The 101,680-nt window shown below is 43.1% G+C and overlaps 3 protein-coding genes across 8 annotated transcripts; 1 reads left to right on the top strand and 2 right to left on the bottom strand.

Moving 5' to 3' along the window:
- Nucleotides 1-4,063: 4,063 nt before the first annotated feature.
- On the top strand, nt 4,064-79,329 carry LOC115196999 (voltage-dependent calcium channel subunit alpha-2/delta-4). 3 transcript variants are annotated; one of them, XM_029758102.1, is made up of 36 exons: nt 4,064-5,006; nt 10,249-10,330; nt 12,175-12,291; nt 12,581-12,640; nt 12,915-13,077; nt 13,321-13,452; nt 13,722-13,782; nt 27,936-28,086; nt 28,366-28,440; nt 31,421-31,510; nt 31,656-31,769; nt 31,999-32,211; nt 32,842-32,919; nt 33,228-33,383; nt 40,389-40,475; nt 41,030-41,101; nt 41,223-41,284; nt 41,397-41,464; nt 41,552-41,597; nt 41,833-41,930; nt 42,174-42,267; nt 42,429-42,521; nt 42,745-42,887; nt 43,564-43,635; nt 60,705-60,766; nt 61,061-61,075; nt 61,370-61,414; nt 61,544-61,606; nt 72,773-72,843; nt 72,949-73,024; nt 73,416-73,468; nt 73,568-73,623; nt 73,958-73,978; nt 74,098-74,215; nt 74,386-74,584; nt 78,641-79,329. In XM_029758102.1, exons 1-36 carry the CDS (start codon nt 4,777-4,779, stop codon nt 78,740-78,742), a joined length of 3,438 nt encoding a protein of 1,145 aa, XP_029613962.1. In that variant the 5' UTR covers nt 4,064-4,776; the 3' UTR covers nt 78,743-79,329. The 3 variants fall into 3 exon arrangements, with proteins under 3 accessions (XP_029613962.1, XP_029613963.1, XP_029613964.1); XM_029758103.1 differs by lacking the exon at nt 73,958-73,978; XM_029758104.1 differs by lacking the exon at nt 10,249-10,330 and having other exon boundaries at nt 4,919-5,006.
- On the bottom strand, nt 43,993-56,362 carry LOC115197000 (leucine-rich repeat and transmembrane domain-containing protein 2). 4 transcript variants are annotated; one of them, XM_029758106.1, is made up of 4 exons: nt 55,772-56,362; nt 47,022-47,143; nt 46,116-46,796; nt 43,993-45,942 (listed from the first exon to the last, which is right to left on the bottom strand). In XM_029758106.1, the coding sequence occupies exons 2-4, from the start codon at nt 47,056-47,058 to the stop codon at nt 45,422-45,424; spliced, it is 1,239 nt and encodes a 412-aa protein (XP_029613966.1). In that variant the 5' UTR covers nt 47,059-47,143; nt 55,772-56,362; the 3' UTR covers nt 43,993-45,421. The 4 variants fall into 4 exon arrangements, with proteins under 4 accessions (XP_029613966.1, XP_029613967.1, XP_029613965.1 ...); XM_029758107.1 differs by having other exon boundaries at nt 46,116-46,787; XM_029758105.1 differs by having other exon boundaries at nt 46,116-47,143.
- A 7,934-nt stretch (nt 79,330-87,263) lies between the features above and the next one.
- On the bottom strand, nt 87,264-101,436 carry LOC115196998 (AFG3-like protein 1). Its single transcript, XM_029758101.1, has 16 exons — nt 101,215-101,436; nt 99,453-99,513; nt 99,216-99,304; nt 98,765-98,914; nt 98,515-98,580; nt 98,181-98,305; nt 95,622-95,886; nt 95,295-95,432; nt 94,932-95,085; nt 94,631-94,738; nt 94,285-94,410; nt 94,090-94,200; nt 93,837-93,952; nt 89,987-90,187; nt 89,243-89,437; nt 87,264-87,696 (listed from the first exon to the last, which is right to left on the bottom strand). Exons 1-16 carry the CDS (start codon nt 101,347-101,349, stop codon nt 87,511-87,513), a joined length of 2,226 nt encoding a protein of 741 aa, XP_029613961.1. The 5' UTR covers nt 101,350-101,436; the 3' UTR covers nt 87,264-87,510.
- Nucleotides 101,437-101,680: the final 244 nt, after the last annotated feature.

Raw genomic sequence — 101,680 nt, 5'->3', positions numbered from 1 at the left:
CTTTACCAACAATCGCCCGCCTTTCAAATACGCACCATGTATCTATGGAACACATTTACCTGGTACCTTTTGAGAAACAATGACTGGGTGAAACAACTGCGGGCTGAGTATGTTCAGGTACAGAACTATATACTGTGTTTCTGTTACTGTTAATGCACATGCTATTTCACAATATCATACTGGAACTATACTGTAAAAATAACTAATCAAATATATTTTTAAAGGGTGTTGGTGCTTTATGCTGCTGTGAACCATTACAAGTATATCTTTGTAGATGAAGCAGGCATCAACCTGGCCAAAGCTCAGCACAGTGAGCGGAACCTCATCGGCCAACGGGCGACCGTCCAAGTGCCTGAACAACGTGCGGGAAACATTTCAATGTGCGCTGATGTCTCTAAAGATTTACATTTACATTTACATTTAAGTCATTTAGCAGACGCTCTTATCCAGAGCGACTTACAAATTGGTGCATTCACCTTATGATATCCAGTGGAACAACCACTTTACAATAGTGCATCTAAATCTTTTAAAGGGGGGGGTTAGAAGGATTACTTTATCCTATCCTAGGTATTCCTTAAAGAGGTGGGGTTTCAGGTGTCTCCGGAAGGTGGTGATTGACTCCGCTGTCCTGGCGTCGTGAGGGAGCTTGTTCCACCATTGGGGTGCCAGAGCAGCGAACAGTTTTGACTGGGCTGAGCGGGAACTGTGCTTCCTCAGAGGTAGGGAGGCGAGCAGGCCAGAGGTGGATGAACGCAGTGCCCTTGTTTGGGTGTAGGGCCTGATCAGAGCCTGAAGGTACGGAGGTGCCGTTCCCCTCACAGCTCCGTAGGCAAGCACCATGGTCTTGTAGCGGATGCGAGCTTCAACTGGAAGCCAGTGGAGAGAGCGGGGGAGCGGGGTGACGTGAGAGAACTTGGGAAGGTTGAACACCAGACGGGCTGCGGCGTTCTGGATGAGTTGTAGGGGTTTAATGGCACAGGCAGGGAGCCCAGCCAACAGTGAGTTGCAGTAATCCAGACGGCAGATGACAAGATGGTGTAGTAGGATGTAGGCCATTACTTGGATCCTACAACGCTGCTCACCTCATTGTGTTTCTCAGTTAAATTGAGCAGATCTGTCAAGGTGAAGGGGTCACCTATGTCATTGTGTGGGACAATGTCGGTTTCCAACATGCAGAAGTGGTCCAGGCATGGTGTCGGGCCCATCCCCGATTCGTGACCCTACTGTAAACCTTTCCCCATACTCTACTTTCCTCAACCCTATTGAGGGTCTTTTTCAGCATGGTTGGAGGTGTATGATCGCCATTCCCAGGAGCATGCCAAAAGGTTTTTCCCGTGGTGCATGAAGAATGAGGACATTCACTGTGATGTGGATGAGAGTTTAAGGCCAAATACATCAAGACAGGCTTGATGCAAATGATCTTTTAGCACGCATTGTTTTATTTTATTTTAATTTGTTTCATTTCATTTCTTACATTTGAATTCAGAACGTACACCTATATTTCAATTAAACTCAGCAAAAAAATAAACGTCCCTTTTTCAGGACCCTGTCTTTCAAAGATATTTTGTAAAAATCCAAATAACTTCACAGATCTTCATTGTAAAGGGTTTAAACATTGTTCCCACGCCTGTTCAATGAACCATAAACAATTAATGAACAACCACCTGTGGAACAGTCGTTAAGACACTAACAGCTTACAGACGGTAGGCAATTAAGGTCACAGTTATGAAAATTTAGGACACTAAAGAAGCCTTTCTACTGACTCTGAAAAACACCAAAAGAAAGATGCCCAGGGTCACTGCTCATCTGCGTGAACGTGCCTTAGGCATGCTGCAAGGAGGCATGAGGACTGCAGATGTGTCAGGGCAATAAATTGCGTCTCACAGTCTCTCCGTACTGTGAGACGCCTAAGACAGAGCTACAGGGAGACGGGAAGGACAGCACATCGTCTTCACAGTGGCAGACACGTGTAACAACACCTGCACAGGATCTGTACAGCCAAACATCACACCTGCAGTACAGGTAAAGGATGGCAACAACAACTGACTGAGTTACACTAGGAACGCACAATCCCTCCATCAGTGCTCAGACTGTCCGCAATAGGCTGAGAGAGGCCGGACTGAGGGCTTGTGGGCCTGTTGTAAGGCAGGTCTTCACTAGACATCACCGGCAACAATGTCGCCTATGGGCACAAATCCACCGTCGATGGACCAGACAGGACTGGCAAAAAGTGCTCTTCACTGACGAATTGCGGTTTTGTCTCACCAGGGGTGATGGTCGGATTCGCGTTCATCGTCGAAGGAATGAGCATTACACCGAGGCCTGTACTCTGGAGCAGGATTGATTTGGAGGTGGAGGGTCCGTCATGGTCTGGCGAGGTGTGTCACAGCATCATCGGACTGAGCTTGTTGTCATTGCAGGCAATCGAAATGCAGTGCGTTACAGGGAAGACATCCTCCTCCCTCATGTGACACCCTTCCTGCAGGCTCATCCTGTCATGACCCTCCAGCATGACAATGCCACCAGCCATACTGCTCATTTTGTGCGTGATTCCCTGCAAGACAGGAATGTCAGTGTTCTGTCATGGCCAGCGAAGAGCCCGGATCTCAATCCCATTGAGCCCGTCTGGGACCTGTTGGATCGGAGGGTGAGGTCTAGGGCCATTCCCCTCAGAAATGTCTGCGAACTTGCAGGTGCCTTGGTGGAAGAGTGGGGTAACATCTCACAGCAAGAACTGGCAAATCTGGTGCAGTCCACGAGGAGGAGATGCACTGCAGTACTTAATGCAGCTGGTGGCCACACCAGATACTGACTGTTACTTTTGATTTTGACCCCCCCTTTGTTCAGACCACATTATTCAATTTCTGTTACTCACGTCTGTGGAACTTGTTCAGTTTATGTCTCAGTTGTTGAATCTTGTTATGTTCATACAAATATTTACATATGTTAAGTTTGCTGAAAATAAACGCAGTTGACAGTGAGAGGACGTTTCTTTTTTTTGCTGAGTTTATATCTGATATGTTTTTTGCATGAATGATTGCATGAATGACACCTTTGATTACACATTGGATAGATATTTTGGAAATTATAGGTTTTCTGTCAGTCTTTGTGTTTTGCCTAATGTGAACTGTAATGCACTGTAGCATATTTGACCTTTAGCACTTATAAGGGCGATTTGAACCATATCTGCATTGTTTGTTATTGGCTAACTGGTAGTTAAAACGACAACATTTTGAAGATATCATTATGTTGTGTTTTGGTGATGAAACCAATGTTCTCATTACATTTCACAAACTATTATTTTGAATCAATGTTTGTGGTGAGAGATTTCGACAATCCAAATGAATGCACAACGACAGGTATTTAATGAAAGACTGACTGCGTTACAAGTGTGAGCGGTTTGACGTTTTGTACTAAGAGTTGTGAAAATGTACCACATACTTGTGAAAGTAGTACCAAAGTGCTAAAAGAAAATCATAAAGGTGTGTGTGTGTGTGTGTGTGTGTGTGTGTGTGTGTGTGTGTGTGTGTGTGTGTGTGTGTGTGTGTGTGTGTGTGTGTGTGTGTGTGTGTGTGTGTGTGAGTGCGTGCGTGTGTGCGTGCGTGCATGTATCTGAGCATGCTGTGCATTTGTGCCGTGTGTGTGTTCATTCGGTAATGCTCCCTCCTGCTTAGTGGTGCTCCTGTGACAGAGTGCCACATTGCCAGAGTGGCTGGGCGGGATTTGGCTTGGTAAGCGTGTTTATGTTGGAGGGGAGTATCAGGCTTCATTAGATATCCCAGTCCAGCACTGCCTTCGCTACAAAACCGTCGGGGCTTTTATTTATCATCCACTGATTGGATGGACAAGAGCCTGTCTCCAGAAATCACTATAATCCTCTTAGATAAAACAAACCCCTCATCCAATCCTCCGCTTCGAGCCCCCCTCGCTCCCTCCCTCCTCCTCTCTACTTTCCCTCCATCCCCCCCTCCCTTCCTCTCACTCTCCTATTCCCAACTCGGGTGGGGTGGGGAGTTTTAATCCAACTAGGTTACGCCCTAAATTTGATGACAGAGTAGGCAGCGTCGGAATGCCGACAAATCAATGGCTGCTGCATGCCTCCCTCCCATCATTTTTCTGTGGGTTATTTTCATCTCGTCGTTGTCAGTGTGACGGCACGTCTGTCTGGTCTGTGCATAACCTGTTCATCTGCTCTGGTATTCCAGAGACCAGGAAGGGATCCTCCACCGCCAGGATGCAGAGAGGAACTACAGTATCTAGATCTTGTGAATGACCACCATGCAACTTCTGATGAATACCTCTTAGAGTGTCGTCTTCATGGTTGATCGACGGGTCACAGTGATCTAAATAGTGCCTCTTCATTGTGTCATGTTGGAGTGTTTTGAGCTTCTCAACTTCTAACACTAGAAGGCAACACTTCTAACACCAACAGGAGAATGCTGTACTGCTTTAGGATTGGAAAAGGGAGAGGTTGGCCTGTGGTTTTGAGAGAATGAGAAGATAACGAGAAAGCCTTGGGGGATGACAGAATCCCGACTGCGGGTATTTACGGACTCAGAGGAGGACAGTATTCCGGTTCACATATTCACCACAGTCAAAAATGACGTCATGGGGCTTCCACTTCCTTTAGCCGACATGAGAACACTTTCTCCCACAGACTCATTGGGATGTTCCTCGACACTTTCCTGAGGCTTGCTGATCCTGAGGTGTGTTGTTGTTGTTTTGTTGTGTGCTGACTGAGACATTGGAGAGGAGCCATAGATAACACCCGTACAGATGTCTTCCTCAGGCGACACAGTGGACCCAGGCAGGATAGAACTAGGACCCAGGGCTGACACAGTGGGCCCTTACAGGATGGGACTAGGACCCAGGGCCGAGTCAGGTGGAGTAACGAGCAGGCTGGGACCCAGAGGGACTCCAGCGGGGCTGAGGCTGGGCCTGTGGATCCTGTGTTTCAGCTGGTTCTGCTTCACTGCTCACGCTCAGATGAAGATACCACCTGAGACGTGAGTAGCCCCTTAGTGCTATCATGTAGTACTGCTCACCTCCAACAGTCTCTCCTTTAAAGTTTCTATTCATACAGGCTACTGAGGCTTTGTGTGTCAGCTACACCTCAGACGTAGAGGCACAAGGGGGCTAAATCTATCACTTAGTGCAGTGGTATTCTTACTGTACTATCTCAAATATATAATTCCCTGTTGGTCCAGCGCTGTGTGATCTGTAGCAATCTTCCAGTTGCCCTTTGATGTTGATGAGTCTCCACAGTTTTATCAGCAGCTTGTCACCCTGAGATTCAAGTGACTGACTTTTACAGTACGCTCCTAACAAATGTAATTGATGCACTTGGAAAAATTTTGAGGAGCACATTTTCTGACCAGCCGAATCCAGCCATTTATAGTAGAGGGACAAAAGTGTCTGCTAAAATGCATATAAGGAGGAGGATTTTTAGGTTGAACCTCTATTCCAATACGGTCTGTCTGTCTGACTGACTGGCTGGTTATTGTTGTTTATCTGCAGTCAGCTGCTGTTCGGTTTGTTTCAAGGCCTGATTACACATTGACCCTGATTCCTCTCTCCGCTGCCTCCGCTTCACTCCCTCCGCTATAATTGAACCCCATCCAACTGTCACCAAAATCACAGCACCTAAAAAGGTCCCATGAGCCAGGGAGATTAATCACGCTCAAGTCCCACACTCTGCACTCTGCTGTCAGCCCGTCTGGCCCTGTGTTCACATTCATCTCTCATCCCACCATATTAGGGGACAGTGCCAGCGGTCAGCCAGGCCAGTTCCACAACATGATTTGATGTGATGTGATTCATCATCCGGCGTCAAAGCCAGGATTTTTTCCCCCTTGCTTTCAAAATCCAGATTTTCTCCCCTTGTGGAATTCAGCCACCATTTTACTTTGCTGGAAGAGAACAAACATCATCATCAGGTCACTGTGGGCAATCATCAGGTCACTCAGTGTGCTGATGTGATGGACTGTTTGTCACGTGGTTTACTACATTACATTTCGCTTCATCCCATGTGGGACAAGGCTAGCCTTGTCTTTGTGATAAAATGCATTGATATTTCCCCAAGGCACAATGGGGAGAGCTGGCTGTTCTGCGCTTGTCTGTGTTTCTGTAGATTAGATTTGTAGGCTAATACAGGGCTGGCATTGGACAAACGGGATATTATCCTGAGCTTACATACATTTAAATCCTTGAGTCAGGCCGAATATTATATTGATTGACCCAAAGCTGTCTCGCTCTTCAAAGTTGCCAACAGCTTATTGCTGGCAGTTCCATTGGTTTTTAAGCCAGTGTGTTATAGATAAAAGATACTTGACCCACTAACAGGCAAAATTTGGCATAGGACGTCATTGTCTTGCTTTTGCAACCAGTAACAAATCTGACCATGATGAAATGAAAGACTTCATAATGATGTCCTTGCAACCGGTTTTGCCAACCAAGTTAGTTTTTTACCAAGAAGCATGTCTCCCATAGGCTTCCAATTCCCAGTAAGCAGTGGTCAGTTTCGTCACTGCCAGTGGCTGTTTGAGCAGGAAGTGGTCCAAAGTGCCGGTCATATGATCGGTTGACCACTGTTATTTTGCAGGACTCTGCCCTTACCCATTTGGGCCGGGCCAATAGCCAGGGGTATCACACCACATTGGTAGACAGATGGTCATGCAGACCGGAGTGTGTTGTCAGAAGAACCTCCTGTGAGCAGACCTGCATGTTAACTTGCACCACACTGGGTCCATCACTGCCTGAAGCCTCAGCAGGACTGTGGTAGTCTGATCCAAGGTGTCATCACTGCAGACCTGGGATAACTATAGTTTTAACTGCTTTGCGGAAAGTAACTATTTTTCCTGGGGGAACCAACAGTTACTTTGGAGGGTGACTCCAACTATTTGAATACAGATCTCAGAAAGTGACTACTTTTCAAAACTATATTAATACAGATCTGAGAAAGCAAAAACTTTTTCTAAATGTTTTAATACAGATCACAGGAAGTTACTTCAACTAATGGCAGGGCTGTATCTGGAACTGCATGTTGATGATAGAAATATAATGAATAGAGCACACACAATCTCATATACTATTCCAATCTAGCTGACAGCCATATTTTATCTACACAATACATGACTATCTGAACATTCGGTAAATGTCCATTCTTCTCAATGTCCATTAACCCAGGTGTATATAATCAAGTAAAACCAATTAACCAATGATATTTTGTACAGATAAGTATAAATAAGTTGTGACGCTCAACTACTGTATGGCTTTTCGACATGACACTGAACATTTATTTTATGATACTTAAAAAAACTGTACAGTTTATTAGTAATAATAAACTGTACTTCAAAGTAATTCAAAGACAATTGTAAACATTGCAAACAGCAAGTTGGACGCTTACACAGCAAATTCTCAAGTGTAATAAATAAATAAATAACAGTGTTAAATCAACACTCAAAGTGTGGAGTCTGTGGACCCAAATAGGCACCGGAACAGTATTAAATTAAATCCTTATTCAAATATTTCCCAGAGTGCATTGCCTTTCAAGTAAATTGTAGAGTTACCACGCATGACTATATGTGTTAGTGACAGAGACATGTTTGTTGCATTCATCCTTTTTCGATCCTATGGACTTCACCAATTGAGTTCCTAAACTCTTACATTTTTATCGTGTTAATTCTGTGCAATTCTACACATTTTGCCATCGGGTGTAGAGAAAATGTTGATGTTTTAAAGCTAGTTTGATGCAATTCTGCACATTTTGCCATGGGGCAGAGAGAAATGTTTACAGTTTTTAATATGATATCTGAGTGAGACTGACTAGAAAATCAGGGTTCTTAGTTTAGTGATGAGAGTTGAGGACATTATGGTGTTGAACGCTGAGCTGTAGTCAATGAATAGCATTCCCACATAGGTGTTCCTTTTGTCCAGGTGGGAAATGGAAGTGTTGATTGCCATAGAGATTGCATCATCTGTAGATCTGTTGGAGTGGTATTCAAATTGGAGTGGGTCTAGGGTTTTCTGGGATAATGGTGTTGATGTGAACCATGACCAGCCTTTCAAAGCACTTCATGGCTACAGACGTGAGTGCTACGGGTCGGTATTAATTTAGGCAGGTTACCTTAGTGTTCTTGGGCACAGGGACTATGGTGGTCTGCTTGAAACATGTTGGTATTACAGACTCAGTCAGGGACAGGTTGAAAATGTCAATGATGACACTTGCCAGTTGAACAAGCCATGCTCGGAGTACGCGTCCTTGTAATCCGTCTGGCCCTGCGGCCTTGTTTAAAGGTCTTACTCACATCAGCAACGGAGAATGTGATCACACAGTCATCCGGAACAGCTGACGCTCTCATGTATGCTACAGTGTTACTTGCCTCGAAGTGAGCATAGAAGTAATTTAGCTTGTATGATAGGCTCGTGTCACTGCGCAGCTCACGTCTGTGCTTCTCTTTGTAGTCTGTATTAGTTTGCAAGCCCTGCCACATACGACGAACGTCGGAGCCAGTGTTGTACAATTCAATCTTAGTCCTGTATTGACACTTCCTGTTAGATGATTCGTCGGAGGGCATAGCGGGATTTCTTATAAGCTTCCGGGTTAGAGTCCCGCTCCTTGAAAGTGGCAGCTCTACCCTTTAGCTCAGTGTGGATGTTGCCTGTAATCCATGGTTTTTGGTTGGGGTATGTACGTACGGTCAATGTGGGGACAACGTCCTCGATGCACTGATTGATAAAGCCAGTGACTTATGTGGTGTACTCCTCAATGCCATCGGAAGAATCCCGGAACATATTCCAGTCTGTGCTAGCAAAACAGTCCTGTAGCTTAGCATCTGCTGAATCTGACCACTTTCTTACTGACCAAGTCACTAGTGCTTCCTGCTTTAGTTTTTGCTTGTAAGCAGAGGGGATAGAATTATGGTCAGATTTGCCAAATGGAGGGCGAGGGAGAGCTTTGTACGCATCTCTGTGTGTGGAGTAAAGGTGGTCCAGAGTTTTTTTTCCCTCTGGTTGCACATTTAACATGCTGGTAGAAATGAGGTAAAACGGATTTGAGTTTCCCTGCATTAAAGTCCCCGGCCACTAGGAGCGCCACCTCTGGATGAGCGTTTTCCTGTTTGCTTATGGCCATATACAGCTCATTGAGTTCGGGCTTAGTGCCAGCATCAGTTGCGGTGGTATATAGACAGCTACGAAAAATACAGCTGAAAACTCTCTTGGTAAATATTGTGGTCTACAGCTTATCATCGTTCAGCCACGACTCGGTGACACATAAGATGTTACAGTTTTTAAAGTCCCGTTGGTAGGATATACGTGATTGTAGTTCGTCTATTTTATTATCAATTGATTGTACGTTGGCTAATAGGGCTGACGGTAAAGGTAGATTAACCTCTCGGCATCGAATCCTTCCAAGGCACCCGGACCTTCGTCCCCGATACCTCTGTCTCTTTCTCCTGCGAATGACAGGGATGAGGGACTTGTCGGGCATCTGAAGTAAATCCTTCCCGTCCAAATTGTTGAAGAAAAAGTACTAGTCCAGTACGTGGTGAGTAATCACTGTCCTGATGTCTAGAAGCTCTTTTCGATCATAAGACACGGTGGCAGAAACATTATGTACAAAACAAGTTACACGACAAAATAACACGACAAAACATACACAATAGCACAATTGGTTACAGGATCGTAAAACGGCAGGCATCTCCATCGGCGACATTCTTTTAATGAGGTCGTGAGGAGAAAACAAATAACATTACACAGCATTCTATTTGATTTCCATACAACACCACATTGGTAGTCTGTCTGTTGACAGAGAGTTCAATAGGTGTCTTAAAATCATAGCTGTGGGAAGTAGGGGTGCTGAGGGTGCTACAGCACCCCCTGAAAAATCTGAATAGAAAATTAATAAAAAACAGAAGAACTGGGCCTTTACTTTACTACTATTAGCAGACCGATGTAGCCGTCTGTAGCGGGGACAAAACATATTTCTCAGCATCCTGCGCCTATGCTTAAAATCCAATCATGTGCTTGAGGGGCACCTGGAACCTTCTACTGCCCTACATCAACCATGGACAGATTAAACAAATTGGCATTACAGTTGTGATATTCATGGCCTTTTTTGGCACATGGGTCCAGTCTGGGTTTTGAGTGTCATGTAGACAGCAAGGCCAAAATCTTGATGATTATATTCTGTCATGGACAGGATGATAGATTATCCATCACCTCTCTCTCTCTCTCTATCTCTCTCAGGGTCCAAGTTTGGGCAAATGTCCTTTCAGTGCAACTACGTGAGGCTACCACAAGATACTCGGGAGCTAACATTCTGCAAAAGGTAAAATATGGGTTTTATTTGGGGGTTGATCCCTAAACGAGAATGAGACCGAATTAACATCGACCACAGGACAAAAACAGCTCCACTAACCACACATATGCTCTGCCATTTCAACCCACTGATCACCATCTTCCCCATATTTTTCACATGTATAACCTCATGAGGCGCCCCATATTCTCCTCTAACACCACACACTAAAAACAAATGGTTATAAATGATATAGTTCCAAATAAGGCGTATTTGGTTGGTAACCATAGCAGAAGGTTATTTTTCTGAAGGTTCTAAATGGAACCTGTATGGCGCTATAGAGAACCTTTTCCTAAGGTTAAATAAAGAACCATTAATAAAAGGTTCTATATAGAACCCAAAAAGGTTATTTATACATGGCTTTTTATAGAACCTTTATGGAGAATGGCTCTATAAAGAACATTTTTATCTCAAAAGTTATTCTGGATTAGTAGCCATATTATATTCTTAAAATGCCAGTGGATTTATTGTGATTATTAACAAGTTGAATCAGGTGTGCTAGCTCTGGCACAGCTGGGGGTCCCTGAGGAGAGAGTTGAGATCTACAGACTTAGTCAACTGTTTTCAATAGACACAAGGGCATGCATCTTTCATAAGACACCCTCACTGGTCGTAGTCATACATACCATGCAATTGCTCAACACCACAGATTAAATAAACTATAATGACACTCTCACTCACGGTTGAACAAAAAGAGTTGTGCCCAAACCATTCCCCAAAATATTCGAATAAGCTGCTGTCACTACATTTTAATTATCACTAAAAGAGGAAAGAATGCTTTCTTGAACTACAAAGAACAATTGATGGGCTCAAAGGTATGGTATGGTTCTACATAAAACCATCACCCTTCCCAAAGAACCCTTGAGGAACCCTCGTATTTTTTGTGTCCACCCGCCACCTGTAATCTTATCATGTCCACTAAGATACAGTGAGCCAGCTGGTCACACTCTGTCTGCAGGGCACACTGTAGAGTGGAGTGGAGTGGAGTAGAGTGGAGTAGAGTAGAGTAGAGTAGAGTAGAGTAGAGTAGAGTAGAGTAGAGTAGAGTAGAGTAGAGTAGAGTAGAGTAGAGTCAAGGGAGATACTTGGCACAGCTAGTGGCCCAGGGCAGCTAGGCTACAAATGCGATCACACTAATATAATGTAGGAACCAGGAACTCTTTACCATAATGATAAACAGGATGTTGTGTCCTCCTGTACTTGTTTCAGATGGTCATGTCCAAATCTTGTCTTTACTATGTATTTAGTTTGTTTGCTTGTCTCTACTCTTAGTTAGAATAATTCTATTTCAATTTTCAACTACTATTTTATGGTATGCTGATTTAGTCTATGCTATGTACTGGATCTACCTCATTATCTGATATTCCTGACATTGTGATGACCATTGTGTACTCATTGTACCTGTGAATTGCCAGAGGAAAAATACCTGTATCTAGCATAGCTGAACTCTCTCCTCAACAGAGCTATTCAGTCAAGGCTCCTCTTATAGCTTTAGAATACACAGTATGACGCTTTCACCCATCAGTATATGGGTTGCTTGGATTAATTAGGATTAGTGAGTGACTTAATCGAGTAATTAAGATACAAGTAAAGTCAGAGAGCTCTGTTTCTTCTTAAAATGGCTTTACCTAATGGCTCACACTTAACTCTCTGAATCAATCAGCTCCAAGAGAGAATGATACGTGCCACGTTAGCATGGCAATGCTGCAATTGGAGCTGTATTTCATTTTCTGTACAAATGGGTAACCAGATGATCAAATATTACATATCAGACAAACTAAAAAGACGTTGTTGAACATCTCCCTTGTTCTTTTCAGAAATTTAGAGATGTAGAGTCCATTATCAAGATAGTGGACATCGATGGGAGAGCCCAAGTGAAGAACTTTTCAGAGGACATAGAGAGAATGCTGGGGTCCAAGATGAAGTCTGTTAAGGTGAGTACAAAGGTCAGATACAAGTTGGTGTTTGATAAATCAATGAGAGAAGTGAAAGATTCTTCATTAGTTGTTTTAATTTTAACACCATAAGACAACTTTGGCGAGCCACATTAGATCCCCTCGCATACCAGAACTTGCCATTGGACCATCTGTTGATGTCCCCTGCTGTTATACACTCTTTGCAATATGAGAGTAGCCACCCCCAGAACTTTAACCATGAGTATTGTGGTTGGGCTTGTGGTTTTCAAAACTTCTTTAAATGAATGTATCTTTATTTTCTCCTCAGCGGTTGGCTGAGTCTGCGGAGGATGCCGATTTGTACCACGAGTTCAACAAAACTCTACAGGTTTGTCATTCTATCTGTCTGTGGGAATGTGAGGTCTCAGATTTATCAAAGTATTGCTACTATGAGTATCACAAAGCCGTTCTACGGTACCACAATAGAGATAATGAAATGTCTAACCATCATGCACACTTTGATGACCACAAAAACACACAATGCCATGAGAAGAAGCTCGTTTCTGATAGAATATACACTGCTAACTTACTTGACTTCCAATCACACTTGATGAATTTGAATGCAACTTTTCCCACCTACCTCGTGCTTTTTCCTTCCCCAGTTTGACTACTATAACTCCATGCTGGTGAACACAATGGACGACGATGGTAACTTCATAGAGCTGGGTGGGGAGTTTCCTCTGGAGGAGAATGAGCATTTCAACAACATCCCAGTCAACACAATGCAGAGTGACGTACAGGTCCCCACCAATGTCTACAACAAAGGTGTGCGTGTGGTGAAGTTGAAACAGGCCCTTTGCAGGCCTTTGGATGCAAATCCTAATTTATATATGCACGTAACACATATTTTTACAGAAATCACACATCGAATTCAACGAGAGATTAGCATGTAAGAACATTGGATTAGGTGTGGCGTAGTCAGCCTTTAAAGTGAAAGGTATTGCTATATGTGATGTTACACTTTCCATCTCACTCATTTGCTGCTCTCTCTATCTCCCCTGTGTCAAGATCCCTACATCCTCAATGGAATCTACATGTCGGAGGCTCTGAATGACGTGTTCATCAATAACTTCCAGAAAGACCCCACTCTCACCTGGCAGTACTTTGGCAGCTCCTCGGGTTTCTTCAGAATCTACCCTGGTAAAGGACTAGGAAGATGCCCACACAATGCTGATGTCATACGCCCACAGCTCCATACACAACTTATAGCATAAATCAGCACAGAATTATGTTTAAATCTAGAATAGAACATTTCAGAAAAGATAGCACAGCAAAACATAAAAACATACTAGTATAGATAAATCATGTCAACGCTCTCATATGATGTAAATTGCAGCGATGTTGTAGAATTTAAATGGATGCCATGATGTTTGCTGACTGTGGAGATTGTGTGACTATCATTTATACAGGTATCAAATGGACTCCAGATTCAAATGGTGTGGCTGCTTTTGACTGCAGGAACCGTAACTGGTAAGGTACTATCTCTGCATTTAGTAGTGTCTAGGGTGGCCTTGCCCTTGACCAGAGTAGGAAACTGACAGGTATCAAGGAGACAAGAGTAAGAGCTTGACACTAATACTGTGACCTCTTATACCCTTAGACTCCCCTTAAGGAAACAACACATGATTTCACATGTTGAAAATCACATTATTTCACGTGACATTTCCACATGTTTTGCACATGTGAAATCATGTGAAGCCATGTGTTTTTGGCACATTTCACATGTGATATTTCACAGTGGTAGTTTCACATGTGGATTTTCAAATATGAAATCATGTGAAAACATGTGTTTTTGGAACACTTCACATGTGATGATATATCACATGAAGTTTCACGTGGATTTTACATGTGATCAAAAACCTTTCACATGAGATTTCATGGCTGATGCCCTGCAAACAAAAATAAGTTATGATACACAGTGGTTTAAACATAGTGTTTTCAAGTTACATATTTGAGATACAGTGCATTCAGAAAGGATGCACTGAAAGGATGCATTTTGTTATGTTACTGCCTTATTCTAAAATGTATTAAATAATTTTTCTCCCCTCATCATTCTACACACAATATGAGACTCAGGTGCATTATGTTTCCACTGATCATCCTTGAGATGTTTCTACAACTTCATTGGATTCCACCTGTAGTAAATTCAATTGATTGGACATGATTTGGAAAGGCACACACCTGTCTATATAAGGTCCCACAGTTGACAGTGCATGTCAGAGCAAAAAACCAAGCCATGAGGTCAAAGGAATTGTCTGTAGAGCTCCGAGACAGGATTGTGTCAAGGCACTGATCTGGGGAAGGGTACCAAAACATTTCTGCAGCATTGAAGGTCCTCAAATAACACAGTGGCCTCCATCATTCTTTAATGAAAGAAGTTTGGAAACACCAAGACTCTTCCTAGAGCTGGCCGCCCAGCCACACTGAGTAATCGGGAGAGAAGGGCCTTGGTCAGGAAGGTGACCAAGACCTGATGGTCACTCTGACAGAGCTCCAGAGTTCCTCTGTGGAGATGGGAGAACCTTCTCTGCAGCACTCCAGTAATAAGATATTTATGGTAGAGTGGCCAGACGGAAGTCACTCCTCAGTAAAAGGAACATGACAGCCCAAAAGGCACTTAAAGGACTCAGACCATAAGAAACAAGATTCTCTGGTCTGATGAAACCAAGATTGAACTCTTTGCCAAGCATCACATCTGGAGGAGACCTAGCACCATCTCTACGGTAAAGCATGCTGATGGCAGCATCATGCTGTGGGGATGTTTTTCAGCAGCAGGGACTGGGAGACTAGTCAGGATTGAGGGAAAGATGAACGGAGCAAAGTACAGAGAGATCCTTGATGAAAACCTGCTCCAGAGCACTCAAGACCTCAATGTTCACCTTTCAACAGGACAACGACCCTAGGCACACAGCCAAGACAATGCAGAAGTGGCTTCGGGACACGTCTCTGAATGTCCTTGAGTGACCCAGACAGAGCTCGGACTTGAACCTAATCTCAAGACCTCAGACTGGGGCGAAGGTTTACGTTCCAACAGGACAACGACCCTAACAAGTCCGGACTTGTACCCAATGAAAATAGCTTTGTAGTGACGCTCCCCATCCAACTTGACAGAGCTTGAGTGGATCTGCAGAGAAGAGTGGGAGATACTCCCCAAATACAGGTGTGCCAAGCTTGTAGCGTCATACCCAAGATGACTCTAGGCTGTAATCTCTGCCTAAGGTGCTTCAACACAGTACTGAGTTATGGGTCTGAATATTTATGTTAATGTGTTATTTCATTTTGTAATTTTTTTTATACATTTGCCAAAATTTTTAAAAAAAAACAGTTTTTGCCTTTTCATTACGGGGTATTGATTGTAGATTGATGAGGTATTTTACTTTTTTAAATCCATTTTAGAATAAGGCTGTAACGTAACAAAAAGTGGAAAAAGTCAAGGGGTCTGAATACTTTCCGAATGCACTGTACATGACTGCATTGTGTATTTTTATTTATACAGTAATTATTATGATTCAACATGTTTTTACCTGGGATTTTAACTCATAACCTCTTGGTTCACGGCAATATGATCTTCCTGCTACCCCATCATGTCTGTCAGTAACGGATTTCACCTGTATTCCTACACTTGGAACATCAAAGTAAATCTCTTTGTTAAAAATACACGTAAGAAAAACAAATATATTTATCATATTGATTCAGCAGTAACATTAAAACTTCATACTGTTCCATCAACATTACTGAACTATACAGAAAACCCTCAAATTGCTGATATAAGTCAATTAAATTGTCAATTAAATTGCAGATGACACTGCAGAGATGTATTGTAGGTAAGGAATGTTCAGGGGAATGCTACAGACTATGTGGAAGAGCAGAAGGATTAGCCTACCTCAAATCAAAAGCACGTTTTCACATGTGAAGTGTTCCAAAAGCATGGTTTCACATGTGAAATGTTATATGTGAAGTCTTTAAAAATATACATTTTTTAAATGATGTTTTCAGTTTAGTTGTGAGATTTTAGTTGTGAAATGTCACATGTGAAGTGTTCCAAAATAAACTAGCTTCAGTCTGACTGATAAAACAAATAATGCAGGGAGTTGGTGTTTCACTTAAACTTTGTTGGCAAGTAAACATGTTTCAATAAAAATAGATTACACTGTCAATATAGCAAATAAGTAGATATGGCTTATATTTTTTCTGGAGACCGAGGTGTTTGCACAGCAGGTTGAAGGAACAGTTATGGCGATGTATGACATATATACAGTATAAGACAAATATACTACTAACGCCTATAATAAATACAACAGTTCTACAAAGGGAATACTTGCATATGGTGTTTTTGGGTAGTGCCGTGAGTTCGGAGTCACTTTTATAGAAGGGGAGATTTCTGTTATGGGACCTTTCACATCTCCTCTTGAGTCATCAACTTCTTTGTATCAAACGCTATTGTCTGTGAGAGAAAGATGAAAACTTAATTACACATTCATGGGCAATCGTTGTGTACTGTCTGTACTGTAGCATCATGGTGAAGAATATGAGACATCTCACAGACACGTTAGCTAGCTAGCTACAACACACAGGTATAGTTAACTCCGAGACTGATATAAGTCATAAAGACAAAGTCATTCCTTTACTCTCCGCCATCATCATCAAAACAATTCTCCAGTTTTGCTCCTAGATAGGCTAGTTAGCTAGCTGGCTATAACGTTAGACTACAGACTGTAGAACAGTATTTTTTAGATATAGCAAATACACAGCTAGCTAGCTAAACTTGGCTAGCTTGCCTTGTAGAGGTACTAGCAAGCCCCGTTATGGCCGAATCGATCACCAAATTGTGCTGTACTGAACAACACTGCCTCGTGTAAAAAGACAGCTTATATTGCTAGCTAGCTACCAACAGCAAAACAACTTACTAATTTGTAATTTGGCCTCCTGAGTGCAGGTCCATCTGGTCTAGGCTGCTGCCGCTCCTTGCTGGTCTCGCAATTATTTTTCTCACTGTCTCAACTCCTCTTAAGTGTATTCCGGCTCAAATAAATAGGGCTGCAAATGAACATTAAAAAAATATTTTGTTCCTCCAGCTCTTCTTGGAAAGAAGAATCATCGGAAGCAGCCATTGTAGCTAATTATTTAGCAAGCTTCTGTGAACCTGTAAACGACTACCGCCCCGTTTGAAAAGCCTGCCTTCAACTGTGGGAACAAGGAAGTAGGGCTGCAGTCTTTACAAAGCCAGGGAAAATTAGTGAACCTAGATATAGAAGGTTACTTATGTAACCACGGTTATGTGAGCTATATGGATCATTCCAATATATATCACTCCCTGGTGGAGGGATGCATCTGAGGTGAGGATTTAAAGATTTACTCCCATGTACACCTGTGTCACGGCTGGGGTCCTCCCCTATATATAGACCCCAAGGCCGCAACACACGTTCTCTACATACTTTTTGAGGCGCCACTAGCACTGTAGAGGATTGGAGTGATCCATATAACTCACATAAATCTGGTTACATATGTAACCTTTGTTATGTTTCACTATATTGGATCACTCCAATATATTGGTATACCCGTACCAAATTTAGTCAGAGCTAGAGGGACCTGGCCAGCCAGCGGATAAGACGCAGGGGCCATCAATGTGGAAGGAGGGTCCCTGGAAAGTCCCCGGAAGGGGAGGGGGTGCCCAGGACCGCTGCACCAATCGCAGAGGGAGGTGCCACATTTACCCGATAGTACCAAGTTAAGGTGCAAGAGGAAGCCCAGCTGGCCGCAGCACAGATATCAGGAGGGGCACTCCTCTTAGTAAAGCCCAGGACGCAGCCACACCTCGAGTTGAACGTGCCACCACAGAACCCAGTACTGGCCTACCAGCCAGGCGGTATGCTGTCGTAATCGTGTCCACGATCCAGTGAGAAAACCTCTGCTTTGATAACCCAGCCCCAAGGACTCTCTCACCATAGCAGACAAAGAGCTGGTATGTTGTTCTCACTGACCGTGTCCCTCCACATAGGTAGTCAGTGCCCACACAAGAATCAGCATGCCAGAGGGAGGCCCAGAATGCCAGGGGGTCGTAAGCAGAAAAAAGGGATGTTCACATGCCTGTCTGACAGAACCTTTGGGAGGAATGAAGGGTTGGGGTGGAGAGATATACTCCTCCCACCGTGGTCCATCCGGTAGCATTCAGAACTTACCAAAAAGCAAGGAGCTCACCCACCCTCTTCATGGAAGTAATCGCTACCAACAAAGCCACCTTCATAGAGAGTTGATTCAGGGAGGCAGACTCCAACAGTTTGAAAGGCGGCTTTGCCAATGCTGCCAAAACCACATCCAGATCCCAGCTCGCCATTTGGCGGGTCCTAGCTGGACGCAGGCGATGAACCCCCTTCATAAACTTGTGTGACCAAGGGATGGCGCCCCACTGGCCTGTCCATCCACCCCACATGGCAGGCAGATATATCCTCTCAGTGTAGAGGCTGCCAAATCCTCATCCAAGTGAGACTGCAGGTATTGGAGGACATGCTGCACCCCACATGACTCGGGCACAACCTCAATACCAGTGCACCAAGAGCAGAACAACCGCCAGCACAACTGGTATGCCGCGGTTGTAGCCGGTGCACTTGCACTCTGAATGGTGTTCATTAAGCCCTCCTGTAGTCCTAACATTGACCTTTGGTGCCGTTCAGCAGCCAAGCCCACAGACTGAGGCGGTGCGGTTTCGGATGCTATAGAGTTCCCCCGACCTGAGACAGCAGACAACAGGGATAGGATAAGGCTGAACCAGGGATGTCTGGACCAGTATAGGGCCACCAGCAGCAGACGATACTCTGCCATCCTGATCCTGTCCAGCACAACCTGGATCAGGGGAAAAGGGGGTAATGCATAATCCTGTTAGGGACAGACGTTCCGCTAGCGGAACGCCTCACCAATATCCAATGGTAAAGAGTGGCGCGAATTACAAATACCTCAAAAATGCAAAAACTTAAATTTTTCAAACATATGACTATTTTACACAATTTTAAAGACAAGACTCTCCTTTATCTAACCACATTGTCCGATTTCAAAAAGGCTTTACAACGAAAGCAAAACATTAGATTATGTCAGGAGAGTACCTAGCCAGAAATAATCACACACCCATTTTTCAAGCTAGCATATATGTCACAAAAACCAAAACCACAGCTAAATACAGCACTAACCTTTGATGATCTTCATCAGATGACACTCCTAGGACATTATGTTATACAATACATGCATGTTTTGTTCAATCAAGTTCATATTTATATAAAAAACCAGCTTTTACATTAGCATGTTTTGTTCAGAACTAGCATACCCACCGAAAACTTCCGGTGAATTTACTAAATTACTCACGATAAACGTTGACAAAAAACATAACAATTATTTTAAGAATTATAGATACAGAACTCCTTTATGCAATCGCGGTGTCCGATTTTAAAATAGCTTTTCGGTGAAAGCACATTTTGCAATATTCTGAGTAGATAGCCCGGCCATCATGGCTAGCTATTTTGACACCCACCAAGTTTGGCACTCACCAAACTCAGATTTACTATAAGAAAAATTGGATTACCTTTGCTGTTCTTCGTCAGAATGCACTCCCAGGACTTCTACTTCAACAACCAATTTTGTTTTGGTTCCAAATAATCCATAGTTATATCCAAAAAGCTCCGTTTTGTTCGTGCATTCAAGACACTATCCGAAGGGTGACGCGTCGGCGCGTATCATGACAAAAAATTACCGTACTTCGAAGCATGTCAAACGCTGTTTAAAATCAATTTTTATGTGATTTTTCTCGTAAAATAGCGATAATATTCCGACCGGGAGACGTTGTATCCGTTCAAACACTGAAATAATTAAATGGAGTCATCACATGCACGCGCGCACCAGTGTCATTGTTCTCAGAAGTACCACTCACTCAAAACCCCTACCGTTTTTCGCCCAGAGACTGCAGAGTTATCATTCAACGTTCTGGCGCCTTCTGAGAGCCAATGAAAGCCTTAGAAAATGTCATGTTACAGCAGAGATCCTGTATTTTCGATAAAGAGGCTACAGAAGGCCAAGAAATGGTCAGACAGGGCACTTCCCATATAGAATCTTCTCAGGTTTTGGCCTGCTATATGAGTTCTGTTATACTCACAGACACCATTCAAACAGTTTTAGAAACTTTAGGGTGTTTTCTATCCAAATCGACTTATATGCATATTCTAGTTTCTGGACAGGAGTAATAACCAGATTAAATCGGGTACGTTTTTTTTCCGGCCGTGAAAATACTGCCCCCTATCCCAAACAGGATAAAGCTCCAGCCCTGGCCAATCGTGAGCCAGAGCATCCAAGCCCAGGTGGTGCAGCACCTGTGGGACAAGTTCGGGAGGGCGCAGGTGGACCTGTTTGCCTCCACAGAGGGCAGTGTGCATTGTCCAGGGAGGCAAACAGGTCCACCTGCGCCCTCCCGAACTTGTCCCACAGGTGCTGCACCACCTGGGGATGTAGGCTCCAGTCCCAAGGTGGCGGGCCCTCCCTCGAGAGCATATCTGCTGCCATATTCAGGATGTCAGGTACGTGCGCAGCACGTAGAGACGCTAGACGTCCCTAAGCCCAGAGAAGGAGCTCCCGTGCCATAAGATGGAGGAGGTGGGACCTCAGTCCACCCTGATGGTTGATGTAAGCCACCACTGTGGTGTTGTCCGTTCTCACCAGGACATGTCTTCCCTTCAGTTGTGGAAGGAAAGACCACAGGGCCAGCAGTACAGCTCAGAGCTCTAGTGTATTGATGTGCCTGCCGATCCAAGGGGGGTAGCCATCAGCTGCTGACCGACCTGCTCTTGGTCACACAACCCCAGTCGATCTGGGAGGCATCTGTGCTGACCAGCTCCCGGCGGCACATACTCAGCATCTCCCCCCACCTGAGAGAAAGGAGTGACAGCGCCACCTCAACAATGCCCTGAGTCACTGGGCGGTCACCCGCAGCTGGCGCTTCAGGTGCAGCCGGTGGGAGTTGAACCACCGTTGAAGAGGGTGGATATGGAGCAGGCCCAGGGGAATCAACAACGAGGCCACCGTCAGCAAGTCTAACAGGTGTTGGCAGGTCAGGGCAGATACCACCCACCCCTGCTGAAAGAGGTTGAGGCAAGATAAGATCTCCTGAACCCTTCTGGTGGGCAGGTGTGCTCACATGAGGACTGAGTCCAGTTCCATGCCAATATAGGCCACCCTCCGGGTGGGTGTCAGATGACTCTTCTTGTCATTTAACAATAATGCACATCCCACCGATGTGGGTCAGGAGCATGTCTCTGTCTGACAGGACCTGGGTCCTGGTCAGGGCACAAATCAGCCAATCGTCCAGGTAATTGAAGATCAACAATCCTCGGGACGTGAGAGGTGCCAGGACAGTGCGGGGTTCCAAGGAGAGGCCCAAGGGAAGAATCATTCATTCATAAGCCGTCCCTTCGAAAGCGAATTGGAGGTACTGCCAATGATCTGGGTGAACAGGAACATGAAAGTATGCATCCCTCAGGTCCAGCGTCACAAACCACTGGTCCCTGGGCACGGCCTGCAACACGCGGTCTGGGGACAGTACACATTTAGGTTGCAGAGGTCCAGAATTGGTCGAAACCCTCTGTCTCTTTTTGGGACCACAAAATAAGTGGAGTAGAACCCACCTAGCCGTTCTGATGTCTCAATCATGCAGATGGCACCCATGTCCAAGAGTGAGGAGCTCTCCAGCCACAGGGTTTTCTTCAGGAGGTTGACATCCGTGGTGACACGAAGGCCCCTGAAGGATGGGGGCCAGCATCGGAATTGGAATCGATACCCCCTCGACCATTGTGGACAACACCCAGGGGTACTCCTCACCCTCCTCCCACTTTGCCCTTTGAGACCGGGAGAAGCGGCCTAGGCCGAGGAAGGGTGTGTCAGGGGTCCTGCCAGGGCCCGCCGCTCTTCTGGCACCTTGAGCGCCTGGGTCCCCCAGGCACATCCCTATGGCGGTGATGGTTGACAGGTTGTTGCTCCACCGCAGGCTGTGCCCCTCCCCGCTGTCGTAACCTCAGCACGAGGCGATGGGGTAGGAGAGGGACCCCACCGTCGTTCGGGTGCAGGTGGGTGGCGACGGTCCGTCTGCCTTGGACCTGGGGCCTGAGGAGGCGGCATGAACCGTCTCAGGGTCTCCTGGTCCCTACAAAACTTATCGGTCTGCTCCAGAATGTCATCAACCCCTGGGCCAAACATCAGCCCTGGGGTGATGGGGAGAGTGGCAAATGTGCTCTGGAGAGCAGCTGGCAGATGGGATTGGGCCAGCCAGAGAGGTAACCACCTGCGCCATGGCCCGTTCGTTGGTGCGGGGCACATTCCTCTGGAGCGACGAAAGCAGGCGAGACACCTCCATCGCTTCCCGGAGGAGCTCCTCTGTGCCCTCCTGCAGCCGGGGCAACAGAGTCTGCAGGTAGGCCTGCAGCAGCATGGCCGCATTGATAAGGCGGCCAAGAGAGCAGAGGGAGCCATTTGTGGCTTTCAAGTCTGAATCAAGGACTCTGGGGGGTCCCGGCTTCAGTTGCGGGTTCCGCCCTATAATCTCCCAGTCCGGGAGGACCATGGCAGCTATCATGATGTCCATGGTCGGGTACTCCTAGGAGGCAGAGTGTAATGCTAACGAAATGCAAGTACGACAAACCACGGGCGGAAGATACAGATCACCACACACAGCGAATGGAGCACTCAAGAGAAGGGGCTGGCTATGTGGCCAGCTGCTCCAAGATGCAAACAGCCAGTGAGTATACTTCCAAGCAAGATATTACACTTACCAGTGACTTACCAAGCGAACTTCAGAAAGTTTGTACCTCAAACCATATGGACTTCCAACGAGAAAATGAAAGAGAACGTGTGTCGCGGCCAGGGGGTCTATATATAGGGGCGCACCCCTGCCGTGACACATGTGTACACGGGAGTAAATCTGTAAATCCTCACCTCGTATGTATCCCTCCGCTGCGGATTGATACCAATATATTGGAGTGATCCATGTAGTGAAACAGTGTCCTGGCATATAGGAACATTGTTGAAACAAGTCCAATGCCTCTATTGAACAAGGAAGACCATATCTACTTGCTGCTAGCATGATCGTGCAATTGACGAAACACAAAGGCCACAATAATTGCTACAAAACATGACTCGTCATATACAGCTATAGCTCATAATTGTATTATTACATTTTTATAACTAATATTTTATATTTCTTTTTGTACTACACAAGAACATACATAGCCAAAAACAATAGATAACTCAACATTTACAGACACAAATTTCAACAAACATTAATGACCTCACAATTGCTCAGACCCACATGATCCCACCATTCTAATTTCTCATTCCCTGGATATCACCTGTGCTTGCAGTACTTCATGCCATATAGCTTCAAACTGCACTATTCTGCTTCTCTCTGTAGCCCACATTTTTCTATATTTAGAAAATAATCCTTTTGATTCATCCACTGACTTAATGATGGAGGGTTATTTGATTTACCGTTTTCAAGCAAATGTTTTTTCAAAATGATTGACAACCCATTGGATCTTTCACCGCACCCTCATATGCCATATCTTGAAATATGCAAATAGACAGATTAAAAGTACATTTAAACTCAGCAAAAAAATAAACGTCCCTTTTTCAGGACCCTGTCTTTCAAAGATAATTTGTAAAAATCCAAATAACTTCACAGATCTTCATTGTAAAGGGTTTAAACACTGTTTCCCATGCTTGTTCAATGAACCATAAACAATTAATGAACATGCTCCTGTGGAATGGTCATTAAGACAGTAACAGCTTACAGACGGTAGGCAATTAAGGTCACAGTTATGAAAACTTAGGACACTAATGAGGCCTTTCTATTGACTCTGAAAAACATCAAAAGAAAGATGCCCAGGGTCCCTTTTCATCTGTGTAAACATGCCTCAGGCATGCTGCAAGGAGGCATGATGACTGCAGATGTGGCCAGGGAAATAAATTGCAATGTCCGTACTGTGAGACGCCTAAGACAGCGCTACAGGGAGACAGGACGGACAGCTGATGGTCCTCGCAGTGGCAGACCACGTGTAACAACACCTGCACAGGATCGGTACATCCGAACATCACACCTGCGGGACAGGACCAGGATGGCAACAACAACTGTCCGAGTTACACTAGGAACTCATAATCCCTCCATCAGTGCTCAGACTGTGTGTAATAGGCTGAGAGATGCTGGACTGAGGGCTTGTAGGCATGTTGTAAGGCAGGTCCTCACCAGACATCACCAGCAACAACCTCGCCTATGGGCACAAACCCACCGTCGCTGGACCAGACAGGACTGGCAAAAAGTGCTCTTCACTGACGAGTCGCGGTTCTGTCTCACCAGGGGTGATGGTCAGATTCACGTTTATTGTCGAAGAAATGAGTATTACACCGAGGCCTGTACTCTGGAGCGGGATCGATTTGGTGGTGGATGGTCCGTCATGGTCTTGGGCGGTGTGTCACAACATCATCGGACTGAGCTTGTTGTCATTGCAGGCAATCTCAACGCTGTGCGTTCCAGGGAAGACATCCTCCTCCCTCATGTGGCACCCTTCCGGCAGGCTCATCCTGACATGACCCTCCAGCATGACAATGCCACCAGCCATACTGCTCGTTCTGTGCATGATTTCCTGCAAGACAGGAATGTCAGTGTTCTGCCATGGCCAGCGAAGAGCCCAGATCTCAATCCCATTGAGCACGTCTGGGACCTGTTGGGTCGGAAGGTGAGGGCTAGGGCCATTCCCCCCAGAAATGTCTGGGAACTTGCAGGTGCCTTGGTGGAAGAGTGGGGTAACATCTCACAGCAAGAACTGGCAAATCTAGTGCAGTCCATGAGGAGGAGTTGCACTGCAGTACTTAATGCAGCTGGTTGCCACACCAGATACTGACTGTTACTTTTGATTTTGACCCCCCCTTTGTTCAGGGACACATGATTCCATTTATGTTAGTCACATGTATGTGGAACTTGTTCAGTTTATGTCTCAGTTGATGAATCTTGTTATGTTCATTCAAATATTTGCACATGTTAAGTTTGCTGAAAATGAACAAAGCTGACAGTGAGAGGACGTTTCTTTTTTTGCTGAGTTTATATTGTTAAACACCCTCTCATCATTTATAAATATGTAGGGATACTGAAAAAACACTCCAAATAGTGTCTGGCAGTGAAGATTCCCTTTAGTCTTTATGAACAGAACACATTAAATAGGATGACATTCCGTAGCTGAAAAGCCACGCCTGCAATTTTCTGATAGGCTGCAGCTGTTACAGTATGCTGCCAATTAGCAATTGATGTGCATGTTGTCAACAGAGGAGTCAGTTTTGGCACAGTATGCTACTGGCAAGATTGCTAGTGGCACCAAGTGTTTCCAGTTAAGAAATGACAATTTGCCATTAGTTTACTGGAAAATGCACAATAACCTCTTCACAGTGCAGCTCATTACTTACATATTCTTGTACAAAGGTGTTGCGTGTTGTTTTTCCATGTTTTTCTATAAGTTTATGTGAAATCTATACGCAAGCTTTTTTCTGGTTTAGTAGCATTATTTATTTACTTTTTGCTAATTATAATATGTTAAATTGAGTTTGACTTCACTACAGCATTCACACTACCTTACTTTACAGCCAGAGGAAAGAGAGTATATAGTGACATGGATGTATTGCTCTAATGTGGTAGGTCCTGGGATTTGGCCATGTATTATTGTATTATTGTACATGTATATTGATTTACTGTCTCATGTGAAGGCGAGCATGAGTCCCCTATCACTTCTGTTGGGCCTTGGGGTCTCCTAGACCTGTGGTAAATTTAATTTACCACAGATGGACTCCAATCAAGTTGTAGAAACATCTCAAGGATGGTCAATGAAAACAGGATATATCTGAGCTCAATTTTGAGTGTCATACCAAAGGGTCTGAATACTTATGTAAATAAGGTATTTCTGTTTTAAAAATATATATAAAATTGAATTAAAAAAAACATGTTTTCGCTTTGTCATTATGGGGTATTGTGTGTAGATTGATGAGGGAAAAAATGTATTTAGTCCATTTTAGAATAAGGCTGTAACGTAACAAAATGTGGATAAAGTTAAGGTGTCTGAATACTTTCTGAAGGCACTGTATCTATAAAGGCACAACTTTTAAAGGAGGAACCACTGTAAGTGAATTTGTCCCAATACTTTTGGTCCCCTAAAATGGGGAGACTATGAACAAAAAGTTCTGTAATTTCTAAACAGTTCAACCGATATTGATGAAAATACCTTCAAATTAAAGCTGACAGTCTGGACTTTAACCTCACAGTCATTATATAATTTCAAATCTAAAGTACTGGAGTACAGAGACAATACAACAAAACTTGTCACTGTCCAAATACTTTAATAGCTCATAGGGCATTACAATAATGGTAAAAACTTGGAGAAATGTTGGGATCAAATGGGTTGAAAACTTCCTAGAAGTCACAGAGGGTGCACAGAAGGACATGTCAAAATGCTGCGTTTTGGCACTTAAGCAAGCCTTGATTTATATAAAAATATAAGATTTATTGAATTCTCCATGGCTACGTTTTGACAACCAGCCCAATTCTGATATTGTATTCACTAATTAGTATTTTGTCTGTAATATCTTTTTTTCGGTATGTGTTCGGAATCCATTGGCGTCGGCTAATGGGGATCCTAATAAAATCCCCCCAATGTAATGAAAACATCAGCTCTGAATTAGAGCTGATGTGAAAAGATCTGATGTGATTGATCAAAATAATTGGGCTGCCCATGTGGTCTATATTAAAGGGCACTTCCATTAATTATTTAGAGTCTAAGAGGTTGGTGGGGGCTAAGTTGACATGATATTGTTTTAAGATGGTCATACTATGGATCATATAGCTAATTTATTTTGAATTTTAGGACCCCTTTAGGCATAAAAAATATACATACAGTTTATATTTGATAAAATATTGATTTTGGCCTTTACTACTAAAACCCATAGAAACACATTGAATAACACATCCATAAATAGCAAAATGGACAGTCAAAAAAGGTTTTGAAGTGTCTGTCCTAAATCTAGGAGATATACATACTACATATGTTGTCACGGTTGTCGTAAGAACGGGACCAAGGCGCAGCGGATGTTGAGTTCCACATATTTATTACAAAGTGAAACTTTAAGCAAAAACAATCAATCGATAAACGAACAACGAAACGTGACTACGTGGTGCACATGCACAAACACAAAACAATATCCCACAAACACAGGTGGGAAAAATACACACATTTTGTGGAATGACCCTGATAAGTTTTAGGTAGCATATGGCTGCCCTCCCTATCTTTCCTCTCAGTTAAAAGGTGTCCTGGGACCTGAGCTGCCTCTGGTTTTCAGATACTGAGGTTGTGATGTTATACAGTGCCTATACTACAGGCCTAGCTTTATACTTAATTGTCAATTGTTATGTAACGGGTTGTGAATTTTATGGGGAGTATTTTCATGAAGCTGTGTAAAAGAGAGATCGAGCCTACTTCCTGTACCACAAAAGCTGTAGCAGTGGTAGAACACTCTCATACACCATAGAGTTGCAGTCCTGTTTCTCTCCCCCTGTCCCACAGGTATATTCAGGCTGCCACCTCACCAAAGGACATTATCATTGTGGTGGACATCAGTGGCAGTATGAAAGGCTTGAAGATGACCATTGCCAAACACACCATCAACACCATCCTTGACACACTGGGGGAGAACGACTTTGTCAACGTCATTGCTGTGAGTCAACTCTCCACTAAGCACCAGTGGCCAGGCAATCTCAAACAGGGTCTTCTGATTTCCATGGATTGAAATGTGAAAGATTCACCCCCATCCTCAGTTGATCTTTGGTTGACTAAGACAACACCATTACACCGTCACACCTATACACATTACCCTTCAGAGCACAATACTGTTGGATTGCAACACTGTTACAGTACACTGTTGCCAGGACTACAGGCTGACTTGACAAGACCCGTGCTAACGCCAACCCTGCCTTGTCATCTTTTCTCCTCGCAGTACACTGACTACGTGCGCTACGTAGAGCCCTGCTTCCAAGGCACTCTGGTGCAGGCTGATTTGGACAACCGTGAGGTAAGTCCATTATCTGCTTCAGGTAAACCGTGGACCTAAGCCACGGAGCCCTTGCCTCTCAGCAGGGCTCTAGCAACTCAAAGTGTTCTATTATGACATTACACCCCTATGGAGGGAGAAGAGTGAGTGTCCCCCTTGGCTGCCAGGCATGCTTCTGGGCTAGGTGTGGCATAGTTGGTTCCACCTCTTGGCCTAGGTCCTACTTCTTGCATCAGACCAGTGTGGATCAGAGAGCATTCCAGGTCAGGTGTCACTCACAACAACCATCAGCCTACTGTAGATAATATACACTGCTCAAAAAAATAAAGGGAACACTAAAATAACACATCCTAGATCTGAATGAATGAAATAATCTTATTAAATACTTTTTTCTTTACATAGTTGAATGTGCTGACAACAAAATCACACAAAAAGAATCAATGGAAATCCAATTTATCAACCCATGGAGGTCTGGATTTGGAGTCACACTCAAAATTAAAGTGGAAAACCACACTACAGGCTGATCCAACTTTGATGTAATGTCCTTAAAACAAGTCAAAATGAGGCTCAGTAGTGTGTGTGGCCTCCACGTGCCTGTATGACCTCCCTACAACGCCTGGGCATGCTCCTGATGAGGTGGCGGATGGTCTCCTGAGGGATCTCCTCCCAGACCTGGACTAAAGCATCCGCCAACTCCTGGACAGTCTGTGGTGCAACGTGGCATTGGTAGATGGAGCGAGACATGATGTCCCAAATGTGCTCAATTGGATTCAGGTCTGGGGAACGGGCGGGCCAGTCCATAGCATCAATGCTTTCCTCTTGCAGGAACTGCTGACACACTCCAGCCACATGAGATGTAGCATTGTCTTGCATTTGGAGGAACCCAGGGCCAACCGCACCAGCATATGGTCTCACAAGGGGTCTGAGGATCTCATCTCGGTACCTAATGGCAGTCAGGCTACCTCTGGCGAGCACATGGAGGGCTGTGCGGCCCCCCAAAGAAATGCCACCCCACACCATGACTGACCCACCGCCAAACCGGTCATGCTGGAGGATGTTGCAGGCAGCAGAACGTTCTCCATGGCGTCTCCAGACTCTGTCACGTCTGTCACATGTGCTCAGTGTGAACCTGCTTTCATCTGTGAAGAGCACAGGGCGCCAGTGGCGCATTTGCCAATCTTGGTGTTCTCTGGCAAATGCCAAACGTCCTGCACGGTGTTGGGCTGTAAGCACAACCCCCACCTGTGGACGTCGGGCCCTCATACCACCCTCATGGAGTCTGTCTCTGACCGTTTGAGCAGACACATGCACATTTGGGGCCTGCTGGAGGTCATTTTGCAGGGCTCTGGCAGTGCTCCTCCTGCTCCTCCTTGCACAAAGGCGGAGGTAACGGTCCTGCTGCTGGGTTGTTGCCCTCCTACGGCCTCCTCCACGTCTCCTGATGTACTGGCCTGTCTCCTGGTAGCGCCTCCATGCTCTGGACACTACGCTGACAGACACAGCAAACCTTCTTGCCACAGCTCGCATTGATGTGCCATCCTGGATGAGCTGCACTACCTGAGGTGTGTGGGTTGTAGACTCCGTCTCATGCTACCACTAGAGTGAAAGCACCGCCAGCATTCAAAAGTGACCAAAACATCAGCCAGGAAGCATAGGAACTGAGAAGTGGTCTGTGGTCACCACCTGCAGAACCACTCCTTTATTGGGGGTGTCTTGCTAATTGCCTATAATTTCCACCTGTTGTCTATTCCATTTGCACAACAGCATGTGAAATGTATTGTCAATCAGTGTTGCTTCCTAAGTGGACAGTTTGATTTCACAGAAGTGTGATTGACTTGGAGTTATATTTTGTTGTTTAAGTGTTCCCTTTATTTTTTTGAGCAGTGTATAAATATATATATATATATATACTGTATGCAGAACACAAAATTAGATATGATACAGAATTATAATGTACTGTGTGCATAAAATGTATTGATAAATCAATCCATACGATTTTAGCTTGCAGGATTTGTGCGTAGGTAGTGCAATGTGTGAGTGGTATAACCTCCTAAAAAGTTATATTTAATCTGTCAATCAATCACTCTCTGCCCATATACTGTACCATAGCAGTAAACATATAGTAAAATGAGTGAGGACTGGGCAGGCAGGCAGGCAGGCAGGCAGGCAGGCAGGCAGGCAGGCAGGCAGGCAGGCAGGCAGGCAGGCAGGCAGGCAGGCAGGCAGGCAGGCAGGCAGGCAGGCAGGCAGTGAGGTAGGCAGACAGACAGGCAGACAGGCCCATTGACTTTGCGTTTGGGGCTGATAGGTTTATGAGCAGACACTTTTAAACACTTTTAATGTTTTTCTGGGTTTTAAATATGCTCCTACATCCTACAACCAGATCTTCTCAGGAACATTTTGGAAGCCTCTGGCACATTAATGGGTATAACCTCAGGAATGAGGTACACACTATGGTTACCCTTAGGACCTAGAATAATTACTCTCTCTTGTTAAGGTTAACCATGCCTGTGTAGTTACTAGGTGTGTTAAGTAAACAAATATACAGTCATACACATTTCCTTGTTTGCATTATAGTTTTTTCTTAATCAATCAATTAATCAAAAACCATTTGAATAGTGTATTTAATAAAATTGTCACAGAGTGATTATTAGCCAGCAACCAGAGACAACAAACAGGTCATATTGGCCATAAAAAACTCCCTTGGTATTCAGTCAACTGGACTGGTATATTTGACCTTACAATGTCCTGTCTTGTCTTGTCTTGCTCTGTGCTGTCTTGTCCTTGTCAGCTGATGTTCAGCTGATGTAAGAAGGGCTTAATAAATACATTTGATTGATTGATAACTGTCTGTACTTCACGTTGCATTCTCACCATAAAAAGTGCTGACTTTCTCTCTCTCTCTCTCTCACTCACTCACTCTCTCTCTCTCTCTCTCTCTCTCTCTCTCTCTCTCTCTCTCTCTCTCTCTCTCTCTCTCTCTCTCTCTCTCACTATCCAGCATTTTAAGGTGCTGGTGGATGAGCTGCATGTGAAGGGAGAGGGCAAAGTTGCGAAGGCCATGAAGGAATCGTTCAAAATCCTGAACGAGGTTTGCCTCCAGCACACACACACAAACACACACACACACACACACACACAATCACATACATAACAACCCCCCCACACAAACATACTTCCACACAAATGCTGTTGGCCCAGTATCAGTCCTTCCTCTGTGTGGTGCTTCCTCCCAGGCAGCGACCAAGGGCCAAGGCAGTCTGTGCAACCAGGCAATCATGCTGATCACAGATGGAGCCATGGAGGACTTCAAGGACGTGTTTGAAGAGTTCAACTGGCCTGATCGCAGGGTACTGTAGGGCAAAACTACTATTTACTCTATATGAATAACTACACACCCACTTGACCTACAGAAATACCTATTTGCAGTACTCTACTTCTCTATTTCCCTACTGACCCAGAAAAGCTAGATCTATAATAGAGGACATTACTCTAATGGCCTTTACAATGTAATCTGTTCAGTATTTACTCAATGAACTTACTGAATTGAATATCAGTCTCCAATACTGTCTCTTTCAGGTGCGGCTCTTCACTTACCTTATAGGCAGAGAGATGACCTTTGCAGACAACACCAAGTGGATAGCCTGCAACAACAAGGGTTACTACACACACATCTCCACTCTGGCTGACGTACAGGAGAATGTCATGGAGTACCTTCATGTCTTGAGTCGACCAATGGTCATCAATCACAATCATGACATCATCTGGACGGAGGCCTACATGGACTCTGTGGTGAGTACGGCAGCTGTATTTACCCAGTGTGCTTTGCCTAGTAACTACATTCTGCCTTTCTTACAGAAGAGCACTTTTTGGGCTTCAAAGGCAAAGCATTGTTGTTGCATTTGATTTAACCTCATGATTGTCACCTCACATTATCCTGTTTGAAAGTCAACTGTCTGCTGTATTCTCATGGGTGCTGCCAGTTACAGTACATTAGTTCATTCATTCTGTGTAACTGTGTTGTTCATGAGTCCTCCCTATGTTTGTCTTCTGTCCTGCTACTGTGCTCATTCTCTCATCTCACCTCACCTCTTTCACCGGACCTGACACTCACTCACTCACACTGACAGCTGCCCAATACGAAGGAGGTAAAAGAGACTAGCCACTGTGGGAAATACAGCTTGTCTAATAGTGACGCTCTTTTAGTGCCTTCCTCTTCCGATTTGTCTTTGTGGTAATAGTGAATGCATTCTCCCAAGCTTAGGATAGGCTGTCAACAACTGCAATTATATGGCACCCTCTAGTGCAGCGATTTTTTATTGCAGGTAGTAGTGAACATGTAGTAGTAGCACCAGAACCAACAGCTTTTTGATTTGGTTTAGGATAAACAAAAGATAATTCATGTTGCCATTTCTCCTTCAGCTCTTTGCCACAAAGGCTCAAAGTTTACTTCTCATGACCTCCGTGGCAATGCCTGTCTTCAGCAAGAAGAAAGAGACGGTCAGTGGTCTAAAAACTTTTGTCAGAACTCAAAATGTATTTTAAGCATAGTGGTGGCATGGTGGTAATCAAATTAACAACAGTAGAATTTGCAATTATAGTCTCGTGCACCAGACACTTCTTCCCCAATAGCCTGGGGACAAGGTCACAACTGTAGTAAAATACAGCTATAAAATGTATGTGTTACATGTTTGAACCAGATGAAGCAGCTCTCTGTGTGTACCGTACAGCAGTGTTGCAGTGACATTTTGCAGTAGTTGTTGCCATTACAAGTGTTATAAACCCATCTCTCCCCCTTTCTCCTCCAGCTGTCCCATGGGATTCTGCTGGGTGTGGTGGGTTCTGACATCCCCCTGCTGGAGGTCATGAAGCTGGCTCCCAGATATAGGCTGGGTCCACATGGTTACGCCTTCCTCATCACCAACAACGGTTACATCCTGGCACACCCTGACCTACGACCTCTTGTGAGTTCAGCTGCTGTCGAGCTTGTGCTTGTTTCTGACTATAGTCACTACTATAGTATTACAGTCACTACTAATACTACTACAGTCCCTATATCTACGACTATATACATGACTGCAGTCACCAGTACTGCTACCACAGTAAAAACTACTACAACTCTAACCTGGGCTCAAATCAAATCCTTCAAATACTTGTTTCAGGCTACCTGAGAGTGCCAGTCGGTCTATTATGTTCAACAAACACATAACAATTATCACAAACTTTTACACTGTTGCTTTTTGTATAAGATGTAACTCCTAAACCCTCCTCATCCTCCTCCTGAACACTCTCTCTCCACCTGTCTCCATTGTTTTACACAGAACTTGGTTACAGATCATATTGACAACAGAGTTGATGAACGGTGCCACCGTGAGCAACACCATCATTGTGACATGTAGGATACTCCCTTGCTGTGACAAGGGAAATTACACAGTTTGCTCTTGTAGTAGTACACAGGACACACGGTAGATTACTGGCACCAGCTGCAGTGAAAACATGCAAAGGTAGAAGGCTACAGTGCAACAAGCACGGCATTTGTTCAGTTAGAGGGCCACAACAGCCTTGCGTGCCTCCTTGTACATACGCCCAGAACTTTGTGTCAGAGGAAGCACAATACACCTGGTGACCGTGTCAGAGTGCATGGGCCTGGCCCGCTACAGGAGTTGCTACAGCGCGATGGGACAAGGACATCCCGGCCGGCCAAACCCTCCCCTAACTCGGACGACGCTGGGCCAATTGTGCGTCGCCTCATGGGTCTCCCGGGCGGGTGCGGCCGGGAGCATATGTAACAACCAGCATATGTAACAACGCAGTTTGCACTGCGATGCAGCGTCTTAGACCGCTAAGCCACTCGCGAGGCTCCATCCAGAAAGTTTTTCATGCTTATCAATTGCCTTGCACAACGTATCAAAATATTTAAATACTACACAGGACTTCATTTAAATATAAATTGTATTTAAATAAATTATGAAATGTTAATTATATAAAACAGCCCATGTAATCATTTGCCAGAGAGTAGCCCCAATCGGCCCGAGCCCCAAGTAATACATTTGGGACAGATAACTTTCACTGGAATCGGCCCGAACTCAATCCCCGCATCCTAGACATAAGTAATACTGACAGAGGCGGCCCAGACTCGGGCCACATGACGTCGGCCGGGTCTGACTCTCAGCCGAGTGCCCCCCGACTCTCAGCCGGAATCGGCCCAAATCCACTGTTACTAGCTGGGACCCCAAACATCATAGTACATTGGAACCGAAGATAGTACAACACAGGGAATGCTGTAATAATGCTGTAATAAAGCCAACAGATTAAGGTGTAGGACGGCTGCCAGAAGCACTCTTTAAGTCTCATCAATCCAATGAGTAGGTAGCTGTTTATCGCCCGAGTGAGGAAAAATAGAATGAAAAGTATCAGAAAGAAAAAGGTTTTCCCTTCAACGATGTGCCAGAAAAAAAAGATGTAGAAAGAGTTTGCGGTACTGTTGAGCGTTGTTGAAGCCATGGTGTAGGACTGACTGATCATTTGCAGTAGCAGTAGTACAGTAGTCCTTAGATCTTGGAGGGAAAGTGTCTGGCCAAGTGTCTGCAGTCCTCAGACTCAGCAGATGTATCTTCTACGACTTACTCCATGTATGCAGCCCTTTGGTGGGAGGTCATTCAACAATGATTGATGAACTAAAACACATTCAACCACAATTCTTATCAATCCATGTCTGCTCAAAGGAAATGCATGTTCAGCTTAGCCTGGTCCCAGATCGGTTTGTGCTCTTCCCAGCTCCATCAATCATCTTTGTCAATGGACTTGCTCAAACAGTCCAAACAGTTTAACCTCACAACAATCTCAGGGCTCTATTTTCAGCTGGCATCAAGCCAGCACAAGTGTCAAACGCATGCTCCTTGGCAATTTCCTCTGGCGCTCGGCTATTTTCTATCACTTGTGCCAGGATTTACCTGTCTCATAGGAGCTCAATTGCGCTGAGGTGGGAGGAGTGGCAATATCTGATGTGTGTCCTTAAAAAACGTGTACCAAAATGCCAACGTCAGGCTGTGCTGGTGGGGATATTCTAGATCAACCAATAGCTGGTCTTAGCGGTTACGGGATTGGTTATGGCATGGATTTTGACAGAGGAAGCACAGCCTATCCAGACATGACGCACACTGCCCATATGTGCATGGAACAATAGAGATGTGTTTTTTGTACCCATATAGCTTGTATTTAGAAACATAAAAAATTATGTTTTTCCCCAATTAGTTTCAATTGATTCAAAACCAAGCATAGCCTACCCTCCTGTTTTTGTCCTGCCCAATGCATTCGCCAAGTAGTCAAGTCTATCGATAAAGGGTTGCTTTCAAATAACTCTGCATCTGCAAAGCTGTGTTAGACGTTTGGGAGCATCAAAAATGTGAGCGGACATCCCCTTTTTATCTGAAGGCTTACATTATTTAAGCCAGCTCCTGTTATTATTTTGGACGTACATTAAACCACTCATGTAGGCTACATGTCCATATGCTCATCATGGAACGAGAGATGAGCTGATGCATGTGACCCTATTTAGAAACATTTAAGTTATTTTCCTGTAACAATTGCTTTTTTTACCGTTTCATGTGATCAAAAAACAAGCCTTGGCTACCCTTACCCTATTATAATGAATGCTGTTTCAACAGCAATGCGTCGGGTGTATTTCTTGTCCTGGCCATGCATTAGCAAAGGAGCCTGTCCATAAAAGGTTTCTGAATTAGGCTTTCGCCGTCATTATTTTGCATTATTCACAATTCACATAGGCCTACCTGCAGTGCATACTCCATTTGGCTTGTATCCATCCCCATTTCCAAAGTGTGCTTCTTGTCAGGTTACAAAGATGCGCTCCACCAAACATATTTCAATTATTCAGTCATATAACGCCATGTCAACGGTAGGCCTAGGCTATTTCTTGCTTATTGAGAACGTTCCTCACACATACAATACAATTTATGGGAACCTAGTCTTTTTTACTTGAGGAGCAGTGCAATGCCTAGACATGCCTATACTCATTGAAGCCAATTTCAACAATGTTGACTGTCAACTCTCCAAACATATTGAGCAAACACTGGATGTATTTTATATTTATATATAGTTATTACTTGTTACTGTAGCCTATGCTATTTAATAAACCGTAGTATAATAAACTGTAGTATAATGGACTCGGATGAGAATATTCCCTGCCCCCAGCCGAATTGGAGTTGATGACAACGAAAATACCGTCAATAACCTACAGAACTTGAGACAACGGCATGCAGTATTAATCCATGACACGTATTGATTGGTCAGTGAGTGGCCAAACCCTCGTCACACCTCCAATAAATGTTTTCATCAAAACCCAGCCCTTTCACGCCACTGCCAGGTATTGAGCTCATAATTCCCCTGTGAAAAGATATTTCTGACACCTCCAGACCTATAGTGCTACTGCCAGTGCAAAGATTTACCTTTGTGTTAGGTTTGTTATAATAGAGCCCTCTGTGTTCAAGTCACAGATTTTGTAAAGGATCACTGATTGGTTGTTGATCAGAACTTTAATTCCATTACATGGTTAAAAAGTGTCTTGTGACAGCCTCATGCTCAACACCTAGAGCGTCACAGTGCAGGGTCCTATTCATTAGTGCACACCACACACAGTACAATCGCAAAAGTTAATTCAACTCTTATTCAACTCTAAAATTCTAATAGTTTGCTTAATTTCATTTTCTGTGACAAAACAAGCAAGTACAGTGTAGAAACTCATTCTACCATCTAAACCGCTGTGAAATATATTTTTCATCACGAAAAATATTGTATTTTCAGCTGTTTAAAGCTGGTGTACAAAACCAAAAAGAAAAAGACACAAAACTATACTTAAGAACGGGAAGCATAGAAATAGCTCACATAGAACATGTATTCCGCTTCTTAGACTTGCTTTTAATGAGAAGGACAGATCTATAAAACACATGTGAATTTGGTCAGGTCTGTCACGGTTGTCGAAAGGAGGAGCGGACCAAAATGCAGCGTGTGTGTCATTCCACATTTTATTTACACTGTGAAACTATGCAATACATAAATAAACTGAATGACAAAAACAATAAACCATGACGCAGAGGTGAAACATACACTGACTGAAATATAATCTCCCACAACCCCAGGTGGGACAAACACCAACTTAAATATGACCTCCAATTAGAGACAACGATGACCAGCTGCCTCTAATTGGAGATCACCCCAAACAAAGCCCAACATAGAAATACAAAACTAGAACAACCCAACATAGAAATACAAAACTAGAACATAACAACATAGAAAAACGAAACTAGAAAACCCCCCTGTCACGCCCTGACCTATTCTACCATAGAAAATAACAGCTTACTATGGTCAAGACATGACAAGGTCGCCCAAAAAGTTACATACAGTTAATTCCGAATTTATTCAGACCCCTTGACATTTACACATTTTGCTAAGTCACAGCCTTTTTCTAAAATATATTACATTATTTTACACACAATATTCCATAAAAACAGGTTTTTAGAAATGTTAGCAAATTTATTTAAAAAAAATGAAATCACATTTACGTAAGTATTCAGACCCTTTACTCAGTACTTTGTTGAAGCACCTTTGGCAGCGATTACAGCCTCGAGTCTTCTTAGGTATTACACTACAAGCTTGGCACATCTATATTTGGGGAGTTTCTCCCATTCTTCTATGCACATACTCTCAAGCTCTGTCAGGTTGGAAGGGGAGAGTCGCTGCACAACTATTTACATTGTCTTCGCTGTGTAATTAGGGTCGTTCTCCTGTTGGAAGGTGAACCTTCACCCGTCAGGTCCTGCGTGCTCTGGAGCAGGTTTTCATCAAAGATATCTCTGTACTTTGCTCCATGCATCTCTCCCTTGATCCTGATCCCGGTCCCTGCTGCTGAAAAACATCCCCACAGTATGATGCTGCCACCTCCATGCTTCACGTAGGTATGGTGCCAGGTTTCCTCCAGATGTGACGCTTCGCATTCAGGCCAAAGAGTTCAAACTTGGTTTCATCAGAACAGATAATCTTGTTTCCCATGGTCTGAGAATCCTTTAGTTGCCTTTTGTCAAACTTCAAGGGGGCTGTCATGTGCCTTTTACTGAGGAGTGGCTTCTGTCTGACCACTTTACCTTAAAGGCCTGATTGGTGGAGTGCTGCAGAGATGGTTGTCCTTCTGGAAGTTTCTCTCATCTCCACAGAGAAACTCTGGAGCTCTGTCAGAGTGACCATCAGGTTTTTGGTCACCTCCCTGACCAAAGTCCTTCTCCCCGATTGCTCAGTTTGGCCGTGTCGCCAGCTCTAGGAAGAGTCTTGGTGGTTCCAAGCTTCTTCCATTTAAGAGTGATGGAGGCCACTGTGTTCTTGGGGACCTTCAATGCTGCAGAATATTTATGGCACCCTTCCACAGATCTGTTCCTCGACACAATCCTGTCTCGGAGCTCTACGGACAATTCCTTTGACCTCATGGCATGGTTTTTGCTGTGACATGCACTGTCAACTGTGGGACTTTTTAGAGACAGGTGTATGCCTTTCCAAATCATGTCCAATCAATTGAATTTATCACGTGGACTCCAATCAAGTTGTTAAAACGTCTCAAGGATGATCAATGGAAACAGGATGCACCTGAGCTCAATTTCGAGTATCAAAGCATTGGGTCTGAATACTTAAGTAAATAAGACATTTCAGTTTCATTATGGGGTATTGGGTGCAGATTGATGAAGGAAAAAAACAATTGAATCCATTTTAAAATAAGTCTGTAATGTAACAAAATATGGATAAGTCAAGGGTCTGAATGCTTTCCAAATGCACTGTATTGAGGCTTTAACACTATTTGGGGTTTTATATGGTCCCACCCCTATTTTGTGTTAAAATTCCTCGGGTCATGGTGTTGATATTTTTGGAGTTTAAACAACACTAAATTGAGTAAATATCCAACTCTCAGAGTTGCTTACATTTTACTCCAATTGCCATTTTATTAGTTTAAGTGTTGTTTTTAATCAACTCCCTTCCATTTTACTATTTTCTGTGTTGTTTTGAATTAACAATCAACATTTCTTTACTTCATTTGAGTTGTAAGGGTGTAAAGCCTTACTTCAACATTTCTTAATATTTCTGGTGGTTTGCAATGTGATATCTAATCTCTGTTGGAAGCCAAATTGCAGGAGATATCCAGCAGGTTCAAATCAACTTGCAACAGAGCATGCTGAGAAATATGACAATGAGGCCCCTCCTACATCTGTGGATAACTCCATAGATGCAACTCCCTGTCTCTGGTTACTCTTCATGGAGTTAAAAGTACTGCATCCCAATGAACTCCAGTTATCAACACTAGGGAGCTTATCACTCTCTCGAGGGTTAAAGTAACTCCCAGTAGAGTCAATTTAACCCTAATTAATTTAACACTGATTTCAACTATCCTTGATTTAGGTCTCTGCTCAGCTTTACAGATTCCACGATAGAAATCTAAAGGTAATTTCCGTTTGAGCTGACATATGGAGCGTTTACCGTGAATGTAGTCTCCACTAAAGCAAGGACATTGCCTTTTAAATTTCAATCACATTGTAAAGTTGAACTTCCGCGATGCCAATAGAATAGAGCGCTTACTGTGTAGCAAATAGTTTTGCAACAGGTAATGAAAACAAGCCTTTCTTATTTGACAGCTTCAGCTTGTCCCTCCCAGGCAACAATGAGATGTGATTCTGGGTGGCAAGGTTAAGTGGTCAATAACACGCCTACTTGTTTCATTTGGAGCCGATGGTTGTCATGGAGCCTTTGGATTCAGGATACCATGTCACAGACATGGCCATTAAACACATTTGGCCTAAGTGATCCTCTCATCTTACAGAACACACACACATACAGACAGCTGAGGTTCTATCTGTCCTCTTCTTGATCTTTTCCCCCATATTGTCTTCCTCATCTTCTCCTCTCCTGTCCCGCAGTATAAAGATGGTAAGAAGCTGAAACCCAAGCCCAACTACAACAGTGTGGACCTGGCTGAGGTGGAGTGGGAGGACATAGATGAGACAGTGAGTATTAGCAGTAATAATAATACATAGATATTCTATAGTGCTTTTCTAAAACCCAAAGATGCTTTACAATAGACGAAAACAACAAATGAGTGAGGCTGGGTATAAAACAGGAAGGAAACACGGAATACACATGTACAGGGGCGGGCTTAGCGATTTGGGGGCCGGTTTAAACATTCCGTTAATGGGAATTTTCCCACGGATATTACCTGCAATGACCATTGAAAATATTTTTTCTATGTACGATTTTAATTTCAGGTTATTTTTAAATACAGCCTATATAAAGTTGTTTTTAACACATTTGCATTCAAAATCAGTCAGTGGGGTTGTTTCATTTGAAACCTCTGAGACATAGCAAAGTCCGCCCTTGCACATATACTGTACATACTATATCACATTATTCACTGACAACACAATTAATATAGTCAATACAGTAGAACACCTGTACCTATTCTAGGTATGAATGTATTGTTCTGGGCTTTAACTGTGCTGGTAAGGTAACTGAATAAAAGTTCAACAGAGATTGTGTTAATTCATGTGTCTGTTCTTTCCAGCTAAGGACAGCCATGGTGAAAGGGGAGACGGGCACTCTGTCCTTAAACGTGAGAGCATCAGTGGACAAAGCGGTGAGTGAGACCTCGTGTGTGGGGAGATTAAACGTGGCTCAGTGGTTTATGTAAAATGATTTAATAATGTTGATTGTAACAACTGTCTCACAACACATTTCAAATGTTTTATTGACAACAGAAAAGGCCTATGTTCTTAACAAATGACTATTTCTACACAACCATCAACGACACCCCATTCAGGTAAGTGTGATACTAGGTTAGTGGGTGTGGAATGTAGTCAAAGGCCTATTCGATTGAATAAATTCATTGAACATCTCACTCCACATTGTACCTTATGTATTTCCCTCCACAGTTTTGGTATGGTGCTGACCAGGGGTCACGGACAGCTGATGTTCATGGGGACGGTCTCTGTGGAAGAGGGTAAGTGCCATTGGCCACTCTCTCTGCCACTCATCTACTGCAGAACAATCTGGTTTATTGACTGGTTTTCATCCAATCTCCTCTCAGGCCTGCATGACCTGACGTCCCCTGATCTATCCATAGCCGCTGAGTGGTAAGCATGGATAAATAAATGAAAATTGGACAATAATATTATAGATCATAGATTGTTGGAGTGTAACGCTTAAATGATTGGATTGTAATAATCTAAATCAATGGGTATTGAACTCTAATAATCTAAATGATAGAATATTGGACTGTAATACTTCATTGGCCTTTAATGGCCCTTGGACTTAATGGAGTGAAAAACCCTTCATCCATTCAGGGCGTACTGTATCCTTTCTGTTCAGGACATACTGTGAGACAGACATTGACCCTCACCACCGCAAATACTCTCAGCTCCAGGCTGTCATTCGCTACCTGCAGGGGAAGGAGCCTGACCTGGAGTGTGAGTAGTGTCTCTACAACCTCCTCCATCCTCCAAAGATAACCATTTATTCAACGCTAACCCCAATGCTAATGTTACCCTAACCCTAAATCCAAACCTTTTTTTTGTGGATCCACAGGAAGACTAGCGGTTGAGAGGGCATCGGCAAATGGGGATAATAAAGACTATTATTAAGACAAATAAACAAATATAATATCAGGCAGATGTCAGGTTTGATGTTGACTCAGTGTCTGTGACTTCCAGGTGACGAGGTGCTGCTGCAGCAGACCCTGTTTGATGCTGTGGTGACAGCCCCCTTAGAAGCCTACTGGCAGGCAATAATGCTCAATGCATCTGGGTAAGACTACATAATTACTTTTTTCACAAATGTCATTTTATGTTAGCTAGTATTTGTGTGTGTGTGTTGTGTGTTTGCGTGTGCGCATGAGTATGTGCATATGTGTGTGCATGTGTGTTTAAGTGCATTGAAGACCAATCTGTGTATTTGTGTATGTTCAGGATGGAGGCGGGTGTGGAGACAGCCTTCCTGGGAACTCGCTCTGGCATCATCCGGCTGACCAGATATACCGGCATGGAGACCAGGGTCGCCAAGTGAGTCAAAGAACCTACATTAGCCCTACATTATATTATACATTCACGGTGTCCTTTGAGCACAGAAGTATTCACTAGGCACCAAATTAAAGAAATAGGAAGGCACTACCTGAACTTGTCCAATAAGAAACAATGTTTTTTTGCGTTGCAAAACGTTTTCCTACATTGTGCACTAATGAATACGAACGAGGAATTTGATCTCTCTTAACTTCCTGCTCCAAAGGAAGTTCCTGACTCCAGCGGATAAGGACAACCTGTTCACCATGGACCACTTCCCCCTGTGGTACCGTCTGGCCATGGAGAACCCTCCCGGAAGATTCCTCTACTACATGCCGGTGGAGGACAACGACAACAAAGACAAGACAGGTACTGTAGGACTACCATGTGATCCATGGTTGAGTTCAATTCCTAGCCTGGTCACACATCTGTTTGTGCTGTCTTACCAACACTTGTCGTGACAATGACTATAGGTGTTGGTAAGCCGACCTGGCACCGATCTAGTGAATTCTGTCTTCTACCCAGTCAATTTTGGAATTGAGTGGAATCACTATTGAGAAATGTCATAATCAAACCCAAACTGGCAGGAATTTTAGCTGAATTGACCCTAACTCTAATATACAGACATACAATAGGTCAGAGGTTAACTTGTGTACCACGGGCCCACGGGCTCCTGCATAAGTAAAATCAGGACAATGCCTCTACTGCCATTCATTCTCATTAGACTGGTTTGGATTTCTGCCTGACCAATATGGCTGCCATTTCCCACCCATTCTGGAACTTCAAGGGTTTATGACATAGTCCGTCTAGTGATTTAATAGAATCTATATGGAATTTAGCCGTAAAACTGCTAAATGTTCTCTCAGCCTCATGGAAAAATGGCAGAATAGCAGGAAATTAGCTTTAAAAATGCTAAATTCTCTAAGCCGCCATTGCAAAATGTGTAGAATTGTACGAAGCTAGCTGGTTTGGAGGGGTGTTTCTCAGACCTGGGGGGGCCACTGCAGAGGTGGTGTGAGACTGATTGTTGATTCTGTTGTGACAGGGGCGTCGAAGTATGTCATAGCTGTCACAGCTGTGACTGTGTCATCGGGAGGCAAGACGGCCATGGCTGGAGGTAAGCGTCTGCTGTCTTTTACTCTCTCTGAAATGTCTGGCTCCTTTACACAACTGCTGGAGGCGTTGATGCATCTTGTGGCTTCTTTGTGTATTGAAGTGTTCAATACACATAGAAGTGTTCATATTGGTAGCAGTACTCTCTGGGGTGCTCCTGCTAAATGTTTGACACACGTTCTCATGTTGAGAGGGAAGCATTCCATTTGTCTTGTCCCTAAAAGACCAACGGTTAGTGTTGAGTCTATGTTTCTGTGACAACTGTGATGGTTTTCACATCTTCATAGGCTTTTTTCATGTCCTGTCTCACAAATATAGCTAGAATGAAATATTCAGCCGGAATAAATTGCGACAGGCAGCATAGATAAATAAATGCTTTATTTTCATCAGCGTGATGAACAGAATATCACATTTCTCACTTCGTCTTCTCGAGCAAACCTGAAGAGCAGATACTGAATGTGCTTAAAGGCCCCTACACACTTTACGTAAACTATGCAAACCCAGCAATGGAGCGTTGTTTCCTACGTAGTTCTATGTTCTTTTGTGTGGCTCAAATTGTGGAAGGGACTGTATACGACGCTCCGTTGCTCTGTTTGCATAGGGTGTGTATGGCCCTTAAAGCTGGAATCCGTAGTGGTGAAACTGCTACTTCTGTTTGCGATATTACAACAACAAAGACGTTACTTCAAACAACCACCACTGTTTTTTTCCCCCCTCAGACATCATTTTACGTGCGATAGAACAGTAGAGTATGTATTACCATTTTATTTTACCATGATGCTGGATGCTCCTCTACACCATTTCAGAAACAAAACAAAAACAATAACACCTGGGGCGACCAGTGGCGCTGTTTTACCTTACGCAGATTTCAGCTTTAAACATAGAGACAAAAATAATGGTTAAATAAATAAGAAGGTAGTTATATACACACCTGTTTAAGGACAGTGTTGATGATCTCTTTGACAGTTCAAAATGGTTAAATGGAAATAGCTGACAACTAGATTCAGTTTGGAATGAATATGGCTGCTATCCATGGAACTGATACTCTTCAGCTGCTGTTATCATAACGTCCTCTAGAGGACAGTAGTGTGCTATTGTATTGTATGGCTTGAAAGCAGGCTAACTCTGCATAGATATGGTTTGGAATATTAAATTAGAACAGAGAGGATTAAGCAACTACACATGAGCACAGGTCTAATACACAAGAAAGACAGCATCCATTTATCATTAATTTCTCAGTACATTCATGTAAACTATTTTTTGGTTTTCTCTCATCCAACTAATTGAGCGACAACCACTACTGGGATTGTTAACCTGGGTTTATTGTAGCAAAACATTAGGAGCAGTTACAACACAGGGATAATGGACAGGGATATTCAATATGCTGACGTAATCTATGATCTATTGACATGTTTTGCTTCAAACACAAATAACTTTGACAACAGTGGGATCAAAGAATAATAACAATTTCAAAGACAATTTCTAGGAAAGTCTCTTAACCAAGGTGCAGAGGTGCCAAAATCATGACCACACAGTTGGAGAGCGGACTAAAGAGTCACAAGGCAGAACAAATCACACGTCTTGAAGCAAAGCAGGATTCCAGTTTTTCCTCTACACTCCTGTATGATCATGTCTGTATGACTCCCCCACCAGCAAAGTGCAGCAGGGATATTCTTTCTCAGCTCTATACATTCCTTCACCTAGAATTCCCTAGCACAGAGGAGTACGATATGCAGTTCAGTCCACTGCATCCTTCTAACAGGAATTTCAGCCAATCAGAAAAACAATGGTCAAAAGCCTGTTATTCTGTATCCGTGGACTATGGGGCTGGACTCCTTCAGCTCTGGCTCATCTGGTGACGTTGGGGAGGACATACAGGCTCCGTCCTCAGCATCTGTCTCCCCCCCTCCCTCCCCCGCCATCAGCGGCTGTCCTCTGTTCTTCAGCTCCCTCTGGTACTTGGCCATGAGAGAGGCGTAGATACAGCCGTAGGTGGCCGCCACCACCATCAACACGCACACCACGCCACACACACATGCCGCCACGATCTGAGTCCCCCAGGCCCTGCGCACGCTAACGGGCCGGTAGCGCTGGCGCACACATTCTTCTTGGTTAACCTGGGGCCCGTTCATGGGCCCGTTAATCCGACCGACGCAGGGTGGGCGTCCTCCTCTGGGCCCGTTGTAGCCGGGGACACTGTCCTGGTTGTCCAGCTGCAGGCAGTAGTTGAACATCTCTATGGGGATGCTGCGGATGTCCTGCCCCCTCAGCTCTTTGGGGAGGTTGCACTTCACAGCATCCACCTGCCCGTCTGAGACACAGAGAGCGATGCAGATCATTAACACAATCAATAGCTAATCAATCTCATTTACAGACTTGATACAGTATCAGACTAGTACATGACATGGAACTAAGGCGAAATTACTTGACTGTACGTGAAACATTGTAGCCTTAAAGCCTTTCAATACACAACATAACACTCACGTCTGTACAGCATCCACTCCATCCAGTGCTTGAAGTCCCTCAGGTTGCAGTCACACTCCCATGGGTTCCCAGCCAGTTGGAGGCTCAACAGGCTGCCCAGGGGCTGGAAGGTAGCTCTGTCCAAGCTCTGCAGCTTGTTTCCAGCCAGAGACAGCCAGGCCAGGCCCTGGAGCTCGTCCAGCAGGCCCATGGGCAGAACAACCAGGCCATTCAGGGACAAGTCCAGCCCTTTCAGTGTCCACAGACCCTGGAACAGCTCTCGGCTCAGCCCCCAGCGACTCCCGTTACTCTGTGTCACCTCCGTCTGGTTACTGGGGTCCGGAGAGGTAGGAAGGGGGCAGTCCCCCAGGCTGTTACCAGAGAGGTTGAGCCACTGGAGGCTGCTGAGTCCAGAGAATGCCCCTGGCTGCAGGCTGGAGAGGTGGTTGTCGGAGAGGTCCAGGAGCTCCAGAGCGCTGAGGTTGGACAGGTCCCCATCGCCTAGGGAGGAGAGGTTGTTGTGGGGCAGGCGAAGGGTGCGGGTGTCCTGGGGCAGCAGGGGCAGGACGGTGGTTAGGGAGAGCAGAGCTAGGCCTGTACAGTCTGTGCCATTGTTTTTGCAGATGCACACGGTGGGACAACCGCTAGCCGCCTCGAAAAGACCGATCAGTACCAGCAGCAGACTGGGCAGGGCTGCATAGACTCGGGAGAGAGGAGAGGAGAGATTTAAGGAGAGGAATTGGATTATGCATTTTAATGACATGACCAGTGCAAGATTTCGCCAAATGTCTGAGTAATCGAAATCAACCCCCAGAATTTGTTGGATGCCAAGTCAAATCTACGTACAGGAAATTCTGAAATCAATTTAAAAGATGAGTAACTAAACACTTCTGTCTGTCAATCAGCCCACTGCTGGTAGTCACTCACCCAGGCTCTCCGGGTGGGTCCTGTCAAGGGGCTGCATGTCTGCTCTGCCCACTCTGGTGCCACCATAGACTGGCACTGGCAGTAGGTGCCGTCCTTGTGCCACCCACCAGCTATGCAGAGCCCTGGTAAATGGGAAACAGAAAGAAAGAATAAAAAAAGCGAAAGAAAGCGGGAGAATGAGAAAGAGAGAAAAGGAGTCATCAGATGAGCAATACACATTGCGTATTTGGATGTGTAGGAGAAAGATTGTTGGCAGTTTAACTCTCTTCTTATATAATAATGAATATGATAATATGCCACATGTACAGATTAGGAAGGACAACAATCTATACTTCACCCTCTTATCCCTCTGACTGTTAAAGACTTTGTCTCCTTTTTATCACTTTTGATTCCATTTTAGTTCCTTGGTATTTCAAGCGGGGTTTTTTTTTTCAGTCAGCTTGATACTAAGTAAATGCAAATACTGTACGGAGATGAAGTCAAAGTTAACTTTCTACTGAACACAGACAACGCTCATCTTTCACCTGCAGACAATCACACAGGAGAGAGAGAGAGAAAGAGAGAGAAATGTGTCCTAAATTTCATGATTAGAGAGAGATTATGTAGCTCCATCATGCGTGTCTCTGCTGCCACTTAGTAGAACCAGTTTAGAGGAGCCTCAAGGTCCTTCTTTTGTCATCACTCCACAAAGGCTCTGCATCACTCTCCTCTTCCTTTTCCTCTTACATTCTCATAGGCTGTACTCTCTATATGTATAGACTGACACTAGGGTTATACAACATTATTTCCTGTATTCAACTGTAGGTAGAGTTAGGAGGCATTGAGGGCACTTGCAGTATTGTTTGGTTTTGTGAAGTTTGACGCCTAAGGTGTACGCATCAGTATTGGGTGCGCTTGGTTATATCTGTGTGTCTCAGTATTGGGTGTGTTTGGTTGTATTTCTCAGAATTGGGTGCATTTGGTTCTGTTTCTCAATTGTCAGTAGGAAGTGTAGTTGCTTCTGTTCCTCCAATGTTGATATGAAGTGTTCTTGCTTCCGTTTCCCAGTTTTATGTGCACTTGGTTATATTAGCGTATCTTTGTTGGGTGTTCTTCTGTTTGACATGTGAGGTGTGCGATGCATGTCCTGTTTAATCAGAGCATGATGAGTACATCTGATCTGGAGTCAGATGAACCACAGCGTTCTGTCACTGACTGGAGCTGTCGCCAGTGCAGCAACACCACACTCCAAAAAAAAAAATGCTGTGTTAAAAACAATTTCGGTTCGTTGGTAAACCGGCGCTAGTAAATATTGGACAGAACACATTCAGTTTTTTTTCTGACACTTGGGTTGAGTGTATACTCAGTTCACCTTGAGGCTTACGCAAACATGGGTTAATTTAACCATTAGTTGGGCATTTTGTCCTCTCATGCCGGGTTGACCTAGCAGCTGGGTCATTTTTTAACATAATCCTTTGGTTATTTTCAGGAGGTGTGGTGTATTCAGGGTGTGGCTATCAGCTAGATCTAATTGGCCACCAGTGAGAGTAAATGACATTCCTGTTCATCATGTTAAGTTTATATAAGGCAAATAAGGAACTCAAACACTTCTATAAGCCTTATTGAAAGTACAAACATGTCAATATTCAACTTTGCTATGTATTAATTATACAACAAAACAGATGAACAGGAATGACATGTACTCTTATGGATGACTAAAAACAACTATCTGAAAGCCACACCCGTACTAATCCATGCCTCCAATCATTTGATCTGACCCAGTGAGTCATATATCAGTAGCCCATCAGCAATAAACCCTTACCCAGCATCAATAACCCAGCAGTTTTTAAAGAAACAAACCTGACTAAGTGACCCACCGCCTGCAGTTATGCAGTTGGGTCAACCAAACAACCCAGCATTGTTTGAGTGCAGCTTAACCAGCCGTAAGAAGATGAGGTAATCCTCGTTCCTCCGTTAGTGCTGGGGCCCTGAGAAGATTACCCTGACCTCTCTGTCAGAGGTCCAGCATCAAGGAGGTTATAGCAGATGGAAATGAAATGGGAAGATCTGATAAAAGGCGTTTTGAGAGCTTTCATCAGAGACCTGGCCGCGTGGTGCCAGGACAACAACCTCTCCCTCAATGTGATCAAGACAAAGGAGATGATTGTGGACTACAGCAAAAGGAGGACCGAGCACGCCCCCATTCTCACCGACGGGGCTGCAGTGGAGCAGGTTGAGAGCTTCAAGTTCCTTGGTGTCCACATCACCCAACTTTCATGGTCCAAACACACTAAGACAGTCGTGAAGAGGGCACGACAAAGCCTATTCCCCCTGAGGAGACTCAAAAGGTTCTACAGCTGCAACATTGAGAATATCCTGACTGGTTGCATCCCTAACTGGTGTGGAAACTGCTCGGCCTCTGACTACAAGGCACTACAGAGGGTAGTGCGTGTGGCCCAGTACATCACTTGGGCCAAGCTTCCTGCCATCCAGGACCTCTATACCAGGCTGTCAGAGGAAGGCCCTAAAAAGTCCAAAAGGCTTCGTAACAGCTTCTACACCCAAGCCATAAGACTCCTGATCAGCTCATCAAATGGCTTCCCAGACCGCTCTTTTACGCTGCTGCTACTCTCTGTTTATTATCTATGCATAGTCACTTTAACTCTACCTACATATAATATTACCTCGACTAACCGGTGCCCCCGCACATTAACTCTGTACCGGTACCTCCTGTATTTAGCCTCGCTATTGTTATTTTACTGCTGCTCTTTAATTATTTTGAATTATTTTTTACTTAACATGGACTTTCATTTCTCTTTGCTTATTTGAGCTTTTCTTGCCATAATATGACCTTGGTCTTTTACCCTACCTTGTCACAACTGATTGGCTCAAATGGGTTAAGGAATGAAATTCCACAAATCAACTTTTAACAAGGCACACCTGTTTATTGAAATGCTTTCCAGGTGACAACCTCATGAAGCTGGTTGAGAGAATGCTAAGAGTGTACAAAGCTGTCATCAAGGCAAAGGGTGGCTACTTTGAAGAATCTCAAATATAAAATATATTTTGATTTGTTCAATGCTTTTTTGGTTACTACATGATTGCATTTGTGTTATTTCATAGTTTTGATGTCTTCACTACTATTCTACAATGTAGAAAATACTAAAAACAAAGAAAAACCCTTGAATGAGTAGGTGTCCAAACTTTTGACTGGTACTGTATATTAACACAGTTAAAAAATAATGGTATGGTTAGGTTATACTACAGTGTTGTTACCTGGGGTACAAAAATTTCAAAGGTTAATTTCACAGGTCCACATATGAACTCACATGGTACAGTTTGGTACCTTGTAGATATAATGGGAACATTTTTCAATCCAATATTTTGAATATATGATACGATCATCACTGCACGTTTGATAGGTGGGGTAATTAGCATATCTGTGGGTGTGGTCAACTATCTATGTATTTGTGCCAACCGTCAGTGGAAATGTTGTAGCAGTTTGTGTTTGATGGTCATGCCAATTCAAATGGTGCACCTCCTTTGACGTTATCTGTCCTGCAAATGTGTAAAAGAGTTATGCATTTTCCAATCATTTAAAAGGTCCTGAACAGTTATTATGATTCCCTTGTAAAAAAGGCTTTTGAGTGACTATGATATCAATCGTTATAATTTTGGGGGATAGAAATGCAAAACTTTTTCTCTCATGCTAACTGCCACGAATGTTGAAAAGACAGTCTCAGTGGGCGGGGAGCTTATATTCATGAGCTCATCTTGACTGACAGCTCTTTGAGACACCAATGTCAAGAAACTTGGATGCTTTGAGCCGTGTTGAAGTAAAATCAGCCCAAGCAAATTTGGGGATACAGAAAGCAACTCAAATAACGTTGAAATTGCATAAATAGCTCGTTTTCCATCCAATTGGCGACAGATTCTCATGAGAATATTCTAAAAAAGTTTGTGTTTCCACCAACCTGACTTGTTGAGGATAAAAATCAGTGTGAGATGTAGTGCACACAAGATGTACTTTTCGCTTAAGTTTTCATATACAAAATAAAAATTGAATGTTCAATGGATTTCCATCGAATTGTCAACTCTACCTTTAGTTGCAAGTGAGGCATGCCAAGTTAATTTTTAGGATGGGACAAAAAGTACCCAAGTGCATTGCGATTGGCAGTAAATATACTGTATATCAAAACACTGATAAAGTATCCTATTACTGTAGAAATTGACTGTTTAAAGACCACAACATCTACCACAAAATTAGCAGCAATAGCTAACAGTGTAGTTTCATGTTATCGCATGTTGAACTACATGATTTTACGTGAAAAATCACGATTTCACACTTAAAATGTGAAATTGCACATGAAATCATGTGAAAATGTGTTTTTAGAACACTGTGTGTGACATTTCACATGGTAAATCATGTGAAAACGTGAAATCCGAAAACATATGACGTGGAACATTTCACATAACATGTGACACATGTGACCCCAAAACATTCATTACCTATAATAAATATCTGCACTCAGCAAAAGAGTGCCATCTGCACTGCTATTTTAGTAATCAGTTATTTCGACTCTCATAATTTATTTAATGTACTTATTTCAGCAATTTGAGGGTTTTCTGTAAAGTTGTCCAATGTTGGTGGGGCATATTATTCTGTTTTCATTTTACTCCTGAATCACAGTGATAAATACAGTGCATTCGGAAAGTATTCAGACCCCTTTACTTTTTCCACGTTTGGTTACATTACAGCCTTATTCTAAAAATGATGACATCATTTTTTTCCCTCATCAATCTATGCACAATACCCCATAATGACTAAGTGAAAACAGGTTCTTAGACATTTTTGCAAACGTATAATAAAAATAATAAAAAACAGACATACCATGTTTACATATGTACTCAGCCCCTTTGCTATGAGACTCAAAATTGAGCTCAGTTGCATCCTGTTTCCATTGATCCTCCTTCAGATGTTTCTACAACTTGATTGGAGTCCACCTGTGGTAAATTCAATTGATTGGACATAATTTAGAAAGGCACACACACCTGTCTTTATGAGGTCCAACAGTTTTACAGTGCATGTCAGAGCAAATACCAAGCCATGAGGATGAAGGAATAGCCTGCAGAGCTCAGAGACAGGATTGTGTCAAGGCACAGATCTGGGGGACAAGTAGCAAAACAATTCTGCTGCATTGAAGGTCCCCAAGAACACAGTGGCCTCCATCTTTCTTGTAAGGTGTCTTGGCTGTGTGCTTAGGGTCGTTTTCCTGTTGGAAGGTGAACCTTCACCCCAGTCTGAGGCCCTGAGTGCTCTGGAACAGGTTTTCATCAAGGATCTCTCCATACTTTGCTCCATTCATCTTTCCCTCGATCCTGACTAGTCTCCCAGTCTCTGCCACCGAAAAACATCCCCACAGCATGATGCTGCCACCACCATGCTTTACCGTAGGGATGGTGCCAGGTTTCCTCCAGATGTGACGCTTGACGCAAGAGTTCAATCTTGGTTTCATCAGACCAGAGAATCTTGGGTTCTCATGGTCTGAGAGTCTTTAGTTGCCTTTTGGCAAACATTAAGCGGCCTGTCATGTTCCTTTTACTGAGGAGTGGCTTCCTTCGGACCACTCTACTATAAAGGCCTGATTGGTGTGGCAGGTAGCCTAATGGTTAGAGCGTTGGACTAGTAACCAAAAGGTTGCAATATCGAATCCCCGAGCTGACAAGGTAAAAATCTGTCATTCTGCCCCTGAACAAGGCAGTTAACCCACTGTTACTAGGCCGTCATTGAAAATAATAATTTGTTCTTAACTGACTTGCCAAGTTAAATAAAGGTAAAATAAAAATTTAAAAAATGGTGGAGTGCTGCAGGGATTGTTGTCCTTCTGGTAGGTTATCCCATCTCCGTGGTGGAACTCTGGAGATCTGTCAGAGTGACCATCGGGTTCTTGGTCACCTCCCTGACCAAGGCCCTTCTACCCTGATTGCTCAGTTTGGCCGGGCGGCCAGGTCTAGGAGTCTTGGTGGTTCCAAACTTCTACCTTTTAAGAATGATGGCGACCTTCAATGCTGCAGAAATGTTTGGGTACCCTTCCCCAGAATATTCCTCGACACAATCCTGTCTCGGAGCTCTATGGACAATTCCTTTGACCTCATGGCTTAGTTTTTCCTCTGACGTGCACTGTCAACTGTATGACCTTATTTAGACAGGCGTGTGCCTTTCCAAATCATGTCCAATCAATTGAATTTACCACAGGTGGACTCCAATCAAGTTGTAGAAACATCTCAAGGATGATCAATGGAAACAGGATGCACTTGAGCTCAATTTTGAGTCTCATAGCGAATGTAAATAAGTTAGTTCTGTTTAAGTTTTTTATGAATTTGCAAACATTATAAAAAACTGTTTTTTCTTTGTCATTATAGGTTATTGTGTGTAGATTGATGCAGATTTTTTTTTTATTTAAACAATTTTAGAATAAGTCTGTAATGTAACAAAATGTGGAAAAAGTCAAGGGGTAAAAATACTTTCTGAAGGCACTGCACACACACCAACACACACACGCCAACACACACACACACCAACACACACACACACACACACACGCCAACACACACACTGCCCTAAGCCAAGGACAAGTATAAATGAAGTAACACTCAGATTGAGGGGCGGTACATAATTAAATGTATTTAACATTTTCTATGGTTATAGTTTTGAACAGAAGGTGCCTTTGGCCACACCCCTGCCATTTACGTATCACGCACACGCACACGCACACGCACACACACACACACACACAAACACACGGACTCTCACACTCTCTATCCCACGTCAGAGCACTTTTCATTTAGTCCCTCAATCAGCTTTCACTTCCCTACTGGGGTTCTCACTCACTCAATGGATTGTCCTAATTTTGGGGGGAAGCATGCAGGTCCAGTACAGTAGCCAAGTTGAAGTTATTGAAGGACTTGGGAGTCCATTCCAGTGGGGGGGCTGTCTTTCATTGAATTACAGTACCAGCCACTGAGAGAAGCTTTTGGGGTGGTGGGGGGAGGGGGACAACAACAAAAAGCTAGCATCAATAATTTAGTACAGACTTGCCCACAGAAGGAGGGTAGACAGACGTGTTCGTGTTTGGATGGTCATCTGTACAGATGTGTTTAGGTGTATAGGCACCCTTGCACAATTTACTATTCCTTAAAAAATATGTTCAATTTCAAAACCCTTTTTGTGTTCACAAGTGCATTTGTTTGATTTACAGCTACACAGGACTAAGAAGAAGTAGAAAAACATCTAAACTGACATTGAGATTGTTTACATGAAAGGCCCAAAAGAATCTTGGTCTAAATTATTCAGAATTCTCATTCATTTGGTTGGAGGCAAGTTATTTTGTTTACTGTGTAATTGATCTCACCTGTGGTAAGTTGCAGGTCTCTACAGTGTACAAAAAGCCATTCAACCAGCTTTAAAAAGAGAAAACATAACATTTTGCTGCATTGCACTCCATTATAAAGTGCAAGGGAGCCAATATATTTGATTTGTGAATGCAAAAGTTCCAGCTCAAGGCTGAGTGTATCACAGTATCACACATTATTTATACCAAGTGTTTAATTACAAGAGATGGTGTTTATGAACTGCGTTTGACAGCTTGTCCCATCAAGTGCACCATCACACAGATCACATCAGATTAGGCCTCCGTCCGCCTCCCACTTATGTGACTAACGCATTGACGGGTTGTAAATGTGGAGTTATTCCTGCCCCAGATTAGGACCGTGGTCTCAATCCTCCGTGGCAGCAGGGTTTAGACTGCAGCACAGATGCTAGTTATGATTCCAGATGGCTGTCCGGCGGGTGGTGGAACACAGAACACATAGAACAACACATAGTCCCCCGTGTTGAACTCTACATCTATAGCGTCACATGTCCCTTATTCTACGTTATTTCTTGTCCTAAACTGTGTTGTTGTCAGACCGCAAAACCGGTTAAGTCTCAATGTACTGTAGAGCAGTGGTTCTCAAACCTCTCCTCGGGGACACCCAGACATTTCATAATGTTGTTGTAGCCCTGAACCCGCTCAACCTGAACTCACCTAGTCAAGGCGTTGCTGTGGACTAGTTCAAATACATGGAACGGCGGAGATTCCCCAAGGAGAGGTTTGAGAACGACTGCTATGGAGTTTATAAAGAAGGTAAGACAGTGTGAACTCATGCTGTAGGGAACATGTCCATTTATGTTATTTATCTTACTAACTTCCGATCCTGGAAGTCTGCATGCAAAGTTTATATACAAGGTTATTCAGCTACGTACTCTGCTGTATGTCCGCGGTCTTAATTCACGTTTTATAAAGCCCTAAAGTTAGTGTTTTCATCCCAGTGCACACTACCTGCATTGCAATGATACCTTAATTGCAGCTTGGTCATTGGCAATTCCCCTTGGTTTCATTTTGCTCCCACAAGTTTATGGATTAGTTTACTCTGATAATTGCGCTGGAATGAGGGGGAGAACAGTCAGCCTGTTTTGTGCTAACAACCACTTTCTTATTGCATACAGACTCAATGCGTTAGCCTAGTAGTTGTAATATTCTCTCACAAGAAGCCTACAGAAAGAGAGAACCTACCCAACAACAGATGCTTTTACACACACACACACACACACACACACACACACACACACACACACACACACACACACACACACACACACACACACACACACACACACACACACATACACACACAACAGGAACACATACACAGCACAGTGCAGTACTCACCATCTGTTTCAGCCTCCAAAGTGCTATAGCTCTTAAAATAATTCTACAAGAAAAGTGCTACAGTAGTATATTTTATCCTCCCCGTGTGGGAAAAATAATATGCTTCATCTGATAACGCTGCTAACTGAGGAGCTTTGGGAAAGGTCCTTTAGCTGCATGTGGTTCGGTTCAGCTGTTTGTCCTGCTTTATGCTGATGTTGGGGTCCCAAGGGGAGATGTTGTTGGTCGAGAAACACATGCTCCAGTCTTCTCTTTTGTTTTCTCTCTCTCTCTCTTTCTCTCAGAGCAGTGGCTCTCCCTCCCCTCTCCTCTCGGGTCTTCTTTCCAACTCTGCTTTTCCTTGTAGTCTGAGTGCACTACTGTCCAGAGGTTCAGTCTATCTCAGTGTGTGTGTATGTGTGTATGTGTGTGTGTGTGTGTGTGTGTGTGTGTGTGCGAGAGAGCTAACGCACTGTCGCTCTTGCAGGATACACCACGTCTTTATATGATCCTGGACGAGAGTGCTGTGCCGTTTCTATGGCATATATATGCGTGCCATGTGGGTGTGTCTGAGTGTTTGTCTGTTTGTGTGTGTGTGCATGTGTACGTGCGTGCGTGTGTGTGTGTGTGTGTGTATGCATTAAGCCTGGTTTGGCCAAAATAGTAAAAAATAGTACAGTGTGTTACAGCTGAATGAAAAGGAGAGGGAGTGAGATGGGGGGGGCGACAGAAAGAGAGAGAGAGAGAGAGAGAGAGAGAGAGAGAGAGAGAGAGAGAGAGAGAGAGAGAGAGAGAAAGAGGCAGCGAGGGCGGGTGGAATCAGCTGATATAGCTTAGTACCTCACAGAAAATGAGTGTTTCTATAGGTTGTTGTAAACGCTGTACCCTGAGCTGTGTCGGGGTCTGTCCCAAAATGCCTACGGTGAAGGTCGTTGTGTGTGTGTGTGTGTGTGTGTGTGTGTGTGTGTGTGTGTGTGACTGCAGCAAAGCAGCAAAACAATAAAAGCATCACTGCTGCACCAGTGGCTAATGCAAGGCAGTCAGGAATTCCTCCTGCTACTGACAATGATCATGTCATTATGAGATGACTCATTCTGCTGTGTCATTGGTCTCTCAAGAAAGGTAGGCAATGTCTGACAGGGAGAGCTATAAGTAGGTCTTCTGATTGGCATTTCCTCTATTCTGTCCAATAAGATGTCACCACCAAGTTACTCTACTCCAAGAGGGGATTTAAAGGTGTATCTCTGTCATCCCATACTATTGGTGATGCATATCACCTTGTGTCAAAATCAAATCAGATCAAATCAAATGTTATTAGTCACATGCGCCAACTACAACAGCTGTTGACCTTACACTGAAATGCTTACTTACGAGCCCCTAACCAACAGCGCAGTTTCAAAAAAATATGGATAAGAATAAGAGATAAAAGTAACAAGTAATTAAAGAGCAGCAGTAAAAAATAACAATATATACAAGTGGGGTGCCGGTACAGAGTCAATGTGCAGGGGCACCAGTTAGTTCAGGTAGTATGTACATGTGGGTAGAGTTATCAGAGTGACCATGCATAGATGACAACAGAGTGGCAGTGGTGTGGAGAGGGGAGGAGGGGGGGGGGGAATGACTAGATGTTCAGGAGTCTTATGGCTTGGGGGTAGAAGCTGTTTAGAAGCCTCTTGGACCTAGACTTGGTGCTCCGGTACCGCTTGCCATGCAGTAGCAGAGAGAACAGTCTATGACTAGGGTGGCTGGAGTCTTTGACAATTTTCAGGGCCTTCCTTTGACACTGCCTGGTATAGAGGTCCTGGATGGCAAGACGCTTGGCCCCAGTGATGTACTGGGCCGTACGCATTACCCTTTGTAGTGCCTTGCGGTCGGAGGCCGAGCTGTTGCCATACCAGGCAGTGATGCAACCAGTCAGGATGCTCTCGATGGTGCAGCTGTAGAACCATTTGAGGATCTGAGGACCCATGCCAAATCTTTTCAGTCTCCTGAGGGGGAATAGGTTTTGTCGTGCCCTCTTCACGACTGTCTTGGTGTGCTTGGACCGTGTTAGTTTGTTGGTGATGTGGACACCAAGGAACTTGAAGCTCTCAACCTGCTTCACTGCAGCACCATCGGTGAGAATGGGGGCGTGCTCGGTCCTCTTTTTCCTGTAGTCCACAATCATCTCCTTTGTCTTGATCACGTTGAGGGAGAGGTTGTTGTCCTGGCATCACATGGCATCAGTCAGTTAGTGTGTGTGGGTGGTACACCTCAGTTCCCTAGACTGCAGATGAGCTACGGTTTTGGATAGGACCCCTATTTTTAGTAGAGTGACCAGACTGTGTGTGGTTTTGTGTGCATCGTGGCTACCTGCCTGCATGTGTGTGTGAGCCATTATGAACATTAGGGTCAATTGTTACTAGGTGACTTAGATTAGTTTGGATTCAATTAGATAGTACTTTATTGTCTTTGATTCACAGAAATGTGTTTTACATACAGATATTTCACTGTGTCAAAAAAACAAAGATATGATATAGACAAAACATCAGGGATACTATGTAAAACATCTGATATACTATGTACAACATCAGGCATACTATGTAAAACATCAGGGATTCTATGTAAAACATCAGGGATACTATGTAAAACATCTGATATACTATGTACAACATCAGGCATACTATGTAAAACATCAGGGATTCTATGTAAAACATCAGGGATACTATGTAAAACATCTGATATACTATGTACAACATCAGGCATACTATGTAAAACATCAGGGATTCTATGTAAAACATCAGGGATACGATGTACAACATCAGGCATACTATGTAAAACATCAGGGATTCTATGTAAAACATCTGATATACTATGTACAACATCAGGCATACTATGTAAAACATCAGGGATTCTATGTAAAACATCAGGGATACTATGTAAAACATCTGATATACTATGTACAACATCAGGCATACTATGTAAAACATCAGGGATACTATGTAAAACATCAGGCATACTATGCAAACATCTGATATACTATGTAAAACATCAGGCATACTATGTAAAACATCAGGCATACTATGCAAAACATCTGATATACTATGCAAAACATCAGGCATGCTATGTAAAACATCTAATATACTATGCAAAACATCAGACATACTATGCAAAACATCAGGCATGCTATGTAAAACATCTAATATACTATGCAAAACATCAGACATACTATGCAAAACATCTGATATACTATGCAAAACATCAGACATACTATGCAAAACATCATGCATACTATGTAAAACATCAGGCATACTATGCAAAAGATCTGATATACGATGTACAACATCAGGCATACTATGTAAAACATCAAGGATACTATGTAAAACATCTGATATACTATGCAAAACATCAGGCATACTATGTAAAACATCAGACATACTATGCAAAACATCTGATATACTATGCAAAACATCAGGCATGCTATGTAAAACATCTAATATACTATGCAAAACATCAGGCATACTATGTAAAACATCAGACATACTATGCAAAACATCTGATATACTATGCAAAACATCAGGCATGCTATGTAAAACATCTAATATTCTATGCAAAACATCAGACATACTATGCAAAACATCAGGCATGCTATGTAAAACATCTAATATACTATGCAAAACATCAGACATACTATGCAAAACATCTGATATACTATGCAAAACATCAGACATACTATGCAAAACATGCATACTATGCAAAAGATCAGGCATACTATGCAAACATCAGACATACTATGTAAAACATTAGATATACTATGCAAAACATCTGATATAATATGCAAAACATCAGGCATACTTTGCAAAACATCTAATATACTATGCAAAACATCAGACATACTATGCAAAACATCTGATATACTCCGCAAAACATCCAACATACTATGCAAAACTTCTGATATACTATGCAAAACTTCAGGCATGCTATGTAAAACATCTAATATACTATGCAAAACATCAGGCATACTATGTAAAACATCAGACATACTATGCAAAACATCTGATATACTATGCAAAACATCAGGCATGCTATGTAAAACATCTAATATTCTATGCAAAACATCAGACATACTATGCAAAACATCAGGCATGCTATGTAAAACATCTAATATACTATGCAAAACATCAGACATACTATGCAAAACATCTGATATACTATGCAAAACATCAGACATACTATGCAAAACATGCATACTATGCAAAAGATCAGGCATACTATGCAAACATCAGTAAAACAAACATCATGTAAAACATTAGATATACTATGCAAAACATCTGATATAATATGCAAAACATCAGGCATACTTTGCAAAACATCTAATATACTATGCAAAACATCAGACATACTATGCAAAACATCTGATATACTCCGCAAAACATCCAACATACTATGCAAAACTTCTGATATACTATGCAAAACATCAGACATATTACGCAATCAATAGGTAATTACCATTTTAACTAGTAATTTCTAAGTATCCAGCTGGTTAAATAAAGTATTACCAGCATTAGTATCTCACAACACAGAATACTGCAGGTATCAACAACAACAGGCTACCATGAAAGCATGGCAGATATTTGCATAGTCTCACCCCACCCAGACAAGATTTACTTGTACCACACGCCTCACGTTACCTCATCAGTGTTTACACAGTGACCATTTGCATGCAAACAGCAGCAGTCTGGTGCTAACTGTGCAAACTGCATAGAGGTGAACTGAAGGCCTAATCGATTTCCTGTCCCACTGTAATGCCCAACCCCACACCCACCCAGCCTCTCAATATAGCTTCACAGACGGTCACAGTAAATTTAGGGTTAAGGGTTTTTGCAGAGTCCATGTTTTCCTCTCTCAACTGACCTGAGTGTGTGTGCATGTGTGTGTGTGTGTGTGCGTGCACACACTTGTGGTCTATTTTTAGCCATCGGGGTGCAGATGTCCTTGGAAATGCTGGAGAAGAGGCTATGGGCCATTACCTTTCAGGTAAGGGAGCAACACACACACACACAAAACATTCAGACACACACAAACGTACACAGACACACATACACACACTCAGCTCCCCAACGATATATCAGACTACTGACACAAATCCATCTCTGGCTCAGTTGGTAAGAGCATGGTAACATCAAGGTCACAGGATCAGTTCCCGCAGGGATCACGTTCACATACCAAAATGTGTGCACTACATTTTGGATAGTCTGCTAAGTGCTAATATTTGATCATCTCTCTGTCTTCCTCCTCCTCTGCCTCTCTGCCTCTCACCTCCACTCACAGCCCAATGACACAGACGTAAGTAAACAGTGACCTTTCACTTTCTGTTGATACAGTACATTAACTCCTCTCTCTGATTATGAAGAGGTTATCACACCCTATTGACCCGGCTATAGAGCCAGCCATGTTTGTGTTGTTGTTACGGTTGTGTGTTCCAAATCCACATAGGTCTCTGCTGTCAGTCAGTCACATGATCAATCTGTATCTAAGGGGTGGTCGACCTTCTGACTCACGACCTTGACCTTTATCCTCTCTCTCTCTTGCTCTCTCTGTCTCGTCTCTATCAATCTGTCTCTTTCTTTCTCTCTCCAGTGTAATGAAGTGGAAGGTGTCTGCCCTCTCACCTGTCAAAGCATTGTGAGTACTGAGCCTATTCTACAGGTTTGGGGTCAGTTACGATTCAATTCATGAATGACACTGATGTTCAAATATGATTGAATAAATGCTAATGATGCTTCATTAATGTCCTGTCTTCTTTTCCTCCAGGATGTCAACTGTTTCCTTGTGGACAGCAACGGTTTCATCATAGTCTCGAAAGAGAGGTCAGAGGTAAGTGACCGACATCATGACCACCCAGTGACCCGAACATATTAAACCAATCCATACGGCCATCCTAACACCACCAACATACACCAGTTGAAAATTCTAAGGTAACCCCTCATCTGTACTATAGTACATCATATGTGGTTTGTTATATAACGATTGCACCATAATAACATGTTTAGCCTTTTGATAAGCAGATCAGGGATCAGCAGATCAGGGGAGGGATAATTTATATAATCACGATCTGGTCGCCTTGACCATGTAAATACACATAAGGTCAGGTGATTGCATCTTAACACTCTTCCTAAGGGGCGTGCTCAGTGCTGGTAGCTCCTTAGCAACAAGAAAGAGAGAGATCGAGAGAGCAATCGAGAGAGAGAGAGAGAGAGAGAGAGAGAGAGAGAGAGAGAGAGAGAGAGAGAGAGAGAGAGAGAGAGAGAGAGAGAGAGCAATCGAGAGCGATAGCGAGAGAGAGGACCATTGCGTGGCAGAAAGTAGGTAGCAGGCCAAAACAACATCTGGAGCACTCATAGGATTTCAGAACACTTATGGTCCTAATCCCTCTTAGACGCATTAGCAGAGACTGACTAACTGGGGCTAAAGGCACCAAACGGCCTGCGCCACCTCATCACTTGACTTCACTGTAGAGAGGCCTTGACTGGAACAACCACATTACTGAGCATTAGATTAGTGTGGTGGAAATGGGTAAGGAACTTGTGTTTATAAATGAACATAGCAGTGCGCTGGGTAATCGGCGGCCTGTACATCTTAGTATACACTTGAAGACTACAACAGTCAGTGAGGGCCTATAAGACCCTATTATACTGCACAATATAGTAGGGAGTCAGTGTGGTACCTTATCACATGTATGTAATGGCCTAGGATTACCACGGCCCTGTGAGAAAAAGAATGAATGCAGATGGGATTACCACAGAGCCCACCGCTGCACTGCACTCACTCGTTAACTCCCATACAGACAGACGCTAAGGGCATCTGTCTGTCACTGACTGACTGGAGGTGGTGATGGTGGCCCATCACGCGCAGTATGGTCAGTGATGGGCTGCAGCCTAAAGCCCAAGCTGCTGCCCCATGCAGCCAGGGTCCCCACAGGAGCCCCAGATGTGCAGGTCCAGCGGACTCCGCTGAGGGAAGATCAGGCTCGCCCTGTATGGATCTGGATCTTGACCCCTATAGCCTGTCACGGCGTAGGTCACGTAGGCTACCAGGGACTCATTCGTGGGATGTATTTTGTCCTTGTTCGATTGACCATGGCCTCTTACCACTTGTAATAGGGAGACCTTTTGGGTTGAGAAGGAGCGCGGGCTGGAGGAGAGTGCACAAACACACACACAAACACGTAGGCTGAACACACACACACACATCTTGTTTACCCAAAGCAGTTCCTCCTGTATAAGAATTCCTAAAATTCAGGTCAGTTGTGAAGAGGTTTTTTATGTCCCAATATCTTGGCATCGGGTCTATGAATTGACATTTAAAACAACACTTGACACTTGAATATGTTTGTTTCAATTTAAGCTATTATAAAAAACACTTGCTACAAAAATCATGCTCAATACACTGAGTGTACAAAACATTAAGAACATGACATAGACTGACCAGGTGAATCCAGGTGAAAGCTATGATCCCTTGTTGATGTCACTTGTCAAATCCATTCCAATCAGTGTAGATGAAAGGGAGGAGACAGGTTAAAGAAGGATTTTTTTAAGCCTTGAGACAATTGAGACATTGATTGTGTACGTGTGCCATTCAGTGGGTGAATGGGCAAGACAAAACACGTCAGTGCCTTTGAACAGGGTATTGTCGTAGGTGCCAGGTGCACCGGTTTGTGTCAAGAACTGCAATGCTGCTGGGTTTTCATGCTCCTCCGTTTCCCATGTGTATCAAGAATGGTCCACCACACAAAGGACATCCAGCCAACTTGACACAACTGTGGGAAGTATTGGAGTCAACATGGGCCAGCATCCATGTGGAACGCTTTCAACACCTTGTAGAGTCCATGCCCTGACGAATTGAGGATGTTCTGAGGGAAAAAGGTGTGTGTATGTGTGTGTGTGGGGGGGAGGGTGGAATGGTTGTTATGTCATAATATCAGGGTTCAGATGGAACTGCAAACTGTATTGTTAGGGGATCTGGAAAAACCACGACCAGTCAATGGAGAATATTGTTATACTCTTGGGTAAAGTATTTATTTTTACGGGAATATCGGTAGAAATTTTACAAATAGGGAGGTTCAGGAACCCTCGTAAGATATCATAGTAAAATGGAGGAATGTATTGCAAAAGGAAATAGCAAAAGGGCATTATAATGGGAAAGATTAGTTAATCTGTGGACATCGGAGGGTTGGAGTTAAAATCAGAATGAATAATGGATTGGCCACTGTGGGTGAAAATCCTGCACTTGAAGGAGGAAATTAAGGAGAAAAGTATAATTATTTAGGAATGGTAGGGTAGGGAGAGTAGGGTAGAGAGGAAAATAAATATAGAAAAACCATTAATAAGGGGGATTAGAAATGATGCAAACAATTAAATTGATAGAACCTACAATCAATCTGCAAAATTAAATCCTCTTAAGCTGACAGTCCCTGAAATCTGGCACTAGAATTACTTAAACAAATATTTTGATTTCCAACTGTTTTATACGTCAGAAGGACAGAATTCCAGACCTTCCTTAGACCATGGAAAGGTCCTCTGTCAAATAAACGTATATTTGCCCCCCTCTGGTGGTCTGCTGCATCATTACATCAATTTATGTCACTTCACTGCGACATCACGTCAAAGGGGCGGTCCAGCTCGACTGCTTCATGGCACAGACATGGCAAAGCAATCGCTGGGATTTGTCTCGAATAGATAGATAAATACATAACATCCATAGCTCTACTATAAATAATACGACCTACACTCTGCCTAAAATAAGTCAAGTAATTATTTTGTGTGGAAGTCGCACATTTCTTTTTACGTCAGAGGCAGACACATTGCATATGCTCAGAACGACAAAGATCGAGCCATTTACATAGCCCTTCTCAATAGGAGGGACACACACTGTTTAAATTGCCCATTTAATGTTGATTTAGAAGTTCATAAATGTAACATTTATCACCAATGTCATTTAACATTCATCACTAATGTCATGATATGTTTGGTAAAGTAATAAAGAATGTGAAATGTTTTGGGTAGACGCTCCTAAAACAGATTTTAACTATATACGGACATATTATAAAGTAAGAAAATACTTATTCATTCACTATTTATTTGTATTTTTATCATATCATCATATTTGTATGTTTTATTATACTTTTATTGTATACTACATCATATGGGTTGAAAAGTGTTTTTTTCTCAGACATAAATTAACAATTCAAAGTGAAAGCCAAAGGTCATAGCTTTCTAGGGGGGAAGCACTACTACATTAATAAAATATTGCCCTCTTGCTAGATTGATGACTACAGCCATAGTGAATCAGTGCAAAACAGCTGTCCGCTCAACTTTAAAGCTGATCTACTCATAAAAGTATTCTTGCTGCAATCTCTGCCAGTCCCCGATGAAATAAAACATTCACTAACATTAAGGCTACTCAGGCCAAACCAAGGATGAAGTATTTACATTTTCCCTTTTAATTGCATATGTTTATGTCTCAGTAAGGCACTAAAGCAAACCTTAGTAAGCAGACAGTATGATTTAGTGCCCCGTAACATTTTGCTGAGGTTAGGACTTTGATAAAGTTTTGTGGAAACACCAAGAGTATCCCTCCCTTTTAATTCCGAGAGAGGGATTGGGCTGAGGCAGAGCTCTAAATATTTAATCATCGGAGATATGGAAGCAGTGATGACTTCAAGAAATGGGTCAGACATAACTTCTTTAAAATGTACCAAGGTATTTCTTTTATTTAACTTTTGTTTTATCAGGGAGACATACTGAGACCTAAGTCTATTTTATAGATGAGTCCTAAAATACAGAAAATACACATTAAAATACAACTATAAATTGCAAACAGAAAGAAAAACACAGTCATAAAAAACAAACACATTCATCAGTAATAAGGTCCTCAAACAGCTTTCTGAATTGCCCTAGAGGCACCAGAACCTCACATTTAAGAACATTTTGAAGATTGTTCCACAAATAAGGTGCAAGAAAACTAAACTCAGTACAGACCAAAGGAGTTTCCAGAGTTAACTATACCTGAGACTGGGTGTGGTAACTCGTATGTCTAAAGTTTAATAATGATGTTATGTACAGTGAGAATTTTGGTAAAATGGCTTTATAAATGAAAGCAATGTATCGACCTAAGTGACATCAAAGAGAGAATCCAGTGATGATTGTTCAAACTGGCGCCCGTAAATAAAGTGCAGTGCACTAGCTTACAGTGCATCTAATGGCTTTAATGAAGTGGCAGCTGCGTTAATATTGATGATGTCATCGTAGTCCAGGGCCGATAGGAATGTCAACTGAATAATCTGCATTCTACTGTTTAGCGAGGCAGGACCTATTTCTATAGAAGAAGCGCATTTCTATTCTCAGCTTCTTAACTATCTAATGTATATGCTTTTTAAAAGAGCTTTTCAGCTATACAAATACCCTGATATTTGTAAGCAGGGACATGATCAATATAGACACCATCCAAAGTACATACAGGGCATTCGGAAAGTATTCAGACCCCTTCCCCTTTTCCACATTTTGTTACTCGGTACTTTGTTGTGGAAGCACCATTGGCAGCAATTACAGCCTCGAGTCTTCTTGGGTATGACACTTCAAGTTTGGCACACCTGTATTTGGGGAGATTCTCCCATTGTTCTCTGCAGATCCTCTCAAGCTCTGTCAGGTTGGATGGGGAGCATCGCTGCACAGCTATTTGCAGGTCTTTCCAGAAATGTTTGATCGGGTTCAAGCCTGGACTCTGGCTGGGCCACTCAAGGACATTCAAAGAGGTGTCCTGAAGCCACACCTGCATTGTCTTGGCTGTGTGCCTAGGGTCATTGTCCTGTTGGAAGGTGAACTTTCCCCTGCGATCCTGAGTGCTCTGGAGTAGGTTTTCATCAAGGATCTCTCATTGCTCTGTTAATCTTTCCCTCAACCCTGACTCGTCTCCCAGTCCCTTTCCACTGAAAAACATCCCCACAGCATGATGCTTCCACCAACTTGCTTCACCGTAGGGATGGTATTGGACAGGTGATGAGCTTTGCTGTTTTCTCCAGATGTGACACTTGGCATTCAGGCTAAAGAGTTCAATCTTGGTTTCATCAGACCAGTGAATCTTGTTTCTCATGGACTGAGAGTCCTTCAGGTGCCTTTTGGCAAACACCAAGCGGGCTGTCACGTGCCTTTTACTGAGAAGTGGCTTCCGTCTGGCAACTCTACCATAAAAGCCTGATTGGTGGAGTGCTGCAGAGATGGTTGTCCTTCTGGAAGGTTCTCCCATCTCCACAGAGGAACTCTGGAGCTCTTTAATAGTGGCCATCGGTTACTTGGTCAACTCCCTGACCAAGGCCCTTCTCCCCCGATTGCTCAGTTCTAAGAAGAGTCTTGAAGGTTCCAAACTTCTTCCATTTAACAATGATGGAGGCCACTGTGTTCTTGGGACCGTCAATGCTGGAGAACATTTTTGGTGCCCTTCCCCAGATCTGTGCCTCAACACAATCCTGTCTCGGAGCTCTACGGACAATTCCTTCGACCTCATGGCATGGTTTTTACTCTGACATGCATTGCCAACTGTGGGACCTTATATAGACATTGGTGTGCCTTTCCAAATCATGTCCAATCAATTTAATATACCACAGGTGGACTCCAATCAAGTTGTATAAACATCTCAAGGAGGGTCAATGGAAACAGGATGCACCTGAGCTCAATTTCGAGTCCCAAAGCAAAAGGTCTAAATACTTATTTTTTTTATACAGTACCAGTCAAACGTCTGGACACACCTACTCATTTCAGGGTCTTTTCACTATTTTCTACATTGTAGAATAATTTGTGGAATTTCTTTCCTTCTCAATGCGTTTGAGCCAATCCATTGTGTACAAAGTAGGGGTGGTATATAGAAGATAGCCCTATTTGGTCAAGTCCATATTATGGCAAGAATAGCTCAAATAAGCAAAGAGAAATGACAGTCCATCATTACTTTAAGACATGAAGGTCAGTCAATACGGAAAATTTCAAGAACTTTGAACGTTTCTTCAAGGGCAGTCGCAAAAAAACATCAAGCGCTGTGATGAAACTGGCTCTCATGAGGACCGCCACAGGAAATGAAGACCCAGAGTTACCTCTGCTGCAAAGGATGAGTTCATTAGAGCTAACTGCACCTCAGATTGCAGCCCAAATAAATGCTTCACAGAGTTCAAGTATCAGACACATCTCAACATCAACTGTTCAGAGGAGACTGCGTGAATCAGGCCTTCATGGTCCATTTCTGCAAAGAAACCACTACCAAAGGACACCAATAAGAAGAAGAGACTTGCTTGGGCCAAGAAACATGAGCTATGGACATTACACCGGTGGAAATCTGTTCTTTGGTGTGATGAGTCCAAATTTTTGATTTTTGGTTCCAACCAGTGTCTTTGTGAGACGCAGAGTAGGTGAATGGATGATCAATGCATGTGTGGTTCCCACCATGAAACATGGAAGAGGAGGTGTGATGGTGCTTTGCTGGTGACACTGTCAGTGATTTATTTAGAATTCAAGTCACACTTAACCAGCATGGCTACCACAGCATTCTGCAGTGATTTGCCATCCCATCTGGTTTGCCCTTAGTGGGTCTATCATTTGGGTCATTTTTCAACACACCTCCAAGCTGTGCAAGGACTATATGACCAAGAAGGAGAGTGATGGAGTGCTGCATCAGATGACCTGGCCTCCACAATCACCCGACCTCAACCCAATTGAGATGGTTTGGGATGAGTTGGACTGCAGAGTGAAGGAAAAACAGCCAACAAGCGCTCAGCATATGTGGGAACTCCTTCAAGACGGTTGGAAAAGCAGTCCCGTTGAAGCTGGTTGAGAACATGCCAAGACTGTTCTAAGCTGTCATCAAGGCAGCTACAGTAGGTGGCTACTTTTGAGAATCTCAAATATGTTTTGATTTGTTTAACACTTTTTTGGTTACTACAAGATTTCATATGTGTTAGTTCATAGTTTTGATGTCTTCAATATTATTCTACAATGTAGAAAATAAAAAAAATAAGAAAAACCCTTGAATGATTAGGTGTGTCCAAACTTTTGACTGGTACTGTATATAAATTAGCAAACATTTCTAAAAACATGTTTTTTCATTATGGGGTATTGTATCTTTGTATCGTAATGAGGATTTTTTTAAATCAATTTTAGAATAAGGCTGTAAAGTAACAAAATATTTTTCAAATGTACTGTATGCTTAAATCATCAGTTATTTTTATGCGTTCTAGAGAACAACATATACTTAGTTTTACCTTCATTCAATACTAATTTCAGGTCAATAACATTTTTCTGTTATACAATGAAAGCACAGTTCAGATAGAGCCTGGTCAACTGTTGGGGCAATAACATACACAACAGTATCGTCGGCACATATTTGAATGTAAACAGTAAAAAGTACAGGACCCAGAATCGACCCCTGCGGGACACCTTTTGTAATATCCAGGAAACCTGATTTAACACCATCTGTAGTTACACATTGAGTTTTATCTGTCAAGTACATTTTAAACCAGTTACATGCAGCCTGGTCGAGACCAATTGAGGAAAGCCTGTGTGATCAACAGTATCGAAAGCCTTTGACAGGTCAATGAAGAGGGCAGCACAATGTTGCCTTTTATCCATACAGTTAACAACATAATTTATACCTATGGATGCAGCAGAGATAGTTATATGACCTGGTCTAAAACCCAACTGACGTACATTTAGAATACATTTCAAAGATAAGAAAGATCTTAGCTGAGAATTAATCAAGGATTCTAATGTTTTAGCTAGGCAAGAAAGTTTAGAAATAGGGCAATAATTACTTAGGTCACAAGGGCCACCCCTTTTGTGAAGGGGGAGTACATGGGCCCCGTTCCAAACCTTAGGGATAGTACCAGATATAATCGTCAGGTAAAAAATATGGGTTAATGATTCAGCATTCAGGGAGGCAGACAGCTACAGTAAAAATGGATCATGATTTTTACACCTCAGTCTTAAGTAAGGCATCTAGCACATCACAGATAGCAAATTGTTGAAATGAAAACAAAGATTCACCAGAAGTTGACAGGTTAACTGTCAAGTCAGCTAGAAGCTTAAAGAGAGAAGAGCAGTTGATTGACTGCCCAACATAATTTAAACCACTGTTTCTCTCAAATAAAAAGCCTGCTGAGATAAAATTCAGATTAAAAGCATCACTTATCCCATTCTTCTCAGTTATGATACCGGAGTCAGAAAGAAATGTAGGGAAGAAGAGAAATTTGTAGACCTCAATGCAAATACTATTTTCTAAAATTTAGAAGGATCGCCAGCAGAGTCCGAGATGTAGCTTGATTTAGCTTTCTTAATCGAGATAGTATATTGGTATAGGGCAGCCGCTAGCCTAGTGGTTAAAGCGTTGGGACAGTAACCGAAAGGTCGCTGATTCAAATACCTGCTGATGTACTGCACTTAACCTTCATTTTCTCCAGGGGTGCCGTACAACTATGGCTGACCCTGTAAAAAAACACGTTTCACTGCACCTATCCGGTGAATGTGACAATACATTTTATTTTTTATTTTACTAGACTATGACTAAGCAGAAACAAAGTCTAGATGCTGACTACACAACATGTAGTATGTCTGTAATAGATTTGATCAAGGACACTGCTTTGGAACTGCATTGGATTCCCATAATTTGATGGATGCGTTGTTTACAAAGCTTTCGACCGAAACGTTGTTGCAGTTTTATTTCACAGCATTTCTGCCAGGTAAATAGAGCGTCAAGTTCCATTCCGAACTCTGGCCTCGGTGACTGAAGTTCACGCTCGGCAAACACACACACACTCACACTCAGCAAACACTGAATCGCTTAAAAAGCCACTGGGAAATTATTTTCCTCTTCTCCCCTTCTCCCTGCGATTGAAATAAAGTGTCAGCCGCAGTTAGAGAGAAAGGGGAGGAGTGAGGATGACTTGTAAACTTGGACAGTGTTGCTAAAACAAAGTGGCCTTGAATAATTCAGGGGAACAGAGATGTGCTACAGTAAGACAAGAAAGACAGAGGAAAGAGAGAGGGAAGTGTATACTGTACTTTAGGTTAGCCTCTCTCTGTCATATTGAATAAGCTGTGACACTCATTCACAGACAACAGTACATGATAGGTACAGGTAAATACATATAGTAGAGGTACAGGATACAAGATGGAGATAACTGAACGGAAAGTTTACCCATTTTGAGTGTTATATTGTTTTTGTGCATCTCTGAGTGATGTTCTATCGATTCCCTGGGTCATTTCATGTTTTCATGCGTATCTGAGTTATTGGCAGAAATTCGTCCGGTATGACGTGGCACCGTGATAAAGTCGCTCTCACTACACTGGAAGTTAATAGGAATACGACTTTTAGATTGTGAAAATGTCTCTCATACATGTCAGATTTCAATACTGGTCGATATCATAACTCTGGAGGTTGTCTTCTCTCAAATGATCCATTTATCATATGTTTGTGATAGTCCTACCTCGAGAAATGTGTAATTTAACAGAGGGTCTAGCACATTTTTCCAATTGTCTGCCTCTTTAGTCCAAGGTGCCTTGCATGGTGCTGTTGCCAGAGATATTATAGAAAGGAGATAGAAATCCAATGAATGAAGGAACTTATAATGCCTCACCCAGCAGACTGTCGAACAATTGCGTTCACATTGTCATGCTGCGTCACGCGGTTGCTAAGCTAATCGTCTCAAAGTCAGTGCACATGTCGAGAAACATGCCAATGTTTTCTCCAAACTACATAAGGTCACGATTCCAAAGTTATACGATACTACAAATAGCAAGTGAATTATCTCGGAAAAGATTTGTAATGTTCGTGCTAATGTTTGGTTTATGAGCAGCTAGCGCCCAATAGACTCCCATTCAGTCCTTGGAGGAGAGCGCTCCTTGACCCTAAATTGCCCAGAATTCACCGCGCTGTCCATTAACGTAGCACGGGCAACGTTTCCCATCTCCTCGAAAGTATATCTCCCGTTGCGAACGTTAGACTCAACTCTGTGAGGCACATCGATCTGCGGGTTAAACATGGTGAGATTATAGACTCCTAAATTAATAGTACAGTTTGTTTGGGTGATTTTACAGCTAACTAGCTACGTTACATGCTGATATTGTCTTTGGCATTATTGTGTGTAGCTAAGTTTACTAGCTAGCTAGGCTACCAGCCCATAGAGACAGCATTGCATTGTGGATTTTGATGTTGACTTGAGCTGCAACAGGTTTCCACAACGATTTTCCATGTTGCTAACAACCATATTTTAATGCCAAAATGAAACATTTGTTTTTACAGAAAAATATTGTTCTCACATATTTGTGTTATTTAAAAATGTAAATGAAAGGAATGAGTGGTTTTGGGTCCAATGCAGCCATTTTGAAAAAAATCTCAATTTCAAATCATTTCTCGGTAACAATTAAGTACCTTACTGTGATTGTTTTCAATTAAAATGGTCAAAAGGAAACAAAAACAGCTTCTTAACAAAGAGCAATTTCTCAAGCAAGAATTTTGCTAGGACTGTCAGAGTGGGGTGGGAAAAACTGAAAACTAGCTGTTATTGACCTGGAGGTTTGGAACTGTCTTTCTTATTGGTCTATTAACTAATTCACCTACTGGTGATGTCACCAGGCAGGCCAAAACTCCATCCCACCAAAACAAGCTGACATTTCAGGCGATGCTTTCAAACAGCTCTTACACCAACCTCATAGTATGGAAATATATATATAAAACGGAGGCTAAATCACGTTGACTGCAATGGGCCATTAAGCCACTAGGATCCAATAGATGATGTTCACGTTGGGTCATGCTGACTATAAAACATGTGGAAGTGCTTGCTAACAGCTTACTGACTGCTTACTAACAGGGCAGCTTCCGTAAAGTAAGATTCAGAATGCCCTTTTGGTGTAACAGAATCTCCCTCTGACTCAGAAGTGATGTAACTTTGCGTAATGATTAAGCTCTGGGGTGACATAGATCTTGATATTGTCGTCGTCTCTACAGGTCGGACGTTTCTTTGGGGAAGTGGACGGATCTGTGATGACAGCGTTGATCAAGTCAGGCATGTTCAAGCAGTAAGAGAAGCTACATTATGTTGTACATGTTATACCATTGATTGAACCTACTGCGCAATGATATGTAACCCCTAACTACCTAATTGTTGTGTGTTCGTGCAACAGGGTGTCGCTGTATGACTACCAGGGCATGTGTAGATCTGGACACAGTCATTCCAGTAGTGCTCGGCCTCTGCTCAGTGTAAGTCATGCCATATAAGCGTGCTTTTCAATCGCTTTATCAATTGCTCAACCATGAAGAAGGCACTACAAGTCGAAACATTGGCTGCGTTCACCCGTTCAATTGTTAGGAGCATATATACAGTATATTTATTGATCTTGAAAAAATTGCTCACTGACAATAATAAATATAGTTATAAAGATGAACAAATAATCAGCAAATCATGAACATGAATTCTAAATGGTCTATTAATGGCTTATGATGCAAGTTATTATAAAATCTAATCTGCTGATTGAATAATATGGTAATTTAGCAGATGCTCTCTTCTTGCTCTCTTTCACCTGACTTACCTGTAGTTTCCCTCTCTCTCTCGCTCTCTCTCTCTCCGTATCTCCATCTCTCCTTCCTATAGCCTTTCTACGGCCTTGCGGCAGTGATCAAATGGTTCTTTTCTCACATGTTGATGTAAGTATGAGATGCACTTTTTGGGCTGATTTTGGGAGAAATTCATTGTTTTTTTTTTTTAAACTTTCTTTTCTCTCCAACAACTCTACTTCTGTACAGGTTCTTACTGGAGTTCAACCTCTGTGGGTTGTGGCACTCGGACTACATTGTAGACGGTAAGTTATGCTCTTAATACTTTATGTGACAAAGGCCATCGCAAAGAGGATGTTTGGATGCATACCTGTGACGGGAGTGTCACTTTCAAATGAATATATGTTTGTGCTTTCATATTCCCTTGATGAATCATCCTGCAGTTTTCATACCATGTCTGAATGTTTTTGTCTCATTCACATGTCATTGTCTCTCATCCAAATGCTGTCTCCCATCCATTTTCTCACCCATGGTCATCATTTGACTGTATGCCGCTCCCATTACCATGTTCATCTGTCTGTGGTCCATCGTGAATGGTGCACCATCCATCTCCTCTCCACTGTGATTCCCAAAACACAGCCAAGGCTGGCTACCATACATGTGAGTAGATGGGTGCCTGTAGATGTGGGCGGGTATACGTACTGTATGTGACTGTGTGTGTGTATGCACTTCTTTGAAACAAACAAAAATGACATTAATGTCGACTTTATCCTCATTAGCCCATAAAGCCAAGAAGGTTGACGCGCTGCAGCCGTGTGACACAGAGTATCCTGGCTTCGTGTACGATTCCTCCATCAGAGAGACCAACAGCCTCATCAAATGTGGCCGTTGTCAGAAGTAAGAACCTCCATCAGACAACCAACTCCACTGTGGGGGCGCCCTCTTATGGCCATGATACCTACCTGCAATTATCTGAACTGTCTTTTGTATTCCAGAACGGAACTGAATCTTGTTTAACTGAACTTGTGTTCCAGAATGTAACGTTAACGGAATGTGTTGTGTTCCAGGATGTTTGTGGTGCAGGCGGTTCCTGAAAGTAACCTGGTGTTGATGGTGGTCCAGGCGGACTGTGACTGCTCCCGCCAGTATTCCTCCATCACACTGGAGCCCAAGGAGGTCAAATACAATGCATCAGTCAAGTGTAACAGGATGAAATCTCAGAAAGTCCGCCGGCGCCCAAACTCCTGTCACGCCTATCATCCTAAGGTCAGCCCTCTTCCCTCCTCATTGTATAATTGTGTAATATTGAGTTGATTACTGTCATTGACTACAAGGTTAGCATAGCAGGCATGTTGAAATTAAAATAGGGAAGTGTTTGTTACATTTAAATGGTATGCGATTCACCGAGATGTATATGTAACAGTGTAGGTTCCGTCCCTCTCTTCGCCCCAACCCGGGCTCCTTGCACACATCAACAACTGACACCCCACGAAGCATCGTAACCCATCGCGCCACAAAAGCCGCGGCCCTTGCAACGCAAGGGGAAACCCTACTTCAAGTCTCAGAGCGAGTGACGTCACTGATTGAAATGCTATTAGCGCGCACCACCGCTAACTAACTAGCCATTTCACATCGGTTATATATAGTCAAAGTAGATTAATGTGTCAATCAATATAAAGCAGTATACTCAAAGGTTCCTGAGGGGTTCTTTGTCAGGGGTAAGGGTGATATGTGTAAAAAGAAAATGTGCCTATCAGGAAAAGTTTTTTACAGCTGTGATGGTTGTGAAGAACCATCCTGTTCTAACACTTAAAAATATCACTGTTAAAAAGTTGTACAATGTTAAACAGTTCCTGTAATTTTACAGTACACTACAGGCAACTGGTTGCACTGAAAGTACGGTAAAGTGGTCCCGTGTGGCTCAGTTGGTAGAGCATGGTGTTTGCAACGCCAGGGTTGTGGGTTCGATTCCCACGGGGGACCAGTACGGGGGAGAATTTATTTTTTTTAATGAAATGTATGCATTCACTACTGTAAGTCGCTCTGGATAAGAGCGTCTGCTAAATGACTAAAATGTAAACAACAACAACTTACTGAAGGGTTGTACCAGTTTAAGTGGTTGATGGTTATGTTGCCAAAGTTTGAGCACCTCTATTAACACTGTCTGTTCTGCAATCTGTGCAAGAGAATGTGACAATAAAGAGTTGCACTGTTAAGAAGTTACTGTGCATTTCACAGGAACTTAATAACAGTTAGTTGCCTGGAAGTTGCTGTGAATTTTTTCAGTCGCTAAATGGCATCCAGCTGTAAGTAAGTTAATGTAAAATTCACTGTAACTTTACAAGATATAGCTTAACATCAGTTGACAACTACTAAGATTATTTGTGATGAGCACACTTGGGACTCAGCCTTGGTTGACAGAAAACGGACCTTGCTGCCACCATCAGGTCAGTGAGCATGACAGAGATCAGCCACAGTAAGTAACTGTGAATTTTACAATAACTACGTGCAGCAAGTTGACAGTATATTATTGAAAATAAACATGAACTTCCTGTTGACAAACTGCCTTTAACTTACTGCAAAATGCACAGTAGCCTCTTAACAGTGCAACTCTTGATTGTCAAAAGCTCTTACAAAGTCTGTAGAACTGGGAGTGGACAAATTAGGTGCTCAATCTTCATCAACACAAGATAAAATCACTTAAAGTTGGCAGTGCAGTCAAAAACATAATTAACCTGTGTTTTATATATATTTCCACACTATGAGGTTGAAATAATTATTATGATAATGCACTTTTAGTGTAAGAGCTGTTTGAAAAGACCGCCTGAAATTTCAGCTTGTTTGGCTGGGTGGGTTTTTTGTTAATAGATTTAAGTTAATAGACCAATAGCAAAGGGAGCTTGCCCTCCACTCTGTCAAAAATAGCTAGTTTTCAGGTTACACATCCCTCTCATTAGGCTCCACCAAGTAGGCCCCTCTTCCAGAACATTCCCAGAAAGTCCTTGAGAAATTGCACTTAGCTAGGAAAGCAATTTTTGTTACTTTTTGACCATTTGAATTAAAAACACAGTAAGGTACTTAATTGTTACCATAAATCATTGAAATTGCGATTGAAAACAGCAGCATTGCTCCTTTGAACTGGTCCACTAACGGCTGGTAGAAATACAACATATTTTAGACTATGCCCTCAAATATGCTAACGAGCCCCTGCCAGCACATGGCCCCCACATACATTAAAGTGTACTAATGATTGTACCTTACATTGAATATAAATTATGTTTTCTACTAGATTTTGCAAGTACCTAACAGTGTGTGCCATAAGCTCATCTGAAGTATCCTATAAGTATAACTGTAGAACCTGTCATTGGTTCTACCTGGAACCAGAGGGTTCTTCATGATATGTTTCTATATGGAACTCAAAAGGGTTCTCCTACAGGGACAAATCAAATGGTTATACATGGCACCCAAAAGGATTCCCCCATAGGGGCAGATGACAGAACCATGGAACCAGAGGGTTCTTCATGAGAGGGTTCTACGTAGAACCCAAATTGGTTCCCTTACAGGGACAAAACAAAGAACCCACCTAAAAAATCAAAGGGTTCTACATGGGGCCAACAAAAGGTTTCCCCCATAGGGAGAAATGACAGAGGCGTAGATTCAATCAGATCAAGTGTTAACCGGCGATAGCGGACAACTGCATAGCGGATGTTTTGGAGGTGTAAGGGGTAGAACTGTCTTGGAGCTTCAAATCGGTGAGCAGCTGCTTTTGCGATCATTGTCACAAACCCCACCCGCCCCAAACTCATGTTAGAAGTTCAGAACGAGAAAGTGTAGGCTATATAGAAATAGTTACGCTCAAATTGAAAAATCATTCAACTAAATAATGAGGAATTTGTATATATAATGTGGACACCCCTTCAAATTAGTTGATTTTGCTATTTCAGCCACACCCGTGTAGAAGGGCCTTACTGAAGAGTTCAGTGACTTTCAACGTGGCACCGTTATAGGATGCCACCTTTCCAACAAGTCAGTTTGTCAAATTTCTGCCCTGCTAGAGCTGCCCCGGACAACTGTAAGTGCTGTTATTGTGAAGTGGAAGCATCTAAAAGCAACAGCGACTCAGCAGTGAAGTGGTAGGCCACACAAGCTCACAGAATGGGACGGCCGAATGATGAAGAGTGTAAAAATTGTCTGTCCTCGGTTACAACACTCACTACTGAGTTCCAAACTGCCTCTGGAAGCAACGTCTGCACAAGAACTGTTCGTTGGGAGTTTCATGAAATGGGTTTCTATGGCGGAGCAGCCACACACAAGCCTAAGATCATCATGCGCAATTCCAAGCGTCGGCAGGAGTGGTGTAAAGCTCACCGCCATTGGACTCGGGGGCAGTAGAAACACATTCTCTGGAGTGATGAATCACGCTTCACCATCTGGCAGTCCAAAGGACGAATCTGGGTCTGGCGGATGCCAAGAGAACGCTACCTGCCCGACTGCATAGTGCCAACTGTAAAGTTTAGTAGAGGAGGAATAATGGTTTGGGCTAGGCCCTTTAGTTCTAGTGAAGGGACATCTTAACCTACAGCATACAATGACATTCTATACGATTCTGTGCTTTCAACTTTGTGGCAGTTTGGGGAAGGCCCTTTCCTGTTTCAGCATGACAATGCCGCCATGCACAAAGCGAGGTCCATACACAAATGGCTTGTTGAGATCGGTGTGTAAGAACTTGACTGGCCTGCACAGAGCCCTGACCTCAACCCCATTGAACACCTTTGGGATGAATTGGAACGCCGACTACGAGCCAGGCCTAATCGCCCAACATCAGTGCCCAACCTCACTAATGCTCTTGTGGCTAAATTGAAGCAAGTCTCCGCATCAACGTTCCAAAATATAGTGGAAAGACTTCACAGAAGAGTGGAGGCTATTATAGCAGAAAAGGGGGGACCAACTCCATATTAATGCCCATGATTTTGGAATGTGATGTTCGACGAACAGATGTCCACATACTTTTTATCATGTAGTGTACCATAATCCAGCTCTAAAAATACAGTTACTTTTCGTATATTTACCGTATTTTCACTGCAACCAGTAGCCAGGACTCTTTACAGTGTAATGAAGAACCCTCTGGTTCTAACAATGTAATGAAGAACCATACACATGGCTATTCAAAGGGTTACTCAAATAGCCAATATAAAAATGGTCTGCACAGCTCAACAAAAGGCTTCCCCTACACAGACAAAACATGCTAACTAGCAAGTATTTATTTTAAATTGTATTTTAGCAATTCATTTTGAAATGTTCTTATCTTCTTGCTGATTGTAGGAAAATGCCAAGGACTGTGGAGGAGCTTCAGAGATCAGCCTATCGGTGGCCGTCTTCTTGACTTCTCTGGCCACTTCATTGGCCCTCTGCAGATGGACATAACAAGGCTCCACCTCTCTTATGGCCGTTCACATTTCCTTTTTGTATATTTTCTAAAATACCTTTAACTACATAAAGGACCTACCAACACTGCAGTTAAAGTCAATTCTGGAGCAAGGGCTATTTTCGAGTAAGACTCCTTTTCCCACAATGAGAGAGAAAGAGACTCAACAGTCCAAACAAATGCCACATTTCTATGCTTGGGACTCTTTCTCATGAGCCATGGGATATGAACTTGTGGACATGCGAGGCAATGAGAGACTGTTATTTTCATGGAGACACACCCTGCCCTCTGCTGGACAATCCATCTGAGTGCACACTGAAGGACAACCACCCTGACAACCTCACTCAACTGGAAAACTGTTGCCACGTGCAAATCAACAGGAACATAGAATGTTTTCTTATTTCTGATTTTTATACACAGTAACATTAAGCTGTATTGTATTAAATCAATTTTTTATGTTGAAATGAACTACTGTACCAAAACTGTGTGCTATGAAATAGGAAGGAATATTGATATTTTTGTGGTATACTTGATGAACATTTGCAATAAATAATGTATGTTATTACATTGGTGTTTAGACCGGGAACATACTGGTGACCATTTCCTTACCATCAGAACTAAGTCAGAGGCTAGTCTAGTAGACACTACATATAAAAAGTATGTGGACACCCTTTCAAATTAGTAGCTGCCGCTCTTTCAACTACAACCGTTGCTGACAGGTGTGTAAAATTGGGCACACCGCCATGCAATCTCCATAGACAAGCATTGACAGTAGAATGGCCCGTACTGAAGAGCTCCGTCACTTTCAATGTGGCACCGTCATAGGATGCCGCCTTCCAAACAAGTCAGTTCGTCAAATTTCTGCCCTGCTAGAGCTGCCCCAGTCAACTGTAAGTGCTGTTATTGTGAAGTGGAAACGTCTAGGAGCAACGAAAACTCAGCCACAAAGTGATAGGCCACTCAAGCTCACAGAATGGGATCACCGAGTGCTGAAGTGCGTAGCACGTAAAATTTGTCTGTCCTTGTCGGTTGAAGCACTCACTACCAAGTTCTAAACTGCCTCTGGAGGTAACTTCAGCACAAGAACTGAGCTTCATGAAAATGGGTGTCCATGGCCGAGCAGGCACACACAAGCCTAAGATCAACATACGCAATGCTAAGCGTTGGCTGGAGTGGTGTAAAGCTCACTGCCATTGGACTCTGGAGCAGTGGAAACGTGCTCTCTGGGGTGATGAATCATGCTTCACCATCTCGTCGACAAATCTGGGTTTGGCGGATGCCAGGAGAACGCTACCTGCCCGAATGCATAATGCCAACTGTAAAGTTTGGTAGAGGAGGAATTATGGTCTTTGGCTGTTTTTCATGGTTTGGGCTAGGCCCCTTAGTTCCAGTGAAGGGAAATCTTAACGCTACAGCATACCATGACATTCTAGACTATACTGTGTTTACAACTTTGTTACAACAGTTTGGGGAAGGCCCTTTCCTGTTTCAACATGACAATGCCCCCCGTGCACAAAGCGAGGTCCATACAAAAATGGTTTGTCGAGGTCAGTGTGTAAGAACTTGACTGGCCTGCAGAGAGCCCTGACCTCAACCCCATCAAACACCTATGGGATGAATTGGAACGGCGACTGCGAACCAGGCCTAATCACCCAACATCAGTGCCCAACCTCAATAACGTTCTTGCGGCTGAATGGAAGCAAGTCCCCGCAGCAATGTTCCAACATCTAGTGGAAAGCCTTCCTAGAAGAGTGGAGGCTGTTACAGCAGAAAAGAGGGCACCAACTCCATATTAATGCCCATGATTTTGGAATGAGATGTTCGATGAGCAGGTGTCCACATACTTTTGGTCATGTAGTGTAGTTCATGATACTGGTATGCTTGAAGCTTTACGAAAGTGGGAAACTGTTTAACAACAATGACCTATTGTCAAATGTAAATCAAAAATGTCTCTTTGCTGTCTTATTTTATTCCCAACACACACACACACACACACACACACACACACACACACACACACACACACACACACACACACACACACACACACACACACACACACACACACACACACACACACACACACACACACACACACACACACACACACACACAAAAAAAGAAGCTGGGAGCAGCAGAGGATTAGCCACAGAGCAGCGCTAAGGGTTAAATGCCTTGCTCAATGGCACAATGGCAGTAGGTGGGATCTGAAATTCTTATACTAGTGGTTATTGGCTCGCTTCTGCCAAATTATTCCCCTGTGAAATCATTACAAGCAGTGACAGATTTAGGTATAGGCGACATGGACAGCCGCCCAGGGGCGGCATTTTGCCGGGGGCGGCACGGGACACCCGCACAAACAATTTTGGAATGGTGACATTTGCACGATTGGTTTTCTATCGCTCATTTGCACGTCACGTCAATGATATCATGTCACCGTGTGGGACTGTGGGTCAATTAACCTTGTCGGAGTGGGCGCCCTGCCTGGGAAGATCTCCCATTCAGAAGTACGAGATGGGGAGGGGGCGGGGGTAGGTTGACCTCAGGTCTCCCCACTGGAAGCCCGAGGTAGGGGGAGCGGGGGAATCTATCAAATAGTGCACCTCTAACTTTGTACAGTATTAATGCAATTAGTAAAATCAGTGACACTACAAAATGCTACCAAATAAACCATAATTCCTTCATAATCCCGTGAATATAGTTTCCGGACATATTGTTGCATTTATTTCTGGTTTGTGCGACATCTTTAAGAATAAAACAAAACCAGTCTGCACGCCACCAAAGTTAATTGGTTTAGTCTTGACAGTGTTGGGGGATGGGTAATGTATTGACACTAGAGTGCCAAATCAACACAAATGCTACATTGTAGCTGGTCCCCTGGCACACGTTATCCCTATGCTAACTTCACCAGCTGACAGTGATTATCTTGTGTAACAAATTCTGCATCAGCCTATCAAAGATCTTAGACTTTATACCCACCAGCCAATGGAATTTCTTAAAATGAGGGATATTTTTATCCTCCAATTTTAAGGTTTACTTTTGTTCCACAAGGTCTGTAAAGTGTCGTGTCCCTACAATATTGTATGATGCATCCTTGACTAGTCTACTAGATACTAAATTCAAAAGGCACATGTTGACATATGACAAAATGTGCCTATCCATTTCACACACATTAATGTGATTTGACAGCAACAAAGACGTATGAGGATTATACAACATGTACGTTTATATTCGTACAGTAAAATAAAAGATGAAGAAGCTTGTGGCCATGTCAAATAGCTCTACTTTACCCCTTCCTGCTATTATTAATTGGTGGCAGGATCCACTAAGACCCAGAGACAGTGAGATACAACCACTGTGAGTTCGAATTCTCCTTGGGGCGAGGTTTTATTTGAGGTTATCGAGTCAAATAACACATATGTGACAAAGTAGATTATACAAATGCGTATGAAATGTTGTAGGATTACATTTAGGTGTACACGTCTATGTAATATAGCCTATGCAATATGATTATTAGGCCATAACAGTGTTTGCTGAAGAAAGGCGTAGCTTCGTCATTCTTAATCTTAATTTTGCTGTTGGCTGCACTTCACTTCACAACACACTAGCACAAGAAATGTAATGCTACATTTTAAGGGGGGGGGGGGATCATGTCGGATTCGAACATGAAGATCTAGTCGCTTTACACTGTGAGCTACAGTTGAAGTCGGAAGTTTACACGGAAGTTTACATTTAAGCTCAGTTTTTTGCAATTCCTGACATTTAATCCTAGTAAAAATTCCCTGTTTTAGGTCAGATAGGATCACACTTCATTTTAAGAATGTGAAATGTCAGGATCATAGTAGAGAGAATGATTTATTTCAGCTTTTATTTCATTCCCAGTGGGTCAGAAGTTTATATACACTCAATTAGTATTTGGTAGCGTTGCCTTATTGCTTAACTTGGGTCAAACATTTCGGGTAGCCTTCCACAAGCTTCCCACAATAAATTGGGTGAATTTTGGCCCATTCCTCCTGACAGAGCTGGTGTAACTGAGTTAGGTTTGTAGGCCTCCTTGCTTGCACACGCTTTTTCAGTTCTGCCCACAAATCTTCTATGGGATTGAGGTCAGGGCTTTGTGATGGCCACTCCAATAACTTGACTTTGTTGTCCAAGCCATTTTGCCACAACTTTGGAAGTATGCTTGTGGTCATTGTCCATTTGGAAGACCCATTTGCGACCACGCTTTAACTTCCTGACTGATGTCTTGAGATGTTGCTTCAATATATCCACATAAATTCCCTTCCTCATGATGCCATCTATTTTGTGAAGTGCACCAGCCCCTCCTGCAGCAAAGCACCCCCAACAACATGATGCTGCCACCCCCGTGCATCACGGTTGGGATGGTGTTCTTCGGCTTGCAAGCCTCCCCCTTTTTCCTCCAAACTTAACAATGGTCATTATGGCCAAACAGTTATATTTTTGTTTCATCAAACCAGAGGACATTTCTCCAAAAGTACGATCTTTGTGGCTTTTTTATGGCAGTTTGGAGCAGTGGCTTCTTCCTTGCTGAGCGGCCTTTCAGATTACGATTTAACAATTGTTGGAAAAATTACTTGTGTCATGCACAAAGTAGATGTCCTAACTGACTTGCCAAAACTATAGTTTGTTAACAAGAAATGTGTGGAGTGGTTGAAAAATGAGTTTTAATGACTCCAACCTAAGTGTATGTAATCTGTCGACTTCAATTGTATATGATCAGTCAGTCAAGTGCATGTGATCTAGTTGCTTTGATTATCAGAGCCGTTGGACTTCTGTTAAGTGCACGTTCATGAGCAAATGTTGGATCACGTCTAACTACGTTGGTGATTTTAATTGGCTGTTGTGCAATTTGAGACAGAGGTCCAGTTTAAACCTGCACTACGTTTGCAAGTATGGACCCATGACGTATTTCAATACGTGAATCACATTTTCAAACGATGTACATACAGTGCCTTCGGAAAGTATTTAGACCCCTTGACATTTTCCACATTACAGCCTTATTCTAAAATTCATTAAATAAAACGTTCCTCATCAATCTACACATAACACCCATAATGCATAATATTTCTTAAACGGAAATACCTTATTTACAAGTATTCAGACCCTTCGCTATGAAACTCAAAATTGAGCACAGGTGCATCCTGTTTCCATGATCATGCTTGAGATGTTTCTACAACTTGATTGGAGTCCACCTGTGGTACATTCAATTGACTGGACATGATTTGGAAAGGCACACAGCTGTCTATATAAGGTCCCACAGTTGGCAGTGCATGTCAGAGCAAAAACCAAGCCATGAGGTTCAAGGAATTGTCCGTAGAGCGCCGAGACAGGATTGTGTCGAGGCACAGATCTGGGGAAAGGAACCAAAACATGTCTGCATCATTGAAGGTCCTCAAGAACACAGTGGAAGAAGCTTGGAAACACTAAGACTCTTCCTAGAGCTGGCAGCTCAGCCAAACTGAGTAATCAGGGGAGAAAAACCTGATGGTCACTTTGACAGAGCCCCAGAGTTCCTCTGTGGCGATGGGAGAACCTTCCAGAAGGACAACCATCTCTGCAGCACTCCACCAATCAGGCCTTTATGGTAGTGGCCAGATGGAAGCCCCTCAGTAAAGGAACATGACAGCCCGCTTAGAGATTGCCAAAAGGAACCTAAAGACTCAGACCATGAGAAACGAGATTCTCTGGTCTGATGAAACCAAGACTTAACACTTTGGCCTGAATGCCAAGCGTCACGTCTGGAGGAATCGTGGTGGTAGCATCATGCTGTGGGGATGTTATTCAGCAGCAGGAACTGGGAGACGTCAGGATTGAGGCAAAGATGAACCCACTAAAGTACAGAGATTTTTGAAGACCTGCTCCAGAGCGCTCGGGACCTCAGATGTGACGAAGGTTAACCTTCCAACAGGACAATGACCCCAAGCACAGCCAAGACAACGCAAGTGACTTTGGGACAAGTCTCTGAATGTCCTTGAGTGACCCAGCCAGAGCCCGGACTTGAACCCGATCAAACATCTGGAGACCTGAAAAATAGCTGTGCAGCAACACTCCCCATCCAACCTGACAGAGCTTGAGGATCTGCATAGAATGGGAGAAACTCCTCAAATACATGTGCCAAGGTTGTAGCGTCATACCCAAGACAAGAGTAATCGTTGCCAAAGGTGCTTCAAAGTACTGAGTAAAGGGTCTGACTACTTGTATAAAAGTGAAATCACATTTACATACATTTCTACAAACATGTTTTTGCCTTGTCATTATGTGGTATTGTGTGTAGATTGAGGGGGAAACAAATCTAATCAAATTTAGGATAAGGCTGTAAAATAAAATGTGGAAGTCAAAGGGTCTGAATACTTTCCAAATGCACTGGAAGTAGTGAGACTACATGTGAGATGCCATAGGGGTTGCTATATTACAATACAATGAATATAAACTTATTTCCATTAGTCTCAGAACATGCACTGAAAAGTACTTCTACATTGAAAGTATTATTCTATCATTGCACCTAACCCCTTACAGCTTCAAATTAATACCTACACTAAAACATTACCACAAACGCAATTAAAATGAAATGCAAACAGTTTATTGAAAGTAACATTAAAAAAAAGTTGTGAAATTACAAGCAAATGGTTGGTGGCAGTGAGCAGAGGAAACAAAGACATGCTTTATACCCATTGCCTTCATACACAGCATCTTATTTTTAATCCAAATGGAAAACTATTCTGTCCCCCAGTAATTGGAGAAAATAAGGTAAATTTGCCTGTTAAGGTGGTAAGTGCACACAATCCAAACCACCATCAACTACATACATTTTATGCAAAAATATTTACAATACTTGAGTATTAAATCAATAATTAAACTATTAGGAATCTTCAGTGCTGATCAGTTAAAATGGAAACATTTATAGTACTGAGACATACAGGAAATCCTGAAATATTTGGGGAAGGCAAGACATTCACAAACCTATATGAAGGCAATTGAGTTCAATACATCGCTTTTAAGTGAGGTAGCAACTTGTTTACAATTCTGTAGGAGATGTGCGCTACTGTACATTTTTCAACAGCACACTCTCCTGGAGCAGCATAGCATCCTTAAAAACAAACTCACTGAGCATAGTCAGTTATAATTTGTGGTCAAAGGGATACTTCAGGATTTTGGCAATGAAGACCTTAATTTAGTTTCCAGTCAGATTAATTGTCTGATTGCAGTTTGAAGAAAGTTGCTAACTAGCATTAGCACAATGACTGGAAGACTATGGGATCTACTAGCATGCTAGTAGTTACCATAGACTTCCAGGCATTGCACTAATCTAGTTAGCAACTTTCTTCAAACTGCAATCAGACAATTAATCTGACTGGAAACTAAATTAAGGTCTTCATTGCCAAAATCCTGAAGTATCCCTTTAAGCTTTCACACCCTACAATTGCAAGCCTGAGAGATGGACGCAGTGCAAATTTCCACACATCTAAGGAAGTATATTTCTAGCATTTTGATGAACTAGGATATTAATACTCTAAGTGCATCTTTCATAACTAGTAACTCTGTCATTGGTAGATAAAGATGAACAAGATTAGAAATGTAGCATTCATTTGAGGGAAGGAAACAAATACAGTTGTGAATTTCATTTTACAGGGAGGAAGTCCTTTTAAATAAATAGCTGAACATATCAAAACAATCTGGTCTCATGGTGCAGATGTCCAGTCGGGTCCAAAATTATAGGCACCCTTGATAAAGATGAGAAAAGATAAAAATACTGAGGCTGTTTGGCCACGCACACCCGTGGTGCTTTGGTGTCAAAAGAATGAACCCCATACCTTGTGTAAAATATTAAGGTCAAAGGTGCCGTGAACTTCACCCACTACCAGAACATTTTAGCTAAAAACCTGGTTGCCTCTGCCAGGAGGCTTGAACTTGGCCACAAGTGGATCTTCCAGCAAGACAATAACCAAGCACATCAAATTCCAAAAGAAAAATGGTTAATTGACCACAAAATAAATAAAACATTTTGCCATGGCCAACTCAGTATCCAGACTTCAACCCCATTCAAAAATCTGTGGTTTGAATTGAGGGCAGACAAAGAATATCAAGGATCTGGAAAGATTCAGTATGGAGTAATAGTCTAAGATCACTCCAAATATGTTCTCCAATCTCAAAACATTTTAGGAAAAAGGGTTCAGTGCCCTTATCCTCACAAGGTGAGATATTGAAAACAGGGTGCCAATAATTTGCCCCCCCCATCATCTTTTTCAACAGAAAGTATTACTTGTTAAATCAATTATCCTTCTCGGAGCAATTGTATTATAAAAAGGTTGCATAAATATAGCTCCCCATTTGTATTTATTTTATAAAGTATTTTTTGCTCATCTTCATCAAGGGTGCCAATCATTTTGTACCCGACTGTACATAATTCAGTTATGACAAACATGTGGAGAGAGAAATAAATCAAACTCCTAAAAAGAGCAAATCTCAATGCTTCAACTGTCAATCATATTTTTCCTTTGAGTAAAGTGTGGCTCACCCCAAATATGGCATTGAAAGATCTGAATTCAGGCTTGCAAGTTTGCTTTGAACTCAGATAAATATGTCCCTGGACACTGTACTATGCTAAGTCCACCCAAACCTGCCTTCTGCCTAGGCTACATGATTGAAGTGATGCGTGTTGTGCCGAGACGGGTTTTAGGTTAAGAGGTAGTCAGTCACTGGTTGTCCTGTCTATTGGTCCCGTTTCTCCTTAACTGGGGCAGGCTCCTCAGCTACGTCCCCTCTCCTGGTTCCAGTCCTTCAGGCCCTCTGGCAAACTGGTGTCCTCTTCAAAACTGCCAGTCCCCTCCACAAACTCCTCATATGTCAACTTCTCCTCAAACGGCCGTGGCCCCAGCAGCTCCAGCATGTCCGCCTTGTACAGGACCTCCTTCTCTAGGAGACACTTCCCCACCTGGGGAGAGAGGAGAACAGTGATGTTGCAGTGACATTCATGACACATTAGGAATGACAGAGCCAAAACAGCAGCTCTAGGGACTACTAGGTTGCTTTAGCTCAGAAAAAAAAAAAAAAAAAAGTCTTTCAAAGAACTCATAAAAATCCAAATAGCTTCACAGATCTTCATTGAAAAGGGTTTAAACAGTTTCCCATGCTTATTCAAAAGAACCATAAACATGCACCTGTGGAATGGTCATTAAGACACTAACAAGCAGTAGGCAATTAAGCTCAGTTATGAAAACTTATGACACTAATGAGGCCTTTCTAACTCTGGGGGAAAAAAATAAAATAAAAAGATCCCAGGGTCCCTGCTCATCTGTGTGAACATGCCTTAAGCATGCTGCAAGGAGACATGTGGCCAGGGCAATAAATTGCAAAATCCATACATGCCTAAGACAGCGCTACTTGGAGACAGGATGGACAGCTGATCATCCTCGCAGTGGCAGACCATATGTAACACCTGCACAGGATCGGTACATCTGAACATCACACCTGCGGGACTGGTACAGGATGGCAACTGCCCGAGTTACACCAGGAACACACACTCCCCCCATTAGAGCTCAGACTGTCCACAATAGGCTGAGAGAGGCTGGACTGAGGGCTTTTAGGCCTGTTATAAGGCAGGTCCTCACCAGACAACAGCAACAACGTCACCTATGGGCACAAACCCACTGTTGCTGGACCAGACAGGACTGGCAAAAAGTGTCTCAGGGGTGATGGTCGTATTTGCGTTTATCGTCGAAGGAATGAGCGTTCCACCGAGGCCTGTACTCTGGAGCGGGGTCGATTTGGAGGTGGATGGTCCGTCATGGTCTGGGGAGGTGTGTCACAGCATCATCGGACTGAGCTTGTCGTCATTGCAGGCAGTCTCAACGCTGTGTGTTACAGGGAAGACATCCTCCTCCCTCATGTGGTACTCTTCCTGCAGGCTCATCCTGACATGACCCTCCAGCATGACAATGCCACCAGCCATACCGCTCATTCTGTGTGTGATTTCGTGCAAGACAGGAATGTCAGTGTTCTGCCATGGACAGAGAGGAGCCCAGATCTCAATCCCATTGAGCACATCTGGGACCTGTTGGATCGGAAGGTGAGGGCCATTCCCCCCAGAAATGTCCATGAACTTGCAGGTGCCTTGGTAGAAGACCGGGGTAACAGCTCACAGCAAGGACTGGCAAATCTGGTGCAGTCCATGAGGAGATGCACTGCAGTACTTAATGCAGCTGGTGGCCAGACCAGACACTGACCCCCCCCCACCCCCCCTTTGTTAAGGGACACATTATTCCACTTATGTTACTCACATGTCTGGAACTTGTTCAGTTTGTCTGTTGAATCTTGTGTATGAACATATGTTAAGTTTGCTGAAAATAAACGCAGTTGACAGTGCAAGGACGTTTCTTTTTTTGCTGAGTTTAGATGTGTACCCTTGATAAGACAGCATAAAGAGTACTCTGAAAACCTTGGAACTACATGATGTTCATGTAGGTCAATGCAATTCTCACCTTGTCCACACACTCTCTCTTGTCCATAATGAGCGCCATGGTCCTCTGGTAGGCGCTGTCCACCAGGTCTCTGACCTCCTGGTCTATGAGCTCTGCCGTGGCCTCGCTGTAAGGTTTATCCATCGCCATCTCCCCCTGCTGAGGCAGGTCAAACGACACCTGGCCTACCTTCTCACTCATCCCAAACTGCACTACCTGGAGGCCAGAAGTTGTGGGGGGGGGGGGGGGGGGGGGGGGGGGTGGTCATAAATACAACAGGTACTATGACAAAGCAACACTTCCCAAAACAAATTCCTATCAACATTGTTGAATCATAACCATTGCTTTTCTGACTGTCTGGGGAGTCATTTAAAAAAAACTCTGGACACAGTTCTCTAGGTTTCACCTATAAAGAGATTATTAAATGCATAGAAAGAGAATGAATAGAACAGACAAATCATTGACTTGAATGGGGACTCCTATATCTATACATTTAACCCGATATGCAAAATCCAGATAGATAACCTTGTGTGTGGAATTTATTGTTGACATAACACTAAAAAAGGAAAATCAGCGCCAAGTGACTGACTTAAGACATGTTACCAAGTATAATAGAGCCACGTGATCGTATACAAATGTAAGGAAGGTTTCAAATGATTATGTTTTAGTCAAACATATGTTTGGGCTTCTTGCGGTCAATTTGACCATCCGCTCCAGAAAAAAAGAAATCCCGCGGCTGAATCTAGTTGATGATCCTTGCAGTACCTGTGCGTAGGCTGACTGGGTGACCTTCTTCAGGTCGTCCTGAGCTCCTGTGGTGATTTTCTCAAAGAAGACCTGTTCAGCCACACGTCCTCCCAGCATCATACACATCCTGTCAAACAGCTGCTCCCGCGTGTACAGGTACTGCTCCTTGGGAACGTAATGGGCATACCCTAACCCCTTCCCTCTGGGGATAATGGACACCTAGAGGAAGAGGGGAGCACATGGCATTAGAAGAGTGAAAGAAAATCCACTTTACAAATCCAGGGTTCATACACATTTTGACAGATGGAATTTTATGACTTAACCAAGTTTCCATGACCAACAATTTGCAGCGTCTATGCAAGTATTAAAAAAATAAATAATAATGTATATCGACACAGGTAGGATGCTCTGATCCCATGTACCATCTGTTGTTGTGCAAGGCACTTAATGCCCCACAAAGTATAATATAAAAGTATATATATATATATAATCCAAAGTCAAATGGCTATGGTAGGCTACAAATATATTTTTTGCTGAAGCAAGCCCACAAATTCTCTTCAGGAAATGTACCTTTTCTAGTGAAGTCATATTTATCATAGCTACCTTAGTGTTTACTTTGCAGGCTGACTAGCATCTATTGTGTTGCAATTTCCCATACATTGGATTCCCAAATCAACTGGAAGTACATCTGCAAAACAAGTTGAAGCCACATAATGCAAAAGAAATACTACATAATCTTTTTTCCTAAAATTACTGTTATGACTCTTGAGTCACATGATTCAATTCACTGTGACAAGTGAATAATTTGTTTAAAAAAAGTTTCAAATCCATCTTTCCAAAATGTAAATCAACATTGTATAACCTTATTTGTAAGTCGCTCTGGATAAGAGCGTCTGCTAAATGACTAAAATATAAAAATTTGCAAGTGTCAGTGGAAAGTTTAGGGCAAGACATGAAAACATCAAGCCTGTTAACTAGGAGGTACAATATATCTTTTTCAATTGGCTACGTAGTTAGTCTGTTCTTTATCATATTTTATAGGCTAGGCCTACCTGCTGCAACGTCCAACTGTCTCTCCCTGCTGACATGTACTGTATGTTTAACTGATAGATGCGCACGCACACACCTCAATGTTTAATGTAAGTATTTTGTCTGTAATGTCTTTCGTTGTGTCGGACAGCGTTTCAGTTAACTGGTAATAGCCGGCTTTTGAAAAAATAATTTTAAAAAAGCCGATAAATACAATTGGAGCTGGTCAATTGTCCAGTAGCAGGGGGGAAAAAAAATACATTAAAAAAAACATTGCATTGAGAAAATGCATTTTAACCGATTCATTGATTGAAATAGCAGTCGATGTTGCGTGAGAGCTGCTGATACAGCTCTAAAAGCTGTTTGTTGATGCTGGAGTGAAACGTGTGCTTTAATAAGCCCAATCATTGCGCAACAATTCTTAAGGCAATCACATGTAAATATATAAATGGCCACGATCAAAAATATATTTTTTTCCCCTCAACTGGTAAATTGAAGCGAGCTTCCCATTTGCCATTCAAGTGCACAGGCAACTAGCGCTGGCTTCAGCGCTTCACACCACTTTGCAATGAGCTGGAAACATATGCATTTCAAAAACATGTACTTAACGGTTTAAAATCTTAACGTTTTACTACATATGAGGCATCTTACCTTGCTTCAAAGTAGACCAGACAATTTTACCAAACCTGCAGGCAGTTAATTCATTTTATAAAGACTTCCAGACACCATTGAAACTAGTAGCCTTTTTCTCTTATTGGTTTTCAAAATCAACTTTATTTCATTTTTCAGCAGCCAAAAGGCACAATCCTAGTCATACCCATGCTAGTTTCATATTTAGATATTCCCCTTCTACATTTCCAACGGATATCGTCATCTCGGTAACGGTGTTTTCCCGCTAATTACATTACTGAACGAACATTCCTGTGTAGCCTACTGCCCCGTGCTCATTTCTGCACTTATGTGAATAAATAATGGTTTATCAACATTTTGATCTGTTGCATGAGACTCATTGCTTTTTAACGTTTTCTGCATGTAGCCCATAAGCCTTCTGGTTGTATGAATGTGGGATCTAATCACCCGACAGTCTGTTTGGAATAGGCCATTTCATTCTGGCACAGAACGACAAGCAACGGTAAACTTTTTACTATGGAGGATAGTAGATAGGCTAGTGATTGATGTTCGTTACTCGTCTTGTTGTCTGAGGAAAAGTAAATGTGGACAGTTAGAATAACATAGGCGGTGCGTGGGTTTCACATTCGGCGAAGCTAATTCATCCTGACTGATGGCAGCCCATTCTTGCATAATCAATGCTTGGAGTTTGTCAGAATTTGTGGGTTTGTTTGTCCACCCGCCTCTTGAGGATTGACCACAAGTTCTCAATGGGATTAAGTTCTGGGGAGTTTCCTGGCCATGGACCCAAAATTGATGTTTTGTTCCCCGAGCCACTTAGTTATCACTTTTGCCTTATGGCAAGGTGCTCCATCATGCTGGGAAAGGCATTGATCATCACCAAACTGTTCCTGGATGGTTGGGAGAAGTTGCTCTCAGAGGATGTGTTGGTACCATTCTTTATTAATGGCTGTGTTCTTAAGCAAAATTGTGAGTGAGCCCACTCACTTGGCTGAGAATCAACCCCACACATGAATAGTCTCAGGATGCTTTACTGTTGGCATGACACAGGACTTGAACGTAGCACTCACCTTGTCTTCTCCGGACAAGCTTTTTTCCAGATGCCCCAAACAATCGGAAAGGGGATCCAGAGAAAATGACTTTACCCCAGTCCTCAGCAGTCCAATCCCTGTACATTTTGCAGAATATCAGTCTGTCCCTGATGTTTTTCCTGGAGAGAAGTGGCTTCTTTGCTGCCCTTCTTGACACCAGGCCATCCTCCAAAAGTCTTCACCTCACTGTGCGTGCAGATGCACTCACCTGCCTGCTGCCATTCCTGAGCAAGCTTTGTACTGGTGGTTCCCCGATCCCGCAGCTGAATCAACTTGAGGCGGTCCTGGCACTTGCTGGACTTTCTTGGGTGCCCTGAAGCCTTCTTCACAACAATTTAACCGCTCTCCTTGAAGTTCTTGATGATCCGATAAATGGTTGATAGGTGCAATCTTACTGGCAGCAATATCCTTGCCTGTGAAGCCTTTTTTGTGCAAAGCAATGACGGCACGCGTTTCCTTTCAGGTAACAATGGCAGACAGGAACAATGATTCTAAGCCCCACCCTCCTTTTGAAGCTTAGCGTCTGTTATTCGAACTCAATCAGCATCGCCAGCCTTGTCCTCGTCAACACTCACACCTGTGTTAACGAGAGAATCACTGACATGGACTCAGCTGGTCCTTTTGTGGCAGGGCTGAAATGCAGTGGAAATGTTTTGGGGGAATTCAGTTAATTTGCATGGCAAAGAGGGACTTTGCAATTCATCTGGTCACTCTTCATAACATTCTGGAGTATATGCAAATTGCCATCATACAAACTGAGGCAGCAGACTTCGTGAAAATGTATATTTGTCATTCCCAAAGCTTTTGGCCACGACTATGCATTCTAACATCGGAATTCAGTAAGAATGACGCACACCGTTGAATCAGAGTTGCATGTTCTGTTAAGATGAACTCCAATAAACTAAAAGGTGATTTCTGGCATTCTGAGCACCATGGATGGACGCCCTAATCAGGTTGCGCAACCAACGCATATGGACCCGGTACATTTCTTAAATAACCGGTAAATTAAAATGCTGCCAGTCATGACAGGCACCACATTTCCCTAATGGAAGGAAGCCAGTAAGACCACTTGTCGCTATTGGCGTTGGCAAATGCGAATCCTAATAAATCAAAATTACCTTGAGCAGTGGGTCAGCATGTTGCAGGAACCAGCCCACTATTGCATGTCCAGCCTCATGGTATGCCACAGTCTTCTTTTCATTGGGCTGCAGCACCTGGGTCTTCTTCTCAAGACCTACAGGGAGATGGCGAGAGAGAAATAATGGTGAAGAACAGAAGTTTCCATTTAATCCCCACCCCATCTTCCTAAATATGTGACATTTACAAAGCAGAGACCACACAATAAAAGGCGCTGGAAGACATTGTACCCACCGCCGACGACCCTGTCGAGGGCCTGCTCAAAGTGTTTTCCTTCCACATGTGGGTTGAGGTGTCTAGCAGCGATTAGGGCAGCCTCGTTGCACACGTTCGCTATGTCGGCTCCTGATGAAGGCGGAGAGGATGTTTAAAAAGACAACATCAAGATAATCAACATGGCATCTTCTCACACAGAGCAGCTCAACTTGCCAGTGAAGCCTGGTGTGGCGGCAGCCATCTTCCTGGCCAATCCGTCTTTGGCCATAGCAGGGTCCAGTTTGATGGGCCGTAAGTGCACTTTGAAGATGGACGCCCTGCCTTTGATGTCAGGTGGGCCTGACACATGGACATGTATTAGATTTTATGAAACGCTCATGTAGTCGGATTTTAAAATTGTTATGTATGGGTTATAAATGTGTTAAGTCCTTATGTAGGTGTACATAGTCTTACCAAATAGTATTAGATGTCAATATAAATATGCAGTAAGTTGCCATAACACTGAAATTACCACAGCACACTGTTGCCTGAGCTCCAGTTTAATTTTAAGATTCCATACCTATGTAAATCTGCCTGTCAAATCTACCAGGCCTCATGAGTGCAGGATCCAAGATGTCCGGTCTGTTGGTACCCGCCAGGACAACCACGTTAGTGCTGGTGTCGAACCCTATAAGAAAAATAACAGGGAATGAATCTTACAGTATATGCATTACAGTTCATAAAGTAAACAATTTAGAGTAATGGTGGACAATAACAGCTTTATAACAGATGAAAGAGTAACAAACAGGGGACATATCCGATTAACAAACATTATGATAGTGAGTGTGATATTAGATGGGGAAACTGTCACCGATACTTACCATCCATCTCCACTAGCAGCTGGTTGAGAGTGTTCTCCTGCTCACTCTCGCCCCCCAAATTTCCCCCGCCCCTCTTGCGTCCCACCGCGTCTAGCTCATCTATGAACAGGATACAGGGGGCATTCTTCCGGGCCAAGGTAAACATGTCTCTCACCTACAGGGAGAAAACAGTCAATACTAGGTCCTTAAAACAGCTTCATTCACATCCTCTAAGCAAAGTATTTCCAGTAAAACGGATTGAAATGTATCCCTGTGGTTAGCTAGCTATAACTACTTTTAGCTATAATCTAAAATGCACATAATTTGAAATGGATGTTATGAAGTCAGCTGTAAGTGTTTCCTCTGGCTCTATTGTGTACTCACCCTGGCAGGCCCAACACCCACAAACATCTCCAGGAACTCCGAGCCATTGACTGTGATGAAGGGGACATTGGCTTCTCCTGCTGTGGCTTTGGCCAGCAGGGTCTTGCCTGTGCCTGGAGGTCCAGAGAGCACCGCACCCTGAGAACACACACGAGATTTAAAATACCTGAAATGGCGTCTGATGAAAGATATAAAAAAACGGACAGTCATTTGTGATGGGTTGTGAAAAGTCATCATACAACATCTAAAATCAAAACACATTTTCTCCCTTGACATTACATTGAAAGGTGTTTCAGGACTAGTATGACTGCGGTTCTCATCCCTTACCTTTGGGATCTTGGCCCCCAGGTTCAAGTACTGCTGGGGGTTCTTCAGGAAGTTAACAAACTCCAGGATCTCCAGCTTGGCCTCCTCACAGCCGGCCACATCCTTGAACTTGGTGTTGATGTTGTACATCATCTTCGCTGGTGATTCACTGATGCTGAATGGGGTGAAGGCGGTCCAATCACCACCTCCCATTGGTCCCCGTCGCAGGGAGAAGAGCAGGAAACCAATCAACCCCAGGGTGGGGATCACGCGCATCAATAATGTCCTGTAGGAGGACACATTATAAAATGATGTCTCATAGTTAAAGCGTCAGCTTGAATGTGAAATTTGACTAAGTCTGCCTCTAATTTTGGGGTGAGCAAGAGTCTAGCCCTGTGGAGGCATGAATTGCTGTGTGTGTAGTATTGTTCTTCTATCCTCATGTGTACCCAAAATCCCCTCAAGAATAGCAAAACGTGGGGACACTTCCCACATCCCCATGAGGACAAATGCTGTTTTAAGTGTAGGTTTACAAAAAGGGGTTGAGATTCTATTTAAATATTTGTAGGTTCCCCCAAGGATAGAAAAACAAGTTAGGGCAGCACGATATGGGCAAATAATCAAATTGTGATTTTTGTACCAAATATTGCAATTTCACATCACACTTGGGCAAACTGTTCATAGAATGATCATTCTAATTTTATGGTTGGAATACAGTGGGCACTTGTTTGGCATGACAAAAGGGAAGAGCTGGTTGCGACAGAGTAGGAACCAAAGCGTTGGTCAGTGTTTCCCATGGAACCCTAATTGGATTGAAATAGATGGGTACATTCAAACAGAATATTCTTTGCCTTTTCCTCTGATTAAGAACAAACTGTTGCACAAACAATGCTGATATGCTCCACCACTGGTACCAGCCTGTATTAGAGCAAAGGCTTGCTAGCAGGATTTTCCCCATCAGTGGCTTTAGCTAGCTAGAGATTAGCATTAGGGGCTAACAATTATTTTTTGGGGCACAATTGCAGCTTGCTAAAGACCAAATAACTAGCATTTTGCAGTGAACTAGTTACAAACTAATAGTAAAATATAGAAAATGTGGATTTATATTAAAAGAGATTCTGGTACTTGTATACTTTTTAGCCAGTAGTTCTGAAAGTATACTGAACAAAAATATAAATGAAGCAATTAAAGATTTTATTGAGTTACAGTTCATAAGAAAATCAGTCAATTGAAATAAATTAGGCACTAATCTATGGATTTTACATGACTGGGTAGGGGTGCAGCCACCATGGGTGGGCCTTGAAGGGCATAGGCCCACCCACTAGGCAGCCAGGACCACCCACTGGGGAGCCAGGACCAGCCAATCAGAATGAGTTTATCCCCACAAAAGGGCTTTATTACAGATGATCCCGCAGGTGAAGAAGCCAGATGTGGAGGTCCTGGACTGGCATTACACATGGTCTGTGGTTGGGAGGCCAGTTGGACGCACTTCCAAATTTTCTAAAACGACATAGGCAGCTTATGGTAGAGAAATTAATATTAAATTCTCTGGCTACAACTCTGGTGGACATTCCTGCAGTCAGCATGCAAATGGCACGCTCCCTCAACTTCAGACATCTGTGGCATGGTGTTGTGTGATTAAACTGCACATTTTAAAGTGTGCCTTTATTGTCCCCAGCACAATGTACACCTGTGTAATGATCATGCTGTTTAATCAGCTTCTTGATATGCCACACCTGTCAGATGGATGGATTATCTTGGCAAAGGAGAATGCTCACTAAGAGATCTATATTTTTTGATAAATAAGCTTTTTGTACATTTGGAACATTTCTGGGACTTTTAACAACAACTCATGTTTGGGGACCGAAACTTTACATGTTGTGTTAATATTTTTTGTTCAGTGTAGCATTCATGAGCAAAAAGTGGGCCCCAGAAATTGGGTACTACATCACATACTGTATGTGCAGATATGTGCGCCACGTCATTGCTCCCTCGCATTCTGCTGTGTGCATCTTGCTAGCTGTCACTCAAACGGCGAGGGGCTGAAGCTCATTGGATGAAACTCAAATTGTTATGGGGCTGGCCCATGGGAGAAATGCCCCAGTATGGCTTTCAGAAAAGTCGCTTTCAAACTTGAGATTTCGTTGCCATTTGAGGTAAGACAGAAATTCTGCATGTATGAACAACACATTAAACACATCCAGCCCAATGCGGGAAGTTTGAAAAATACTTACTAGTCACCAAAGTTCTAGAGCATGTCTTTAAAGAATCGAAGTGGAAATGCTCATTGTTTCCGGTTTAGAAAAATCGGTTGACTGCGTGGTGATTGGTGAATACATGCAGAGTGAATCTCGAGCATGAGGAACTGCCTACTTGAGACAGGGTGTGTGGGAAGCATCAAAGAGGAGAGACGGAGAAAACTCCACCAACTCGAGCAATATATCAAAAGTAAATAAATTAAAAATGGTGTTACAGACGGCTAGGTGGCATTTCAAATAATCGCAGCGATATGGATATTGCGCATGTCAATATCGCAATTTCTATTAAAATGTGATTAATAGTGCGTGTGTATTAACTCACCCATCACTTTTTGAGCTGTACACAACAGCTGCCCTATGAGAGGACTCCACGCCCAGCTCATGGTGAGCCGCCTCCAAGTTCCTCTCGAAGAGGTCCACACCACCGATGTTAAACCACACATGGCCCTGGGGAAAGACCACCAATACACGTCAATAATATTGACAAGGCTGCAGCATCCAATGTATCCACCAAAACCTAACTTCATTTAATCTTGTTTGCTATATTCTACTGAAAGATTATTCCTCCTGAGTGAATCTTTATCAAGCGAGTCATCATGCTATCATCTAAAGTTTGTCACTGTTTCAGATCCAGAGACTGGTCTGTTTCCACCTACCTCATCAGCTCCTGGTAATGGAATGACTCTCACATACTGTTTGTTGACAACCTCTAAACTGTCAACCTGTGAAGAAAACAAACTGCTTTAGGAAGGCCTAGCTGTAAAGAAAACACCATGACAAATCGATGGAAACAAAATAAGTTCTGTAACTGAACAATTACTATTGTATTTTTTTAAATAAAATTTAAAACAATCAGCATGCATTTCCATGTGCAGTATTCACTGAATTGTTGCATTTTGTTCTCACCATTCCTCTGCCAAGGTAATGATAGACAAAGTCCTTCCAGGTGATCTCCTTGCCTCTGTCACTGAACTGATAGTAGAGTGTGGCAGATGATATCCCAATTATTAACATTACCAGGGCTTGGAACTCCTTCTCATCCCATGGGATGTCTCCCTAGTAAGGCAGAGGAAAGGGTAAACATGGGAGAAAAATACATTTTAAAAAGTCATGTTGCAGTATCTGCATGCAGTTCCACAGAAAGTCACACGTATATGTAAACATCCCTCAAAATAGGGCAGTGGTACCCAAATGGTTTTGGTTACTGTACCACCAACTGAATTTTGCTCTGCCTGGAGTACACCCTCATGTGCATTTTAGCAGTAAGCCTACAGTCTCATGAGTGCTCAAGTACCTCTGGTTGGGAAGCAATGGGATAGGGAGTAATACTGTAAGACAGACAATTCACAGCACATACCTTCTTCATGCGGCTCCACCAATCTTTCCCTGCTCTTTTCCTGCCACTTCCACGGCCTCCCCTGCCACGTGATTCCTTCCCTTTACCCTCTGCCAAGCAAAAGTGAATGATAGCATTACATTGGTCCAGCCAGTGTTGATTAATAGAGCCCCATCTAGGTTGGCAGATCGAGTCAGGGCATAGTTCTGCGTTCATGAAGCTAACCAGGACATTTTAGACACGACTCTTAGGTCTTACCTTTTGGAGGCTCAGCGGAGTATAGTAGTCCATGAGATGACAACTTATTTTGTACAAGAATCTGAAGAGGAAAGCATTTGGAGTTATCATAGCTGGTTTAGCTAGCTAACTTGGCTAGTTGGTTGAGCTTCTGCCTAGTAACGTTAGTAGCTATACTAGCTAAACTCAGCAAAAAAAAAGAAACGCCCTCGCACTGTCAACTGCGTTTATTTTCAGCAAACTTAACATATGTTCATACAAATATTTACACAAGATTCAACAACTGAGACAAACTGAACAAGTTCCACAGACATGTGACTAACAGAAATTGAATAATGTGTCCCTGAACAAGGGGGGGGGCACCAGCTGCATTAAGTACTGCAGTGCATCTCCTCCTCATGGACTGCACCAGATTTGCTGTGAGATGTTACCCCACTCTTCCAGCAAGGCACCTGCAAGTTCCCAGACATTTCTGGGGGGGGGGGGGGGGAAATGGACCTAGCCCTTACCCTCCGATCCAACAAGTCCCAGACGTGCTCAAATGGATTGAGATCCGGGCTCTTTGCAGGCCATGGCAGAACACTGACAATCCTGTCTTGCAGGAAATCACGCACAGAACGAGCAGTATGGCTGGTGACATTGTCATGCTGGAGGGTCATGTCAGGATGAGCCTGCAGGAAGGGTACCACGAGGGAGGAGGATGTCTTCCCTGTAACACACAGCGTTGAGATTGCCTGCAATGACAACGAGCTCAGTCCGATGATGGTGTGACACCTCCCCAGACCATGACAGACCCTCCACCTCCAAAGCGATTCCAATCCAGAATACAGGCCTCAGTGTAACACTCATTCCTTCGACGATAAAGACGAACCCGCCCATCACCCCTAGTGAGACAAAACCACGACTCGTCAGTGAAGAGCACTTTTTGCCAGTCCTGTACGGTTCAGCGACAGTGGGTTTGTGCCCATGGGCAACGTTGTTGCCGGTGATGTCTGGTGACTTATAACAGGCCTACAAGCCGTCAGTCCAGCCTCTCTCTGCCTAATGCAGACAGTCTGAGCACTGATGGAGGGATTGTGCGTTCCTGGTGTAACTCAGGCAGTCGTTGCCATCCTGTACCTGTCCTGCAGGTGTGATGTTAGGATGTACCAATCCTGTGCAGGTGTTGTTACATGTGGTCTGCCACTGCAAGGCCGATCAGCTGTCCATCCCATCTCCTTGTAGCGCTGTCTTAGGCGTCTCACAGTACGGACATTGCAATTTATTGCCCTGGCCACATCTGCAGTCATCATGCCTCCTTGCAGCATGCCTAAGGCACATTCACACAGATGAGCAGGGACCCTGGGCATCTTTCTTTTGGTGTTTTTCAGAGTCAGTAGAAAGGCCTCTTTAGTGTCCTAAGTTTGCATAACTGTGACCTTAATTGCCTACAGTCTGTAAGCTGTTATTGTCTTAACGACCATTCCACAGGTGCATGTTTATTAATTGTTTATGGTTCACTGAACAAGCATGGGAAACCGTATTAAAACCCTTTACAATATAGATCTGTGAAGTTATTTGCATTTTTACGAATTTTCTTTGAAAGACAGGGCCCTGAAAAAGGGACATTTTTTTGTTGTTGCTGAGTTTATTTAAGAGGCACAGATAGTCCTGACAGTCATAACATGTCTAGCCACGAATTTTTTTGTATGCTGTAACGTTATAGAACAAGCTAACTAGAATGGCTAATTAGCGTACACCTAATTTCAGTTGGCTGGATGATCACATAACAAAACAATCTTACCCTGACAGAACAGCCACGGAAGACGGGCAGTACAGATAAATTCCTTGCCGACACCACTGAACTGCGTACACAAGGTTTTACTGCGATCCGTAAAGGTAAAGCAGCCGTCGAGAGAAGCCCCAACATTTGAGCCATTCTCCGGCTGCCACTTGCCGTCCACTCTGAGAAATAATAGCTGCTTTTCTTGATATGCTGTCCTCTTACACTTCAACGGTGCTACAATACCAGCCACCGCGCTTGGCTTTTAAATGCAAGAACGTCATCCAGAGTTTGACCATTGAGGACTCCAATAACCTGACCATAATCATGCCTGACACAATTTATGTTGGAATGGACATATTTCTTTATGTATTATTTGGATATGGTTGACAAATTATATAAAATGTAAGCATATTCAAAATGCAATTAAAAAAGTATACGAAGTGTTCAATAGATACAAGTGTACAGCTTTAATAAAAATAAAATC

The sequence above is a fragment of the Salmo trutta genome, chromosome 7 (assembly GCF_901001165.1).
Source record: "Salmo trutta chromosome 7, fSalTru1.1, whole genome shotgun sequence".
In the NCBI taxonomy this organism is placed as follows: domain Eukaryota; kingdom Metazoa; phylum Chordata; class Actinopteri; order Salmoniformes; family Salmonidae; genus Salmo; species Salmo trutta.
Note: the sequence above shows the minus strand (reverse complement) of the source record. Positions and strands in the feature narration are given on the sequence as shown.

Excerpts from the sequence above, each read along its gene's own strand:
- LOC115196999 (XM_029758102.1), top strand. The coding sequence starts at position 4,777 with ATGTCTTCCTCAGGCGACACAGTGGACCCAGGCAGGATAGAACTAGGA. Across the intron at positions 28,087-28,365 it reads ACTTTGTCAACGTCATTGCT|TACACTGACTACGTGCGCTA; the intron begins GTGAGTCAACTC and ends TTCTCCTCGCAG. Across the intron at positions 61,607-72,772 it reads TCTCGAAAGAGAGGTCAGAG|GTCGGACGTTTCTTTGGGGA; the intron begins GTAAGTGACCGA and ends TCGTCTCTACAG.
- LOC115197000 (XM_029758105.1), bottom strand. The coding sequence starts at position 46,857 with ATGTCATTAAAATGCATAATCCAATTCCTCTCCTTAAATCTCTCCTCT. Across the intron at positions 45,943-46,115 it reads GGAGTGGATGCTGTACAGAC|ACGGGCAGGTGGATGCTGTG; the intron begins GTGAGTGTTATG and ends TCTGTGTCTCAG.
- LOC115196998 (XM_029758101.1), bottom strand. The coding sequence starts at position 101,349 with ATGGCTCAAATGTTGGGGCTTCTCTCGACGGCTGCTTTACCTTTACGG. Across the intron at positions 98,306-98,514 it reads CATTACCAGGAGCTGATGAG|GGCCATGTGTGGTTTAACAT; the intron begins GTAGGTGGAAAC and ends GTCTTTCCCCAG. Across the intron at positions 89,438-89,986 it reads CCCAGTCAGCCTACGCACAG|GTAGTGCAGTTTGGGATGAG; the intron begins GTACTGCAAGGA and ends TCTGGCCTCCAG.